Raw genomic sequence first — 144,179 nt, 5'->3', positions numbered from 1 at the left:
TTTTCAGTGACACTAAAGCTAGCCCAAGTGAAGGGCAGGTGGTTACATAAAGACACTGTGGGGACTCTTGGGAATCTCAACAGGAATTCAGGCACTGCTAGGCTCCCAGGAGCCACGGAGCTCCTTGGGAGTCACGCTGTCAAGAGGAAGCCAGCATCTCTCCTGCAGCATCTGCGCCCCTCGCTGGCCCCTCTCATCCTCTGACTATGCACTTGGCTCTTGCAGCTGCTACTGCCTCCTCCTGACTTCTGCCTGCTCACCCCTCCAAGGCTGCTCGCAATCCATGCCCCCTCAGGGGCTCCTGCCCCGCTCTCCTGCCCTGGTTCTCCATCACTCCTCCCCAGTTACAGATTCCAAAGGGGGATGGAGATATCTATCTGACTGACCCTGTCCATCCTCTTGAGTCGAGCCACTGACATCATAGGTTCTGGCTGGCTATGGTGTCCCAGGGTCCCCCTTCCATCCAGTTAGCCAAAAGTGTGGGGCCTCCTTCCCAGAGTTCAGGGTAAAAAAATGTCAGTTCTAATCCCCACCCTGTCCTGTCTGCAAAATTCCCTCCTGAGGGACTCAGGTTATGCTTGGCTATGACTGACCCTATATGGTTGGAGGGCTGGAGGCTGGCTGCTAGGGTTGGACCCTTGGCTGCCTTTTTATCAACTGGGGATTTTTTTTTTTTGAGGTGTATTTCATATATCATAAATTTGTCCTTTTAAAGAGCACAGTTCAGTAGTTTCTAGTACATGCGCAATGTTTTGCAGCTATTACCACTATCTAATTCCAGAATATTTCATCATCCCTAAAAAGAAACTCTATACCTGCCAGCAGGCACTTCCTGTTCCCCTCTCCCAGGCCTCAGCCATGGTTACGGGGACAGACGTGTCTATCCTGAACATTTTATGTCAATGAAATCATTGTGACCTTTTGTGTCTGTCTTCTTTCACTTAGTGTAATGTTTGCAAGGTTCATCCATCCATATCATAGTATGAGTCAGTCTTCATTCTTTTTTGTTGCATAATATTCCATTTTATGGATATACCACATGTTCTTTATCCTTTCATCACTGCTGGGTGTTTGTGTGGTTTCTACTTTTTGGCTCTAAGTAATGTTGCTCTGAACATTTCCAAACGCGTTTTTGATTCTCTTTCATATATACCTTGCAGTGGAATTCCTGAGTCCTAGGACAATGCTATGTTTATCTTTTTGAGGAACTGCCAGGTGGTTTTCCAAAGTGGCTGCACCATTTCACAGTCCCACCAGCTGTGTAGCAGTGTTCCATTTTTTTCACATCCTGACCAACACCATCTTTCAGGTTCTAACCATCCTAGTGAGTGCAAAGTGGTATTTCATTGTCATTTTGGTTAGAATTTCTGTAATGGCCAGCAATGTGTCCCTCTGTATGTGCTTATTGGCCATTTAATATCTTTTTTGGAGAAACATCCATTTCAATCTTTGCCCATTTGGAGAAAAGCTGAGTTGTCCTATACTGTTGCTACATTAGCAGTTTGACCTTGGAGTGGTTGCTCAGTCTCTCTGGGACTCAACTTACTCACCTTGAGATACATACCTACCTCACCAGGTGACCAGGAGGGATTGCCCAAGGTGGTACCTAACCCAGTGCCCCAATCATGCAAGAAGCCCAAATAATTTAGGATTATTGTGCCATTGTAATACTGGCCCATTTTCTTGATAGCATAATCTCGCCCCATTAAGAAACCTATATGGGCTGGATGGGGGGGGGGGGTGAATTTAAGAGTATATTGTAGGCAGCCTGGAGTGGGAGTGGAGGATAGGAAGCAAATTTCAGTTACAGTAGATGGCTGGTGCCCTTTTTGCTTAATAGAGTTTCAGGTGAAATCTAGAGAGCTGAGGACAGTAGAAGAATTTGGACATTGACAAAAGGGGACAAAATGACTAGCACCCTGGGAGGGTGTTTGCAGAGAACAGAATTTTTGAAGGTGATTTTTATGAAGCATCCCCTTGTGGTAAATCGATATAAACTGTCTTCCTGCCAAAGTGAGTGTAACCTACATCTCACTAAGCATTGTAGGGAGAGATCTTTTTTGAGCACATTCATGAAGTGCTTCTGACTCTATGGGATGGGGCGTGGGTCCCCATTACTCCGGGCATTGTGCTGTGGTCAGTGTAAGATGTGAGGCCATGAAGGGCAAGGCCAGGAGCTCTTTTCTCTGCTAACAGGGCTGTTCGATGTGGGCCAGCCTGGCCCAATCTCCTCCAGGACCCATAGGGTGTGTATTTAAGGCAGGGCCTACTGTGTCCCGTGTCTGCAGAGCTTCAGGATCTGGCCCTGACCTTGTTCTTGGGTGTGGAGACTGTGTACCTGCTGCATCCGTGCGGGAAGGTGCTGGAAACTGTGTTTGCAGGTAGTGCAGCTCATTGGCAAGTGCTTTGACGGCATCCCTGCCCTGGGGCTCCCCGTCTTACCAGGCTTCAGGAGGAAGGAGGCTCCTTTGGGCTGAGCACTGCCTACAGGACCCTTGTGGACCACCACAGATGCTCTCACCAACATGGGCTGAGGGTTTGCCGCCCCTCAGATGCATATGCTGAAATCCCAACCCCCAGGGAATGGTATTAGGAGCTGGGACCTTTGGGGAGTAATTAGGTCTTGGGCTGGGGCCCTCCTGAATGGATTAGTGCCCTTAGAAAGACCCCAGAAGGCACGCTCCCTTCCCTCCACAACGTGAGGATTCAGGGAGTCTGAGGCCTGGGAGAGGGCCCTCACCATGCTGGCACCCTGATCTGAGACCTCCAGAACCATGAGGGACACATTTCGGTCCTTTACGAGCCACCCAGATTATGGCCATTGGCTCTAGCAGCTGGATCCGGCTCAGGCAGCACCTCCAGAGCTTGAAGTTACAGCTTCCCGCCCCCGACCAGGGACCCGACCCCCGCTGGGGCCCGACCCTCTCACACCTCGACACAGGACCCCAGCTCAGCGCCAGGTTCACTCATGCTGGGCGTTGGTGGTGCTGGCAGGAGTGCAGATGGCACCTGAAGGACTGGCAGAGGACAAAGTCTCCCTTTCCAGACACCAGAGGGGGCTTGTGTAGTCAGTTGACAGATTCAGTACCCAGCATGGAATTCACACCGAACTGGGCATTTTCTGAAAGAAGTTCACCTTGTGGGAGAAACAACTAGCAAGCGACGCCGAGTTTATGACCATGAAATCGACGTCCTACTACAACTGGAAGGAAACTGCTCTGGGTGGAGAGGGCAGTGCATTTTGAGGGGGCATCAGGGGAAGTTTGAAGGGAGAGGGTGCTCCTGGCAGAGGGACTGGCAGGAGGAAAGAGCAGCAGACGACAGTGAGTGCACAGATGGCCGGCAGCAGGAGGAAGAGCTGGAGGGGCCTTCGGTGTGGGACCCGGGGTGTGGCCGTTGTTCTGGAGGTAAAGAGGAGCCCAAGGTGGGTTTTCAGCAGGGCTGCAGTGCATGTGGCCCCACCTCTTTTTAGAAAGTGCCACAGAGTAAAAGGGCTGGGAAAGAGGAGAGGCTGGGAAGAACAGAGAGATTACCAGACGGTCCTGCGGGAGACGGGCAGGCTGGGCCCGGCAGGGCTGAGCAAGGGTAGAATGGAGGGTGGGCATGGATGGGGTGTGGAGGGTGCTGGTTAGCCTGAGTCCCTGAGGGCCTCTCTCATGCTGGTGTTTCCCACATGAGCTTTGGGGCTCACAGCGGGGGCCGGCTGATCATCCCTTCGCATTCCCTAGTCAACTTTCTACCAGGAGGTCCCTCCAGCACGAGCCACAGGAAGACAGAGCAGCTGGGTGGGTTGAAGCTCTCTCAGCTGGTTAGGGCAGCAGGGAAAGCACACCTTTCACAGAAATGGCCATCAGTGGGCCTTGGCCATGAGTCCACTCTGTGAGGCTCCATCAGTTCAAAGAGCAAGCATTTGCCTTACAGGATAGGGATGTGGTGGCCTTGCGTGTTCTGAGTTGGAACCAGTGGGACGGGAAAGGAGAGAATGTGTCGATTTTTTTTTTTTTTTTTTCCTTTAGCCAGAGAACAACCCATCCTGGAGTCCTGAGGGGTTGTTAAGGGCCCTGGTTCTCCTAGGATCACCAGCGGAAGTCTGGGGTGGAGGCTGGCCCAGGACCTGTACTTTCAGCAGTGATCCTGTTGCCCTCTAAAGGTTGAGCACAACTGGTTTGGGAAATTTTTGCTCAGAAGATGAAAGGAGCTCTGTTCTGTGACCCCTGAGCTTTGCTCAGGATTAAGTAGCCAAATACACCAGGGCTTAAGTGACCTTAAACAGAAGCATCCACTGTCTCTCTTTCCACAGGGAACTGCCAAGTTGAATATCTAGGAAAAGCCCTTCCAAGTGTGAGCAAGAATTTTTCCCCTTTTTGTAAGTCATGAGCTACCTCTAGGGACCCTCACCCTACTAGTTCAGCTTCCTTAGATGTGACACGGAAGCGACCTCATGCAGTATCTGCCTTTCTGCGCCTGGCCTATGCCACTTACTTCACTCCAGGTTCATCTGTGTTTTGGAAAATGAAGCTTGTCCTCCTTTTAGGGAGTAGTCCTCCGTTCTGAGTGGTACTCCTTTGTGTACTTATATCACACTTTCTGTATCTGTTCACACATTGATGGGCACGAGGTTACTTCCATATTGAGCTATTGTGAAGGATGCTGTAAAGAACAAGGGGGCCCAGATATCTCTTCAGTGTGCCTGACTTCAGTTTCTTTAGGTATATTCCAGAAGTGGGCTTAATGGTCATCTGGCAATAGTCTTTCCAGTTTTCCGAGGAGCCTCCTTACTATCTTCCATAATGGCCCCATTAATGTGCATCCCATCAACAGTGCACGAGAGTCCCCTTTTCAGCATCCCTCCCCAACACTTGCCTTTTGTCTTTTTGGTAACAGTCTTTCCAACAGGTGCGGGTGATATTGCATTGTGGTCATAATTTGCATCTCCCCGATGATCAACGATGAGCGTATTTTTTCACACATCTGTCGGCAATTGGCGTGTCTTCTAAGAAGTGTTTAGATCCTTTCCCCATATCATTCTGATACCTAATATCCTGTTTTATTTCTAAATAGTTCAGGATACATCTGAGATAAGGTGTCAGCACATAAGGACTCTGTCACGAGCACGTCGCAACACTTGCGGCCTGTGCTGGATCAGGAACCGGGTAGGAATAAGGTAACACTCACGTAGCCGGTTGTTGGTCCTCAGATGAGGTTTTATTGATGCTCGGTTCACAGCAAACAGCAATCAGTCATCGGAGTAACAGCATGCAGCGACCAGGGGCCTCGAGCTGGGGAGCACTATCTTGTCACTTGTCAGCGGGACATAGTGACGGACTCTGTCGGTGGAGTAGTGCCCGCTCGCTCCTGATCAGTCTGCAGTTTATATAGTCACATCAAAACAAGTTCACACATTACCTCATTTGTTTTTCAAGTCCTGGATTCTGCAAATTCATCTAGTAAATATTTTTACCAGTTTTACCATTAAAACTAATGCAAATTTGGTGTAAACAAACGGCCAAATGTTTTTCTCAGTGACTGCATAGTCACTATGTGCGTCACCGCTCGTCACTTTACTTATCTTAACACTACACACACATTTTGTTTTGATCTATCACAGCAAGCAACATGTTTCTTATAAGTTTCACAAAATGGGGTCAGAAAGCAAAATGGAAGTTGTTTGGTTCACTTCAACAATGTTCCATACAGTCTCTGTAAAAGCCTGTCAATAATTGTATTATCATCCCTAAAAGTAATTAGTAATAACTTGTATCATCGGCTATGAAGTCAGTGTTCAGATTTCCAGTTGTTTCATAGATGACGCACTTTGTAACAGTTTTTAAAATTTGAATCAGGATCCACAAGAAGTTTGGACATTGTGACTGGGTGCTCTATCTCTCAGGTTTCTGTTTAGAGTTCCCCCTTTGCTGTTCAGTTGCTTGTCACATGGGGCTTTCTGAAGTACGGGCTTTGTGGTTTCACCCCTGTGTCTTTTAACGTGCTCCTTAGTCTGTTGTAGTTCCTATAAACTGGTAGTTGAATCTAGAAGCTTGACCAGATTCAGGTTCATTTTTTTTTTTTTCCTAACAAAAGAAATATCAATACTAGTTCATTCAACCACAGGAACTTCACTAGATTTCTCCTATCTTTACATATATCTCTTTTCTCCCATGCCAAGGATCTGAGATGTATAATTAGAAAGTCGGGAAACCATTCTTCTTTCTAATCTCAAGTACACATAGGTAAGTGGAGTAAAACATGCGAGGTCACGTGGGTAGCAGCAGAGCTAGACCCAGGCTGCCTGGCCTCAGAATCTGACTACTAAGGAGCAGATACACAACCACCAGCCTCTTACAGCCTCTGCTCCCTGGACAATCCTGCCAGGAATCCATAGGAGTTGGCTGGGAAACCAAGCAGTACAGACACCACTCCCAACTCTCTCCCCACAGAAGTCTGTCTCCTAGGCCAATAACTTCCTCCTAGATTCCCTCTCCCCAAGGCTTGGGTCCTCTCCAGGGGCAATGTGGCCTTCCTGCAAATGCAGGTCCAGCAGAACCACCCCTCAATTCCCAGACACAGGCCTGCTCCCACGGACCTGAGGGACTCCAGGTTACTGGCTTCCCAGTCTAGCTTTTCTCTAGTTCAAGGCCAGGGCCATCTGCTTCCTCATCCCCAGTCAGACTTGACCTCAAAGCTTGTTCTGGTCCTGATTTGAAGATGGATTGTGTGGGAGTATTTCAGGATGCTGAGGGTCTGAGCACTGTTGAAAACCAAAATGGTTCAGGATTCAGGGTTAGCCAACTTTATTTCCAGCCCAGCTCTGCCTTGGTAGCCTCGCAGGACTGGGTTTTCTCTACAGTGAAGTGGAATTCTTCTATGTAAATGGTGGGGTGATCATAACATCGCCTCAGAGGGGGATTGTGAGACACAGTGGGATCACACATAGGCAGAAGGCTGTGGCTCGAATACCTTGGCCAGACCTCTGGACCTGGAACAGAAGGGGTGGTTCTGGTTCCAGGTGCCATTTGTTGCCAGTGGCAAATCAGGACCAGAGCATCTGGCTGGCAAAGGCTGTCAGGAATTTATTTTGCCTCGGACTCCCTGGGTAACCCAGCTGCCTGCGCAGTCTCCTGAGCTGTGGGTGTGCTGAGATAATTGCTCAAGTACTTTGTTAAAAGACAGAAGCTCTCCACATTTCCATTAACCCCCTGCGTGGGGCAGCTCCAGCCCACTACTCCAGGTACCATTTACAGCTCAATTTCACAGTTGTGATGGACGGAAATACCTGCAACTGGCTTCCGCCTCTCTTCAGGAGCCACGTGCATTCACAAACAGCCAGATTCATCTCTAGTCTTACTGGTTTATCATCTTCTCCTCCTGATCTCCTCCTCCTCCTCTTCAACTAAGAGAAGGCAAGTTTGAATTTCAAATGGCCTAAGAAGTGCTTTCATCCCCAGTGGGGACTGATGAGTTAATTTCTTAGGAGATAACTGGAGCACAGAAGAGCTCTTAAAATTCCCTGCCCCCAAAGCCAACATCACAAAGAATAGCACAGTAGCACATAAATCTACTACTTGAATATGTTTACCTAATCACATTGGAATTCTCTTTGAACTTGACCTCAGGGGATAGAGATTATAGAACTGGCTGGTAGCTAAAATAATCCACTGAAAAAGAGTTCCGTGTCACGAGAACTTGGGGATAGAATGTAGAAGGGGCTGTTTGTGAAAGGCATTAAGCCAGGGTGACTTGGGAAGGTTCAACAGGCTTACCCTGGGCGAGGCATTGCCCCGCCTTAGGCTGTGGCTGCAAACTGTGAGGATAGGATTTTCCTGGAAAATAAGTACTTGCCCAGACCTCGAATTTCTGTGTGTTTTGCCAATTAGGTGTCTGATCTCTGGGAGGAGGAGCCGTCCATGAGGGCTCTGGAGTGAGGCTCATGGAGGTAGGGTGGTGGAGTGGGCAGCGCTCACTCAGTCTTCAGTTAGAAGAGTGAATGCGAATCTCAGAACGAAGGCAGGCCCAAGGACAATACAGGAGCAAGGATGGAGCGAAGCGCTGGATCTAAGATCACCACTGCCTCAGGGCCCCAGTCCCCCAGGCTCAGTGCCATGGAGAGTTACCTGCTTGATATGTGGATGGATTGGTGCCAGTACATCATGGACTGTGAGTCATATATGGCCTGATGTCTGGTTTTGTACAGCCAGTGAGCTTGGAATGATATTTTATAGTTTTAAATGACTGGGGAAAAATTTAAAAAGTTTTGCGACCTGCAAAACATAGAAACTTCAATTTTCAGTATCTATAAAGTTTTATTGGAATACAGCTGCACTCACTCATTTACATAGTGCCTAAGGTTGCTTTTGAGCAAAGGCAGAAACATTTGCTCTCTAGCTCATTACAGAAAAATTTGCCAACCTGTGAATTGGCATCGTTTAGAAGCAAGGGTGTGAGAAATTTGGGCTCTGGATGGAATTAGGATTGAGGGAAACTAGCTGTTCTCAATTTGGGTCAACCCCCTGATCTGCAAGATGAACATATTAACCACCCATCTCATACCATCGCTGCCTCTGAAGACCTCGACGATGGAGGGTTTCTGGGTATTTTATGGGAGTTGCATTTGGGAGAAGCCACCAAAATTAGCTGGAGAAGATTTTCATACCTGGGTCACTGTCACAACCACTTGCTGGGCTCTTAAAGACAGGAGCCTGGCCTGGGTTTGTAGCTCAGTGGTAGAGAGCTCACACTTGCCTAGCATGGGTGAGGCACTGGGTTTAATTCTTAGCACTGCATATAAATAAACAAATAAAATAAGGCCCATCAACAACTAAAACAACAACAATAATAGCAACAACAACAACAACCCAGGAGCCCTGGGTGAAACTGATTCTGAAGGCTGAAGGTCAGGAGTGAGGCTGTCTTGTCATTTGGCCACTCGGTGTTGCAGGCCTCTGTGTGGTGGGGAGCTGTGATCTGGCCCATACACCTCAGGGCTTCATGGGGGTGATCCTTCAGGATCTGTCTTCAGTGGTGCCTCCACCAGCACCCCATCTTTCTGAGTTCTTATGGCCCTATGTTTCTTCTTTTGTCACACCACACTGAGCTCAGTGTGACCTGTAGTGTAATGTACAAAGCTGCTCTCCCCACCCTTTCTGTTGCAGCCATTTTCCCGCCTCCCAACTACTGTCAGTCTGTGAACATCCTAGCTAGCTATTGGTTCATCAGTCAGCTTGCAAGTATCCTACTCTGTTATTGGCCCCTTGTTAGCCCAACAGGATTCTTAAAGATAGCTTCACCGCCATCTTTTCTCTTGCTTTTCTGTCCCCCTGACTTGCTTTCTCTCTCCTCCTCGCTTTTCCACTCTTTCTTGCGCGCGTCCTTTCTCTTTCCCTTTCTTTTCCTCTCATTTTCTCCCTTACCCTGCAGGGAGACACTCTGTTTGCTTAATAAACTCCCTTATGTAATTTCCCATGTCCGGCATGGTTTTCGTGGGATTCCTTACATGTAGCATTACAGTTTTGAAGACCATTCTTTGCCCCTCAAGGCTGTGAGCTTTGTAAGGCCAGGTTTGGGGGTACACTTTGGTCTCCCCACCAAAGCACTAGGCTAAGCCCAACCCTGGTTCCACACCAGCCCAGATAAGGGAGCTGTCCCCAGTGGTCAGGACAGCTGCTGGAGGCAGAGGCATGGCATTGACCTCCACATAGCTCCTCCTTAGCTGAGGACATTCAGGCAAGCCCTTTCACGGCAACTCTGTCCCCCGTCCCCTCCCTGAGACACGCCAGCCTCAATGTCCTTCTCTATAACACACAGCTCTCAATACCTGACTGGTTCTCTTCATCCCATGTGACTGTCATAGGGTCCAAAGAGACCATGATCACAGAGGACTCTGTGAGTGGGGAAGGGCATGCAGGTGGGGACAGGCTCCCCAGTGCTCAATATGTGTGTTCCTGCTAGTCTGGAGCCAGGCACGTGCCTGTACCCTATGCTCTAGACCTTTGGTCTATCTTTCCACGCTGCCTCCCAAGAATGTTGACCTCCCTCTAGATGAAGAAAATGGATAATGGGCCTCGGGCAACCCAAACTGAGTGTCCCATGTCCTAGGAAACCCCTCGCTCCTGGGTGAGCCTGGTGCTGGTCTACCCTGTTGATCCAGGAGTTTTCCATGAGGCAGGTCAGCTGACAGTGATGGGAAGGCCAGGGAGGGTGGTGAATTTGGGGAGTGGTCTTAGAGTCCTGTGAAGGTTCCTTTCTTCCTGGCCAGGACCCCCAACCTCCTCCCAGGGCCCCCTCAGTCAGCTTGGAGACTTCTTTAAGCCTGTGTTTAGAATCTGTCTACTCTTCTCCATGTCCATCTCCTCCCAAGACTACCATTGTCACTTGTCACCCATTGACAGCTTCTGAACTTGTCCACTTGTTTCCACTCTGACCCATACCAAGCCCACCCTCTATCAGTCTGTACACCAGTACTTTGCCTCAAACCCTGCTAGGGTAGAGACTCCCAGGGCCCGTTCCGGGCCTCCTCCTGCCCAGCCTCAGCTACTGCTCCTACGCCCTTGCCACTTCCTTCTTGCTTTGGGGTTGTTGTGCCTGAATGTTCGTGACCCTCCACCCCAAACTGGAATTCAATCCCCAGTGTGGTGGAGATGGGGCTAGGGGGTGGTTAGGTCCTGAGGGGAGGGTCCTCTGGAATAGGATGAGCAGTGGTTCCTTTGTAAGAAGTCCAAGGCATGAGCTCACTTTCGTCCTCAGCAGAACCCAACTGTGCCGGCACCCTGGTCTTGGATCTCCAGACATCAACTCCTGTTGTTTGTAAGCCATTCAGTCTATGGTGATTGGAAACAGCACCTGCAGAGAGGGGCTTCCCACATGCAGCTCCCTCTCACGTTTGGATGGCTCTTCCCTGCCCAGCCTGGCTGCTCTACTTCTCCATCAGGGCCCAGCTCCAACTTTGTCGTTTTTTCAAGGAAGCCTTTAGTGCTGGTTAACTTGAATTGTCAACTTGATTGGATTAAGAGATGCAGATGATTAGGAGGTTTCTGGGTGTGTCAATGAGGGCGTGTCTAGGAATGACTGGAATGTGGGATAGGAACTGAAGTGGAGCCCCTCCCTATGTGTGGGCAGCACCGCCCAACAGGATGGACTAAAAGCTGGAAGAACAAGGAAGCAGATGCAGATGCAAGTTCTGCTCTTCTTGAACGGGTTCTTGATCACTGCTTCGGTGGTCAGGATATGGGACTCTTGCTTCTTCACTCTTCCAAAGCAGACTCTGTCAGTGATTCTCCAGGTAGTTTCCAGAAGCCTTGGTCTCAGACTACGGTAGTACTGTTGATCTTTCTTGTTCTGGGGCTTCTGCATCTTATACTGTGCAGCTGCTGGTTCTTCCAGTTCTCTAGCTGCAGGTGGCCATTGTGGACTATCCAGCTTCTGGTCGTGTAAGCCAATCTAATAAATCCCCTTTTATAATCATACTTCCTGTTGATTGTGTTCCTCTAGAGAACCCTGACTAATACACCTTCCTTAGTCTTAATTGGGCCGGTTTTACCTGTATTCTTTATAGCACCAAACACAATTTCAATTCTGGTGTGTGTTCGTGCACACACATGTGTTTACTTGTCTGTCTCCCCTACAAGACGACAAACTTCATGAAGGTAGGGATTATGCTTCTCTTTTCCACAGCTGTGTTCCCAGCAACTATTACAGTGCCCAGGATAGAATAGCTGTTCAATAAGTGTTCTCTGAATGAATGGTACAATAGATGGTTAACTGGATTCCTAGATAGACACATGTTGAGGAGATGGATGGGTAAATTATGGTTGGGTGGTAGATGGAAGGATAGATGGGATGAATAGAAGAAAAACTGATTGGATGATTGCTTCCTTTTTCTCATTGTAGTCATGGTTTTCTGCTCTGAGGTGTGTTTACAATCTTTAATTGAATGTCAGTTGTTGTAAATTTTATCTTATTAGATGTTGGACATTTTTAAATTCTTGAACTCCTTTGGAGAAAGTTAAATCACCATTTGACCCTTTTGGGTCTTGCTCTAATGATGGGATAGGCAAGAAGAGTGTTGTGCTCAGTTTGGGCTTGATTATTCCCCACTGCTGAGGCAAGACCTTTCTGAATATCTAGTGCCCCAGAGTCCTGAGGCTTCCCAGTTTGGCTAGTGGGAACAGCCATTGTTCCTGACTTTCCTTCTGGGCAGTTCTTCCTCTAGCCTTGGGTTGCCTTCTCCAGGCATGTGCTGATCAGTTCTCTGCTAAATATCTGAGTCAATGCTCTGTGGGTCTCTGGACGTCTCTTTGTACAGCTTTCCCTCCAATATTCTCTCCTTTAATCTCTAGTCACCTGGGTGTCCCCCAGTGCCCAGCTCCACCTCTTCAACCCAGAGAGTCTGCTGGGCTTTTCTCAGGTGTCTCTTCTTTCCTGAATCATGTTCTCTTGGGAACTTTCCAAAGGCCATGAACCAGGACAATCGTAGGTCTTATCCTGTCTCCTGTGTCTCCAGGATCACTGTCCAACAGTACCGAAAACCATTGTTGCATGAATTTTGTTCTTTGTTTTTTGGTTGTTTCAGGTGGGAGGGTGAAATCAGCCCTGGTATCCGTATCTTGGTTGAACACACGTCTGTAGGCAAATGTTTTGCCCTTTGATATTCTGATTGGGTAAACGTAGCAACTCAGACTTTATAAGTTTTAGCATGTGTAATTCCTCCAAAACATGATAATATAGTTATTTTCATTTTACAGCTGGGAAACATAGAGCTCAGCCACGTGAGGGGGCTGATCACATGACCCAAGCTCGCATGTCTTCACCAGTCCACATGGCCCATGCATGTCTGCCAGCCCCTGGGACGTGTCCTCCTCATTCCAGAGCACACCGGAACGCTGGAGGCCAAGTCCACGGCTCCTCACCCTCAGGGTGTAGTCCTGGCCAGGCTCCACAGCACCACCAGGGGCTTGTTAGAGATGCAGAGGTTCAGCTCCTCCCAGACCTGCTGATCAGAACCTGTGGGCAGGATCCAGGTGACTTTCCCCCCGTGTGCTGGGGATGGAACCCAGGGTGCTCCACCACTGACCTAGATCCCAACCCCTCCAGGTGACTTTTTGTGAGCATTACAAGTTTGGGACACATTAAATTAGAAATGTTCCTGGGCCTTGATCTCATGAACTCAGTCCTGCAGCCGACTGGAAGCACAGAACTGAACTGAACTGAGAAAACCAAGACCCATAAGCAGGGTAACCTTGGTTCCCAAGTCTCTTCAGATGACAGTTTGTGGGCCTGGCCTTCTCCACCCTGGATGAGACTCCTGGAGATGCCAGTTGGGCCCAGCTCTGCCCTCTGGGGGTTTGTCTAGACCATGGTTTTCCAGGAACCCATGACTCACCTGGCTTCATCCACTTCCCAGGTGCTGGTCTGGCGAGAGGCCAGCAGGCAGAAGGGGCCAGGAAGTCCTCTGGGGAGGAGAAAGGAAACAAGCAACAAAGCAGGGGGGTGGGCTGGTGGCCACTGTAGCATCCACCACCCTATTCCCAGCCGTCCAGCGTGGCTACTGCCAGAGGTAGGTCACAAAAGAGCAAGACAGGTCCCTTTCACACTTGCCTTCCAAGGCCTCCTCTCTACACTGGGAGGGGACATTCCTGTAAAAACTTCTGGATTCCTCATCAGTCAGACAGGGACTTCTGGGTTATGGTCTTGCTGGACCAAAACCACATGGGAGGAGAAGGCAAGGCTGTTAAAGGGGCTGCTTGTTTCTTCATTATTTCCTGTGAGGCTCTTTCCTTGTAACCCACACAAATTGTGTCCAGGAAGAGAGTGGTACCTAATAGGGTCCAAAGAGCTGGGAGAGGCTCAGTGGGGTCCAGACCAGCATCCTATTCCCAGGCAACCATGTTCTTTCTACAAAGAAAGAACTCCAGGCACAAATGAAATTTTCTCACGAGGAGACTCCACAACTCCTGTCTAGGCACCCACCCCCAGACTCCTCTAAACAGTACCTGCTACACAGCACTGATGATATACCCTGCAGACAGGTGTCTGGTGACACGGGGCAGTGCACATGTGAAGTCAGAGAGCCCTGGCTTTGGATCTGAATGTCCTGGCATTAGCTATATGGCTTTCAGTGGGCTTAATAGCTTTGAGCCTCAAATTCTTCATCCATACAACAGGGTGATAGTAAGACCCACTCTCACTTGAAAGAGCATCAATAGAGTAAATGAATGTATGGATCAGGTATACAGAAAATGCTCAGTAAACAGCAGTGTGTATTGTCATAGGATTGTAAGGACAGACTATAAGAACGACACGTGCATCTTGCTCACTCTTTGGTCACTGTTCTCATTAGTTCAGCAGCGTTCAACGTTGTCACCTGGAGGCTTGTTAAAACACACGTTCCCAGGTCTGCCTGCAACCCAGCTTTCCGATTCCCCAGATCTGAACCAAAAGGACTGAGATTCTGCATTTACAACCAGTTCCCAGGTGAGGCTGGTACCTTTACCTTAGAAATCACTGGTTCAGTCTTTGTTTTTAGAGAACACAGTCTGGCTGCACGTGGAGTCATCTGGGGACTCCAAACTCTGTGGTTACCCAGCTTCACCCCAGGCTGTGAATTTTTGCAGGCTATGGCTCAGGTAATGTTCCAAAAAATCCCCAGGGGATCCAAAAGAGCATCTAGAACTGATTTGAATGCATGAGTTGAAATTCCAACTGGGGAGATGCATGACTCTAGTGCTGATGTTTGGAGCTGTAGCACTTCACGTCTTTAGGCGTGGCTTCCTCTGGCGTTTTCGTAACAATCAAACACCTGCAGCCAAAGGCCTAGGTCAACGCTACATCCTTCATGAGCTTAGCCACATTGCTTCCCCTCCCAGCCAAATTAATTCTTTCTCTGTGCATGTCCAGTGTTCAGTCCCTTTCTATCAACTCTTATTTTTCTTGAGAGTTACTTGTTTATATATCTGTGCCCCCCTTCCCACCAGGCTGTGAGTTCCCCAAGGGCAGGAACTGGTTTTAATTCTACTTTATGATTTCAGCTCTGTGCTGCATTCAGATTAGCCTCATTTTAGTTTCTGTTGGAAAGAAATAAGATTCAACTGTATTTGGTCCTTGCCAATCTCTGGTCATGTCATATGTTTGAATGCATCTTGACCACGATAACATGGACAACTGTGAACCAAGTGCTAACTAATCCAGGCCACAGTACCCCCTAATGGATATGTGAACACAGGTCTCATTTACCTGGAGTTTGGCTTCGAAATCTTGCTTTGGGGTTCAGTTGCACCTCACTGTTAACCAGGGACCATGAGCCCTGCATGTTATGACAATAACCAAAGCCACTCAGAAATAACTCCACTGTGATACTTAGCAAATTATTTTTAATCTGATGGATAAACTCACATTAGTGCAGCTGTTCATGTCAAAGAGAAGGGAACAGAGCGAGGGGTGTTTCGGGCGCCTGCTAGGCTTTGCTTCATGAAAGAAGGCTTGTTATCTTGCATTCTGTTTCCGGCAGTGCTATTTCTGCCGGGGTAAGCTGTCACCGACGTTCGCCTGGTGGCAATTCAGGAATATAGCTTGCAGAACAGGGAGCCGTCCCAGTGCTGTTGGAAGGCTCTGGCTACACGAGCGAAGTCGTTCCCCAGATGAAGCAGGAAACGCCTGAGCCTGCTTCCAGAGGCGCGAGCGAGGCGGGCTTCCGGCACAGCCCACCTCTTCATTGCACCCTCATTGGCCAGTTGGGTTGGGACTTCCACTTTGTAGCAGGGAGGTTGGAAGGAGGTCTTCCTGGATCAGAAACCATCGAAACGGGTCCCTCAGCTGGAAACAGGCTGCCCCAGGCACTCTGGGACCCATCTCCTCACCAACCAGACCTGAGCTCAAATGTCAACCCCTCAGAGAGAAACTTCTGGACCACCTGTCTAAAGCAGCCCCCTCCCAGCAGCCCTTTCACTGTCAGCCCACGTGAGAGAGCCATTGTGGACATCTGGCTCAGTCAAGCCTGCTGATGACTGTAGCCCAAGGGGACATCTGACTGCAAGGACACGGGCAACTCCCGGTGACACCCACCCAGCTGAGCTGGGCCAAGTCAGCCTGGAGACATGTGTTGAGAGCTGGTGTTGCAAGTCATTTTATCACACCAAGAGGAAGTCATCTCGATGTCCTTGAGAGAGGAGGTGATGTAGAAGCCGAACAGCCCCCACAATAATGCCCTGAGGTATTAACATCCCCATTCCACAGACAGCAAACTGAGGTTCAAGGGGGGAGACATCTGCCTGGGATTGGATACCCATCTGGCGGCTGTGGAGTCAGGAGGGCACTAAGCCTGAGCTTCCAACTCCACTGTCCTGTGGCTTCTGCTCCTGTGGCTCCCCCGCTGTGCTTCCTCATTTCACCCCCAAAGGGCCGTGTCTTTCCCCAGAGCTCCCCTCTCCCCAGGCAAGCACCAGGGGCTGACATTTTGTAAGTGAAGAACAGTGCTGGGCAAAGATCAATTCCAGATGGAGCAGGGAGCTCAACAAACAAGAAAACGAGAATAGAATAATATTTGCAGAAAATACAGAGAGCATTTTTGTCATTTTGGGGGAGTGCAAACCTTCTTCAGCGAGTCACAAAACCCAGATGCAATAAAGGACGAGGCTGGCATCCTGGACGGCAGAAAACCAGGAAGACCCAGACTGACAGAAAACTCCGTAAGTGGAACAGGGTATAATAACAAAGAACCAGCGTACTCAAGAGAGTCAACGAGAAAAAGTCAAAGTAGAAGCTCATTTTTAAGAGGGTGAAGGCTGTGGTTCAATCAGTAGAAGACAGGTTGTCATTGCAGGCAACCTGTAAAAGGCACTTTGCCATTTCCCTATGGTTAGGGAAAGGCCAACTAAAGCAGAGATGCTATTAGAAATTTCGACTGACAGTTTTCCAAAAACGGACATTAAATTGTGGTGAGGATGCAGGAGAAAAAGCATCCTCCGACCTGACTGGGATTTGTAAGTGGGTGTTTGTATCCCTGAAGGGCTGGGAGGTTTTAAGGAAGCGAAACTCTCCCACTGACCTCTCAGAACCTGGCCCTTCGGTGCAGTGGCCACTTGCCCCATGTGGCTGTTGGGCAATGGCCGGAGCTGAGATGTGCTGTAGTGCAAAATCCACACCTGATTGAAGAGGATGTGAGAGGCCACCCTCCTGATGTTTCATATTGATTACAGGTCGAAATGGTGATATTTTGGAGCTGAGTCAACTAAAATATTATTAAAATCAATTTCACCTGTCTTTTTGCTTGTTTTAATGGGGCTACTAGAAAATTTAGAATTGCATGTAGATTTAGTGGACAGGGACCTTCTAGAAAATGGATGAATTAACACTTTTTGTGGGCCAAGCACAGGCTCAGGCAGGGTCTGACTCTCCCCAACCCTTTATTAATGGGGACACCATGACTAAGCTTTTCCATGTTCCTATCCTGGGACAAGGGACTGGAGGACTTGAGGTTGGTTTCTGGCTGTTGAACTGGAGACTGGGCACATCCCTACCCCACCTGGTCTCATTTTTCCCCTTGTACCTGACATGGAGGTGTGTGGTCCCCTCCAAGGCCTCTGCTGCCCCAAGAGAGGCCGATGGAATGCTTTCCTCGCCCTCCATTAGCCTGGTGGATCAAGGGTGCTCCTATGGCAACCGTTCATGGCCTGACTCTCAGTGATGTAGATGGACAGACTTTCGGGACTTAAAAGGACTTGGTCTCCATGGTGGGGGCCTTCGAGGGAGAACTGCTAAGCAGAGTTAGAGGAGGAGCAGGTAGAGGAAGCCAAGATCCCTGTAGCTCAGCTCCCAGCCAAGCCGCCAAGGCCAGGTGGGTTCCATTTACCTGAGTCAGTTGGAAGAGAGAGGGTGGGGCCAGTGTGTCTGGGAGTGGTCACCAAAGCCAGAGTTTCCTCATAACTAGTTGCTTCTTCCAGTCTGGCAACCTTGCAGAGAACTGTTTTTCTGCGGGTGGTGGTGGCTACTTGCGGCTGACACTGAGATGGCCACTCCTCGTTGCCTGGCTTAGCATAGCAGTCACTGCTGAACCGACACCTCCCCCACCCTCTAATAACCACCATCGAGCACACACGGCTTTTCCTGCTGCGGTGGGATAGAAGGCAGGTAGATCGGAGAGGCAGAAGGAAGGGACATCAACAGGGAAGGGACAAGAACTGTGACTTTAGAACTCAGCAGTTGCATGCGTACCTGCTTTACTCCCAAGTCTGTTTCCCTCCAGTCCTGAGTTCCTAAAACCCTTGAAGCTCAGCATGTCCTGAGTTCAGATGCCGAATGCCTTCGTACCCTGCTAGTTTATACAGCCTATTTTTTTGAGACGAAATAAAGCAAAGGGAACATATGGTAAGAGACCCGTGCTGTGGGTATAATCTAGATGGTAGCTATTGACTGGATGATGTCAACCTAGAGACCTTGAGGGAACCAGGCCTCGGGACCCACCCTGCACCCCAAGGTTAGGAGCTGAACTCTCCAGGCGCGTGTCACCCCCACGCACTTTCCATGTTCACAACTTACAAAGACTCCTTTAAAAAGAAGAGCCCAGGACCCCACAGAGCGTCTAACTCCCGAACGCCGGCTCCTACCCTGAGTGCCTTTCCTGCTCCATTGCTGCTTTCCTGAGTAAATCTCTTCACTTAAGATAAATAAAGCTTTGCGACACCTCTGATAAGTCCCAAAATTTCTTTTTGTGACTTAAGTCAAGAACCTGCCAGGGCTGAGTCAAAGTCCCCTCCTCCCTTCTGGGGCACCTCCTTGGATGCCTCTGCAGTGACACGTCATGTAGAGGGAAGGTGTGGGCTAGTACGGAGCTCTGCAGCCCTCAGCTTCCTGCCTTTCTGCTCCGCCATCATCAGTGAAGGCTGCCTCTACTCCAAAGGACTGTTGGAGCTCCAGCCATCACGTCAGCAACCCATGCAGGGGAAAGAGGAAGAGAGAAGGAAAAAAAAAAAAAAAATCACACTGAGCAACCTCTGCTGACATGTCATTGACTGGAATTTAGTCAGAGGTGCAAAAGGGACTGGGCAGCGCTGTTTTCTAGCTGGGCGAATGAATGAGGGATTCTGTTTGTAAGGATGGGCGAACGGGTGTTGGTGGGCAAGCAGCCCTTTCTGTCCCCGTTTGCATAGAGTCAAAGCCTTGGACACTTTACTCCAGGGAACGCATTCTGTCCTTCTTCCTGCATCATGGGCCTGACTCACAAGGATGGGAGGACATGGGGAAATGGCCGGTCCTCTTCCTGGACTCGTCTGCCCTGACTTGCATGTCGGGCTCCTGACCCAGCCAGGCATCCTGCATCTGGGCTCAGCTTGCAGGCCTGATTGAAGGGCAGAGCTGCCAGGACCCGCCTCTGCGCCCCAGGTGGGCAGGCGGTTCCCATTCAGCTGGCAGATGCTGGCGCCTTAGGGCAGGGGCTGCGGCCTGCAGCAGATCTGCTCTCCCCACTCCCTAGGCTCCCCATCCGCTCTTTTCATTCTCTCTCTCTCCCTCCTTCTCTTTCTCTCCCCTCGCTCTCCCCTTCTCTCCCTCCCTCTCTCTTTCCCTCTCTCCCCCTCCCTCCCTCCCCCTCCCTCCCTCTCTTTCTCTCCCCTCCCTCCCCCCCCCCCCCTCTCTTTCATATCAACTTACACATCAAGGAAAGGACACCTAGTGTTCCTGTCTTTTAACCTGGGTCAGGTTAACAGGTAAATGTCTCCTGTGGTCCGCGGGAGTGGGGTCACAGGGCCCATGAGCTGCGGGTGGGGGTGGGGTGCAGTGCCTTTCACTCATCCTGCTGGGCAAACTCACAAATCAAATATTGGGTCTAATTTTTAAAGCCATTTTCATGACAGTGGTTTTCCAGTTAATCCCCCAGCGCTAACAATATGTGATCAGTTTCCCTGAACAAATGACCTCCTTTACCTTCATTAGCTCATAATTAATTTGCTAGCATGTAACCAAGATAATTACCACTCCTGATTAGAGACAGGCAGAGGAGGAACCTCCTTTTTCATGGTCAATACAAACATTGATTAGAATCTGAACTGTTTCCTAGTTTTCCTTACAATTTAATTCAATGGAAGTGGCGATTGGTGATTTGTGGTTCTTGTTTAAAAAATTAAATTGGAGGTGAGACAAATGAGTCTTGCCATCAAGGACTTTATTACCAATTTATGTATTGGATAATTTTGCTTCTTTTCCTCAGATACAAAGATAAGAAGCAGGAGACTCAAGCTTTCGAGGCTTTGGTTTTGTTTAATGGAGACTTGAATGGGAGGGACTTGCGGCTCCTTGGGGAAAGCCTGGGCTGGGGCGGGGAGGAGAGACTCCGTCTCAGGATCGGCGAGTAGCGCCATGTTGAGTGGCCTGGCTCACTGGAGTCTACAGAGTCCTTTGGTTCTTATCTTGTTTGGTCCACAGCTCTGTGATGGGGATGGTGCGGGGGACAGACCTCATGAGATGTTCAGATGAGAACACAGCCCCAGAGAAGCCAGAGCAGTGGAGACGGGTGTCACAGATGCCCAGATGGCGCCCCCTGCAGGCTGAGGCTGCTTCTCCCTGGTCCTCCTGGAGGCTGATGCCAATGTCTGGTGATTCAGGGCTTCTTGCCTCTCGATGTCACCTGCACACATTCTTAGAGCAGGATTGCTACTCGGTTGAGGTAAGCAAGGTGAGTAAGGCACCAAATGAAGGAAGCCCTCACTCGCATCCCTCAGAGTTTGTGCCCTGGGAAGCCTGGGGCATCACGCTGACTGACATGGGTTTTGAGCTTGTGCTAAGCACGTTGTTATATGATCTCATTTAATTCTCACCGCAGCTCTGGTGACAGTGATGGGTCTCTCCATTTTTACTGGTGAGGAAAAGGGAGCTTAGACTGGGAAGGGTCGCAGCTTGGTTGGGATGCTGGCCATCTGGCCCCAGGACCAAAGTGTTTTTGTTCTTCTGACTGACCCTCGGGTTTCCCAGGTAAAGAAATGCTTGCACCTGGATGTCATCTGCCCTCAGCTGCTTGCTCAGGCCTTTCCTGGATGGCGTTCCTCAGAGAGGGGTTGGGACGGGACAGGAAGCCCAGTGCCTCATGTGGCCTTGGGACCGTGGCTGCAGCGTGGGTGAGCGTGGAGAGCAGGGGGCACAGGAATCTCCCTCAGTCACTCCCGGCTGATGAAGGTAGAGTGTTGTGAGCGAGCTGTGTCATTAAGAGGCCAGACACAGTGTCAGAATTCATTGGGTGACAATCAATCCACCCACTTCCATCAGTGGCAGGTCACTGAATACTTGTGGGGCACCTGGTAGTTATAAACTGGGCAAACACAAGTTCTTTAATTCCGATCTTAATTTCTAATACCTGTAACACTGCAGTCACACATCACACTTCTCACAGGAGGCAGAGAGGTCACAGAGGGGTAAGAAAGGGCGAGGGCAGCCTCCGGGTCCAGGAGGCTGAGGAGGGCAAAGGCAGAGAGCAGATAGGAATGCAAAGAGTCCCTGTAGGTGGTCAGATAAGACTCGGAGTACAGGGTACAGAGCTGTCAAAGTGCAAGGCGAGGTCTCCAGGGACGGACTGTAGTCTCAGAGCGTCAACTTGGAGTGTCAGCTCGGAGGAGGTCCTGTGTGGTCCTCATGGGCAAAAGAAACTGCCCTGTGCTAAAGGCCCAGATGTGGAGGCTCATCTCTGTGGCGATTTTTCCTGGGCAAGAATCAGGACAAATGACCAGATGACAGGGTTCGGGTGCTACCTAGCCAATCAGTTTTGGGGTGCTCCTCCTTTTATGGCCGTTAAGTGAGGGGGTTGCATCATTTTGTGGTTCGTGTGTTCAATAAGCTCCAGGGTTTGGTTTTTCCTACATGAGCTTGATACACCCAAGCATCCAGGTGCTTCTGATTAATTCGGTAAGTCAACAGGTGGGCATCCTTATCAGTGTGATTAATTTATTAGAGTGTGCCTCCTGGTTGTGCCAGGCAGGTGGTGGTTGTGTACTTGTACCCACAAGGTGTACCTCAGCACTGAAACTCAAAATGGAATCACTTGTGGCAAACCCCGCTCTACGAGACGGAGTAACACAGCCGGCTCCATGCACCATGGAGCAACTGAGCAGGACACAGCCTGCTCTCCACCTGGGGCTACTTCACAGGGTCCCTTGCAGCCTCTCGACTTCAAGACGAGATTCCCTCTGGACATCCCGCCTCTCTTCCTGGGTCTTCTGAGCTTTCCCCAAGGGTAGGGGAGAAAGACCTGGGCATGCTCAGTGGGGCTCATGGCTAGCTCCAAGCCTGGGGAGCCGAAGAGAGGAGAGGATGGCTTTCTGGGAGTACTTCCAGAGCATCCCCTCAATACCAGCCCAAAGAGCATCTGCTCTTCAGGGCAAGAGGTAGGCACTGCATGGGGAACAGGGACCCCCCAGGGCCACGAGCAGCTCTGGAAGGAGCTGGCCCAGATTCCCATACGCAGGGAGGCAAGATTCAGAACAGCAGCTGACCCAGGAGCCTGTGATCTATAATTTATACCCAGCTCCTTCCAGAAAGGACTGGCGGCTGTCTGCCAGGGGATCTGTAACCGCGGGCTTCGCTTTGATGAGGCAAGGGGATTTCAGGTTGCCCCTTGGGCTCGGCGTTACTGAATTCAGACCATCTGTGAAGCAGTTTCCCACCTCGTGACTTCTTTCATCCTCGCAGCCCCGATGCAGATTCGGAATGGCTCTCTCCGTGGGACAGAGGGAGAAACTGAGGCTCAGAGAGTGACATGATTTGTCCTAGGCCCCATACCTAGGGGAAGGTGGGATTTCAATCTAGGCCTTTTTGGTTGAGGCAGCATCCAGCGCTATTCCAGGGAAGCAGATGGTGGTCATGTTGTGCATCCCTTTCCCAAGTCTCTTTGGTGCTGACCACCATTTTAGCCATGACCCAGCTCTGTGAAGTGCCCAGATAGTTCTAGCCCCCCACTGAATACTGGCCCACATTTTGCTGGAATAATTTCCATCTAAATAATTTCCATCTTGGCTACTCCTGAATGAATTGTCACTTGTTCTATTGAGGAAGGAGGCCGGCAGGTGAGATCTGACAGTCTGTAAACTTTGTTTCCTCCAATCCAGCCACACTCCAATTAAAGGGTCGGATCGCAGGTGATGAGGTCTTAGGAATGTGGCCTGGAGCCTGAATGTCTGGCTCGAACGCTGGTTCTGCGTTGGACGCTGTATTAGTCAATTTGCCACAACAAATACCACAGGCTGGGTGACTTGAACAGCAGACATTTGCTTTCTCACGGTTCTGGAGGCTGGATGTCCAAGATCAAGTATTGGCAGGATTGGTGTCTTCAGAGGCCCTCTCCTGGGCTTGTAGATGGCAGCCTTCTCCTTGGGTCCACACATGACCTTTCCTCTTTATGAGTGCACTCCTGTTTTCTCTTCCTTTTCTTATAAGAACCCCAGTTATATTGAATTGGGGTCCCACCCTTATAACCCCATTTAACCTTACTTACCTCCTAAAGGCCCCGTGTAGAATTACAGTCACATTGAGGGTTAGGGCATCAACGTGAATTTGGGATTGGGGGACAGGGGACATACAATTCAGCTCATAACAAGTGACTTCTTAGCCAAGAGCCTCTCTAAGCCTCCATTGCCTCATCTTTTACATGGGGATAATAAAAGTATGTTTTATAATTTTCAAGGGAATTAAATGAGTTAATACATGTACAGCAACACAGAGCATGTAGCAAAGCGTCAGTGTGCTGTATCACCACCATCATCTCTGTCACCAGAATGTTACTTCTATCAGTCTAAAAGGAATGACAAGGACCCAGAGGGGTGCTGGTTTCAGACCTCTGAGTTCTGCTTGTCATTTGAGAAACAAGGTTGCAGTCATAGAAAGTCAGACCTGCAAGGAACTTGACCTTGACACCCAATGCTGATTTTTACAGATGAAGAAACAGGCACATGGCTCAAATGGAATCAGAATGCTGGATTCCTTCCTGTTTCCTGGTCTGGTATCCCCGTGGCTTTTTGAACCATTCCATGATCACTAGGGGCCAGGAGAAGGCTCCCCTCCCTGGTGAGGCCACGCATGAAATATTCGGAGAATTCAAGGTTTTCCCTTAACATTTGATGGATTGTTTCTCTCGTGTCTTAGCAGAGTGCCTGTTATACAGTGAACGAATACAAGTCATCAATTACCAAGTCCCTGCGCATGGGTCCCCAGCTCAGATCCTCTCCATAAACACAGCATCCCAACTCCTGCTGTGATGACATCAAGCTCTTCCAAGGGCAGCCTCCTAGTTCCTTGCCTAATCCCATCCATGCATCTGTGTCTCCCTGGGAATTTGGACGGAAGCATTAATCCACCGGGCTTCAGTCAGAAGGACATAATGACTCACTTGTTTTGATAGTATAATATCTCTAGTTAAAAATACGCAGAAACTAAAAAGCAAGAATCCCAACAAGCCCCGGCAGCTCAGTTAGGTTCCAACCCAACATCCCACCCACCATCTTTCTTCCAAAAGAACCCACCCATGCTCAGGTATGGAACACAGTGTGCGCAGCAGGGTCTATGACCCGTTCTGGCCAATGGGACTTGGGTCCAAATGAGAACGTCCTACCCCCACTTCAGGTCTCAAGATGTGGTTTTGGGGGGAAGTGACACCTGCAGCAGCTTTCTTAGAACCAGGAAGGCAAGGCCAACACAATAGACTCTCAGAGGACATGACCTGGAGCCTGACTTTCTAGTCATGATCCAACGTCGAGCCTCCTATGTCCAGGCTTCTTGTTATGTGAGATGAAAGCCATGTGTTGTGTAAACCAGGCTTATTGGGGTGTTGCTTGCAGCCAGAACCTTCCCACCAAAGACAAGGAACAAAGAGCAAAAGTTAGGGCCCATGGTCAGAACTATGGTGGTCAAGGCCATGGACAGATGTAGAGGGGACCAGGACTGGTTGCATACTCAGTCTTCTCTGGAGACCAGCAGCATGGCAGGAATGTTCCTTGGTTATCCTGATCCAAGCTCTTTCTTCAACAAGAAGATAGACTTTTTTGGGGGAGAATGATATACTTTTAATTGAGGTTTAACTTCTGGGTGAGTGAACTTTGAGAGTGATGTGCTTAAATGCTTCTTTTAACTCTAGGCTTTTAACAGGTAACAATGGAATGAGTCAGTCCATACGACAAGATCAAATGTGTGCAGCGTAGCCTGGCACGTTGGCGCACTCCTGTAATCCAGCAACGCAGGAGGCCAAGGCAGGAGGATCATAAGTTGAGGCTAGCCTGGGCAACTTAGCAAGACCTTGTCTCAAAATAAAAAGGACCAGAGATGATGCTCAGTGAACTGAGCTTCCCTGGGTTCAATCCCCAGTACCACCCCCACAAAAGGTGTGCAGTCTAGTTTACCAAGAGTTAAATCAAGCATGCCACAGTAGCTTCAGCTAATGACAGGTCTATCTCCAGAGTAGTCTGGATTTAGTCACTGATTCCTCCTGCCAGGTTGGTGGTGTGGCCCTTGCCCAGGTGCATCTACAGGAAGGCATCTGTTCCCAGTAGGAGATGGAGGAGATTGTAAGGACACTGGGTACTGCACAGCTCTGACTTGAGGTCTTGCCTCATGACAGGTGGTCACAAGGTTCTCCTGTGCTGCCCTCCCCCACCTCCTTCAGCTCTGCCACTGACCAGTGGGCCCTGCCCTAAGGAATGAGGTGTAGCAGCTCAGCTCCCAGCCTGCCCTCGTGCTCCCTCCCGCTCTGCTCTGGTCACCGCCTCTCTCTGCCTCCCCATAGCTGTTCCCCCACCTGCATCTCCATTTCAGATGTGGATTCCATAAGTGGCCACTGAGGACTAACTTGTGCCAGGCCATAGATGTGCTCTCTTGGACACTTCATCGCCAGCGTGTGATGTAAAGCCGAGCTGGGCTTGAGGCCACCACGTTTCACAGGCAGGGAAGGCAGAGCTGAGCAAGGCAAGGGACTGGTTCCAAGGCTTCTAGCCAGGCTGCCTAGGGTCACTCAGGCCTCTTTCTGCTAGTTTCCCCCGTAAGATGGGTGTGGGGTAGATAGTGTAACGTGTCAGGCCAGGGTCAGAAGGGGGCTAAGTGGAGGCAGAGGTGGCTGGGCTTGGGCGTGGGTCCACCAGAGGGTATATATTTGATGAACTAAGGAGTCAGACTCAGGACGAGGCAGTCGAGAAGGGCAGCCAGCACTGACCAGGGCACAGGGGACAGGGCTCTGGACAACAGGAACAACTCCTGAGCACAGCTGGGAGTCTCCAGACACAGTACCCTCTGGACTGGTTTCTGCATCCTGTAGGAAGGTGTGAGTAACCACGAGATGTCAGGACCACCCTAGTGCAGCCTGGGGCCTGTGGGACCAAGTGGGATCTAGGGTCGCGGAGAGGCCTCGGCATGACACAGGGTGGCCCTGGGATTCTGGAGGAGACAGAGCCTTTCCCCGCCCCTCGTTGCAGGCCAGTGCTGGGCAGAGGCTGACATGCCAGGCAGGCCCAGTCTCCCACCTGGGGTGTCGTGTGGAGGTGAATGGACAGGGACTGTGCGAACTTAACCCAGACCCGGCACCTTCACACGGCCCACGTGTAAGGGATCTGCTTTGGAGGAGAGCTGCAGGTGGCCTCTGCTGCTGCCGTCCTCACACAGGGGATTATAGACCAGGGGTGACCAGAGATGGCCACTGCCTACTTTTGTATGGTCCATGAACTGAGAAAGGTCTTCACGTTTTTAAATGTTAAATTTTAAGTATTCGTACAAATACTTCCACGGTAGTCTCCATTTCGCCTCTTGGTCTGCAAAGCAGAAAATGATTTCTATCTGGGTATTTTCAAAGTTAGCCAGTTCTTAGTGTTGTCATTGTCAAAGTCCTGCCAGTGGAGAGACCTGGACCTGCCAGTGTCTTGGCTGCCCTCCTGACCACCTGGCCCTGGGGTGGGCAGGACGCAGGGTTCAGCACGGTGTGCCACATGCCCTCGGGCTTTCTCTGCGGTCTCCCATGCACAGAGGGGGTCTCTGAGGCCGGGGCAGGGACGCCGTCCTCCAAGAGCACACCTCCTGCTCCAGCCTCCCGCCTGCGGGTTCCCAGGGCCGCCATGGCACGTCCGTGGGTCACTCCTGCTGGGGGCAGGTGTGCTCCTGCCAACCCAGCAGCATCTTGTGGATAAAACCTAATGAGCTGCGTTTAACAACAACATGGACCTGCCGTGTGGCTCCTCCCGGCTGCCCATCTGTCGGCCCTGAGGGGCACACTCCGAGCCGCTGGAAGCCTCCCCAGCCATCAAGCCAGGAGAGGCCGAGGTCCCCGAAGCCAGGCCTCGCAGACAGGCCCCAAATCTTCACGCTCAGTCTGTGCCAGCTCCTGGCTACCCTCCAGGCTCCCAGCGACATCGCCAGATGGTGCCTAACTGAGGATGAAAACGCTCCCAGGAAGGCCTAGGCATGGAGCAGCGGGAACGGGGGTCCAGCCAAACAGAAGGCGCCCGACCCCACTGCGGGAGGGCTGCAGGTGTGCTCTGCTTGGCTTGGGTCGCTCAGTATTCTTGACTTCTTTCCAGTGCCCTTCCTTTCTATTCTTTGTCCCCGTCCCCGGGAACCTGTCAGCTGGACACTTACACAGTGCAGAGGACTAGCAAGGCAAGGCACTGTGGGTGTTCTGGCTGCTCCGAGGCCATCTTAACTCGATGTCAAAGAGAGGAGATTTAGGCTGGGTTGACCTTTAACCTTTTCCCTTTTCCTGGAGTGACGGGCATGGAGGTCACAGGTTCAGAAACTCCACAGCCCGCCCTGCACCCCTGGCCATAGGCTGAGATGTTCAGGTCAAACTGTTTGACCCCACTTTTTAGGGCTGTGACTGACATCCTCTAAGGCCCCAGTGGTTTTAAGTAGAGTGCTTGAGAGACCAGGATCACCACCAAGTTTATGCCTCCCGACTGGCCATCTTCTCCAGAGTCCCCAACGCCACTCAGCTGGAGGAACAGGGGAGTGAGACCAGAAGAGAGAGCAGGGCGGGACCAGGAGAGATCAGCTCCATGACCTGGAGAAACCATCATCGTCAAAGACCTCAGCTGACTCGAAGCTGCCTTCCTCCTAGGGAGAGGGTGGCATCTTCATACGCATTCGAGGAAGTCCTCGTGTGTCGTAAGACTGCGTGAATAGTGCCCTGTGACAAAGCATGCCATCACATCCTGCAAAGGGGCTTCCAGTGATGGTGGGAGCTGGGGAGAGTCCAGGGACTCCGCATAATTAGTGGGATGTTTTTGAACTTGCAGGGAAGACTTCCAGGAGGAGGTGGAACAACCCGGTCGGCACTGGCCCCAGGCTGTGGAAGGAATGGCTGAGCTTCTTTCCCAGAGCAGGTGTGCCCACGACTTCATTTCAGACTCGTCCTGTGGATTCTTCTGCCTGCCATGCCTCCAAGTCACCAGTGCAATTTTCTGCTCAGGTCTGGGTGGTTGTTGGGGTCTGTGCCCTCTGGCTGGGTGGGAGCCACGTGAGCACAGAGCTTCCAGAGAACATGGAACTCAGGAGAGGGGGAAGCAGAGCTGGGGACTGGGCTGGGCATGGGAGGGGCTTGAGGCAATGGTGGCTAGATCTTAAGGGGCAGGGAGACTTTGGACAAGTGACTTTGAGCATTGAGCTGATGGTGGGCAGATGAGGGTTTGCTCAGGGATGCTGACCTGTCTTCCTGGCAGGTTTCCTGCCAATTCCAGTGTCTCTACCTCACTGGCCTTTAGAGCAAAGAGTCTGCAGTCCAGATGTCTGAGGCCCAGTGTTGTCAGTGGGCATCAGGGAAGGATCTGGGGCATCCAAATGTTTCTTTCATTCTGCTGATTTTATCTCCACTGATGGGGAGTGAATGGCAGAACTTGGAAACTGGAAGAATTGCTATGGATTTGGGACAAGGGGGACATGGATCTTGGGCCAGGGACCCAGCCTAGGTGCAAATGGCTCTGGAAGCTCAGCCACCTGGCTCCTCTCAGCAGAGGATGGGGTTCAGCCTGGCAGCCAAGGGAAAGTGCTGAAACAGCGGCTCTTAGCTCCTACAGGCCACAGGGGTAAGGAAGGAGGAGCTTGAGACACAGATGTGCTCTTTCAGTTTCAGCTGCAGAGGAACAGGCCCTGCCAGGGAAACCAGGCTGCAGCAGTGTCCCTGTGGGCTTTTGGGTAGGCACGTGCTAGCACAGGACCAGGCACAGTAAGGTGTGGGGCAGATCATATTTTCCAGTATATACCACGCTTCATGCTTTTCTTACAGCCTGATATTGATGCTATTTCCCTTGAATCGGGAGAGATATTTGTAGCTGCCTGGAGCAGGTAAATACGATGAAGTGACTTCTTAGGCTAACTCATGAAAGGCAGCCAGCTTCTGCCTGCTTTTCTCCCTCTTGGGACAAGTACCTGAAGGCCCCAGCACCCAGGTAAGAGGCTCTGAAGCCAACGTGCTGGAGACACCAGATAGAGTGAGAGAAGCATGGAGCCGGAGTCCCAGTCCAGGCATCAGGTACTCGGGGAGGGAGACTTCAGGGGACTCCAGCTTGCAACATTCAAGTTGTCCCAGTTGATGTCCAATGGAACAGAGATGAGCTGCCCCTGCCAAACCTTGCAGCTCACTCATCAAAGCAAAGGCCATAGTGTCATGTGAGAAAGAAATGTGTTGCTTCTTTAAGCTGTAAAATCTGGGAGTGTTTGTTATGCAGTCTTGACTGACTAGTATAGGGGTGGCAGGAGAACATTTCCTCCTATTTTTATAGCTAGATATTTCACAGGCATGAACATGTTCATGTTCTTACAACAGAAAGGCAGGGCCCACTGCTACCCCGGTCTTGAGATGCAGACACTGGCAATCATAGGAACCAAGTCATTTGGTTGTGGACACACTGCTGCAGGTGTTAGGGTCAGGATCGAAATCCAGAGTTGACTCAGAACCTAAGCTTTTCCCCGTAGTGGCACCTCTGTGTTCCGGAATCCTTGTCCAGCTCTGTTGTAAGGTAACTGCATCCATGGATCAAGAGACCCCACCCTAGCCTGGACCTGCAGCCTTGCCCAAACTCTTTCTCTCTTCAGCCCTGTGAAGGTGGACCTTGCAAACCTGCACACTTATGTGAAGCCAGGATACACATGCATGGGTGAGGGATGTCCCCTAGGGACAGTGATAATACCCAAAAGCAAGCTCTGCTCTGGAGTACAGTTCTGAGGGGCATGGGGGAGCTAAGAAGTAATATCTTGATATTTTTGGTACTTACCACACACCAGGCACAACTCTAGGGGGTTCATAAACTTGACTTGATACTTGAATTCTTCTTCTTATCGATTAAGTGTTGACTTGATGGTCACAGCAGCCCCATGAGGTAAATACCACTATTGTCACCCCTGTCTGCTGAGAGGGAGGCTGATGAACTTGCTCAAAGTGATGTGGCCAGTGGGATTTGTCGGTGTGCCATGGAAGCTTCCCCGTGGAGGGTGTTCAGTCAGCTGTGTGCAGCTGTGCTGCTGTTGGTCTTGGAAGGCTGATCTGAGCCACCGGGGCAGGAGGCGGGAAGGCAGGCAGGCAGCAGGCCCCGGCATTGGGAGAAGTGGAGGAGGCCGCAGCCTCCCTGTGGGGAGTCCTGAGACGGGCTGGTCCTGGAGGGCTTGCCCAGGCCTGGGTGTTTATCTTGCCCTCCCTCCCTGGGTGGAAATCCTCACCCCTGAGGGGAGGCTGTCAGGATGTGGGGCACTGGGAGGTGGTTTGGTTGTAGGGGCAGAGGAGGACTGCCCTGCGAAAGGAGCTGGAGAAACCCCTCCCTCCTACTGTGCAAAGACACACAAGAAGACGCATCCGCGAATAGGAAGCTGCCCTCACAGACGCAGGGTCTACCAGTGTCTTGACCTTGGATGGTCTAGTTTTGAGAACTGTAAAGAATAAATTTCTCTTGCTCACAAGCCATTCAGTTTATGCTATAACGGCCCAAATCACTAAGATGGAGCCGTTCCAATTTGGGTTGAGAGGGTCAGCCTTGGCGCCCTGACCCGCGTCATCAGGCGAGGAGGCGTGACCTGGGGCAAGGGCATCTCCTTTAGCTGAGGCCATTCTCAGAGGGCTGGCAGTGGAGGGCCATCCTTCATCCGGAGGGGACTGTGTCTGTTATCCTGAGGGGCATCTTGGTGGCTCATCGCAGCCACAAGGTCCCTGTGACTAGAGCAAACTGGGGAGGGGACAGGGGTTGAGGAAGAAGTCTGAGGAGAGGTGGGGACAGGTCCTGCAGGGCCTTAGATGTCAGGGCAGTGGCTTGTCCTCGGAGTGAGGTGGGAAGTCACAGGCAAGGTGTGACAGGTGGTGGGAGGCAGAGGCCAGCTCAGAGGCCAAGGTGTGGGAATAGGCAGTGTGTTCCCTAGAGTTCGAAGGTAGAGTCCAGAGGGGGACTGGTGGGCTGGATGTGGGCATGAGGCCCGGGGAGGGAGGGGTCCATGGTGTGGACTCAGCAATTGTGAGGTGGGGCATCACCTCCCTGTGGACACCTGGGCTGTTCCCAGCTGAGCTCCCACAGGCAGGCTCCACTCAGGGCACAGTCTCCTCTGTAATCTCTGCAGTGACAGCTTGTGGATTGGTAGCAGGGCCGAGGAGGTGCTTGGCTGGCAAGGGGTGAGGGGACGGGCCTGGGGGCCCGGGGGCTGGCCGACTTCTGCTGGCGGGCCCGGGTGGCCTGCCCGGATCCCGTGCCGAGGGTTCCCTCCTCCACACCTGCTGTCCGTGGATCTAACGCGCTCGGAAAGTGGGGCAGGTGGACTGGCTCTAGGAAGGGAGAGGGGAGCACAGGCTGCTCTCTGGCCCGGGGAACCTCCTGGTAAGCACTTGCTCCCACAAAGCCAGGGGAAGAACTTGGAAATGTCCCTGGAGAGCAGCTTCCCATGGGAGAGCCGCAGGATCTCTGCAGCGCCTGTTGCCATGGCAAACAGCCTTTCTCGAAGAGCTAAGCAGATCATTCGAAACAGCTCCACCCCACTTATCCTGTGATGTGACCCAGCACAGTGACAAAACCAATCTGTCACCTGCATCAAGTGGAGATGCTCCCTTTGATAGGCACGTGTCCTTGCTTTCTAGCTACCTGGGGATAGCTTTGCCCTCACCCTGCTGTTCAGGAGGAACACTGTGCAAAGTTCTGATGCTGACAACCCCTCAGCCTTGGAAGAGAGGGCTTCCTCTCCATGCCAGTCCACCGAACCCTTGCCCCTAGCTGATGTTTCTTGGGCTGCAGGGTGGGTAGAATGAGGTAGTACATCAAGGGTCTACCTGGGCTTGGTCCCAGGTAGGTGCCAAATGCATGCATGATCCTGTTCCTTATCTTTATGCCCAGTACAACCTCCTCTCTCCCCACCCCCGTGCACTAGAAGTTTGAAAGAAAGCCTGGAGGGGGCTGGGGAGATAGCTCAGTTGGCAGAGTGCTTGCCTTGCAAGCACAAAGCCCTGGGTTCAATCCCCAGCAACGCAAAAAAAAAAAAAAAAAAAAAAAAAAAGAAAGTCTGGAGGGCTTCCTGGAGGTGATGTTCCTGTACCCAAAGCATGATGTCTTTAGTGTCCCATAAAACAGTGCTTATTTCTAGAGTGTTTACTGCATGCCAGGCAGTCTATATGCTGTCTTACTTAAATATTTTTATTTTTTCAATACTGGGGATCCAACCCAGGACCTCACACGTGCGAGGCAAGTGCTCTACCACTGAGCCACACCCCCAGCCCTCTTGATTCTCCTGCGACCCATCCAGGTTTCATTACCACTGCTCTTCAGATGAGGAAATTCAGATGACTTGCGGAGAAATGGAGAAATTTATCTAAGCTCATCTGGGCAGCCCGAGGCCAGAGCCTGGACATTGAGCGAAGAGGCGATGGTTTTTGGAAGATATCTGTGTTTGTATTTGTGCAGGGCCTCCTCCTGGTTCTCCGTCCTGCCCTTCTGGCTCTGCTCTGGGCCCCCTGGCAGCTGCACCTGTCTCCCTCGGGGGCACTGGGCTCTTCTAGTTTCTACCCTCAGTAAGGCAATGACCGCATTGTCTAGCCACAGAGTCACGCTGTCCAGTTCATGGAATGGATGTGGAAAGAGAAGGGAGGAGAGAGACAAGTTCAAGTGTGAGACCCACAGGGCTCATGGTGATGCCCGCTGATGGACTGGTGGGAAGAGAGAAGGGGAACAGGCAGGAGCGGTCCTGGCCGGGCCACCTGAAAGGCCCCCGCCCAGGGCCCCGCAGGAGGGGCAGGTGCGGGGAACTCTGGGAAGCAAGCTCCAGCCTCTACAAGGAGGCTGGAAAAGCTCGGGAGGCTGTTAGGCCCCAACTAAGCAGACAGGGGAGTTCAAGCTGGGCTCACTGGGGAGTGACAGGTGGCGTGCTGGGCAGGAAACTGGGGCAGGAAGCTCATTCTTCTTGCTGGTCCAACACAGGGGTCCACTTGCAGGCTCGCGACCCTCTGGGTGACCTGGCCATCTGGCCTTAGGCCCGTGGGCAGTAGGAATCATCATCACAGCCCCAGGGGCCAGCACTACCCAGGGGGTCTCACTGCCCAGGAGGATGGTCACAGGCTGGGTGGTGCTGGGACGGGAGGTGGGTGCAGGGCCTCTAGCTCGGGGAGCAGGGGAGGGAACTCAGATGAGAAGAGACCCCAGGGTCCTGGCCACGCAGAGAGCCCCCTCCAGGCCTGTCTCCAGGGGCATCTCAGGACCCATGTCCTCTAGGGCTGGGGAGGGAAGAGCCCGAGGACCTGGCTGCAGGACTTTATGCTAAAGTCTCAGTGACTGTTATCTTTAAAAGGGCCTGAGAACCTTCGGGGAGCCTCCTTGGTGTGGCGTCCTGAGCTGGAGGGTGCCCCGCACACCAGTGCCTACCTCCCGAGCGTCAGGGCTCAGGGCTTCCGTTTCTGTCTGGGAATTTTTCAACGGTGGCAATTAGCCGCCAGTCATTCCCGAGCCCCGGCTCCGTGCCGCGCTCCGGATGGAGCGTTTCGGTGTATTCCGTCAGCTGCTATAACACGTTGGGGGTTCATCTTCTATTTTTACAGGTTAAAATACCAGAGAAATGAAGTAATTTGCTCAGAGTTGCACAGCAAGTAGCAGAGGAGCCTGTCCCTAACACTGACATGCTTTCTCTGTTTGTCCCCAGGAGTGCTGGTGGTGAAAAAGTCCTGTGCCAGAGGACATCCCATTGCAAAACGACATCACAAATGACCTCAGGTCTGGCCAGTTCTGGGCGCAGAGGACCTGGCCAGCCCACACAGCCCGTGAGGAGCACGGGAGGAGCTTGCAGAGCAGCTGCGCCTGCTCTGAAGCCCCAGCCCTGGCTGACCCCTCTCTGCTCCCTCTCAGCCCCCTGGGTGCTGGCCTCTCCCCATGTCACCCCTCTTTCCCATTCTTCCCCCTCCCTCACCTGACCACAGTGAGGTCCAGTGACTGGTCACATCTTTGGTACCCTGCCCGGGATATGGCACCTGGCATTGTCCCCACCTGAAGCCATGTTGGAAGCACTGGTAAGAGAGGCCTGTCTTGGGCCCACAGTGCCACCCAGACCCCCACTGGGCCTCTGCAGGGTAGAGGGACAGAGGAGGAAGGGACAAAGCCTGTGTGACCTGTCACCACCAGGACGGCTCCCCTTCCCTGACCCTGGACCTGAGGCAGAGGTAAGGACCCACCTGGGGGTGCAGAGGGGTCACAGGGCCTGCGCCTCTGCTGTGGGGTTTGCAGCTCGGCTCGCCTCTGTGGGCACGTGGCCCGGCCACTCCTGGCCTGTTGAGAGATCGCACCTGTGACCCGTCTCTTCTGGATGGAAAGGCTGGCTGCAGGGAACGCCGTGGGGACCTGGGAGGTCCACACAGCTGTGGTCCTCACAGGGGCTCCTGTGCAGTGTCATTATTCCCAAGTCCCTGGTGCTGAGGGTCCCCTGTGCTGGCCCTGGCCTGCGGCTGTGGCCACCTGTCTTCATTCCGCCTGCTTCACTCTGCCTAATGCCCACGGCCGCCAGCGCTGAAGGATGGATGATGGCTGTCACCCAGGCAGGGGTGGGGCGCAGAGGCTCAGACTGCGGCCACAGGGGCCAATGTGGCGTTCAGCTAGGCTGAAGGCAGGTCCAGGCCCTGGGAGGACAGATGCCCTGGTCCTCCTGTGGATTCAGCTGCCACGTGGGCCTCCTCGGCTGGCACCAGCAGGACCTCCCCGCTGCCTGGGCAGGGGCGCAGGGGGCCGTCTCCTGGCTCCTCCGTTCCGTTGTTCACAGCCTCACGTGGACGCCAGTGCCCCAGAGTGCTTGCTGCCTGGCTCTGGCTTCCTGTCTTTGGCGAGTTGCGGTCATTACTCTTTCCACCCTACCTGTCACCAGCTTTGGAGAAGGACAGCGAGGAGGAGCGGGGGCTGCAGGGACCTGCGGAGGGAGAGCCCCTGCCACTGAGCTGTGGGAAGAGTGTCTGAGACCAGGGCCTCCTGGGAGTGGGCTGGTGAGACAGTGGCCCTTCTGGGAGGACAGGGCTGCTCCCCTGCTCCCTGAACCTCTCCAGGAAGGCAGCTTGGTGGGGAGCCCAGTGTGGCTCCTGGGGACAAGGTCTGTTCTTCACCCGTCCCCCTACTGGGAGCCTCTGCGGGAAGTTCATGTACTAAGAACCAGTGACTGGGCACCTTGCTGAACCCTGAGAGTGGGGTGTCCCACATCACCAGCATCGCCAGCATCACCCCACCTCCGAGTGAAGCAGGACCAGGGGGCAAGCCTCTCTGGGGAGCGGAAGGTCCAAACCTGAGAGGCATTGTCAAGTTCAAGGATGAGGGAGTGAAGGACATCAGAGAATGTGAGACAAAGTGAGAAGGTCCAGAATTGAGAAAATCCATGAACAAAGCTGGTGCAAATAAAAACCCGGGGGCCTGAGGGAAGCTCCATTCGATGGTGAGCTGCTGGGTGGGTCATGAGACAATCCTTGCTTTGTCTTTCTTCTTAAAATTCTTTTTAGATCTGCATGACCGTAGAGTGTATTTTGACATATTAAACATGCATAGAGTATGACTTATTCTAATTAAGATCCCATTCTTGTGTTTGTACATGATTTGGAGTTTCACTGGTTGTATATTCATATGTGAGCACAGGAAAGTTATGAGGGGTTCATTCTCCTGTCTTTCCCATCCTCCTCCCTTCCCTTCATTTCCCTTTGTCTAATCCAATTAACTTCTACTTCCCCTGCCTTATTGTGTGTTAGCCTCTGCATATCAAAGAGAACATTTGACTTTTGGTTTTTTGGGATTGGCTTATTTCACTTAGCTTGATAGTCTCCAGATCCATCCATGTACCAGCAAAAGTCAACTATGGTTGAGTAATATTCCACTATGTGTATATACCACATTTTCTTTATTCATTCAGCTGTCAAAGGGCATGTAGGTTGGTTCCATAGCTTAGCTATTGTGAATTGAGCTGCTATAAACATTGATGTGACTGCATCACTGTAGTATGCTGATTTTAAGTCCTTTGCATATACTGAGGAATGGGATAACTAGGTCAAATAGTTTTCTGAGGACTCTCCATACTGCTTTCCAGAGTGGTAGCACCAGTTTGCAGTCCCACCAGCAATGTATGAGTGTGCCTTTTCCCCCACTTCCTCGCCAACAATTATTGTTACTTGTATTCTTGATAATCGCCATTCTGACTGGAATAAGATGGAATTTCAGTTGTAGTTTTAATTTGCATTTCTTTAATTGCTAGAGCTGTTGAACAATTTTTAATATATTTGTTGGTCATTTGTATTTCTTTTCTGTTAAGTGCCTGTTCAGTTCAATTGCCCATTAATTGATTGGGTTATGTTTTTCTGGCATTAAGTTTTTTGAGTTCTTTATATATCCTGGAGATTAATGCTCTATCTGGGGTGCAGGTGGTAAAGATTTTCTCCATTCTTTAGGCTCTCTCTTCTTGCTCTTGATTGTTTTCTTTACTGTGAAGAATCTTTTTAGTATGATAACATTCCATTCATTGATTCTTGATTTTACTTCCTGCACTTTAGGAGTCTTGTTGAGGAATTTGGTTTGGTTCCTAAGCTGACATGATGGAGAATTGGGCTACATTGTCTTCTAGTAGGTACAGGATCTCTGGTTTAATGCCTAGGTCCTTGATCCATTTAGAATTGAGTTTTGGAAAGGTTGAAAGATAGGGGTTAAAAATCATTCTGCTACATATGGGTTTTCCATTTTCTCAGCACATTTGTTGAAGAGTCTATCTTTTCTCCATTGTATGTTTTTGGCACCTTTGTCTAGTATGAAATAACTGTACTTAAATGGGTTTGTCTCTGTGTCTTCTATTCTGTACCATTGGTCTGCCTGTCTATTTTGGTGCCAATACCGTGTCGTTTTTGTTGCTATTACTCTGTAGTATAGTTGTACCTTCTTCTTCACCCTTCCTGCTAAGGATTGCTTTGACTATTCTGGGTCTCTTATTTTTCCAAATGAATTTCATGATGGCTTTCTCTATTTCTATGAGATATGTCATTGCGATTTTAATTGGAATTGCATTGAATCTATATAGCACTTTTGGTAGTATGGCCATTTTGACAATATTAATTCTGTCTATCCAAGAACATGGGAGATCTTTCCATCTTCTAAGGTCTTCTTCAGTTTCTTTCTTCAGTGTTCTGTAGTTTTCACTGTAGAGGTTTTTCATCTCTTTTGTTAGATTGATTCACAAGTATTTTATTTTATTTTTTTAGGTTATTGTAATTGAGATAGTTTTCCTAATTTCTCTTTCAGCTGATTTATCATTGGTTATAGGAATGCAATTAATTTATAGCTGTTCATTTTATATCCTGCTACTTTGCTGAATTTGTTTATGAGTTCTAGAAGTTTTCCGGTGGAGTTTTTGGGTCTTCTAAATACAGGATCATGTCATCAACAAACAGGAATAGTTCAAGCTCTTCTTTTCCTAATTGTATCTCTTTAATTTCTTTGTTTTGCCTAATTGCTCTGGCTAGAGTTTCAAGGACTATGTTGAATAGAGGTGGTGAAAGAGGGCATCACTGTCTTGTTCCCATTTTCAGAGGGAACAGTTTTAATTTTTCTCCATTTAGAATGATGTTGACCTTGGGTTTAATGTACATAGGTTTTAAAATGTTGAGGTATGTTCCTACTAGCCCTAGTTTTTCTAGTGTTTGAACATGAATGAATGCCATGTTTTTAAAGAATGTATTTATTTTGGTTGTAGATGGACACAATACCTTTATTTTTATTTATTTATTTTTATCTGGTGCTGAGGATTGAACCCAGTGCCTCACACTCTACCACCAAACCACAACCCCAGCCCATGAATGCTATATTTTGTCAAATGCTTTTCCTGCATCTATTGAGGTAATCATGTGATTCTTATCTTTAAGTCTATTGATGTGGTGAATTACGATTATTGATTTCTATATGTTGAACCAACTTTTCATCCCTGAGATGAAACTCACTTGTTCATGATACACTATCTTTTAAATATGTTAATATGTTTTTGTATGCAATTTACAGTATTTAATTGAGAATTTTTGCATCTGTGTTCATCAGGGATATTGGTCTCAAGTTTTCTTTCCTTGATGTGTCTTCGTCTGGTTTTGGTATTGGGGTGATACTAGTTTTATAGAATGAAGGGTTCCCTCCTTCATGAAATGGAAGGGTTCCTTCCTTTTCTAGTTCATGGAATAATTTGAGGAGGATTAGCGTTAGGTCTTTGAAGGTCTGGTAGAACTTGGTTGAGAATCTGTCTGATTCTGAGCTTTTCTTTGTTGGTAGGCTTTTGATGGTGTCCTCTTATTTCCTTTTTCACTCAGAATTTAAGTAAGTTGAGGTTTTCTCTTGGTTAGCTTGGCTAAGGGCTATCAATTTTATTTATTTTTTCAAGAGTCAACTTTTTGTTTTGTTGTTCTTTTTGATTTTTTGTTGTTGTTGTTTCAATATCAAAGATTTTCCTGTCTTCTATTGCTTTTGGTATTGATTTGTACTTCTTTTTTTTTTTTTTTTTTTTAGATATAATGTTAGGAGGTTTTTTATTTGGTGACTTTCTATTCCTTCAATTTATGAGCTCAATGCAATGAACTTTCCTCTCAGAACCAACTTCATGGTGTTCCAGAGATTTGATAAGTTGTGTCACTGTATTCATGTATTTTTTAATCTCACCCCTGATTTCTTCTGCTATCCATTGTTCATTGAATAGCATATTATTTGTTTGCCAGGTGTTACAGTAGCTTCTATTTTTATTTTATCCTTGATTTCTAATTTCATTCCATTGTAATCTGATAGAATGCAAGGTATTATCTGTATTTTTTATATTTGCTAAGAGTTTCTTGTGGCCTAAGATATGGTCTATTTCAGAAAATGACCCCTATGCTGCTGAGAAGAAAGTGCATTTGGTAAGTGATGGGTGAAATGTTCTATATATGTCTGTTAAGTCTAAATTATTCATTGTATTTTTTGGTTATATAGCTTCTTTTTTTAGTCTTTGTTTGGAAGATCAATTCAATGATGAGAAAGGCATGTTAGAGTCACCCAGTGTTATTGTGTTGTGCTCTATTTGATTCTTGAAATTGAGAGAAGATTGTTTGATGTATATAGATGCTCCATTATTTGGGGCACACATATTTACAACTGTTATATCTTGTTGATGTATAATTCCCTTAAGCAGTATGAAATGACCTTCTTTGTCCCTTCTGATTAACTTTGGCTTGAAGTCCACTTTGTCTGATTTGAGGATAGAAATCTCTGCTTGTTTACAAGATTCATATGAATAATATATTTTTTCCTATCATTTTACCTTCACTCTATGGATGTCTTTGTCTATAAGGTGAGTCTCTTGAAGACAGTATATTGTTAGGTCTTGTTCTATAACCCAATCAGTCAGTTTATATGTTTTTTGATTGATGAGTTAGGCCATTTACATTCAATGTTATTATTGAGAAATGATTTTTATTCCCTGTCATTTTGATTTATTTCTGGTTTTCACTTTGAATTAGTTTCTCCTTTGCTTGGCTATTCTTCTAGTATAGTATTCCCTTTGCTGGTTTTCAATTGTATTTTTTATTTCTTCTTCTTAAAATATTTTATTGAGTATGTGTTGTAGTGTAGGCTTTCTAGTTGTGAATTCTTTTAACTTTTGTTTATCATGGAATGTTTCTATTTCATTGCCAATACTGAAGCTTAATTTTGGTGGGTATAGGACTCTTGATTGACATCCTTTTTTTTTTCTGAGCTTGGTATATATTATTCCAAGACTTCCTAGCTTTGAGAGTCTGGGTTGAGAAATCAGCTGTGAGCAATGGGTTTTCCTCTAAGGATGACGTGTCATTTTTCTCTGACAGGTTTTAAAAATTCTATCTTTCTTTTGTATGTTAGGTATTTTCATAATAATGTGCCTTGGTGTGGCACATTGTGATTTTGTATATTTGGGGTTCTGCAAGTCTCCTATATTTGATTTTCCATTTCATTCTTAAGGTTTAGGAAATTTTCTGATATTATTTCATTGAAAAGTCTGTGCATTCCTTTGGTTTGTATCTCCAAGCCTTCATCTCCCCTGATAAATCTTATGTTTGGTCTTTGTTATCCCATATTTTTTGGAAGTTCTGTTCATGGTCTCGTAACACTTTTTCTCCCTGGTCAGTTTTATTTTCAAGATTATGTTTTGTCTTCATTGCCTGAAACTCTTTCTTCCAAGTGATCTAGTCTGTTGATGTTGCTTTCCATTGAACTTTTAATCTGGTTTATTGATTCCTTCATTTTAAGGATTTTTGCTTGATTTTATTGAAGTGATCTTTCACTTCCTGTATTTCCCCTCTGATTTCACTCCTTATATTGTCCTTTACCTTGCAGATCACTTTAACTACATACATTCTAAACTCCTTCTCTGACATTTCTTCCACTGTGAGGTGGATGGATTATATTATTGAAATATTTTGGTTTGTTTGGGGTGGTTTGTTCCCTTGCTTTGTCATGTTGTTTGTGTGTCTACCCATATAACAGTATGGATCTGAGGCAGTAGAGTTTCTACACTGTGGTCTTAATGTGTCCCTGAAGGTTTCCAGTATCTCACAACTTAGGAGGAGACAAATAATAACAAAAACCAATGCAAACAGCATACAGCATTAAACCAAGTAGTTCTCTGTTATGACATTTATAATGTTAATTATCACAATAAGCAGAAATGATGTGATCAGTTATCATCTACAGTCATAACAGTAAGTTTGCAAAAGGATTTATAGTTTGAATGATTAACAGGAAGAGAACAGAAGAGTCATAGGATGTGATGATTATGAAGAAGGAGGAGAGAAAATATAAGTAAAAAATTAAAGGAAGAATGAAAGAGAGAACAGTAGAGTTTGGTTGTTAGCAGAAGAAAAGAGAGAAAGAGAATCAAGGGAAACACAAGTGAGAAAAAATATATAACATAGAAATTTAAAAAATAAAATAAATAAATATAAAAGATCACAAAACAAAACCAAAATATACTAATCCAATATCCTAGCCCTCAAAAACTGAGCCATGGAAAATAACTGCCTTCAAAAAGTGCTAGAAATGAGAAATGAGAAAAAAGAGACAAATGTGTTTATGTATAAGTGTTCATGAACCATTCAGGTCTCAAACAGAGAAAAGGAAAAAAATTTTTCTTGGTGAAAAATTAAAGAATTATTTCCATTGGAGTTCAGAAAGTTCACAGCTTCCCTTCTCAGCAGTGTTAGGTGGGGTGGGCTGGAGTGTGATGTCTTTTTCATCCTCAAGGTGGGGTCATTAGAGTGTGAATGGAGATCCCATAGGCGGAACCCCTGGAGGTGGGGTTTAGGCCTAGGAAGGCTCCAGGTTCTTCACTGAATGGCGATTGGTCTGAAGATTTTATATCAGTGCACCTCTGGGGCCTGGAAGTTGATGATCCAGGCTGGGAGACTGCACCTCAGGAATCTCCCCTGGATTCCACTTTTGCTGTGGAGGAGCCAACCTTTGACCTCTCCATCACTCACAAGTCCTGCATTTCCTGGTCTCTCAGGTTCAGTCTCCAAACTCAATCATTCCTGCCCTTGCCCTTTCAAATTCCTGGCTGGACTCCTCTCTCTCAGTCCTGCCAAGGGGGAAGGGGGAAGCCAGGTAGATTTCCACAACCCGTATTTCCCTGTGTAAAACCCTTTCCACATTTGGCTTTCTCCTGGTCCCTTAGGCACACTCTGTGTCATGCAGTGTGGGTTTGCTAGGCCTATACTTTGGGCCCAGCTTGGGTTTGTCAGGAATCAGTTCCCCCCGCTGCTAGTTCGCACAGCACAGCTGCAAAATGGCTCCTTCCTGTGTCCTCCGTGGGCAGTCAGGAGAGATGGGCTTCTTTCCTGCATGTTGTGCAGCATGCCTTTCAGATTAGTTTGTCTGTGTCTTTGATCTCTGATCTCTCCATACCCAGACACACCCAGGCCACCTAAAAATGCAAGTTCCTTTAATTTCCTTATCCCTCCACTTTGCTTGTGGGGTGGCCACTCTGGCTGGTGGTGGTGGCAGTGGAGGTGGTGCTGGGGATTTCTTCCTTATTTTATTACATCCAACCTCCCAGACCCTGATCTGCTTTGAAAGACTATTGTTAATTTCCAGTAAAGTCCCCGCCCCCTTTTTTTACCCACCTAGTTGAGAAGCTGCCTATCTTCTTTCTTGGTTTAATGCCACAGAGCAGCCAGGAAAGTGACCTCCTCAGTTCTGCCATCTTGAAACCTATCTGGATGATCCTTGTTGAGAGACGAGAAGAGCCAGGCAGACAGCCTTAGCCAGTGGTGACCAGTCACCTCTCCACATAGGATGCCCTGGACTGGGTAGAACACACGGAGTTCAGTGGACAGTGGCACTGGGGGGGCGGGGGGATCCCAGGAGCCCAGGTGGTGCCAGGCAGGCCTCTGCTCTCACAGTGTGTTCAGGCTGCTACAAGGAAGTCCATAAACCGGGAGCCTTATAAACAATGGGACTTACCTCTCACAAACTGGGAAGTCTAAGATCAAGGTGCTGGCAGATCTTTTCTGGAGAGGGTCACTTCTGGGTTCGTGGATGGCTGTCTTTTTGCTGTGTCCTCACACAGTGGCAGGGGCAAGGGGTTTCTCATCCTACCTGTGAGAGCTCTGCCCCCAGGCCTTGCCCCTCAAAGCCATCACCTTGAGGGTTAGATTTCAACATATAAATGGGGGGGGGTATTAGGCACACAGACATGCAGACCCGAGCAGCTGTCCATCTTTTCCACTTCTGTTTCCCTAGCACCAAATAGAAGTAGCCAACTCTTATTTAGTGCTTAATGAGTACCAGGCCTTGTTGTAGAAATTTTAAAAACAGTTTTATTGAGATATAATTCACATACCATCCACTTCATCAATTTTAAGTGTGTGATTCAATAGTTTTTAGTATATTTACAAAGTTGTGCTACCATCACAATAAATTTTACAACATTCTCACTGCCAGAACAGGAGATGCTGTATCCATTTGCAGTCCCCATCCTCCCCCCTTTCCAGCCCCATCTGTCAGCGGTCTACTTTCTGTCTCCAGATTTCTCTGTTCTTAGACGTTTTCTATAAGTGGAATCATGCACTAGAAAGGAGGTCCTTTGTGATTGACTTCTTTCGCTTAATATAATGTTTTCAAGGTTCATTCTCAACATATATCATTACTTCATTCCCTTTTCATTGCCAAATAATATTCTTTTGTATGGATGTATCACATTTTATTTATGCATTCATCAGTTGTTGGGTATTTCAGTTATTTCTACTTTCTGGCTATTGTGAACATTTATCAACAAGTTTTAGAAATTTATCTAATGAACTCATTTAGTTCTCAGACACCTTGTGAAGTAGGTAATAGTATATTCCTAAGGCTCAGAGAGGTTCATTAATTTGCCCAAGGGCGCACAACCTGTAAATAGTGGAACTGAAAGAGGGACCTAGCAGTCTCTCTGGCCTCTCCCCCTGCAGGGGGCTACCTGGAACAAGAAGCTAGGTTAGAGGACACTGCTCTTGAGAGACTCAGAATGTGGTGACCTTCTGGAAAATGGCACCTTCTAATTAGCCTCTATAGTCCTGTGCTCTCGGGGCTGGAAACGGCTCTTTCAAAAGTTGGACTTGGGTGTTTCCAACTGCAGAAAGGGAAACGTTCAGCTATGGATGAGGCTGTGGGTTCCTGAGCAGAAGAAGAGCCAGTGCTGCTGTCCAGAGATTGGAGAAGTTACAGAAAAGTTCCTCTTCAGAGAAGCAAACAGGAAACCTATTTCCTTAAAAGTCGATTTTTATTTTTTAAAGTGAGTGACATTGGAGCTCGTTTGTGTGCCTGCTGTCCTCTCTGCCCGAGGTCATGGACTGCCTTTTCCAGGACAATGACAGGGATGGCTGATTGGGACTGGGGGCAGCTGCGTCTTCTAGAACTGTACCGAGGGAGGTGGGAGCCCAGTCCTTGTTGAGCATTAGCTGAGGCCTGGGACGGAGCCGGGCCAGCCCACAGAGGGTCCCAGCCCAGGGCGCTGCCTGGCTGGTCTGCAAGACAGGGCAAGGGGTGCTGTGCACAGTGCTCCTGTCTGTCCTGCATGCCAGCACGGGCTGCAGTGGCACCTCCATGTTTTGTGTCACTGACTTTCACAAACCAGTCATAACAATCAGCTGCACACTCACTCTGACCCTGGAGCCGGCTTGGAAGCACTCGGTGTTCAGGACTCAGGTGCCTGGAGCTGGAACCCGCAGGCCTTGCTCTCCTGCCTTCCCCTCCCCGACGGGCCTCTGTGTTCCCGTTTCTCCTCCTCCTCCCCTGACCTTCGTTCAAGCTGTTCCAGCCTGGGGCTGTCCCCAGCCTGCCTCCAGGAAGCCTTCCTTGTCCCTCTGGCCCCAGGGAAGCTCTCTTCCTCCTGAGTCACTTCACCCTGCTTGCGGCTGGCACCTCCCCCTCACCTGCAGTTGAAAGGTCCTGTTGGCCTTGGGTGGGGACTAAGCTGCCTCTGTGTCTATTCTGTCCCTTGCCCTGGCACGGTAGGGGCACATAGTAGGTCCTCAGGAGATGGACTGCTGGATGGAGCTGAGTTTCTAGTGAAGCGTATGCTTCATGAGGTCTGGTCCCCAAGCAGCCAGTGTCCTAATGTCCTCCTGGTCAAATTCTGGCCAAAGACCTGCTGCCCCTTGTAGAAAGTTCCACTTCCCCAGCAGTGAGCTGTCAGCAGGGAGGCCTCCCAGGACACACTGTGTCCCTCCTTCCCTCCTCTTCCTTCTGTCCTTCCTTCCTTCCTTTTTCCCACTCTTTAAAAGTAATACCTGCACTGAATTTTAAAAATCAGAACAATAGAGAAATGTCTAGGAGAAAGAATAAAAAAGACTAGAAGCCTCCCTCCCCTTCCCTGATTCCTAATCAGTCTCTCCCAATTTTCCCGTGCAGCGCACCAGCAAAAAAATACAGTGCGCATCTATCTGCACCGGAACCAGGGGCCCGTGGGAGGGGAAGGCAGCGCGCATCGATCTGCACATAAGTAATCACACGCGATTTTGAAGGAGGAGTACCGGGGAGCAGGGCGCACCCCCTGTGCTGTCTCGGGCTTTTCCGTTCCATACTATGCCTGCAGGCCCTCTGCTCTCAGGCCCCTGGGTCCTGACGCCATGCAGAGTCGTCTAGTGCACGGAGGGACCAACATCTGCGTGGCCAGTGGGGAGCCATCTGGGTTGCTGTAGCATCTTGGGTTAGACACTCGTGCATCTTGATGCTCCTTGTGAGCGAGTCCAGAAGGGCCGGCTAGCAGGGTGAGCGCAGAGTCAAAGGTCACCTGCGCGAGAAACGTCCTCAACACGCTGGGCCCTCGTCCTGGGCTGCTGGGAGCCTTTCTCCAGGCCGCCCTCTGCCTCTGCCTGTCCTGCCTCCGTTCCACCTCTGGTCAGACCTTAGGGCTGCCCAGCTACCAGGTGACAGGTGGCGTCTGGCACCCAGGGCGCTCAGAAGTTGCCTGACCTCGGGAGCTCCTTCTGAGGGGACCCGGTGGGCCGGCTAGGTCGCCATACCTCACGGCACCTGAGCAGGAGACAGGAGAGGTCTTCATCAGGAGCAGTTTGTACCGGCGGGGTGAATGGGCTGCATGTACCAGAGCACCAAAGGGGCAGGCCAGGATCCAGGCTGGGTGAGAACGGAATTCCCTGTGAGCCCAGGGGATGAAGGACCCCGTGGGACAGGCTGTGGCCTCTCCAGCACCAGCCCACAGCCACGCATGTCCAGACTCAGTGGTTCTTCCAGGTGGGTGGTTAGGCCTGTGGCCTTCCCGGTGCCCTGCCTCTCCCAGCCCCGTCCCTCATCCTGCCCAGCACAGGCCCTCTGCCCGTGCTTCTGAGGACATTGTCAGGTCGCTTCACAGCACCTGTTAACCACATGCGTTTGCAGGTTTTGCCCATTGTCTGCCTTTCCCAGGACTGAGGCGATGGCCCTGCGCTGTGCCCATTGGTGTCCTGCAGGCGCCCAGCACAGAGCACAGAGCAAGGAGTCCCGCGCCCACATTTGTGGAACCTGCGAGTGAAGCACTGAATTAGGAGGTGAGGGGAAGGAGAGGTTAGCGGGGGCCTGGAGTGACAGTAAGTGCGTCTCTGTACCAGGTTGCACCTGCAAGCAGCGCTGGCCTCTGGGGGAGAATGGGCAACCCCAGTGGCTGCCACCATGTGACTCCGGCATCCCTAGTCCTTGCGGGTGGAGCCAGTAGGAGGAGGGCGGGTCTGCAGAGTTGGAGCTGAGAGCTGGGTCCTGGCTGCTCCCAGCAAGGCCAAAGAGACCAAGAGAGTCATGGGCAGCCAGGGAGGAAGACACAGGAGGGCACGGGAGCCCAGGCCTCTGACCAGCGGGAAGGGAAGGAGCATTAGTGGTTGAATCCAGGGAGGTACAAGGAATCCCAGCCCCCAGCAGAAATCCACCCACTTGTGTGACCCTGCTTTCCGTCACTGTAGCCAGTACCTGAGATACTCCGCTGATAAGAAGAAAGGTCTGTTTGGGCACAGGGTTTCGGAGGGTGCCGTCCAAGGTTGATAGGTCCTTTGCTTTTGGGCCTGTGCCAAGGCCGCACACCATGGTGAGGAGCACATGCTGGGGCACAGCCACATGCCTGGTGGCCAGGAGGTGAAAGGAAGAGAGGGGCAGGGGCTGGGATCCCACCATCCTCTGAGCTGTGTCCCTAAAGCTGCCCCCAGCCCACCTCCACAGGCTCCAGCACCTTCCCACAGTGCCCCAGGCTGGGAGCGACCTTTAACTCCCCGGCTTGTGGCAGGGGACATTCACCCAGACCACAACACCACGAAACGTTGGTGCCAGTGCAGCACTGTCCTCAGCTGGAGGCCACATAAACAGTTTGCGCACCGACACCCCTGTAACAAGCTGGCTCTGTAACACACTGGCCGCTGGAAAAGAGAATCGCCCCAAAGGATGCCGCCCGCAGCCCAGGCTGGCTGCTGTCACCGCTCTCTCTGCTAAACACCACATGCATGCGCCACCGTTGGGAAATCCTATTGCATCTTGCCCAAGTTGCTTTAAAAAATCTGGTGGAAAGTAGAAAAAAAAAAAAAAAAGAAAGTGCCAGTGTTAGAGATAAGTGGCTTAGTTTTTCTATGCCTAACACCCTTGTTTCTGAGCTGGAGCTCAGCTGCAGATCTTCGGCCTCAGTTGGATGCTCCTTGGCCTCTGTGGGTCTGCCGTGGACTTGGTGGTAAAGGGAAAGGACAACAGGAGAGAAAAAGCTATACTGTAAATACTTGATTGGAATGTAAGAATGTTTTTGACCTCTCAGATTCGGGACCACTAACAACTAGCTGAATGGTGTCTTATACAAATTGGGAAAAGGGACTCCTTTTTTTCTGGATAAAGACAATCCTGCACCAACCTACACAGCTGAATTCCAGGCCCCACGTAATCCTTGGCCAGATGCCCTTGTATAGTGCAAAACCTGCCCGATAGTACAGCGCTCCCCGGGATAGAGTAAGCACTTACCATGTGTAAGTTGTTTGCTCTACTTCTATACAGTTGATATGATACACATTTTCATATTTATAAAAGCAGAGGACTACCTACATATAATCCAGTATTTCCTGTTCAAATTCGAAGACTTGTCCTGTGTTTGATACACCCCCAGGGAACTGGAGAATGGAGGACCATGAAGTTAACTATGAACCATGGCCTGCAGGCGAGTCCAGGGCTCCATTCCCTCCTCCTAAAGTCCTCCTGCCTTTGTTCCCTGGCCATCTGTGCTGCTTCCTCTTCCTTCTACTAGATCGTGTTTGCCGAGGACGAGAGCCACTGTCTCATTTGTCTCTACCTCTGTCTTCACTTGTCTGTGCTGGTTCTGCTTTGATAGAAAATGACGAGAGTTGCTGGAATCATCGTTGTAACAGAGACGGATTGATGGAGCCACACCTCCTGGCCCCTGCGGCCCTCTGCGTGTCAGTGACACCTGGTAGATCATCTTGATCCCACTTCCCAAACTTGACGAGAAAAGTTGTTCTGACCTCCATGGAGCTGGTTACCCAGTAGCCTTAGGGCCCAGCCGAGCCTCCTCCATACAAGGGCGTCATGGGGCAGTGGATTCTAGCCCTTTCCGTGGACAGTGCATTTCTGTAGTTGGTCCCTTTCTCACCGTGCCTAGGAGCAGGAGCTGAGCTCTGGCATGAGCTGGGTGGGAGGAAGGTCGGTGTGGGGAACGGGCAGCAGAGCCTGCGATGCTGAGCTGTGGGACGGGTGGGGGGACAGCGCCACAGGTGGTGCCACAGAATGGACTGTCCTCTTAACTAAGGGATGACTCAGGGTAGGCTAGGGGACCTGCAGGACCATCTCTGTGTGGCCCACGCGGAGCTGCAGCAGCCGGTGCCTCGCCAGAGAGGGATGACTGTGTGCTTCCCTCATGTGGGAAATCTGATTACATCTCCTGTTGGAAAAGGAGTGACAGTCCCCAGACCCTCCCCAGCCTCCTGAAGATCTTGTTTTTTTTAAGAATATTCTGAGAGGACTAAAGTCTATGGCTGTGCCTTCTCAGCTACGCTTTGCATCCCAACCCTGAGGCCAAGTGCTTCTGCTCTTCCTCAGTGACACCCCACTCCCTTGAGCCGGATGCTTTTGTTCTGAAAATTGTCCAGTTCACCCCCTTTTCTTCCCATCACAGAGTCTGGACACAGCTTCCCTTGTTCAGCAACTGGAGCGTTGGCCTTTCGGGTGGAGGAAATGTTTTCACGATTTACAGATCAACCTCCCTTGGTTGTTTGGGGTCGGCAGTGGCTCTGACTCATTCAGCTCTGCCGGGCAGACTGTTCTGGGTTGCTTTTCTCAGCAGCTTTCTGGATCTCCTTGAGTCTTCCTCCGGTTCCATCAAACAGTTAGGAAGTCAGTGTCTCCTAAAATCTGTTCTTCCAAGTGTGGTCATGGGACCATCAGCATCTGCACACCCTGGAACTTGTAAGAAATGCAAAATAATAATAATAATAATAATAATAATAATAAAACCTTCAACAACAACAAAAACCAAACTGAGCTGTACCCCAGAACTTCTGATTCAGAACCCGCATTCTGACAGTATCCCCCGGTGGCTCACTGGCACATGGCAGAGGAGCTGCCCTGCCGTCCCTCTGGCTATAAAGCTTTATGATTCTGTGGTGAGCTATTCCGGAACAGCAGCCAACATAGATCAAGGCCTTCGATCTGTGCCAGGGCCTCTTGTGTTACCACATTTTATCCTCAGCTCAGGCCTGAGGTGGGGCAATCATGATTCATATTTTGGATTCATATTTTACAGGTGAGAAAACTGAGACTTGGCTCAGAAAACCTGAGCTCCTTGCCGAGGTCACCCCCCTAACTGGGAACAGAGCAGATGCACAATCAGGTTGACCTGACTTCAGGCACCCCCCCTCTTCAGCATATGAACTTTGCATTGCTGGACGATAAGGGGTTTGCCAGGCAACCACTGGGAGAGAGATGTCCCAGGGGCAAAAGGACCCCGGTGGGAGAAAGTTGGTGAGTCAAGAGAGTAGCCGGAGGTTCAGTGGATTAAACACTCTCGGATCTCATTCACTGTGTGGTGGAAGGCACTCCCTAGCAAAGCCAGTGCTAACCTGGCCTGAGCTCGCCCTACTCAGCCCAGGATGCGGGCGGATATCTAAGTGGTCAGCGGGTTTAGGTGGAATCTAATGACATTTGAATGTGTGTCCTGGAAGTGCCATCTGCGGACGTGCAATGCGTCATACGGGGGAGTTTGCTCCCCGTCCAGGAGACAGGTCCCTCTTGTGGACTCACTGCTTTTCTTACTTCAGCTGCCACCTTATCAGAAGGCTGCACTTCCCCTCGGCCAAAGAAGGCACCTCCACAGTGACAGATTCTGGGAGTCTTTCTTCAGAAGGATGGATATTTACGAAGGGACCTTATGGTTGTTGAAATTCTTCCTGCATTTGTGGGTCAGTTCAGGGTTCTGAGGTTGTCCTTGGGGGCTCCCATATCCCTGGACAAGTCATCCAGAGCCTCGTGCAGATGCCAGAGGCCGGTTTACTTTAAAGCCACGGGAGATCTGCAAGTCAAATCTCAATCATCCCCTGGGTTTTACATTCATCTTTAAAACTTCTGTTAGCGTTTCTGTCCCCTTGATGAGTCACTTGGATGAAAACATGAGAAAGGAAACCCATACACCCCCCCCCCAACTCGGGTTCTCCTCTTCTGAGGAGCTATTAGAATTGGCTGAGGAGAACTGAACTGTAAGGCACAGAGCAAGGAGGGCATGTACCAAGTGGTCCTGAGCTGGGGCAACTCTGAGGTTTGTGGTTCTGTGGTTCCAAGACAATTCCAAAAGTCAACTGCCTCACGGGCGGTTTTAAAGAGGAAGGGAACTTCCCAGAAAGCCCTCAGCAGACTGCTCACATCTTGATTGGCTATAGCTGTTATAGGCTCTGTCTTCAACCAATTGCCAGAAAACTAAATGGGTTTGCATTCATTAAGATTTGTCCCCTGGGACTGAAGAGAGCATTTGTCCACACTGGGCAGAGGGTGAAAAAGAGTTAAAGTTCTACCAGCAGGAAAGACTGGATTTGGGTAGGCAACCAATAAGATCTATTATTACTAATCACAGATGATAATGAAATATTTCTTGAAATTCTGAAATCAGGGGGTGTAATAGTTAGTTATGGGGACAGGAGTGCTGCATAACAAACAGCCCCAAAGATTTCAAAAGTACAGACTAATAACCAATGACCAGTCTTGGGTCAACTGGTCACTGCCTAATGGAAAAAAAGCTCAGCTTCACCTGACTCTTGTCCTTCTCCTGTGACAAGCAAGACCACCTTGGGCATATTCTTCTCATGGTGAAAGGAGAGGAATAACAGCCCATGCCTGGTGTGTAAGCTTGTTTCAAGCCTCTGCTTACAGCATGTCTGCCAACAGCCCATCGTCCAAACAGGTCTCCTGGGGACCTCAGCATCCAGGGGCAGGAAACCACGTAGTGGGACGCACTGCAGAGTTGAATGGCTGAGGGCATGGGTGAACTGCAAGGTGAGGATTTGGGGTCAATGACACAATTTACCTTAAGAGCAAACAAACTATTGAATCCAAAAGAAAAGGGTAACTTTAATGATACTTAAAAACACACACACACAGTACTTTAAATGGCCAAAACCTTTCTCTAGTATCTAAAGGAATTTGGGTATATTCAGGTGCACATGTCTGTGTAGATTGCAGAGGGTCTCAAAAGCAGATTTTTCTAGCTCCAAATGCTGTCACTGCCTGTGGTTATGAGGTGCTACAGAAGGGCTAACTACTCCCATCTGCCCCCCTCCCCTTCTTAAAAAGCAAAGTGTCCAGTCCATATTGAGAGAATAAATGGAAACCACTCATGTGAGAACATGCAAACTATTTATTTAGAGCAGAAACGCAAAAGCAGGCCTGTGGGTGGGGTGCTTTGTGGTGAGGAGACAGGAAGCTTTAGATGTGCTCTGGCTGGAGGGGGCGCCTGAAGAAGCTGGAGGTGAGCGAACTAGAAATGGGGCGTTTTATGTGATGGATGCTGAGTTGGAAGTGGGAGCAAAAAATCAATGGTTGGCAAGGCCCATCTCTCTGGCCACTTAATTGCCGCCAAGGCCGTGGTGTGGCTTTGGGCAGACTGCAGCAGAGGTGGTGGGTCAGAGATCTACTGTCACCTCGGGTCCGACCATCGTCTGTTTTTAAATCCACTCTCTCAAAACCCATCTCTGGCTCCTCAGCAGGGTGTAAAACTTCTGACCCCACCTCCTGATATCTGCACCACCACCGTCCAGACAGCCCACTCTGCCTGGCCAACCAGTCACAACAGACCTTCAGGCTCCAGAGCAGAGCGCGTCTTCCTCCACCTGAGCCCACATTGGCCTGAGCAGCTTCCTGTTCTTTACACCTGGCCCTCGAGGATGGCTCAAGCCTCTCTCCCCAGCACCTCTTCCCGAGCTCTTTTCCTCCACCGCATCCTTTTCTGCTCCGAATCATTCATTTGTCCTTTTCCCGTGAGCCTGGAACTCTGTGGTGGGCAGTCCCTTTGTGTGGAAGGCATTGGGCCCCTGCTTTCCCAGACTCTGAATTCCTGGAAGGAAAATGTGTCCTTTACCTGTGCAGATCGCAGTCTTGTAAACAAAGAATTTTTGAAGGGAGGGGAAGGAAGTGAGGGAGAGAGGGACGGGGGAGGAAGGAAAAAAGGAAAAGAGGGTGCAGAGGACAGAGTCTTGGGTAGAGCTGACAGATAAACGCAGGACACTTGGTTAAATTTGAATTCCTGAGGAACAGCACATGATTTTTTGGAAGACTGTTCTGAATACTACATCACAGGTTTTTAAATATTCAATAGGACATACTTAAATACAAAAGCACCACAGACAAACTCAACAGGACCCCTGCACCCTTACTTGCTAGCTCAGCAACTCTAATCATGGACAAACCCCTTGCTAAACGTGGAAGTGGTCAGACTCTGAAGCCAGGAGGCCATCTCCCCAGCCAGCTCCGCCGCTGGGCAGCCAGGCTTTGCTTCCCGTATGCTGACATGACAAGATCCCAAACAGCTGCCCCCTTCCCTGCCACAGAAACCAGGCTGGTCCCAGCCTAGAGGACGCCTTGAAGAAGCCCTTGAGGAGAGAGGTGTGTGGACACGGTGGTTAGGGGACAGGGAGAAGGAGCTATAACGGCTCTTGGGGTGCCTTTCCCACGTCACAAGCATCTGGAGCCGCGGCTACTGAGAGACGCAGGGAGAGAGCATTTCCCTGCAGCCGGGAAGCCTCCTGGAAGAAGACGGGTGTGCAGAGAAGCCGCGGGAGGAGAGAGCAGCTGGCCGCGTTGTGCTCCGACTCTCCTGGGTCCCGCTCCCTGCGTGAAAGTCACTGAAGGACGTGGGCAGTGGTTGAGAGATGACCTTACATGGAAACGGGACCTTCATAGATGTGATTGGGGACTTCGAGGTGAGATCATCCTGGATCATCTGGGTGGACCTGAAGTCCAACGACACCTGGACAGGCAGCGGAGGTGACAGACACACGAGGAGAAGACTACATGAAGACGCAGCGGAGGGTCCAAGCCGAGGAACACTGACAGCACTGGAGGCTGGAGGAGCAAGGAAGGGACCCCCTGGGGAGTGCAGAGCTGGCCACCCCTCAGGGTAGACGTCAACCCTGAGAACCGTGAGAGAACAGAGTTCCGGATTTCAGGCGACCCAGTTTGTGGTCATTTATGACAGCTGTAGGAATCTGATAGGACATAGGACCAGAGTCCTAAAGTCCAGTGCAGGTGTGGGGGCTGGGGATGGAGAAGATGCCGAGAAAGTTCTCCAGAAGGGTCACACACTGGTGCAAATGTGAAGCCTCTTTTGGTTTCTTATGAGAAAATAACCCACAATCCCCTAGACCTTCAATTTTATGTTGGGAGCAAGCCCTTTTCAGGCACACCTGTAATCCCAGTCACTCGGGAGGCTGAGGCAGGAGGATGGCAAGTTCAAGGCCAGCCTCAGCAACTTAGTGAGGCCTTAAGCAACTTAGCGAGAACTTAAGTAAAATAAAAAGTAAAAAGAGCTGGGGATGTGGCTCAGTGGTTAGGTGTCCCTTGGTTTAATCCCTGGTACCAAAAAACAAAAACCCCCAAACACAAACAAACAAAACAAAAATACAAGCTCTACATACCGGACAGTTTTACACGAATTATTCAGTTATTACTAATGTTGGGCATAAGAGATTGTTTTACATTTTAATAGGTGCAAATCTGCAACTGCATATTTTTCTTTGACAAAGCAAATCAGGGATCTCTAAATGGGGTGCTCAACAGAATTCACTGCATTATAGGGACAATATCACTGTTTGGGAGCTAAAAAAACAAGAGAGCACTTGTCCTTTCCCAATCCACGAAGGCTCAGATGGACACTGGTGGCCCCCTTGAGTGCATAGGTGAGAGTGTCCTCCATCACCATGGCCCCTGTGTCCCCCAAAGCCCTACAATGTGGGGCAACCCCCCACCCCAGTGCTCAGGGGATTTGGTCACTGAGGTCTACGTGCCCTTGGGCAAGTGGGTTTACTAGTAGATTACGACTAGTAATGTAGTTACATTACTAATCTAGTCATCTACATCACTAGACTTCTCCTTATGAAATAGAAAAACAGTTTTAACAGATAATTGTAGGCAAGCTGAAGACTAAAGAGAAGACTAACTGGACTAATTTTCAGAAAATAAGAATTTAGCGGAGCAGATGTGTTCAGAATGAGCTCTGTGTCTGTATGTCATGGGCTAAAAATGATATCCAACAAGAAGACAACTCCCCTGCCCCTCCAAAGTCAAACGACCCAGACAGGAACTTGAAAGATGGACTTCCATCCGTGGGGGAGCTCACCCTTAATGTTTATTATGCCTTAGAATATTGGTTATTAATAGTAAAAATATCAATTAATACTTGAAATATTACTTCTAATCTTTAACTCTGTCTACTTAAACATTTTAATAGACTGAAGTAGATAATTCATAAGTATGTATATATTGAAGATGTAGAATTTTAAGAATTAGGGATTGCTCTGGACTGAATTGCGATACCCCCACATTAATCCCTAATGTGGCTCTATGTGGAGATAGGGCTTTTAGGACATAATGAAAGTTAAATAGGGTCATAAAGGTTGGGTCCTAATATGATTGGCTTGATGGGCTTATAAAGAGAGGAAGGGGGACCCTCTCCATGTACGTGTGGGAAGGAAAGGCTGTGTGAGGACACAGGAAATGGCCATTTGCAAGCCAGGAAGAGAGCCCTCACCAGCCCCCAACTGTGCTGTGCTGGTGAGCTTGGACTTCCAGGCTCCGGGCTGTGATCTGTGTTGTTGGAGCCACTTGGTCTGTTATCTTGCCATGGCAGCCCAGCTCCCTAGTCCAGGGCGGTGTGACCCAGGACATTGAGGAATGGTACAGTGTGGGTGACTGGCAGCCAAGACCCTGTTTGTTCTCGCTTCCCAGGTCCCATGCCCTTGAGGGCTGCCCCCCAGAGAACTCTGGCCTTGGCCCATGGAGGCAGGCAGAGGCTTGGAAGGCGCTTGTGAGTTGGAGTTTGCCTCCTTACCGTGGGGCCTTCTAGTCTCTGCTCAAGGAACTTACCACAGCCTCTTGGGGGTGGAGAGACCAAGGCAAGAATGGCTGCACACATCCCCGCTGAGGCTCAGGATGGTGCACAGGCCACCCTTAGACCATCCCCCAGCACTGGCCAGTCTGACTCAGGTCACAAGAACTACTCAGGTCACTTGCAGAGTTATGAGTTACTGCTTGAAGTCACTACGTTTGGGTGGGTTGTTACACAGCAAAAGTTAAGCAATATGTGGGGTAGATACAGCATAAGGCCTTCTATTCATGTTAAAAATACTGCATCCTAAACAACAGACAGTCATCAGATGAGCCTGCACAGATTCGTTATCTGTATGTACATGGATCATTCTCCTTAATTATTTGCTCCAAATATCAGGTAAGTACTATGATTATACTACCCACGTTAAGATGGACAACCAGGGCATAGGGAAGCTCAGGCACTTGCCCAAGATCAGCCCACTGGAGACACAGAGCAGGGACGGTCCTCCTCCGCCACCTGCCTTCACAGCAGCTGCCCACCGTTCCACACGGAAGGAGATTCTAGCATGGGAAGCAGAGAGACTGTGCGTCTCTGTTGCTAAGTTGTCCTCAGTCACCAGCCCCTCTACGCATACAGTGGCGGTTGGGTCCGATGACTTAGCCCTGGGAACCAGGTTTCTCACCATGGTGGCAGCTGTGGGCCTAGTGGCCCTGACTGGCTGAGAGGAGGTCACCAACGGAGGGCGTCAGGAGTAAAAGACGCAGAGCCAGGAGCTGGCTGCTTCCAATAACAGCCCCTGGGAGGGGAGCCAGGGTACCGCTCCAGTTTGGGCTTGATGAGAACTGATTGATTCCAGTTGCATTCCCTGGGACCCAGGTGGTGCCCATTATGGGCAGGAACAAAGCCAGCTCAGTGGAGGGTCTGTGCCAGGCAGGGCTCTGCGGCCAATCGCTTTTCTGGTAGCAGCGCGTGAGGCCTTCTGTCTGTCCAGCCTGGCCTCCGCCCGTGCTCAGATGGACCGAAGCAGCACAGATTGCATTAGCCTGGTCGGGTCTGGGCTTTGTTAAGGGTGGGCTAAGGGGCGCGGGCTGGCGCCCGGAGCATCTGTACAGGAGCTCACCCTCTCAGGCCGTGGGGAGGATGGCGTCCCGGTCCCAGCGGGCCCTCCCCATTCTCTGTTTCAGTGAGCTGTTCACTGCGATCGTTCTGTTCGCTTCTTCATTTGCGTTTTCACCATCTCTGCCCCAGGCTCCGTGAAGGTTGGAGTCTTGCCTGTCTTTTTCTCTCTGGTGTCTTCAGCACAATGTCGCGCAGACAGTAGCCACACGATGAAAATGTGTACGGTGGCTGGGTGTGGTGGTGCGTGCTTGTGGTCCAGCTCTTTTGAAGGCTGAGGCTGGAAGATTGTGAGTTTGAGGTCAGCCTGGGAAACTTGGTGAATCCCTACACACACACACACACACACACACATATGTATATATATTAATATACATACTTATATGTGTACATGCATATATAAATATACATATATTTACACACACATACATACAAGTGTGTATACATATGTATCATGACTTCTTGAAAACAGACATCATCATTCTGTATTAAAATAGGAAACTAAAGTTCAGAAACGTTGGGTAACTTGCCAAAGGTTGCACAGCTAATAAATCTTAGAAACAAAATTCTAACTGGGGTCTGACTGGCCACCACCCACCATAAGAGTGAGAATGTAAGTCATGCTCATGTGTGTTTAGAGAATATTGAATTACAGTGCAAACATTTCCTTTCTACGTAGCTTTCAGTCCTGATTATCTTAAGGAAATACTTTTTCCAAGAAAAAAAGAGGCTTCAGGCACAGAGGCAGATTATCAGCATGAGGGTTGGTTGGAAGAGGCAGAAAGCTGGAAAAGAGTGGTGTAACAAGACAAGTCATGTTCCTCTCCGGTAAATGAACTGAGGTGGGAGGCCCAGGGTTGCACGATTGCCAGGAACCTAGGAGTCCTGTGCTGCTCTGGCACCCTTATCTACAGAGGCTACATTATAGCCCAAGATAGCTGCTGCAGCGCCAGTCATCATGCTTAACTTCTTGTCATCAGGAAGAAGGAAGTTCCCACCTCTGAATTTAAGGACCACTTCCTGGAAGTCACGATGCGATAATTCACTTCATATTCTTTCAGCTGCTGGAGAACTTGAAGAAGGAAGGAAAGAAGGGTGCAATAATCCGTCCCTGTCATTGAGCTAGGACGCTGGCTGTCACAAAGTCTGTGGGCTCACTGCACGTAGCAGAGCCTCTAGGCTGGTAGCTTTGATCAGAACAGCAAGAGGTGCTTTGTTGTTGAACAGGCTGTAAAGTGGGACTTGCCCCTTGACTTAGGACAGTGACAGGGAGTCACTCTGCCCTGGGCCTTGTGTGGGAGAGACGATCTTTCTCTCCCCGAGGTGCATATGTGGGAGGGGCTGCCCCCCTCGTTGTGCCACCAAAACCAAGGAAGGGGAGAGGTTGCCCAAGAATCCCTCAAAAACGTCCTGGTTGCCCGCAGGAAGGAGTGGTGACCCGCCGTTCCAGTCAGAGGAGCCCAGGCCCTTCGTGAGCTCACCTCGGGACAGGCCCCCCTGCACGTGAGAGAGGACGGCCTGGGGCAGGCTGCTGTCCTCCCTCGCCAGGTCTCCTAGGCATCCAGGGTGCACGATGGGGGCTGGCTGCCTCTGGGTGGAAGGACCCCAGCACCGGGCGGCGGTGGGTACAGCCACGAGCGTGGGCAGCTCAGGCAGGTGGAGGAGCGGAACCTGATAGCCCACATCAGGGAACAGGGCCAGGGAGGCCCGAGTCCAAGCAGACCGTGCGTGGGCCTGCCAGAGAGGACCGTCATGTGACAGCCACACCAGGGGACCTCTGACCTTTCCCAGCCCTACCCCAGAAGCTGGAGGAGGGCAGGATCAGCCCAGAGGCAGACTAAGCTCCCTCTACTTCCACCTCAGAAAGCAAGAAGGTAAGGGTGAGAGCAGACCGCGGATTCCATGCCAGTCCCGGAGCCCCAGGCCCCTGTGCGGTCGCCTCGGACCAGATGGAGATTGGGGCTCGGACGGTTTGAGTGAGGAGGGAGCTGGCAGCTCGGGCCTGCCCGAGGTCTTGGTCAACGACGGGGAAGGGAGGAGGAGGCCGGGTCAGTCGGTCACCACATGCGGGGCACCGGCAGGTGCAAGGCACAGAGCAAGAGGGGCTGATGATGTGAGAGGAACACACTCGGGTGGGGAGCGGATAGTTGAGGAGACCACCCCCGCTGGAGGAGGGCCCACCAAACCAGGCCTGCGCGCTGGGAAGGAATCCCCGTGCCCGCTTGGGAAAGGCTGCCAGGACGTTGGCGACTCCTCCCGACTTTCCACTGGAGGTGGGCTGGCCGGCCTGGTGGGGTGTCCCTGAGGGTGTCCAGACCTGCTGATCATTAGAATCTCAGACTCACAAACCCAACCCTGGATGCTCATCTGGTGGCATGGGGCTTGGGACCAGGAACCTTCCTAAAATACCTTATCCGACTCTGATCTCTGAAGGTCTGAGGACCACTGACGGGCTCAATGACCCAAACTGCTACTCACCTGGCAGCCGTGTGCTATGAGGAGGAGGGGGTCGGAACCACAGGTCTCAGGGGCCGAGTCTCCATTCCCTGCTGAGCACTTCACCTGTATTATCTTTTTAAATATATAATCCTCGCAAGGACACCAAGGCGGGTATTATCCATCTACCCGTTTACAGATGAGGAAATCGAGGGCCAGAGAGATTACAGCATTGTTTGAGATCACAAGGTGCCACAGGGTGCAGCCAGCTGAAACTGCGGTCCCTCCCTCTGTCCCAAAATGAGAAAGACGTGCACTAGAAAGCGAGCTGGCCACAGAGGACAGGAAATTCCAGGTGACGAGTGGGAGTGGACCATGCCCAACTTCAGATTTCAGAGGAGAGCTGGGTGAGTGAGGCCTGCAGCAGGGAGGCTCACCCCGGGTCAGTCCAGAGACCAGAGAAGCAGAGACCAGAGACTGTGCCGCCTGGATGCGGGAGACAGCACTTGCTTTTGCATATGGTGGCAGGACATCAGGAGACTCGTCCCAGGGCAGAGAAAGGGAAATGGAGCCTGGGGACCAGAATTTTTCTGGAAATGAATACCAAACACATGGCAAGTAGAGGTTTCAAGTGCAGCACATCTAAACTTAGCAACTCAGTGCAAAACCAAAATAGTAGAAATCCTCTGCCTCTATTTTTGTGGTGCCCCTTTGACTGGCAGGGACATGTCTCCTCTGACCTCCCCTTCCTATGCCTCTGAGTTTGCAGAAGGTTTAGATGCACTTTGTTTTCTGTCTCCAAAATTCAAGAGCTCTTGATCGTTTTATGTGACTTCAGTTTCTTGTGCTTCAGTTCAGTTGTGTGTTTCTGGTCTCCGAAACCATCAAATCCCTATCCAGAGCAGAATGATGAGTATGGTTTCAGGCACAGGCAAGTTGAGATGAGCAAGCGGACCCTACATGCTGAACTCTACTACAAAACTCAGAATGAAGCGAGGGCAATGTATTAGTTAACGCCAGATGCTGTGACAGATACAACCTCAGGGCCTTAACATAATATGTATAAGTTTATTTCTTGTTTACACCATGGTGTGTAGCTGTTCCTGGCCAGGCAGCCTTCATCCAGACCTGAATTCCTCCATCTTGTGACCTCTCCCTCCTGTGCTTCTGTGGTGTCCTCAGCATTAGACCAAGAATAGGTTCCACCTGTGGAGAAGCACACATGCCCAAATGTCAGAGATCCCTGACACTCATTTCCATTGGTAAGAATGAGTCACACAATCTCACCAAAATACAAGGGGCCAATGCTGTGGGAAACAGTATGACTGTTCCTTAAACAGAGTTACCATCTGACCCAGCAGTTCTACTCCTGAATACACACAATAAAGAATTGAAAACAGGTATTCAAACAAATACTTGGACACAAATGTTTGTAGCCACCATTATCCCTAGTAGTCCCAAAGTGGAAACAGACCAAATGTCCATCAATGGATGAATGAATAAACAAATTGCAGTATATCCACCCAATGGAATATTACACAGCCATAAACAGGAAAGAAATACTGCTTCATGCTACAACATAGATGAACCTGGAAGACATTAGGCTAAGTGAAAAAAATCCAGACACAAAAGGCCACACGTTGAATGATTTCTTCTCTAAGAAATGTCCAAAATAAGTAAATCCATAGACACAGAAAGCAGATTGGTGGTTGCCAGGGGCTGAGGGGAGGGAGGAATTGGGAGCAACTGCTTAATAGGTCCAGTGTTTTCCCTTAGTGGGATGGAAGAGTTTTGGAACTTGCTATAAGGGGTGGCTGCTTAACACCGGAAATGTACCAGATACCACCCAATGGTACATTTTAAAATGGTTCCTTTTGTGTTATGTTTCACCTCCATTTTTAAAAAACCACAAGCGGGAATGGGAAGTGTGGTTCCTGACTAGACAGCTGCTACTTTCTTCCTAGTGACAACCCCACACTTTAGGAGGGAGATGTACCTTTGGTGACCGATTCAGTATCTATGAGCACATTTCTAGCCCCCCAGGACACCCATTCACCTCTCAGGTCAGCATGTCCAGCCAAAGGACATTCCCAGTGCCCAGGCGGCGAGCTTGGGCCACTACAATCATGGATCAGCTGGGCAGGCAGGGAGCAGTGTGCCCACGGAGGGCATCCCTCCATTAGACCCACACCAACTTCTGGGAGGAGCCTCTGGCTCCACTGGGCTTTCTGGCCCTGACACCATAAAGGGAGCTTCCCTTTGGACGAGGATCTCCTGGGCCAGAACTAAGGGGAGCAGTGGGGAGTCCGCCCCACTCGGAGGGTACATGGCTTGCAGGGGTGACCTCCTGCCTGTGTAAAGTTGGGGGTCCAAGGGTTGTTTAATGCTTGAATAGTCAAAATGATTCCCGCTTTGGGCTCATCAGTTCTTTGGCAACAAACGTCCTTGAAAGTTCAGTGGGCTTCTTCCTGGACACAGAAAGTACGCACTGTATGATTTGTCATATGATGTTCAGGAACAGGCAGAACGAGAACAATCGATGCGGACACTTGGTATAATGCCAAGTACTTTCCCCAGAAGAGTTCCTCTGATTGAAATGTGACAGGCTCAGAGGGAGTAAGTGACTCACCTTAGGTCATGCAGCCGGGGCAAGCAGAGGTGGGACTGGAACCTGGGTCTTCCGATTTGCAGATGTGCAGCCCGGGGAGCTCTGAGCTCTTCCACACCTGGCTTCAGTAGGGAGCCAACAGATCGGCAGTTACCAAACGCAGCTTTTCCTTTTGGTGCTTTTAATTAGCATATATGAAATACACTGCCAATCTAATTTAATTATAATTAGGTAACCAGAAGGCTGATTATGTTGTAAATTTAGATTAAAGAGCTGTTGTTTTCAATTAGGCTTGATTGTAAAGTGCTTTGACACTTTTTCACCGGCCTCCAGGAAAGTTCCTTGTAACTTCCCACTTACTCCCTTTCATTTTGCCTACAGGTTGGGGGTGGTAGGAAGTGACCAAAGTTCCCAGGGCACACTCGGTCTGGGGCAGATTTGTACCTGGTACTTATCCTGTTGGGGGCAAAGACCACCAGATGCTGCTGGGTTGTTGTATTGGGCCTTTGGCTGTATATAATGGAGGATTCAACTGAAAAGTGGCTCCAACCCCAAGGGGGTTTGAAATCTCATGATAAGAACAATGGAGGTAAGACAGGTCCGGAGTTTGCTCTCAACACATCCTTAAGGACCCAGGCTCCTTCCATAGCCCTGCTCTGCCAACTTAGCTTGTTGGTGTCTCTGCTCAGGCCAGTCCCTGGCTGGCTGTGTGATGGTTGCTGCAGCCCCCGCCTTCCCGTCCCCCCAGGAGAGAACATTGCTTCCTCACATCCCTCTACCTCCAGCAGAACCCTCATTACTCTTTGGCCAGGTCTGCAGTTCAGACTTGTTTCAAGTCAATTGCTATTCCCAAGGAATCGCCATGATTAGCTTGGGCAATCTAAGATTCAAGAAGGGTCCTTTTTGGAGACCATGGTTTCCTGCCAGCAAATGAATAGAGGCTGTAGGGAGTGTTTGTTGGCTTGGCTATCAGCAGTCCCCACCTGGAACCAATGTGACCACAGCCAAAGCAAGTCTGTCTGATCCAGCCCCAGCCTGCAAATGAATCCAGCTGCAAATGTTTGCTTTCTGACTCTCCATTAGATATCTGCCATCTCAGTGTTGGCATGAAGGTGCTGTTGGCAGTACACTTAGATGGAAAAGGATGGAAAAGAGAGGGGAAAGAGAACCTTCTAGAAGGCAATGAAAGAGGCAAGCGACTGGAAGAAGAGTGTATAGGCTGTGGGAACGACCAAGCTACCTCAATGTCTCTGGAGACTATTGTGATCTGCCGCTTGGAAAGAGGGTGTCTGAAAGAGGGAGACTGGCCCCCAGCACCTCAGGTAGCCCTCCTAGCTAGCCATCCTGGAGGTAAGGAGCGTCTGTCTGACCCAGACGCTATTATTCTACTGCTCGAGGCTGCCTCCAGTAGCAACCATCTTCTTGCTGGTTAGCCACCCACGGCTTCTCCAGGGCCAGTGCTTCCCTCTGTGGCCCTGTGTGGCCCACTTCTGGAATGGATGTGGTGAGCAAGTGGGTGGGCCTGGGGCCAGGCTTCCTTTGCTTGCCATTGATCTTGGGAATTTCCTTACACTCTCTTACCCTCGGCTTCCTTAACTGTAAAAGCTCTACCCCAGGGTTCTTGCGGGGGTTAAATAGAATCATCCATAGAACCTGATTAGCACAGTGTCTGGCATGGAGTTAGCGTACAGTGGGTGTTTGCTATTATTATTATTATTTCTGTTTTACCTCAGTATTGCTAATATGATAATCCATCTTATTCTGGGCACTTGGAGAAGCTGGCAAATGCTCTGGGTACCCTGACCCTCAGATGCCCTCTTGACGTTGATTTAAACCCTGGTATGTGCCTGGCACACAGTAGGCACACAGTCGCCTTTTCTGTCTTAGAACCATGTCGATGACCTCCCCATTTTCTTTCCTGTAGAACGTCAAGGATGATGCTTAAGCTGGAGACATGGTGCTCCAGGAAAGAGGCTCTGAGGCTCCGGGGACGGCACAGCAGGTGGACCTCCGCATGTCTGCACACGTGGATGCGTGGAAGCTGAATCACGGCTCCGCGTGGTTGTGAGAGGCTGGAGTTCTCAGAAAGTTAAAGCCATTATATGATCCTCAATTTCACTAGTCCTTTTAGACAGTCGTTGGCAGTAATTTGTTGTCTTCGACCCCAATTTTGTTCTGTACAGTTGAAGACATGAGTGACCACTGAGTGACAGATGGAGGTTATAATCCTGCTTGCCTCACTCCTAACGGTTTATGCTTGTGTCTACGCTGGATTACCTTTGTAGTTTTTAAAAAAATCATCGGGATTGGCTCATCCAGTCTTCCATTTTCTACTCATTTTGATAAAACAATGGGGTAAAAACATGCAATTTTCATAAACATATACTAATGACCAGGTAACAGTATGTAACAGGGATGCTGCCAAAACTGACCTGTGGGCTGGCGGGCGGCAGCACTGGGCCAGAGAATGGGAGGCAGTTGGAGGTCTGAGGTGTGAAAGGGCTGACTGTGTGTGAAACAAACGCGAGTTGAGAATCATTTGTATCTGCCTCTTTTTAAACGTGATGAGATATAAACCAACTCCTCCTGGATAATCAACATGGCCTTCAAAGGTGCCCTGGACTCTACCCAGGGTTGATCCACGGAGAGGTTGTCGGTGCCAAGCTCATGAAGCGTCTTGGTCCAGGCACCTGGAATGCCAATGAGAATTGCTCAGATTGACTGGCCATGAAAAACCAGGTGTCTTGTGCTCACTGCTGCCAACCCTAGATATGCCCTGGCCCCTGCCAGGGCTGGGTGGTGGCAGAGGGCCAGTCCTGCATTTGACTCCAGGCAGGGTGTCCCTTTCAGGCCACAGCTGAACTGCATGGGGCCTAGGTTCCCTCTTTCTTGAAGACTCCACTGGATTCTGAATTCTTGTCTCTGAACATCTCTGGGACCCTCGGACACCATCCCACGGCTTTTCTCCTGCAGGATCCCCCCTCCCTGTGCCTTCTCCAACGCCTGCTCCATGATCAGCATGTTCTTTTACGTATATTTTCTTCACATACTCCTTCCAGGTCACTGCCTTAACCTGGATTCAGCCATCCTCTGAACACTGCATCCTGTGTCCTCTGCGGGGCGCGCTTAGCCCTCGCGCTCGGTATTCCTCCAACAGGCAAGGGGGATGGTTTTTCCCAAAACTGCTTCCATTCCATTCCTTCCCTTGCTCCCTTGAGCCCCACGGAGGCTCTCACGACTGGGGTTACTTACCTCCACTCCTCAGAGTGCCTATCTTCTGGTCTCCTGGTCATTGTTACCCCTTCACCTTCATTTCTGGAATACCTTTCTCTCCACTCCAATCCTGCCACATTCTCCAGAGGGAAACTTCAACATCCACGTGAATGGCCCTTCCAGGCCTCCTGCCTCCTCTGCAGGCCCGTTCTAATGACTGCAGCAAGAATCCCAGTGGAGGCTCATCTGTGTGTCCAAATATTCAAATTTTACAGATCCAGTTAATAAATGGTTGAACATGTGTTCTGTTCTTTGTTAGAATACTTTTAAATTGTGACAAAATAAAAAAATACGTAAAAATATTCATGGTCCAATATTGAAGATAACTGGCTATAACTATTATGATGTTTGCTCTTTTGATCAGTTGGATAAGTCATAAAGTCATACATAATTCATAAATTATATTTATTTCATGAAAGTTAATTTTCTTGCTTTCTCCTAAGTAAATTGCTAATTATGTTGTTATAATCAAGACTTTCACATAATTTGTGTTCTATTGAGAGTAATGACAGATTGGACAACCTTTCTGGGGACATTGTGGTTCTTAGGGTGTTTATCATTAATTTTGAAATGGAGGAACTATATGTTGCTGAGAGGGGGTAAATGGAATTGTCGATTATGACAGCAATACTTAGGTCAGAAATGAACCATGGATTTAGTGTATCCTGCTTATATTAGTCCATTTTCTGTTGCTATAATAAAATATCTGAGACTGAGTACTTTGTTAAAGAAAAGAGGTTTATTTAACTCATAGTTTTTGGAGCTCCAAGGGTCTGGCTCCGACTTCTGCTCAGCTCATTGAGGATACCCCAGATTACATCACATGATGGATGGCATCACGGCGGGAGGTGTGCAAGAGAGCGACTACAATGGTGAGTCAGGAAGCCCAAGACCAGGGAGGGGCCAATGGTCCTTTTCTATAACAACTTTTGAGAGAACTAAGTGGGGTCTTGTAGAACTACATTAATCCCTTCTGTATGCTGTGCCACCAATACCCTTAATCACCTTCAACTAATGGCCCAACTTTTAAAGATTCCTCTTACAAACTCACACTGGCGATCAAGTTTCCGGCACAGGAACCCTTGGGGGACACACTGAAATTGTGTTCAAACCATAGCAATGCAAAGACATTTTAATAGGGTGACATTGTATGTGATCAGTTATTGTCACAGATATAGCACAAAATATTTTAATGTCATTATATAAGTTGATGTCACTAATATCATGAATTTCACTGCCTCTTAAAGCAGCATCAAGATCCATACAGTATTTTTAAGTATTTTCCTTTCAAATCTCCAGTGCTAGAATCTAAAAAGAAAATCAACAATAGCTGGGCATGGTGGTAGGCTCCAGAGGCTGAGGCAAGAAAATCGCAAGTTCGAAGTCAGCTTAGGCAACTTAACGGGGCCCTAAGCAACTTAGGGGGACCCTGTCTCAATATAAAATATAGAAAGAGCTGGGGCATGGCTCTGTGGCTAAGTGCCCCTGGGCTCAATCCCCGTACCAATAAGTAAATAAATAAATAAGAAAGAAAAAAGAAAATCAACATCAGAAGCATGTTATTCAATTTGTTAAAATCTTTCTCCTCCAAAATACCTCTTAATGTTAATGGCCAAAAAATAGTCTCTATAGAAATTCAAGACAATTTTGGGAAGATTATACACAAATCTTCTTTACAGTCATGCAAATGTGCTTGTTTCCTTTGAATTTTTCTTTAATGGTTAAAAAATAATCCTTTAAAAGGTGAAAAAACTTAAAACTGGTTTTCTTTCATAACAGTTCACTCCTTATAATTGTGGATGGTACAAATACTAAAGTAATTTCATTTTCTACTAAGGACCACGATTCACTCACATTTGAGACTCTTCTATTGTTTTCACTTAACTCTTCCAAGGCATCTCATCTATCTTGTCTAAATTAAATCAAATTGCTTTAACACAGTGAGTAGCTCCAGGACCATGAATTAGAACACAAAATTGGACACTTGGCACAACTGGGAAATGATATTTTGTTATGCAAGAATCTACCACATTAATGCCAAGTGGAAAGGATTTGAGAAGTTAATTAATTTGTTATCTCTCTCAGTTAAGTGCTTGTGCTGCTCAGCTCCTTCCCGCACTTGGAAGCAGTCTTTGTGTGTCTGTGGTGGACACAACCCAGAAACCTTCATGGCAGCCAGATGTGCTTGCTTTTTGTTCTGAGGACACAGAGCCTAGGGAAGCACTTGCGGGGAGCTGAGAGGAGCTGGTTCTGAGTGTTAATGTTTCAGTCATGGTCATGTCATACCCGCTGAGCATGAAACCCAAGTGGCAGAGGGGCCCACAAGGCCTTTGATAAACTTGATGTGTGTCATGTGTTATACAGAGCCCGTTGGAACTGTGGGACCCAGAGCAGTAGCTTCTTTTGAGGTGAGGTCTCACTACAGGGACTTTTGCTTCCTTTCCATGTTGGTCAACCCCTCCCACAGTCCCGCTATATCTCTCCGTATTTTTGGTTAAACAGAAAATAACTCTCAAGTAAAAGAGGAATTTATTGGAAGAATGCTGAGCAGCTTATGGAATCAACAAGAAGGTTGGGGAACCTGGCCTGGAACACAGGCAGAAGCCAGGTGTAGCTGGGCCTCTGAGTCCAGGCTGAGGTCATGCCTGAGGGGCTGGTGCTTAACATTGCCTCCAGTGCTGCCCTTGCTGTGAGCTCAGGCTCTGCAGATGTCATGCATCATTCCCAGTGATTCCTCTGGCTTCAAGTCCTTGTCTTCACACTCTGAGTCCCTTGGCAAGAAGGTTGGCTGAGCATAGGTTGTGCGACCTTGCTGGGGATGATAGCGTGTGGGGAAAGAGAATGGCTGGTGCCCTTAGGCTTCCTGCACAGTGGTAGGTGGGGCCTTGCCCCTCATTGCAGGATGCAAAATGTGAATGTCCAAACAAAAAGGAAATCGGGTGCTTGGAAGCAAAACAAAGACCAAAACAAATCTCTAATATATCCACTGTAGGTTGACACTGGCAAAATTTCTTTCCTCATCCTTAACATTGATTCAATATCAAGTCCCCTTGATCCTAAAGTCAAAACAAATCTGCAGTCTACACTTCTTCCTGTGTCCATAGCCATCTCCCTAGTCCAGGCTACCATTGTCTGTTGCCTGCAGTGTTGTCATAGCTCCCTGCCTGGGCTCTGTCTTCACTCTTTCTTCTCCTATATGCCACTTGCTGCAGGACAGTTATAAAATGCCCTTATAAAATTTTAGGTCACATCATGTGACACTTCCCTATCTCTTCAGCATTTAAACGGAAACACAGGCTCCTCAACAGGACTTAAAAGGACATACATAACCCAGCCATAGCCCACTTATCCACCAGGAGCCGAGCCCCTTGCTCTCCCCTTCTTTCCACGTGGTTCTCATTTCTTTCTTCAGTTCCTGGACAGAACCAAATGCCTTCTGTCATGTTTCTATTGCCTGGAGTGTTCTCTGCCTAACTTGTTGTCTTATTAACTCCTAGCCATCTTTTCATCTTAGCAGAAATATTTTCAGAAAGGTTCTCCCTGATCCCCTAAAGTAAAACATTTTCTCTATGATGTCTTCTAGTACTGTTCTGTGATGCACCTAGTATTTTCCTTTAAGGTGCCTGTCATGCTGTGGTTAGCTGCTTGATGCCTGACATCTCAATGGAACCCCATGAAGGGCAGATGCATACGATTGCAGCCATCGTACAACAAAATATTTGTGAATGACTGAGTGAAAGGGTCAGGCCTACAGCAGAGCCCTGGTGGGAAAGCCCTACCCCTCATCCTCTACTAGCTTAAGTCATTTCTTTCAGCTCTGAAACTCACCAAGTTTACCATAGAATGTGCATCATTATCTCAGTTTCCCTGCCAGGATGGACTTTCAGATTCAGATGCTAAGATTTCTATAAATGAAATGAAACAAAATCCAATATGGAAAGAAATTAGAGAATACTCCCCCGAGTGGCTACACATCTTCATTGTAAGTAATAATCTCAGTGTGCAAGTATTGAGACTTGAATTATTTACATGTCTCTAATCCTCTTACCTTCTAATCAAGAACATTCCAGTAGCTTTGCACTTAGATTTCCAACTGCATCATACATTCAGAAATCATTTGTCAGTGCTGTATTGGCACAATTATAATCGCTTAGGTTTTAAAGACGTATTCATTTTTCTTAATCCTAATATAGTTTATCTTTACCAAAGTTGCATTTTTCAAGTTTTCCATGCTAATTCCTTCATGTAATTAATTGCAATTTAAAGTGAAATGGTAATTAAAAGAAATCATTTATGTCTGCATGTGGCCTACTGCTCTTCTCTGACCTAATTATTTCTTACTTCCCTACTCAAAAAGAGGCAAGTATGGATTGCAGATTTTTTCATATATGTTTTTCTGCTTTTCTTGCATATCTCTGGGCAATTTCATCCTTTATTAACAGTGCAAGAACTAGTTGGATAGGATAGATCAAAAGATGTAAAAATTGCAATAATAAAACTGGTTTTTCTTAGGAAAAAATGTATCTCAGTAAAGGCTACGTTTTAAGAGTTGGCGACAGAAAAAGACTTGATATGAAATGAGATTACAAGTAGATTTAAGCTAATCATGTATTTATTCATTGAGAAATACTGAATAATTGCAATGAAATACTCTGTGGAAAAGTGACATTAAGGTATTTAAAGTAATACAAAGACTAATTCTTAGTGATAAAGTCTCCACCCCCCCCAGTCTTAACTATTTTAGAGAACTTATCACATATGCATTTTGTAACTAAATAAGCATCTCTTTCTTGATTCTAATCAGTACATGCACAATTTTGTACAACTCTATTGATTAAGGGGCATTAAGGGGAAGTAAGTGAAAAGGTTGGGACGAGTTTAGATAAGAATGGTTCCAGGGGATTAGGGACTTGAGTCTGTAATAGGTATTGTTGGCTGCCTGGCACCCACTGAAGTCTCCAAAGTTAACTCCAATATTTGTTCTTATTATCTATCCCTTCCCTCTCTGCCAATGTACTAAAGGAGAAACTGATCCTTATTTTCCACATGTAAATCCATGCCTTTTCTAGTAAAATGTTCTGGAATCCAGGCCCAAGTGTCAGGGATAAGATAATGAGATACTGAGAGGAAGTTTGCTGAGGGCTTCTGGGGAAAAAATTTGAAAAGAGAGCAACTAGAATTCATGGGCGTTCTTCATCTTGACGTTGTTGTCCACATATATGAGGCCTGGGTTGAGGTTGACGTAGTTCTGACACTGAGGATGAAGCCTGAGAAGGGGGATGAAAAACATGGAGAAGGCAGAACTGGAGGCTTGGCCGACCTGTGCCTCGGAGCCTCTTTCCTAGACTTCATCGGTCTGCTAACCAATGAATATTTTGAGTTTTGAGCAATTTTGACTTGGGAGTTCTGTTTCTGAAAGACAAAACATTTTAACCTATGATATCCCAATTTATGTTTCCACAACATTATTTTTATTTTTAAACTATAAGGTTGGGATATTTGATATTAAAATGATCAAGTTCATTGTAGAGAACAAAAAAAAAACATTGAAAGATACAAATAAGATTAAAACCATCCAAATTCTATCATCACTGATAACAATTTCTAATGTTTTGAACTAGTCTTCTTTTTGTATACAAACTTACAAATATACTTTACATGTAGATTTATCCTGTTTCAATGAAACTCATAACCTAGTAGGAAAAAGAAACAAAAAAATCAAACAAATAGATGAATATCTGGGAATGTGGAAGGTAGTCATTTTAACTGTGTCCACTGTCAGTGTTGCTAATAATGATATAACCTATCTCCACAAAAAAGAACAAATCAGTCAAAAAGTATTAAAGTATAATACACTTTAAAATAGATGTCTTATGTTGATCATCTTGACAGTGAGCACATAAGGAGTTCAGTATTCACGTGTCCATGAGAATTCCTGAAACAGGGTTTTTTAACTTTTTTTTTTTAATTTAAATTTTTAAAAATTGTTTACAGACTACATTTTGATTCATTGTACACAAATGGGGCACATCATTTCATTTCTGTGGTTGTGCACGATGTAGATTCATACCATTCATGGAACAGGGCTTTATTAGGATGAAGTCACATTATTCTGTTAGTCCCTTCAGTTTTCAAATTTTCATTATGGTTTTCTGACCCATGAGTTCACTGGAAGAACAGAAATGTGGGGACTTACTTGTCATCTTTTGGTTCCTGGTGTCTAACTTAACTGCACAGGTGTCAGAGACTGCGGTTGCTATACCAATCCTTAGGTGGAGACTTGCTTTAGGTCCCAGTATGTTTGATTTTTTAAATGTTTCACATAACATTTAAAGAAATGTGAAAGAAATGTGTATTCTATAGTTTTTAGACAACATTCTATACATAACTGCTACATGAAGCTTGGTAATTCATGTTATTGATTCTAGTTTAAAAAATTTTTTTGGTCCTTTTGACCTATGTAATAGTTTCCTGTGACTTTGTAACAAATCACTACAAACAGAGGGCTTAAAACAGAGGAAATGTATTCTCTTATAGCTCTAGAAGCTAGAAGTTTGAAATTAAGGTGCTGGCAGGTTTGCACAACCTCAGGAGGGTCTAGAGAATCCATTCTTTGCCTCTTTCAGCTTTGGGTGGCTGCTAACATTCCTTGACTTGTGGCCATGTTACCCCAGTCCCTGCTTTTGTGGTCACAGGCTGCCTCCTCTTCCCCGTGTCTTGTAACCCTAAAAAAACTCCCTCTGCCTTTTTCTTTTAAGGACTTCTCTCATTGCTTTTACGGCCCACTTGGATAATGCAGGCTCCATGTGCCAAGGACTTGAGTTAATTACATCTGCAAAAACTCTTTTCCCCAATATGCTTACATTCACAGGTTCCAGGGATTAGGGATTGGAACCATCTTTTGTGGGGCTGCATTCAACCTGCTGCAATCTATTAGATATATGTATAAAATACACTATACACCTACTCTGGCAGGTTTTTCTTTTTCTTATCCTGTCAAGTTTTTGTTTTGTGTATTTTGTTGCTGTGGTATGAGAGAAACATTTATAATGTTCATATCTTACCTGCATATTGGATCTTTTATATCTTCTCTGTGTATTGGACCTCTGTCTCTGGACGCTCCACCTGTCATCTATCCAGAGAGTTTACTGATGACAAAACTATCAATTGTTTATCTTAAAAAGGCATGATTGGGCTTCCTTTTTCTATTTAAAAAAATTATGCCTGTGATTCTAAGTTTATATGTTTTCGTTCAGTTCTACTTAAAAAATTAAAACAAACAAACAAACAAACAAAAAACCCTCCCAAATGATCCAGGGTCATAGACTAAAACGTATGCTGCTTAAAAAAAAAAAAAAAGAAAAAAAAGGTCATTGTCTGAGAGTAAATCATACCAAAGTGATTGTCAAAAACGTTCAATTAAATATAGTTCAGAACCAAGTGGGAAAATAAAGATAGGGAAGCTGAAACAAAAGTGGATACTTAAGTATTTCATAAGTAACAATTTGCTGAAGCAGTTCTTTCCTTGACACTAATAACTTATCTTGTGGAAATAAAGATTCATTATCTACTAATTGAGGGTTTTCCTAGACAACGTTCTTATCATCAGTAGCTAGACTAAGCTCCACAAGAAAAAAAATATAAAATATATTCTCATGTACTACCACTATTGCTATAATTTCAAAATGCAAATTAACTGATGAATGAAAGAAATTAGAATCACGTCATTTTCGTCCTTGGGCCTCAAGACACACACCTCCAACTGGTAGTCAGATTTGCGGAACTGTGCAGGAAGCGTGGCGTTAAAAGAATTTAAAAAAAAAAAAAAAAAAAAAAAAAAAGACTTCCGTCCGCAGCGTGCAGAAGAGCTAAAGAACTCGGACAACACGCCCGCGGGGCGAGGGAGCAGCTCAGCCGAGCTCAATCCCCAACAGCAACAACAACAAAAAAAATCAATATTTCGAACGCATTAATGTTTTTCGCCACTCTGCCGCTTTTGGGTCACCAGGGCTGAGGAATGGTCGGTGAACAGTCCGCCCAAGGCGGTTGGGCACGTTTATAACCTGCACCCCGAGGCGTCTCCTGGCCTCACACCGCTGTCCCCACGCTAAGGCCGGGGCTCCGAGGCGCTCCGCGGTACGAAGGTCCGGGAGACCCAGCGAGCGTGGGAAAAAAGCACCACCGAGCGGTGGCCAGCGCCCCGGCTTCAGCCGACTCAGACTTGGAAGTAGTCCTCAGGTGCCGTCCGGCTCCTGGTCGTCCTGGTAACCAGACTGCGAACGCGCGTGCGCGGGTCAAACTCCCTTATCACGTGAGGCCGGCTCGGGGGCGGGGCCGGCGAAGCTCGTCGGCACCCGTCGCCCAACCCTTTTCAGAGCCCGGCCAGCCGTGGAGGGGCAAACCTCTACCTATTGCGTGGGGGTGACTAACAGCTCCCGCCCCTTTTCGCTCTGCTTTCTCCAGGCTCTTCACTCGCACCACGTGCCCTTTTGGCCGCTCCCCCGGCGCCCTTTCCAACCGCCTGTTGGAAGCTGCCGTAAAATGGCGTGAGGGGCGCCGCTGCTTTACGGCTGCCTCTCCCTGAAGTAGAGCCCCGGAGCGCCCACCGCCGTCAGCTGTGTCTCCAGGAGCGTCGGCCCGGTGCAGAGCGAGAGATCCGGTGCGCCACTGCCCTTCTCGCCGTGGTGCCCGTCTCGGCCCCCGGCGATGTGAGCTCGAGGAGGCTGCGGTGCCCCCTGGCCCGGGGGTTGAGACGGGCGGCAGGTGCCTGTGAGGCGGGCGGGTGCCGGGGGCCAGCAGGATGGAGGAAAGCATGGAGGAGGAGGAGGTACTCATCTACGAAACGATGATGGACGACCAGAACCACAACAACTGGGAGGCCGCCGTGGACGGCTTCCGGCAGCCCCCGCCGCCCCCCTCGTCGATGCCAGTCCCTGCTCGAGAGCCTCCGGGGGGACAGCTGCTGGCCGTGCCCGCCGTCTCCGTGGACAGGAAAGGCCCCAAGGAGGGGCTCCCGCTGGGGCCGGAGGCCAATGGGGTGATCATGATGCTGAAAAGCTGCGACGCGGCCGCCGTGGCCAAGGCGGCCCCCGCCCCCACGCCCGGCTCCACTATCAACATCAACACCTCCACCTCCAAGTTCTGTGAGTCCAGCCTTTCCCCGGCAGCCTCGGCCTCTCCTCCCCGCCCGGACGCCGCATCCACCCCTCCTGGAGCAGCCCCGCGTCCTTTGTTTCAGGCCTGGGTCTCCTCTGCTCCCCTCCCGCCCCTCCCCCGCGCCGGGTGCCCGCGCGGGCCTGGCTGCTTGTGTTACCTGGCCTAGGGAAGCAGCCTGGTACGTCCGCCACCCCGAGTTCTGCCACGAGCGCGATCCTTATCGCCACTGGCCGTCTCGCAGCAGTAGGCAGCTCCTTTCTCCTCCGTCCCCTCTTAAAGTTTCGGCCTCAGAGGGGAGGGGAAAATAAGCCCGCCCGCCCGCCCGAGTTTCGTTAGGAGAGGCTTTCCGTCCTTTTTGCAGCCAGAAAGAGAAAAGAAATCTGGCAACTCGTGTGTTCGTGTGCTTGTAGCTGTGCTCGTAGTCTGCGTACGTTAAACAAGTCAGAAATCGAAAGCTGACCCATATCTACACCGTATTCTTCGCGTCTCGGCACACTTTGCATCCTAAGGCAGTGGGGAGCCGCGACATCCGTTTTGAAGCTAGTGTATAAAATCACTTTCCAGAGCCAGTGCTCATAAAAATAAGCAATTCAGCATGTGTCCAAACACAAAAGTCTGTTGCAGGTTGAACTTTGTTATGTTAGCGATCTGCCTTAACCCTCAGCTGCAGGCAGAAAGATTTAAGACCAAAGTCTGTTTTGTAACCCAAAACTGACCCCAACCAGAATGTGTGCTTTCATAGCTAGGGAAAGAAAGTGCTTTTGCTTTGACTGTTTTTCCCCCCTCGGTGGTGGTGCTTGTGCTGGTGGTGATGGAAATGAATTTGAGCATCACAGCCAAGGTTTTTCTCTCCTGTTAATGACTGCAAGTTTTAAATGACATCTGGTAAAGCAGGAGATTTCATTTCTAGTTACTAATCTTATCAAGCACTGCAATTATTGTCCACTTAGCTGTGCAGAGAAAATATTTGCTTTGATGCCGATAGGAAGTCACAACCTTAAACAAAAGAAATTTTATGAGAATAGCAAAAAACCTTATTTGTCTTCAAGGCACTGCTTTAGTGAAAGATTAACATCTATAACGCTTGTCTATTAATGTAGTTTATCTCATTAAGAGACAAAAGAAGAAAAACCATGACTTTTCTCAATTGATGCCATAAAACCATTTGATAAAATCAGCACCTATTTATGATAAAGTCTTAGAAAGCTGAGAGTACAAGGTAACTAGATAAAAGTCATTACCAAAAACATAGAGTGCATATAATAGTTAATGGAAAAAAGTTAGCTATATTCACTTTAAGATACAATGAGATAAGGATGTCCCCTGTCATCATTACTTTTAACATGGTAGGAAAGGTCCTGGCTACTACAGTAAGAGAAAAGTAAGGTATAAAGACTGGAAGGGAAATGATAAAACTAATAACTTACAGATAATTTAATCACTTACCAAGAAGAATCATTAGAGAAACAGAATTAGTAGGAGTTTAAAAGGATTGTTGGATTTTACCATCAACCTACAGAAATTAATATTTACACAAATTAGTAGTCAAAAGTAGATATCATATACAAGAGTAGCGACAAAACTATAAAGTCTCTAGGAAGGAACTCAAGAATACATGAGATCCAAGAAAAACTTTAGGAACTAGAAGAGGATCTAAATTGTATAAGTTCCCATGTTCTTGGACCAAATTAGTTATTAGAAGAATGTCAGTTCTCTCCAGTTTAATCTAGAAATTTAGTTTAAATGCTTTCAAAATGACATTTGGTTTGTTTGACAGACTCGGTAATCTAAATCTCAGATTTACATGGTGAATGGAATAAAGATTGTGAATAACTAAATCAATCTTCAAGATTTGTTGGGTGGCTTGCATTATCAAAAGTTAACATAATATTTCAAGGCTGTAGTAATAACAACTGGTGTAAGTGCAAGAACAGAAAAATAGATCCAGGGAACAAATTAGAGGTCAGTGAATTACCTATGTATATTTGAGAACTTAAGGTGACATTATAAATCACTAGATAAAGGAGCCATAGGTTGTTTGGTTCAGTATATGGAAAACAAATCACAGCATAAATAGAATGGACTGGGAATTAAAGACCTAAATGTGGAAAGAACTATAAAGTTAATAGGAAATGTTGGGACAGGAAAGGATCTTTAGAGGTTCAAAAACTTATAAAGGTGAAAAATTAGTGTCTTTGATTGTATAAAAGTTAAGAATTTTCATTTATGAAAAGACAGGTGAAAGAATGATAGAAAATATTTAAAGAGCCTAAATGTGATGAAGGATTTGAGTAGACAAGAGAATTGTGGATAATAATAAGAGGGCAGCCACCTCTTTAGAAAAGTATGCAAAGGATATCAATAAGGAGTTTACAAAGTAGGAAATCTTAAGTATAAGAAAGGATGAAAGTATTACTATCTGAGATATGCAGATTTAAACAGTAGTGGAATGACTTTTTTCACCTATTAGGTTGACAAAAATTAAAAAGCTGGATAGTGTTAGTGTAGATGGGGATATAGGAAAACTCACATTTGTCGGTAGACTGACAGTTTCGGTGGACTTGTGTGTTGTTGAGATGCTCAAAGGCTGTGGACCAGATAATGAAAGATAGCCCAAGTGTTGATGTGACCCTGAACCAAGACGGTGATGGAGAAAACAACTGCTGGTGTTTTTTGAAATGGGAAACTTGAATATATACTATGTGCTTGGGATGGTTGGTTTGTCCTAATGATCAGGCCATGTCTGGAAGAGCAATTGCTATTGAGGTCTCTACTAGGTGTGATTTACCACAATCTGCTCTGGCCAGGGAGACTGGTGAAATTCGAATGTCATAACAATCAACCATCAAGTCTTTGAAGTTGGTATTCTCTGTTGTTCCCACAGGGATGTACTATTTGTTGTTGTGGGATTTGTTAGTTGACCCTTCCTACACTGTAACCCTAACTGCAGGGAGCTGTTACCTGTGTGTTCAGGAACTGGGGAAATTACAGGGTGGGACAATGGATCCATTGGGCCCCTTGTGAGCTGGATTGAGGCCAAAATGCCATTTATCTTGTGATATCCTTAAGTCCCTGATCTGACTGGTGACATGCTGGTCCCTGAGGTTAGTATGGGCTCAGAGCCAACGTTCAATAATCCTTGAAAAATCTGAGTGATTTCCATTTCCCAATGCTTTGTCTCTAACAGATAGCCACATGTTTTACTGAAACAGGCTAGAAGGAAGACTTAGGTATGTTCTTGAAGCAGTTTTGGAATCCATCCTGTCCTTTGTTCCAGGGGTTCTGTGTCTGAACAGGTTCAATCTGGGTATTAGGTGAGGTTTTATGGCTCTTCGTTGTGTTCACTCAAGTGAGATCTTTGGTATACTTACGAGTCCTCCACTCCCATTATACAGATCAAGGAACATCTTAGTATACTGCCTGTTTTGTTTTTCTTATGACACCATTATTAGCTACCACCAGAGATCCAAGCCATTCTGATAACCACTCTGACCCTGCTGCTCATTAAAATAACCATGCTCACTTTATATCTGGGACCTTTTTCTACTTATCCTTTGTCACTATTGGAATTGAACTAGCCCATTGATACCAGAGAGTGTCTTTAATGGCATTTTTGTTCATCTTTACCCAGAACTATAAAGGACAACTACCTTGCCCCCCCCCCCCCCCCCCCCCCCCCCCCCCGCAATTAGTGCCTCCCTCACTAATATACTTCTCAGTTCCTTGGTGAAGACCTTCTCAGAACACAGTGTGTGTGTGTGTGTGTGTGTATAGGAGGGGCAAAATTAGGAGGGTCAGATAGAGTAAATCCACTCTAAGTCTTCATAAGTCTGGATTCATTCCTCCACATGCTAAGGAATTTCTGGTGTCCTAACCTCCTCTTGCCTACCTCTCTTTTATTCTAGCTCCTCCTCATTTTTCCTCCCTTCACCTTTTCCTCCTTGTCCATTTCCTTTCTTCTCCACATCTCCCTTCTGCTCTGTAAAGTGTACCCGTTTTAGGTATACAGTTTGATGAATTTTGACCCATGTTATTTGTCAGAGATTTGATTTTATCCTACTTGCAAGTTAAAAGCTGGCCTGTTACTGTTACTAGATGCTGACAGAAGTGGGAGACTCCTGGGTCAGAGACAAGGAATGTATCACAGCACAACAAACAGCATAAGAATCACCATATTTGCCTAAGTTCCCCTTCCTTCCAAATTCCACAAGGATGACACACTAGTACAATGGATGCTTCTTTATTGTGTTTGTTTTGCAATTGAAGACCACCGAATTTGGGGGGAATCCACTGCTTTTATAGAAAGCAGTAAGCAAACCTGCTGCTTGTTTAGGGGGGAGACTCCCTTATCTTTCAAGTGTACCAGATGCAGAATAGCAAAGGTTTAGGAGAAGGGTTGCTCAGGGCCTTGCACTTAGCCCTGCAGGAGTACATGAAACCCAAGGAGAACTCTTCCAATAGTAACTACCGCATTAATCAAGAGCTGAACTATTTCACCACTCTAAGATATGCCTATTCCTCTTTGCAGTCAGTAACCCTGCCTTCACCCCAGCTACCTACTGATCTGCTTTCTGTAAGGAGAGGCTTTTGTAAGTGGAATCATACAATTTGTATTATTTTGTGCTTGTTTTCTTTCCCTTATCCTGTTTTTGAGTTATTCCATGTTCTTGCATGTATCAGTTACTTATTCCCTTTTATGGCTATGTAGGGTTTTTTTATTTATTTTTTTTTGGATTTATCATACGTCATCTATTTATTTGAGTTGTCTTCAGTTTTGGCTGCTATGAACAACCAGTTTCATTTGGACATAAATTGTCATATAAGAACCTACAAGTGGAATTCTTTGTTTATATGTTAGTTATACGTTTGGCTTTGTGAGAAACTGCCAAATCATTTTTCAAAGTGTACTCACTATTGTGCATTCCCACCAACAATATATGACAGTGCCAATTGTTCCAAATACTTTTTGATATGTGTACAGGCCAGGCTTCTTTTTCTTGATATTGTCAGTCTTTTAAGTTTTAGATTTTCTAGTGGGTGAGTAGTAGTATTTCATTGTGGTTTTATTTTGCATTTCTCTTGTACATTTCCCTTTGGCTTTTTTCATGTGATTTCTGGCCTGTCTCACAATTTTGTGAGTCTGTTTAGAGCTTTTGCTCATTTTTGTGGTTGTCTTACTGTGTGTAAATAATTCGCTGCAAATTTTAGTTTCATGTTTTGTGAGATAATACATATTATGAGTATTTTCATTCTGTGACTTGTCTTTTTTTTCTTAACAGTGATTTTAACCAATTTATCGATTCCCCCCCCCATGGCTTGTGTTTTTTATATCCTAAGAAGTATTTGCATACCCCAAAGTCCAGAAATTTTTTTTTGCATTTTCTTCTAGAAATTATATGGTTTTAGCTTTTATATTTAGTTCTGTGATCTGAATTATGACTTGATGTGTGCGTGTAGCATGAGATAAAGGTGGAACTTCCTTTCTTTCATATGGATGTCTACTTATGTCAGCACTATTTGTTGAAAAGCCTATTTTTTCCATACTGACTTTGGCAACTTTGTTAAAAAACAAAACAGTACAAAAACAAAAAAAAAAAAACTGACCATGTATGTATGCCCATTAGTCATTTATTTGGTGTATCGTTTAGGATTCTTAGTCTTCTTGGTTTTTTATCATTATATAATGTCTGTCTTTATTGCTGTCTGTCTTACCCTGAAAAGCACTTTTTCTGATAGACGTTCTAGGTTTATCAGGATTATTTTTTATGTGATACAGCTTTTCCAGTTATTTTATTTTTAACTTCTCTGTGTAAGGTACATTTCTTGTAGACAACATATGATTGGATCTTGCTTTTTAAAAAAATCTCTGCCTTCTGATGGCCTTGTTTAGACTCTTCACCCTTAATGTAATTACCAGTATAGTAAGGTTTGAATCTATTATTTTGCTATTTGTTTTCACTTAGTTCATATATTATTCTTTTTTTTTTTTTTAATTCCCTCTTTTCTTGTCTTTTTATAATTTAGTTTTGTCTCCAGTTTTGCCTATTAGCATACTCTTTTGCCCTTAGGAATTACAACATGAAAATTTAACTTGTAACAGTTAACTTACGAATAATTTGGACTACTTTATATATAATATAAAAACTTAATATCAGAATGCTTCCATTTCTCCCATATTGTACTTTATGATAGTTATTATATATAGCTTTACCTCTATATATGTCATAACTCCTCAAATACACTGTTACTCATTTTGTTTTAAAAAGTTATTTATCTTTATTAAAAACTGAAATGAAATTCACAACATAAAGTTAGCTGTTTCATTTTTTATGCAGTCCTGGAGATTAAACCCAGAGGTGCTGTACCCCAAGCTACAACTCCAGCACTTTTTATTTATTTTCTAAAATTTTGAGACAAGGTCTCGCTTATGAGAGGTTGACCTGGAACCTGGGATCTCCTGCCTCAGCCTTGCAAGTCTCTGGGATTACAGACGTATACCACCACACTCGGCAAAATTAACCATTTTAGGTGAACAATTCAGTGGCATTTAGTACATTCACAGGCTTGTGTAACTATTCCTGTATCTAGTTTAATATTTTTGTTAAACATTTTTGTCACCTTGTGGTAACACTTTATGCCTGTTGAGCAGTTGGTCTGTGATTTTCTCTTCCCCCAGCTCGTGGCATCCCCCAATCTGCTTACCTTCTCTGTGGGTTTACCTGTTCTGGATTTTTCATATGAATAGAATCATAAGATGTGACTTTAATTTTTTAAATAATCAGAAGCTGGAAAAGAATTTTATATTTACCTAAATAGTGTTTTTATCACTGTTTTTTCCTTTGGTCCAAGTTTCCTTATCTGTTTTTCTTTTTCTTGTCCTTTAATATTTGTTATAGTGTAGTTCTGTTGACCTTGAATTTATTCAGCTTTTGTCTGTTTTTACTTTCATTTTCTAGGGCTATTTTTGCTGGATATAATCTTCTACGTACTCAGCCTTTTTTGTTTTGCTTTGTGTTGTTTTTCCTGTCAGTACTTTTTAGATGTCTTTCCATCTTTTGAACTGCATTATTTCTTATAATAAAGGTTGGAATAGTCTTATCTTTGTTCCTATCTGTGTAAAGTGTCTTTTTGTTTGTTTTCTTTTAAGACATGTGTATTCCTGGGTGTAGTGGTGCTTGCCTATAATCCCAGTGGTTTGGGAAGCTGAGGCAGGCGGATTGCAAGTTCAAGGCCAGCTTCAGCAATTTAGTGAGGTGCTAAGCAACTCAGTGAGACACCTGTCTCTAAATAAAGTACAAAACAGGGCTGGGGATGTGGCTCAGTGGTTAAGTGCCCCTGAGTTCAATCCCCGGTATCAACACCCCCCCCCCAAAAAAAAAACCAAACCAAAACAAAACAAAACAACCATGTGTGTATCATATGCATCTGTGTGGATGGCAGCCATGGATGCTTACTCTTTGGTCCTCTCTTTATTGACTTAATCATTTAGTGCAAAGCTTAAAGAAGTGCATCAGGTCAGATAACCCACTCCATAGTCTTTGCATTTCTTATTTCCATCATAATTATCACAGCAATCTGCCAAATTGTTTTCTTCAAGAACTTTATTCCAGTTGTTTGCAGTGATGGTTAAGTAACACTTGGCTGCTACAGCAGTGCCAGGCACTACTGGAACTGTGTCATCACTGCCTTTAAATCCATCGAGATCAGAAAATTGACTTTCTAGCCTTTGAGAGTCTGTTTCCTATAACTATTTTAATAGCAAATACTCTTATCAGTCACAGTTCACTGCAAGAAACTACTCTAGGTATCCAAAGCAAGAAGCCACTGAGATTTGGAATTTGAATGCTACAAACTCTCATGTCTCTACTTTGCCAGAACATCAGCAACAATAATAATGTTCTTTGTTTTGATTTGGTCTTCCAAATATCACTTAAATGTGTTCTCTTGGTGGAACCTAATTATTTTTTTGTGGGGAGGAGGTCCTGGAGATTGAAGCCACGGGTGCTTTACCACTGAGCTACATCCTCAGCCCTTTTTAGTTCTTATTTGGAGACAGGGTCTTGCTAAGTTGCTGAGACTGGCCTCAAATTTGCAGTCCTCCTGCTTCAGCTTTCCAAGTCACTTGGATTACAGGTGTGCACCACCATGCCCGACCGGAAAGTGTAATTTTTAGTGTAACTTTCCATTCAACATTAGTCAGCATACTATGAAAATAACCACCAAATCTCAGGAACTTATATAACAAAGGTTTATTTCTTGCTCATGTTACATTAGTGGCTGAGAATTGCCTGCTGCTCTCCATATGCCATCTTCATTGTAAAGAGCAGGCAACTCTTTTCTGAACCTTGCCTTTCTTGGAAGAGGCAAAGAGAAGAAATAGAAACATATATGGTTTTTAAAGCTTCTAAACTCAGATTAGCACATCTGATTTATCACATCAGAATGCCACATGTCTTGTGTTCCAAATGTATTCAACAGAATAGAATGGCTTTCTGTATGTGTGGGCAAGGAGGGCAGGCAGGGCTGAGGCTACACGACTAAACAAACACCAAATGAAGGGATCTCGCACTGACTGATGATGATGTTCCAGGATCAGAGGACATTTACTAACCTGGTCACTAATGGTTCTTTTCCAGATGTACAGAAACTTCATAGAATTTTAAGTCAAATTGAGTGAAATTACTGTTTTTTAAAAATTAACTTGACTCAAAAGTGTGACTTATGAACTGAATGAAAGTGTTAACTGATTTTATTAAATCTTAAAGTCATCCTGTAATTGATCAGGACCTATTTGCTGGTTTGCAGATGAGTTGATTCTTTTTCAATTAGATCAGTAAGTGCATTCAGATCTTAAGGTGTGCACTGTTCACAACATCTCTGGTGACAGTCTGGCATTTTCTTACCTTGCAGTGAAGTGGGGGTGTAGTGCAGCAAGCTCGCTGTGACACTGAGCCATAGACCCAGTATCAGGATCTTTCCTGGGGTTTGGTCTTATCATTTTTTTTTTTTTAAAAACACTTATTACATAAAATGTCATTGATGAAACTGTAAGAGAAAGCCATTTTAATGTTTATGTAAGCCCAGGTCATATCCCTAAAGAAAATCAATGCTGTTTACTTTCTCTATAAACTATACACCATATGTAACCACATTGTAAACTGTTACGTGCTGTGTAAAAATTCACTGTAGCTATCTCTTTGTAGTGTGTCTTGGCAGGGCAGACTGGCTTTTACTTTCTACTTTTGTGGACATTTGGCTGTTAACCTCTGTAGATCTGAATATGTAGTTGTAGGTGTGCTGATTAGACATCTGCTCGTCATTTTTTTAATTCAACAAGTATTTATTTATTGTATGCCAGGTTGATATTTTTAACATGTGAGGTGATGGAGAGACAAAGATTTATGGTACATTATGATTAAATGCTGTAGTAAAGTTGTGACCTTCTTGGTAGCCTAGAAGAAAGAGGGATTCTCCTATGAAAATGGAGAGACACTTTGGGGTTGTGGGAGAGGCGGAACTGAACTCAGAGACTTCCTTGCTGAGGAGGCAGGCTGCACCAGAGGCCGGGAGTTAAAATGACTTCTGGGACACAGGGTGTGGGAAATGGAGTGGCACAAATCAAACCTGGGTGGATAGAAAGGGCAGGATTGTGAAGGACTTGCCATGTTAGGAGGAGAATTTTCTTCTGTAGGCATTGGAGCCCTGAAGGATGTTAAGGGAGAAAACTTCTGTGTCTTGGTGTGAGAGTGGAGAGAATGGAGCCTGGAGACTAGTGGGCGGGTTATAATTAAGTCTACACAAGAGGTGGACACCTGAACAAATAAAACTTTGGAGGCAAGGAGGTTTCAGATTTTAGAGATGTTTAGGGACTAGAGTCTACAAAAATGTGCCAGAGAGAGAGGATAAAGACTCAGGATTGATGGTTTGGATGACTGTGCAGCTGGCCCTGAATTTGACCCACAGATGAAAGGAATAAAGGTGTGAGTGTGGATGTCTCTTAAGAACATTTCAGGTAGAGAGGTCTAGGGCAGTTGGTAAATCCTGGGCTTTTTTTTTTTTTTTTTCCCACACCTAAGAATATTGGAAACCCTGAAATAAGTCTTTAATCATGATAGATTTCTTTTTCCATTTTTAAGAATTTGAGATTCACCAAACTCTTCGGTTTTAAAAAAGAACAAAATTTTGTGCTTATTAAAATAGTGCAGACTTATAATTTAAAAGTTCAAATTGTGGGAAAAAACATACAGTAAAAATCTGTGGTTCCCTCCTCTATCCCTTCTTATTCCGAAAACTGTTACCCAAAGCCAGCCATTTGACTATGATTGATTTATATGTTTCTTCTGGCATTTATCCACATATTTCATTGTGTTAATATTGTTACTGCTTAATTTATCATGCTTATATGTTATTGACTTGCTGTTATTAGGATGAGAATTTAGTTCTTTCATATTTCTACATACCTCATCTCTCCAATTCTTTTAATACCACAATTTTTGGTTTAATAAAAAACACATTTACATTATAGCTACATAAATGCTCTCTGAAGGGCCAAAAGTATACTCAGATTACATTTTCTTTCACCTAGAATTTTGCTATTAGTTGCCCTATTTGTGTTTGCATACTTTTTATTGGACATAGTCTTAAACTTTTTAGCAGCTTCATTGGATTGACCATCTAATGACTGGTGTTTTTGAAATGCTCAAACAAATCAGTTTGTTTTTCTGTCTGCCTGGGAAGCTGTCCTCTTTTTTCCCCTTTTCCTGTTTATTGCTTAGGGCCAATGCATAGGTACCAGGGATTGAACCCTGGGCGCTTAACTACTTAGCCACACTCCCAGCCTTTTCTGTTTTGAGACAGGATCTCACTGAGTTGCATAGGGCCTTGCTAAGTTGCTGAGGCTGGCTTGCAATCCTCCTGACTTGCAATCCTCCTGCCTCAGCCTCCTGAGCCCACCATGCCCAGCTATATAGGAAGAACATGTCTTAATAGTGCTTTTATACTTCATTGACAATTCAGGTATAGGATTCTTAAATGAAATTTGCCTTAGAATTTTTTAAGTGTTGCTTCATCAATTGTAAACTTGCATGGTACAATGAATTGGAGGATCAGGTGGAATATTAATTCTTGTTCTTCTGTATGTGACATTTTTCCCTTTGAGAAAATTTGTGGGGTATTTTCTTATAGTAGCATGTCAGTATTCTCTGTACTACTATTATCCCCTTTCTCTCAAATTGTTGGTATTGAACATGGTAGTTGGTAGTGAAACGTTGAATTTCCTGTTTTGATCTTTTAAGTCTTTTAACTTTTATTATATTCTGTTACCCTTAATGCTCTGAGAGAGTTCCTGGATGTTTTCTTTTTCTTCATCCTTCTGCTGGATTTTATACATGGGCAGATGACTTCTTTTTCATTCTAGTAATTTTAAAATTTTTATCTTTTTGAGTGTACGAGTTTTTGTTTTTTAAAGTTTATTCTACTTAAATTATCTTTGTTTAAAAACAAAGCTAAAGCTTGTCAGTTTTTGTTTTGAGCTTCCATCTCTGAGACTTAGTGCAAATCTTTGGAAATCCTTAGCCATCTATTCATATTTAAAACTGAAAAAGTTTAATAGGTAGTTCTGTGTGTATAGGGACCTTGTCAAGCGTGTTGGTCTTAAACCTTTGGCTGATTAAATGCAGAGCTGCTGTTTTGTTGAGGAACTTCTAAATATTCATATGTGAATGTCTTTTCTCTGAACTCTTGAGTTTTGTAGAGGATCTTCTGAGAAGAGATAGGGTTGGAGGTGGGGCAGGAAGCAAAGGAGCAAGGTAGATGCGGGAGTGGTTCTTGTGCTGACTTCTGACTTGGTTTACTCCACTGGCCCTGTGCTTCACACCTCCCACCCCTGCCTCACGTGTATCTATGTCTCCAAGTTCTAATACTTTGTCTTCCAGTTTTGTCATGGAAGAATACTTTTCTAGCTTCTTTTTACTTTTTAGCCTATAGACTTTTGCTGTCAATCTCCATTCCATCTCCCACCCCTTTCCATCTCTTCCTCATTGTATCCTGTCCTCAAGTCCTGAACCTCTCAGGTCTGGCAGAGCAAGAGTGGCTCCCTTACTGTTGGGATTCACATCAGCACCTGCCTTTTTTGACTTCTTCAAAGTTCATAAGTTTTTTTTGGGGGGGCTGGGGGGCGGTTACTGGGGATTGAACTCAGGGACACTCAACCACTGAGCCACATCCCTAGCCCTATTTTGAATTTTATTTAGAAACAGGGTCTCACTGAGTTGCTTAGCACCTTGCTTTTGCTGAGGCTGGCTTTGAACTTTCGATCTTCTTGCCTCAACTTTCCAAGTTGCTAGAATTATAGGCATGTGCCATTGTACCCAGCAGTTCATATGTTCTTGGTCTTCAGACCAAGGAGAGTTGACCAGTTTAAATCTTGGAAGACACCAGAGAATTTTAAAATCATGGAAGACCTGGAACCAGCAGTTTATACCTATATAATCCCAGTTGATAATACTTTATACTTTGAAGTTTGAATAACTTTGAGTTTTTTGAAATTTTGGATTAGGTGAAGTTGGCACCATAATAGATGGCCTGGAGTCCTTGACCATTTCATATGTGTATTGTCATAACCTGTTCATATTAGGAACTATGTCACAGGCTCAAGGTGATGTAATTGTGAAACAGTGTTGTGTGATCATTGTTCTAAAGGAACAAAGATCTTAGTCTTTCTGGTAGCCACGATAACTAGGTAGTGTTTTTGTTTTTGTTTGGAAATAGTAGTAATGAAGGAAGTTTTTGCTATTCCTACTACATTTCCTCATGTTGGAAAATGTGTGAATTCCTAAGCAGTAAAACAGTATCATTGTATTTCTCATACAAGTTTTACAGTGTTTTGGGGGAAGAGGTAGTTCATTTTATAGAAAGCCAGACAGTTTAGATGGTGTCAGATGTTGATACAGTTATAACTTTACCTGGATCAAAATGGTTTTTGTTTGTTTTTTATGTTTTTGTTTTTGTTTTTATATGGGGGTGAGAGATTAGGTAGCACAGAACCCTTAAAGAATGTGTTAATGAGGACTTACATAAAATAACACATTAGTTTTATCTGATTATGTATGTAATGAATGTAATTTCATGTTGATATTGGTATACTGTTATTAGGAAGAGAATGATCACAGATATTTGAAATTGTCCATAGTGTTTCAATTGAATTACGCAGACCACAAACCCTATCACTTAGAAACTCTTCAAACACCTAAAGCTCACAGGTTTTAAAAGTATTTACCCCACTTAAAAATAAGTGTTTTACTAGGACTTAACAAATTAGCTACTCTGTTCTATTCGCAAATCAAAGTATACCTGTGTAGGTAGTGCAGGTTTTGCTTTTTTCTCTTAATAAGGAAAAGGATATTTAAAGATTTTACTAACTCCTTTTACTATTTTTTTTTTAAAACTGGTCAGTTTCTCTGAGGATCAACTAAATATCACTGTTTGCTTTGTATCAAAGTTACTTTCCTTTTGAGTAAATACTAGCTAGGATTTTTCTGTCTTAAATAAAGCTTATCTCCCCCCATTTATTTATTAGAATATACTGCCTGGTTCAGCTTCTGATTCTTCTCTTCCACTCTGATTATGCCCTTTCTTGATTGCCAGGGGCTTCTCTCGTGCTGAAAGTTTTGTTCTTGACCTTTAGCTTTACTCTCTTATACTTGAAAGAGTTCAGTCATCCCTGTGAGCTTCAGGGAGCAGAACATTCTGCCCAGCCGTAATGTTTTGGACAACAGAGATTTACTAGGTGGTTATTGATAGATGAGTACACATGATCACAAGAAGTTGTAAGTTTTCTTTTAGAAAGCAGATACTGGCTAGAGTTAGATAATCCAGAGTTCTTTTTTCCTACTCCATTCTGATTACCAAATTTGTAATTAATTTTAGTTCATCTAAAAAGTTTATTTCAGATGTGATTTAGCTTATTAAATTTGGCTTAAGTCTTTTAGAATTGCCATTACTATAGTCTTATCAATTCTAACTGAAAGTAACTTTTTTTTGATGTGGGTAGGGATATAGAGTAGAATTTGAGTGAGTCTTTGATATGAAACAGTTTATGGCTACTCTTTTAACATTTTCTTTGATTATATTGTTATTTGACTCTAACTCAAATTGTTGCCAACTGACAAACCACTTATCAAGCCACAGAAGAGAAACTCTGAGGTGATCCCCTGACTGTCCTAAGTACTGATGCAGTGGCATTAGTTACAGGTTCTCAAGCTTGAGCAACCTTGACAGTTACCTGGAGTAGGCTGTTAGATAGATACAGAGTCCCACCTAGCATCTGACCTGGCAGTTTGCCTTTGCTGATGCTGCTCTGGAGGTCAGACTTTTGAGAACCACTGAAAGCAGGTAATGATCAGCCTTCACAGTAAACCAAGTGTGAAAGAGTAATGCTGATTGTAATTTCTGAATTTATTCCCCTCTTGAATAAATTCAAAGAAATAACACCAAAAATCACCCAAAGGATCATTTAAGAGGGTTAACCTGATGTACTTTAGCCTGTGTGAAATGAAATATGAATTAAGCCTTAATTCCAAAACAACTACTAAGTAGTATGCCTTGGATTTTTTCTAGTAACCATTCATTTTGACACTGAATTAGTCCACTTCAAGCATTATTGAATACCTATGGTACTCTATGAATTTCTTCTCCATGGGGCTTAAGTCTAGTTTGAAATGGATCGACAGTAAATAAATAAATAAATAAAGTCAAGTTTTAGTAAGTTATTTGGTAAGGAAAAAAAAAAAAAGGATGAGTGTTTATTCCTGGTATGAATTATACATCTGTAGTAGTTTCCTATTAGCAACCTAGTATTTCTTAAACCTTTGATTCTAACTGTTCCATGTATTTTAGACTTTATTTCATTTTACTGTAGTAAAGTTTGGTTAAACTGCCTTCTCAGTGGGATTTAGGCCTTATGAACTTGTTATCTGTTTCTAGGTTTAAGCCTTGTGTAACATGATGCTTTGAGGCTTACACCAAGGATCTTTAATATTTTTTAACTTAAATGTCTCTAGAGGGTACATGCAGTTCACTCTTTTTAAAAATTTTTGTACCAGACTTGATTTATTAACTTATGTTTACTGGCCTAGCTTTGTAGGCATCTGAGTTTGTAGAACAACCACGTGCCCCCCCCCCCTTTTTTTTCCTTTCTTTTTTTTTAAGATTTGGGACCCTGCCAGGTTGCCCAGCCTGTTCTGGGATTCCTAGGCTCAAGTGGTTCTCCTGCCTCAGCTTCCCAAGTAATTGGGACTGCAGGTGTGCAGCACCATGCAGTCTTTATAGTGCTTTAAAAAATGGCTTAAAAAGTAATCCACTATTTTGAAGTGGAAAATCTTAGATAAAATTTAGTAATTTAATGGTGATTTAATTTTTATCTAGGTTCTGTGTTTTAATTTGGATTCACATTTGCTGATGTTGCACATTATATCCAGAAAGGGAATTTAAAAGGTAGAATTCAAGAATTCCTTAGTTCGCTGGGAATCTTATTTACTCTTTAACCACAGAAGATATATGTTAAAAAAAGACTGGTGTACTCATAATTCCTGGTGGGGAATTATGAGTGATTTTTCTTTTTTGCTTATGTTTTCTAATATATACTTAATGCTGCACTACTGAAATCAAGACATAAGTTTGAAAGATATTGTCTAAATTATATGACTTTCTCAGTCTCCTAAGATCTCATGTTATCTGCGTTCTGCCCTGGAGCACTGCATGTTGCCTTTTTAAGATAGTAAACTAGTTATTTTATTGCATGAATTTTGTCTGTGGTTTCTTTTGGTTAGTCCACATTTTTCAGTGGTGAAAGTTGAAAGGGATTTCATTTCTCTAATCGCATATCTGATTTTTAAAGTTCATGGCTACACACCTACACACCTGAGGCTCTGGGTTAAAACTGCTGGTAAATGGAACAAACTGCTAATGGTTTTTGTTTTTTTGATCGGGGATTGGGTTGCTGATAGCAAGGAAATAATCAATATCTTAATGTTCCCTGCATTGTCATCGTGAGTGTGGACCGTGGGGGGCCTTCCTCAGAGTGCTTTAATAGAGCACTAGTGCCCTGTGAGTGGTGGAGCATTAGCCATACCCCCCAGCGGTTTTCAACCAATGACTAATGAGGATTCAGCATAATTTCCTCAGTAGCTCTCTTGTGCTGTCAAGTGAGACAACGGAGACACATGTGCTACACTGACACGCAGAGATCAGCTCTGCCCACTCTTCAGGCCATGTCTGGCTCTGCCCCTGCTCACCCACCCAAGTTCTGCTTCTCTTGCCACTGGTGAGGACTGGCTGGCCTGAGAAAAAGGGTACATTAGTTAGCATGTGAGGTCAGCTGAACTGACTTCTTCATCTGATTTTCAAATAAAATGTATTGAAAATAGAGGCATATTATGTATGTTTTGAAATAGATGTAACTTTTCTGTATGTGGAAAGAGGCTTTAAGATTCTTTACTGTTCCTCGGGTTGTTGTCAGTTTTGAAAAATGTCACTTTTCAAAGATCTTTAAAAGCAAAGCATTTAAAAAAAAATGAGAAAGATACCTGAGTGGCATCAGTAAGTCACTGCTTCCAGAGCGGGTCTCCGTCCTGTCCTTAGAGCTGGAGGACTTTATTTTCTTTTTTTAAAAATTATTAATATATATTTTTTTAACAGCTAGAGGACTTTATATTTTAGTTTCTTCCTCCTTCATGTCTCTGACTTAGTAGCTTGCTGAGGTGGGAAGTAGGAGTGCTCAGCTGCGGCTGACCCTGTGGTGTGGTGTGCTGAGCTCAGCAGCCAGAAGCCCAGGGACTGGTGTGTGGGGTCTTGGCTTTGTGTTTCTCACAGCTTCTCTGTGAGCACTCTACTCCTCTTCTTCAGGTCTCAGCTTCTGGTGTAGAGCGTGCTTTGGGGGTATACTGATAAGGGATTCACTAACAGTATCACATAGAGTATAAATTTCCTTTTCAGTTTTCTTTGAATTCTTTAGATTACATAAGCAGAAAGGTAGTATTTTGGAGCTAGTGTATAATATCTTTTAACATCTGCCAATCTCCTATGTAACAGGGAAAGCAAACTTCAGGTTCAGAACATTTGGCAGGAAGCAGGATCTTGCTAGAATTTAACATTGTATTTATTTCTATATTGCCATCAGTTTAATGGCAAGTGATGTGGCTTTTATGTTTTTAAGAAACCCTCCCCACCTTTTTTTTTTTTTTTTTTTTAAAGTACAAATAGTTTTAAGTACAGGGTAGTGAGACAAGGAAGCACTTGTAAGGAAGTTGAGGAAGTGAGACTGGGAACGTAAGGAAGCTGGCAGAATCAGTCTCACCACTGTGAGCTTAATCCTTGTGGGGAACTCTGCGTGTCAGTGTGTCTCCGTTGTCTCACTTGACAGCACAGGGGAGCTCCTGAGGAAATGATGCTGAATCCTCATTAGCCATTGGTTGAAAACTGCTGGGGGGTATGGCTAATTCTCCACCACTCACAGCCTGCCTCTCCCCTCTCTAGAGCAAGTTCTGGCAGCTAGACAGAACACTGAGGCAAGCAGTTGTAGATATTGAAAGTTGACCTTTGTGGACAAGGGTGTGTTAGTCAGTTTTCCATTGCTGTGACAAAATATCAGAGCACAACTTAAAAGGGAGAAAGGTTTATTTTGGCTTATGGGTTCAGAGTTTATGTGGTCCCATTGCTTTGGATCTCTGGCAAGGCAGAATAGCATGGCAAGGAGCTTGTGGTGGAACAAAGCTGCTCATCTCATGGCAGCTGGGAAGCAGAGAGCTGGCTTTTATCACAAAGCACCACCATCAAAACCCGTTATGTTATGAATCTGTAAATGCATTCCTGAGGTTGGAGCCCTCATGATCCAGTCATCTCCAAAGAACTCTGAACAGTCCGTGTTTGGGATCAAGTCTTCAACACATGAGCTTTGGGAGAACATTTAAGATCAAACCAGCAGTATCTGCTATACCCCCAGAGAAACCTAAGCTTTTTCTGTTCCTCGTCTTAGTAAACAGCAACCCTGTCTTTTGATGCTCAGGCCAAAAACTTTGGAGTTATCCTCGAATGTTCTTTTAGATCTCTCTTCCAATCCATCAGCAAATCTTACTGGTTTTACCTTTAAAATATATTCAGAGTCTGACCTCTTCTTATCATCTTCAAGGCCACCACTTGGCCCCACCCCTACCCTGTCCTCGAAATCATAGCCTACTAAATTGGTTTACTCTCAGCACAGCAACTGGAATGGGTCCATCCAAAACCTGGCACTCCTGCTCAAAACCTTCTAGAGGCTCCCATCTTAGAGCAGAGTTCAGTCTACAGTGGTCCAGAGCCCTATGTGGTCTGGCGACCTTTTCGGGGTGTGTGCGTGTGCGTGCATGCGTGTGTGTGTATGTGTGTGTGTGTGTACATGCATGCAGTTTTTTTTGTCTTTAGTTTTACATTTAATCCAAATACTCTTTTCCTTTCCATTCTCTTCATTGTGAGTTCTGATTCATTTGTAAATTAGATACATTTGTCACAGTTTGCATTTCACCTTTACTAGTTTATTAGCCTTGTTGATTTCTTCTTCTTTTTTGACAGCCAGAAAATTCACTTTGTGGCATACAGTTCTGTTGGTTTTGACAAATGCATGGATGTGGTATCTAATACCATAGTTCATACAATACAATTTATTACCCTAAAAATTGCCCCATGATAATTTTTATAGATAATCCTTTTACCTAAAACCCGGCCCTTGGGAATCAGGATATGTTTTTCTCCCTATAGTTTTGCCTTTATTAGTGTCATATAAGTAGAGCTCAAGGTATGGAGGCTTTTGGGTCTGGCTTCTTTAACTCAGGAAAATTTTGGTTTTTTTTTCCTTCCATGTTAGGGAATAAACCCAGGGCCTCACATATGCTAAGCAGGTGCTCTACCACTGAGCAACATCCCCAGCCCCAGCAAAATAATTTTAAGGTTATACTATTTTGTTCTGTGATTCAGTAGATCATTCCTCAAGTGTCCTTTAAGATAAGCTTAAGCAAAACTGAATTGGTTTAAAGAAAATATTAAATAAAGATGATAAATTTAAAAAAACCTTGAAGGCTGGGGAGATAGCTCAGTTGGTTGAGTGCTCGCCTAGCAAGCACAAGGCCCTGGGTTCAATCACCAGCACCGCAAAAAAAAAAAAAAAAAAAAAAAAAAAAACCTTGAAACTGAATGACCACAGTTGGAAGTCAATATGATACAAAGACTTTCCTTTACCTGGTACTTCTGCCAGTACTTAGGCATGTGTTCTTAGGGGAAGCCGCCACTTAACTTTTCTGCACCCCAGTTTCTGGTGAATAAACAGCAAAATACCTGATTCAGTGTTTGTTAGCTCCTATCTCTCAGGGTATCATATATTCTTTGGGTATCTCTTTTTTAACATTAGCATTCCATTGTTGTGAAGCAGCTGTCACCCCAGGATCTCAAAATTGTTAAGACCAGCTGTTACAAATGCTTTATAAGACCTATAGTGAAAGAATGAGTCTGCCCATAGGAATAAGGTAAGCCTTTGATGTCAGGCTCCAGAACATGAGCAGGTTTTTGGTTGGGCTTGTCAAGTTGCACATAGTTAAGAGCCCAGGTTAGAGCTCTGGTGAGTTACTTGCAGCACTATAAAGCTCAGTACATTTTCTGGCAGCCTCTTCTATGACTTAGATTTAGATCTTAATACCTATAGTCCTATCATTAGGTAGATTTTCCCAGGAACATCTGTAAATATCACTGGTGTTTGTTGTTTCCTAGTAGAACCTTCTGTGGTTCACTGATAGGTCACTTTGTTGTAAAATTGACAGTGTCTTTTGAGGGTCAGCATGTTTGAAAATGCTTCATTGATGACAGAAACTTACAGAAAACTGGGAAGGAAGCAAATAATATTTATGTTACTTTTAAAGATGGACAGATTCATAACTACTTAACTTCCCTGACCAGATATTTTCCCTTTTAATTGAAATATGATGGGTAGGTAATAGAAGAAGGAATTTGAGAGTGTAAAATGCTATGATTTGTGTTCACTTTACGTGGCACATAGTAATACTTATTTTACTTTTTACTTGTAGTAATGAATGTTATAACTATTGAAGATTATAAGAGCACATACTGGCCAAAATTGGATGGTGCCATAGATCAACTTTTAACCCAGAGTCCTGGTGACTATATCCCCATATCCTATGAACAGATATACAGGTAAGTCAAGATTTAATTTATCTGGGTTTGAAAGGGTATATTGAGGTTCAGGGCAACTTGAGTTATGACAGCATGCATGCATGTGATATATAAAATACACAGGGTGAGACTTGAAGTATTTATGTACTCTGCACTTGTGGATTGGAGCAAGTTTGATATATGCTTTTTGATTCAAAATGGTTTTCAAATTAAGACTTCTTGCTGCCTCAGCCTGCCACCTTTACCATTTGCAGTGCAGAAATTGGAGATCATCAAGGAAACAAGAGTGACTGAAGTGTCTAGTGTAGAGATACATACTTTTTAGTGTCACAGAGAGACTCTACTTGAACCCATTGATGTTTATTGACACACAGTTCTAACTCCCTTTGATTAGTTTATTTTTCAGCTCCTGGTAAATGAAAGCAATAGATTAGGAACTGGGGTGGGATATGAGATCAGCACAGTGACACGAAGAAAAAATGACAACTATGTTGTTCCACACAACTCATGTACAAAGAGATTGTACTGCAAACATTTTTGTGAGTTAGAAACTTTCTCTCTACTGATTATTGCTCTCTTCTTTATTTTGACATTGATTTATTAAAAAAAAAATAGCAAGAGAGAACCTGACTTTTAAGAAGTTATCATTTCAGACCCTAGATTATCAGCAGTATTAGAATAGCGAGTGCTGGAACGCTTCAGATTATTTGCAGTTAGTGGTGATATCTTTTCCATCCAGACATTGATTGGGGAGGGCAAATTTTTATTAAAAGTTGTGGTCAGTCACTGGTTTTAAGTTTGAATTATTTGATCAGTGGCAGTATATTTAGAGTGTGTGTTCACCTTAGATTGAGTTAAGTGCATCTTCATTAACTTGGTTTTTGTTTGTTTTTACAGTTGTGTGTATAAGTGTGTATGCCAGCAACACTCGGAACAGATGTATAGTGATCTGATTAAAAAGATAACTAACCACTTAGAGAGAGTTTCAAAGGAGCTGCAGGTAAAGAACTGATGGTGTTGATTTTTGTTTCTTTGGATATTTCTGGCTGGATGAAACTAGACTGTTCAATATATATATATATATGACATAAATTATAGAAATTTTTAGATGGAATATATTTAAGACCTTGACTGGTTCTAGGTCTTAAATTACTATGTAAACTTTTTTTTTAACTTGAAACCTTATTTTTCTTTTCACTTTAATATTTGGTGACTTTCATAGCATAAATATATACATATACAACACATTATTAATTTTTTTCTGGAACTCATATTATTTGATGAGTAGTTTGCCTATTTATTTCTCTTACTTGCCATGATGAACACTGAGGTCAACTATTGATAAACTCCCTATAGCGGATGAGTACCATGCTGGCTCTTACATTCTGTGGTGAGAGGACTGACTGTAGGAAATGCTCAGTTTAAGAGGGCACTTGGCCTCCTGCTCCCCACCTTTCCTCTGTACTGACAAGCTTCAGTATAGCTTCCAGTGCTTAAAGGTCAGCCAGGGTCAGATCTCACTTTAGTTCTGGAATAGAAATAACATGATACCTAGAAAGTCCTTTAGCAGGAATTGCTACACAATTAGGAACTGCTCCAACAGTTCTGAAATAAAGCACATTTTCTGGTAAGTGCTGGGATGGACTCTCTTGGATAATGTTCCTCACTTACCTTGTGGTCTGAAGTCTCTTGTTTACTCCAAACAGTTTTGTTGCATTGAGTAGCTTTTTAAAAATTATCATCAGAGCTAAATTTTATTATAGTCAAATATGTACTTTTCTTATTGCTAGTGAATATCTAGTTGCTTTACTACTAACAGTGCTGCAGTGAATTATTAGTCTCATAAGTAACATCATTTACCAAGTCCATCTTGAGGTTCACAAAAGTTTTACTAAGTTACACTCCAGTCATCTGTGTATCAGAGTGTGTTTTCCTTCACACTGCTAATATAGCATATTATGAAACTAAATCATTTTTAATTTTATATTAACAGAGGAATGATTCTTCCTAAAGATTAAAACTACATAAGGGTTATATCTCTTAATGTTAGTATTTAAAAACAAGTGTATTAATAAATGTAAAGTTAACATGATATGGGGAGTTTAAGTATTTTTAAAGTCAATATATGTCCCACCTTGAGTTCAACAGTTGGTCCTTTAAAAAAAAAAAAAAAAAAAAAAAAACTAGCTTCAAAATGATCTCTTTTTGTAAGATTATGAAGCCTGTGATCATTATTAAACAGCAAGAAGGAGTGGTTCAAAACATGGGGACCCAGAGCTGTGGTCTCAGCTCTGCCACTTAGCACTTGTGTATCTCTTGGTTAAACATACTAACATTTTCTTGTAAATTTTCTCAACCTTAAAATCAAATAGCTCTACTAAAATATGTGGTCCTTTTATACTAAGTTGTAAGACATTTTTTTTCTTCTGCTTCCTGCATGGCAAAATCTTTTCCTTTTTTTCTCAATATTCAACTCATTTCTGTCCACCTGTGTGAAGCCTTCCTGGAACTCTTGCACTCCCTTCAGAACAGAACAGAACAGAACAGAACAGAACAGAATGAACAGTTGGTGCTTCTTGCTTTATGGGCCCCTAACATCTTGGCAATAACAATTCTATTAGGGCATTGATTGTGTTGTGTTATCATTTTTACTTTACACTATCTCACAGGCCCCCCTAGAGGGTGGGGAATCCATCTCATTTGTCTTTTTATCCTTAGTGTCTGGCACAACTAAAAGTCAGTAAATGTTTATGCTCGGCAGTTAAGTCTGACCTGCACCAGTGGAAAGATAGCATAATTAGTGTCCTGTGATTGCTAATGTTTATGTTCTTCAAATTCCTGGACATTTTATGACTCTGTGTAATGTCTGTTTTATAGAGAGCTGTAGGTCGTTTTCATGGCGGTACCACACAGGAATACTTGCCAGGTCTCATGAGTCAGAAATGAAATGTTATATTTGGATAGAATCATTTTGTTTGCAGCTCTGATTTTTTAATGAATTTTTAGAGTCAAAACATAAGCGTGGGATGGAGTTGGATTTGGCAGGTAATCAGAGCTGTAGTGTTGAGTTGATAAATCAATGAGTTGGACCTTAAAATAGCTGCTGGATTGTGTAGTTTGGCAGGTGACTTATTTATCATATCTAAAGATATATCCTGTTGGGGATACTGAAGAGATTATATGAAATAATGTTCCATATTCCCCAGTTATTTTTGGTGCTGACCTAAAAACTAGATACTATGGTTGCAGAGATTTTAATAGTTTTTTTAATTTATTAACCAAAATATTTTTACATGACAGTATAATCTAACCTGTGCCTCTTTTTTAAAAAATACATTTCTTTCATCTTGGTAACAGTGGCTTTTCCACCACCTCAGTAGCTTTAAAAAGTGTTTTTGTTATTGTCGTAGAATTAATAAAACCATTTGGCAAATAACTAAGCCTACAGTTAGTATTCTCCTTAACTGTTGTATTTCACTGAATGTATATCTGTACTTTTTTTACTTACTGCTGGATTTCTTGAACTGTGAGAGTGTATTTTGGTGTGTGTGTGTGTGCGCATGTGTGCGCATGTGGTGCCCCAGGGGTCAAACCCAGGGTCTTGTGCATGCTGGGTAAGCACTGAGCTGTACCTTCAGCCCAGCCTTCTTTTTAAACATTCTCCTTTCCCTTAACCTTAATGAAACTCTGTCATTATGATAATGAAATTCTATATTTATTTTTTTCTTTCCAAAGCCTCTGGATTTCCAATTCTGATTTTTCAATATACAAGGTAATTGTAGAGAGAAAATCATTTTAGCAATTTAGTAAATAATATTCTGATTAGTTAGAAAGTTCTGTTGGAAGCTTAGAAATCACCAGACTGTTGGTGAGGACTCGGGTCAGGACCTCCAGTTGCCTGTTAAACTTGAATTATTACTAGTAGATATTTAGACGGAGTCAAAATTACTCTTCATCGGAATCAGTTTTTCTTTTCAGGTGTGAGATTTCATATCCAGCTCTCACTGTTCTTTCCAGGTGGTAGTCAGAGTTGGTGTAATATTTTGTTTCTTACCTCTTGCATTCCCATTTCTGTCATTCTTTTTGTGTCATTATGGAGTCATACTTCTATTCTCTTGACTTGCCTCTTCTTTTGACTGAAATAATCCTCCAAAAATCCTAATTTTTTTGGCATACTTTCTTGTTTCTTAAAGACTCCCAGTTGCCTTTCTCAGTTAATAGCAATTGAGTTCTTGCTCTTAAAAAACAAAACAACAGCAACAAAAACTTGTTGATGGGTCACCAGGATTCCTGGTGGGAAGCCTGCGGCAGCTAGCACTTTTCTATCCAAATAGGCAAGGTTCTTAGGTAGGGCAGTGGGTGTATATTGGATAAGACTTGATAATTTGAATCATTCCTCCTGCTAATTTAAAAAAACTAGAAATAACAAGGAAATTATAACAAAATTACAGAGCCAAGATCTGGTAGAAGGAAATTCAAGTGGAGAGTCTAATATTTGGACCATTTCTCTATAGGGTCACCTCTTTATTCTGGAAGAGGTGTGTAACAGGCTGTAAGCTTTCAGTAGAACTTTGGTATGTATGTCAAGTGTGGAGAGAAAATTGGAAATTAAGGCCCATCAACCCAGAAGATCCTATCCCAGCAGCATATACTATCCTTCTTGGTAACTGAAACCTCATTCCTGATGAGATTAGTATGGTTTGAATTCACTGGTACCTCTATCACTTACCAGAAGAAAAAGTGAATTCTCTCTGGAGAAAGATAACATTATCCTAGGCCTGTAGTTGTTCAGTAGTTTTTCATAAACAGTGTCAGCCACAAATAACTAGCCAAGGTAGGGGATTTAGGGAATTATAAAAAGCCAGGAGACATGCTGAAATACACTTTTAGACAAGAATAGAGAGAATTCATCACCAATAGTCTCCTCACTTGAAAGAAAATGAAGACGGTGTTCTTCAGATAGAAAATGTTCCTAGATGAAAACTTGGAAATTCAGGTAGGAATGATGAACAACAGAAAAGGTAAATATGTGAATGTAGATCAATAGTGTTAATTTCTTGTAGGGTATAATCAGAACTCATTGCAGTATTGTGTAGGTGGGAGAAAATTGATTTAAAATGTTCTAAGGCCCTTGGTTTAGTCAGAAAGTAGCAAAGTCCTGCTTTATTTTAGTCTGATAAGACAAGAATGTAGTCTGTAGTCTTAGCACAACCTCTAAAGGAACAGTACAAGGAAATGTAACAAATAAGATAATAGAAGATGAAAATCAGATCGTTTAAAAATAACAAAGTCAAGAAAGGATAGAAAAAGGTAGAACAGATGGGACAAGTAGAAAACAAATAGGATAATAAATTTCAACTTCAGCATATCACATTATATGAAATGTTAAAAACTAAATGCTGCGTCATTCTAAATGGAGAAAAATTGAAAGCATTCCCTCTAAAAACTGGAACAAGACAGGGATGCCCTCTTTACCACTTCTATTCACTGTAGTTCTTGAAACTACTAGAGCAGTTTGAAGAAAGAAAGGGAGACGAGTAGGGAAAGAAGAACTTGAAACTATCACTGTTTGTGGACAACATGATTCTATATTTAGAAGATCTAAAAAATTCTACCAGAAAACTTCTAGAACTCATAAATGAATTCAACAAAGTAGCAGGATATAAAATCAATACCCATAAATCCTATGCATTTCTATACATCAGTGGTGAATCTACTGCAAGAGAAATTAGGAAAACTACCCTATTCATAATAGCCTCAAAACAGAACAAAACAAAAACAAAAACCTTGGGAATTAATCTAACAAAAGATGTGAAAGATCTCTACAATGACAACTACAGAGCACCAAAGAGAGAAATTGAAGACGGCCTTAGAAGATGGAAAGACTCTCATGCTCTTGGACAGGCAGAATTAATAATGTCAAAATGGCCATACTACCAAAAGTGTTATGCAGACTTAATGCAATTCCTATTAAAATCCCAATGACATTCTTCAAAGAACTAGAAAAAGCAATCATGAAATTCATTTGGAAAAATAAGAGGCCCAGAACAGCCAAAGTAATCCTTAGCAAGCAGAGTGAAGCAGGAGGCTTCACAATACCAGACCTTTATACTACAGAGCAATAGTAACAAAAATGGCATGATATTGGCACCAAAATAGACATGTAGACCAGTGGTACAGAATAGAAGACACAGACAAATCCACATAAATAAGAGTTATCTCATACTAGACAAAGGTGCCAAAAACATACATTGAAGAAAAGATAGCCTATTCAACAAATGGTGCTGGGAAAACTGGAAATCCATATGCAACAAAATGAAATTAAACCTCTATCTCTTACCCTGCACAAAAATCAACTCAAAGTGGACCAAAAACTTAGGCACTAGAATAGAGACCCTGTGTCTAATAGAAAGAAAAAATAGACCCAAATCATCATGTCGGTTTAGGACCTGACTTCCTTAACAAGACTCCTAAAGCACAAGAAGTAAAATCAAGAATCAGTAAATGAGATGGATTCAAACAAAAAAGCTTCTTCTCAGCAAAGGAAAAGTAACATGAAGAGAGAGCCTACAGAATGGGAGAAAATCTTTATTACATGCACATCAGAGCCCTAATCTCCAGGATATATAAAGAACTCAAAAAACTTAATACCAAAAAAACCCCAAATAACCCAATCAATAAATGGGCTAAGGAACTGAAGGAACCTCTTTACAGAAGAAGAAATAGTCAATCAACAAACATATGAAAAAATGTTCATCATCTCTATCAGAGAAATGCAAATCAAAACTACTCTTAAGATGTCATCTCACTCATGTCCGAATGGCAGTTATCAAGAATACAAGCAATAATAAGTGTTGGTGAGGATGTGGGGAAAAAGGTACACTTGTACATTGCTGGTAGGATTGTAAATGGGTGCAACCCCTCTGGAAAGTAGTATGGAGATTTCTCAGAAAACTTGGGATGGAACCACCATTTGACCCAACTATCCAACTTCTCAGTTTATACTTGAAGGACGTAAAATCAGCGTACTACAGTGATGCAACCACCTCAGTGTTTATAGCAGCTCAATTCACAACAGCCAAATTATGGAACCAACCTAGATAAATGGATAAAGAAAATGTGGTATTGTATTCATAATGGAATATTACTCAGCCTTAAAGAAGAATGAATTTATGACATTTGCTGGTAAATGGATGGAATTGGAGAATATCATGCTAAGTGAAATGAAATAATCCAAACCCAAAAAATCAAAGGCCGAATATTTTTGCTGATAAGTGGATGCTGATCCATATTGGGGGTGGTTAGGGGAAAATGAAGGAACTTTGGATGGGCAGAGAAGAATGTGGGGGAGGGGTGTGGGGGTAGGAAGAATGGTGGAATGGGACAGATATTATTACCCAGTGTACATGTATGACTACAGTACTGGTGTGACTGCACCATGTACAGTCAGAGGAATGAGAAGTTGTGCTCCATTTGTGTACAATGTGTCAAAATGGCGTTCTACTGTTATGTCTCTTTAGAACAAATTTAAAAAGAAAAACCTAAATGTTGCATTAAAAAAGTAAATCAGTAATCAGACTAGATGATCCTGCAACCTCCTGAAGGTTGCTAGCCTGTCTGTAAAAATACAGAAACATTCAAAGTGCAAGTTGCAGAAACATTAGCTGAAAGGAAGATGTGGTAGCTATCCTGATATCAGCAAAAGTAGATTTAGAACAGGAAGTATTATTGGCTATAAAGAAAACTTTCTTTGTGACAGAAAGTTTAGTAACTAGAAAGATAACAACTCTACATTTGTATGCACAAAGTAACATACCTACAAAAATTAATAGACCCAAAAGGGAAAAGTGTAACATTGTGAGAAATTAATCTCTCTCTCTCAGTAAGCAGACAAAATAAACAAAAATCAGTAGGAATATAGGAGATTGTAGAGTACACTTTCTGTTCAAGTAAACCTATGTCACTTATAAAGATGATGATACATGCTTGATGTAAGTCCTCACACATTTCAAAGAATTTAAATCATGCAGAGCATGTTTTCTGGCTTAACACCAGAATTCAGTTAGAAACGAATAGTGAAAACTCGAATAAAAAAAAAAAAAAAAAAAGCTCTGTGATTGAACATGTAAAACTATACTTCCAAAAACCTATGTGCGATAGAGGAAATTGAGTGTCAGTCAGCACCTGCATCTGAATGGTAGTGTTTGTGCCACCGGTCACGCCTTGTGGGGTTAAGCCAGTCTTAGAAAATGTCGAAGTCTAAAATTCGTGTTAGAAAGTAAGATCAGAAAATCAATGACTCTAGCATTTATCTCAGGAAATCAGAAAAAGAATAACAGTTGAAATTCAAAGAGGGAATTAAATCACAATCTCTGCTAGCAGACCATGAAGAGGATGAGAACTTTTCAGGGAAACGTGGCACAGAGAAGAGTGAGGAAGGCGCTTTGTTATGCAAAGGTGGTTGAGCCCAGCCAGGTTAGGGTTGAGGGGACGGCAGCATCAGGTAACGTGGTGCACAGAGGCTGTCCTGTGGAGAAACCCAGCAGACTGATAATGAGGAGTGGTCCTGCGCAGTTGGAGTGAAGGGTATTTCAGGGAGACTGGAAGGAGAAAAGACTCAAAAAGGCAGATTGGAGCCAACTGGTAAAATCCCTTAAATGTCAGGAATTGCATCTTAGAAGATCAGTGTGACAAAAGAATATAAGGTGCATTAGAGTAGAAGAGGAGGAGATGTAGGGAGGTGGTGATTGTGGTAGACAAGGTGAGTTACAGCAGCTACCCAGTCCCTTATCTGCAATTACAAAAAGAGGAAAAATCTGAAAAAGGAATGTTTTTTAAAAAACTGGCTCCCAAACTGATGTGGTAGTAAAACTTTAACCAAACTCATGAGGAACTTAATGGGAACATTCCTATACTTTATCCCAGAAGTATCAGTGTGCTGTTCCTATGCCTATGGGATTAGAGTGTATTGTAGGGCATATATATCACGATACCTTCTATGTGTAAGAAGTTCTGATTGCAGGGTCTCATGTGACTCAGGAATCTTGGATCAGAAACTGTGGACCTGACAGTAACAAACGGGGAAAAGGGTCAGTCTGGGGATGCATTGTAGAGGTCAAGGAGACAGTGTAAGACAGTAACTTCATGGTTAGAAGAGAGGTAGCGTTACAGGATACAAAGATCATTTTGGTTTTCTTAGAAACGTTAGGAGTTGAGGGGACTTGAGCAGGGAAAGGGTAAGGATGGTGGTTTGAGGACGTATAGTTTAACAAGCAGTGTCCCTGTGCTGGCAGGATGCTAGATGCTAAGGGCACAGAAAAACTAGCATACAAGTTTATTTTTTTTTTTAGCATCTTTTAGGGGAAAGGTGTAACGGTAGTTCTAATAGATTGGATAGGAATATGAAATGAGTTAAAAGTCTTGCTAATTTTTCCTCTTGTGGAATGTCTCAATTCTATCTCTACCGCCTCCCTAATTTAAGTCCTCATGGGTGCTTGTCTGGACAAGAGGAAAAGGTTGCTACCTTGTCTCTGGGCCCTGCACCTTCCCCAAGTCCATTTTCTGAACCTTTTGACTCTCCACTTACCTACAGAACAAACACTCTGCTCCTTAATAAACTTAGATGGCTCTTCACACTCTACTCAGCAAGATAATGCAGTGACAGTATTTAGTCTTTTTAATTTGAAGCGGACTGTCTTTCCATCGTGTCTTCTCTCAGTTTCTTTGGCCACTACTTATTTCCTCCCCTCCCTCTGGGAGAGGGGCATTCTGTTTGTTAGAGTTCGCCCAGCTTTTCATTTCCCTATCCAGGCAGGCTTAATTAATCATGTTTTCTTCTTTGCTTCTGCAGCACTTTCTGTTGTTTACTGTAGTGCTTAGTATAACACCTTGGTGTACATTTAATTACCAGACAGGAGGTCATCTTTGCAGTGCTGTGAGCTCCTTGCAGGCAAGGATGCTGACTTCTAATGTTGGCTTTTTTTGGCCTGTCGTAGGCTTGAATTAATGTTAAGTACTTGTTAAATAAATGTGCTGGTCATAGAGCTGTTGACAGATGTGTCCAGTCCCCTTCTGGTATGTGGTGGGATTGAAGTTAGACTTGGCCAAGTGACTTGCTTTGACACATAAATTGTGAGTGAAAGTAGAGTGTGTACCCAGAGAGCCTTTAGGATCAGCTCTGCCACAGTGCTGCAGATGGCAGAGGCTCACTTCCTGCCTAAGGGTAACATGGAGCAGACCCTCAAGAGAGGAATATGACATGAGTGAGAAAGAACCTCTGCTATATTTTTATTAATCTATTTTCGAAATGCATTTTTCATTGAGGTAAAACGCACACCCTAAGACCTTTTGATATGTATGACTCGGTGGTTTTTTAGTAGTCACAAAGTTGTACAGCAATTACCACTAATTTCAGAACATCTTAGTCACCTAAAAAGAAACCTAGTACCCATTAACAGTCACTCCCTATTCTTTATGCTCCTCAGACCTTATCAACCACTAATCTGCTTTCTGTCTTTGCAGATTTGCCTATGCTGGACATTTCATACAAGTGAAATCATATGAGAATGTGACCTTTTGTGTCTGACAGCAAAATTTTACAAGATCCAGTCATACTGTAGTATGATTAGCACTTCATTTCTTTTTTATGGCTATATAATACTCCATTTTGTGGATGTATCACACTTTTCTAAGCTACATTTTAAGTCACTGAGAGTTTGATGTGGTTTCTTTTTTTGAGTGATATAATAAGTATTTTAAATGACAACATTTAGAATATACTTTTTTGCCCCACTGCAATGTGGTAATTGAATTTAATGGATGAAAAATTTTTTACTCTTAAAACTGTCTTAATGACATTCCCACTTGTTGACTTTTTTTAAAAATGTGTATGTCTGAATTGAGAATCCACTGAAACAATTATGAGTCATCCCCCTCAAGTAACATAAGTAAATTTATTGTACATCTTAATTTATTTTGTGAGTATATTTTCATTTTCACCAAATATTTTCCTTTTGATGATAGTTTTATAGTTAATATCCATTAATAGGTGTTTTTTTTTAGTGTTTTGAAACTTAACACTTCATCACCCCCAGTAAACAGTGTTTAAACAGAGACTTGGTTCTCAGGCCAAGGTAACAAAGTGGGAGGAATAGCACTGATAATACCTGGGTCAGTGTATTTCGATGCAGAGAGACCACAAAAACAGAGGAGGCTTCGGAGGAATATTCTGGAGGTTTTTAATTTCAAATATGGATGAATTTACAATAACTTTGTTTGTCAGCTGTTTTAAAGGAAGTTAGCTAATTAAATTTAAACCCTTTTAATAAAATTAGAGTAATTTGATGTCTTTTATGCAGAATGTATCTTGGTTTCAAGTTAAATATATGATTTGGTTCTCAAACCAATTAGTAATGGAAGCTAATAGAAGCTAAACCAGAATTAGTCAATATTTTATATATGATTCAGCCTTTATAGAAAGCGGATTGCATATAAAAACTCTGCCAAACTGCTGGTAAACTCAATGTCCTGGTATTTAAAATTAGGACAAGTATTACTTTGATGTTTATTTTCTGTCCAGTGGGTGGCAGCATAACTCAACCTAGTTGTCTTGTTTCATGGTCTTTGAAATTTTGTGTATGTGTTTTTAAGCCTTTAATTTTTATTTTATATCTGTTGAACTACAAAGTATTTTTAAAAAGGGGGGGAAAAACCCTTTCTTCCCTCAAATATGCTATTTACTGTTTACTCCTGAATAGAGTGAGGAATATTTTAAGTAATAAGAGAGTTGCCTGGTACCTTTCTTCATAGATTGCAAGTAAAACAAATATCATTACCAGATGGTGAGGAAGTCTTCACTTGTGTATTTTACTGAGTTTTTCTGGAGAATGTGTTTGGAGATCTATTTTTAAATCCAAACTAGAACTTCAGCTGTTGTTACTGTTGTACTTATCTCAGAGAATTTGCTAGTGAGTGATACCCTGACACACAGTCATTCCATAGGATCTCATTTAGGCCACAGTTTTAATAAGTTTTACTGTCAACTTTGAAGATAGGGACTGTGTTGTCTTTCACATATGGCTTCATAGGGTTTAACAAAGACCAGCTCCCAAGTAGAGATTCAGTAAATAACTTACTGTAAGTCTGTAGAAAGTCTGTTACTTTACAGTTGAGGTTGCTTAGAGGCATCTCCTTATTCCAGTTGAAACTGTATCCTGAACTTGAAAATGGAATTTGTTATAAGCAAGAGAGTAAAATCACTTAAATAATGAGTGGTTATTTGCATTAGTCATCAGAGTATACAGAGTAGAATCATGAATTGCATTTTTATGAATATTTGTTTTGAGACAGTGCTGTATACTTAAATTTCAAAAGATAAGGAAGAATATTTTCTTTAAAAAACAAGCATATAAGCATAAAGTAGCAAGCTCACAAGTGTTATCAGCTCACTTTATAGAAAAGTGACACATCTGTTAGTCTTTCTGGCTTCTGTCTTTTCTGGCTTTTGGATATTTACTCCATTAACTAACCTTAAATCTTTGTAACTGTCCCATTATCACCCAGCCAGCTTAGAAGCTAGAATTAGGACCCACATTACTTCATACTTATGTGGATAATTTACAAAAATCTAGGATCACAGAAGCCAGGCTTCAACTCATTTTATTATTCAAGCCCAAACAGTATTTGGAAATGAGTACAGTATTATTTTAGAAATCTGAGCAGCTTTCCAAACGGTGGTAGTAACAACAATGGCACTTGGTTGAGACTAAGTGAAAATAGCAGTGTCTGCTGTCTTCTGCTAGGCACACTTGGCTTCCTCTGCGTAGCTGTTATTGAAACCATTATTAAACCTTCTCTTAGGAGTACATAATGTTATAAGCATTTAATAGTCCTAAGGTTCATTTACCTTCTGTATAACTTACTATTTTGGGGGACATTGTTATATAGAAATAATACCTGTCCAGTAAGAATGGGAATGCAATGAAAATGTAATGTCAGGGGTATTTGTCTATTTCGGAAGAAATTCTGTTTTTATGTAGCATATCTGTCAGCTTCGTTTACACTGGGTTACTTCCAGGGCCCTGACAGATCTTTTGTGGCATGGTCTTATTCTCGAGAGTAACGGGATAAGCTAGTTAGACTCAAACCACATTATACCCGAGTTGTTTTTGCCAAAATTAATCATGTAGGGGCAGATTTTTTTTTTTTTTTTTTTTTGAAAAAGGAATTCCTAGCTCAGTTCAGAAAATATGAAGATCATGTGAGATGGCATCCGGGTCTATTTGTATAGCATACAAAATGCCGGAGTCGTAGATGGTAATATAGCTGTCAGTGTTAAAAGATCACAAAGAAATTATTTGAGAATGTTTAGCATTTCCATTTCAGTATTTTTTTTCCAAAACAGTTTCAATTTCTTTGCTGAAAACTCTCATCTTTTTGTGAATGTTGTTTATTAGGTGTGTTAGCTTTCTGTCATAGTGACAAAATACCTGAGAATATCAACCTAGAGGAGGAAAGATTTATTTTGGCTTATGGTTTCAAAGGTTCCAGTTCTTAGTTGCTTGGCTCTGTTAAGTCTGGGCCTGTTGTGAGGTAGGGAGCCCATGGCAGAGCAGTGTGTCATGGTGGCCAGAAAGCAAAAAGAGAGAAAAGGTGAAGAGGCAGAGGAAGAGACCAGGGTCCTGATGGTACCCTTCAAAGATGCACCTCTACTGACTGCTTCCTCCAGCTAGGCCCTACCCCCTAAAGATTCCTCCATTTCCCAAGAGCTCCACCAGCCTAGGACCAAGACTTTTTTATACGTGAGACTTTGGGGGACAGTCCAGATCCAAACTATAACACTGGGTCACTATGTATGTCATAGTTATTTTAAAGGCTCTGTTGGATAATGTCATGTGGGCCATCTTTGCTTCTGGACTTATTGAATGTTTAATTCTTGACAACAGATTGTAGTTTTTGTTTTTGTTTTTTGGTGTCTCTTAGGATTTGATTGAATGTTGGATATTGTGTTTGAAAAACCAGTGGAGACTGACATGCATGATACTTAGGCCTAGAAATAGATGTGCCTATCCTCTGTCAAGCTGTTGAATCCATGTGTCAGTAGTTGAGTTGGGTCCTAGTTCAGTTGTTCTCAGCCTCTGATTCCTCAGTGGTAGGCTGTGACTGGCTTGTTCTTAAGTGATCCAGAAGGATTCTTTTCAGTGCTTTGCTCTTCCCTCAAGTCTTAACAGGCCCTGTCTCACTGGGGCTGGGGTGTCTCTCTTTGCATTACTGTCCCTCCCTTTGCATGGGTAGTTGTTATTGTTTGGTCCAAGGCCTGGGCTGGCAGTGCAAGTTCTATGTGTGGATTTTGTTGTTGTTGTTGTTGTTCTCTTGCTCTCCTGCCTCAGTCATAGGTATTCCTATGTCCCTGAGCCTGGCTGGAGTGGGGTGCTCTGTAAGCGCCCCACCTCCCTTCTCCCCATCCCTGTTGCAGATGACTTTTCATCCTCAGTTGGGAGTCCTGAACAGGGTTGGTAGACTTTTTCTGTTAAGGAACAGACAGTAAATAAATATCTTCATAGACCTTATGGTCTCTCCCAACTATTCAGCTCTTCTGTGGCAGTGTGAAGGTGGCCAGAGACCTTACACAAATAAATGGGCAATGCTGTGTTCCAGTAAAAACTTTAATTTATTAAGTGAGTAAACCAGATTTGACCTGCAGGCTCTGCTCTCATGGGTGGTCTAGAGTGCAGGTGGGTCTTCCCTCCACTCTAATCTCTGAATCCTTTCATGACCAAAGTTTACTTGAATCTGAGGGATCTTGGGAGTGAGGTTGTTTCCTGCCTCCCTTAGCAGCAGTGTATTTTTTGCTTTGTAGTAGTGCAGAGATCTGCAGGCTGAAAATGGTGATTGACCTTTGCCTGTCACAGAAGGGAGCTACAGTTTTTGCCTCAGGTCAAATAAAGGTAACAAGGGTTCAGGTGGGTTCCTTACTCTTTGCTGTGGCAAATGGCTTTTGCTCTGAAGCTGAGTGGGTTCCTGGGGTGTATTTTTTCATATTTTCTACTGCCTGCTAATCACCAACATTTTGCTCAGGGGGGACCCAAATGAAGCATGCCTGGGTTTCTTCACTTACTGCTTTCCATCCCCAAACCACAACAGGCAGACCAACTTCTTGATTGCTTACCTGCTTTTATGACTAATTACCAGAGGAGAAGCAGTTCATGTGTCCTTTCCTTCCTTCCTGAAGTGTGTCACTCTTTGGAATTCATTTCACTTGGTTGGATGTTGCAAATGTAAGATAAACCTAAGGTGTCCGATAAGCTGAAAAAAATCGATTATCAAGATGAATCAGTTTTTTTCTCAAAAAAAAAAAAAATGGTGAGAATGATGTAGAATGAGGTAGAACTTCACAGTATATTTTACTCACTTTATAATCCCTGAGTTTGATACTGGTCAAGAAGCTGTTAAATATAAAAGAAAATTCACCTGTAGTCTAATGCCGAGAGTTAGGATGTTATTGGACCCTGTCTTCCTAGTCGTGGTGTGGTCTGCGTCTGCACAGCCTCTTGGTGTGCAGTGGGTGCCTCGTGCTGCATGGTTGAGGCCTGCCCACCCGCCTGGATCTCCAGCTTTCCTTCCCACAGGGCTTAAGAGGCCTGAGGTAGAGATTTCTACCAATTTGGCCAGCTGTTTACAGAATCCCTGATGCCCTCATTAAAAATAGGAACCTCAAAAAAAAAAAAAAAAAAAAAAAAAAAGGAACCTCTGGAAAGTTTCAAAGTCAGGACTTTAGAGTGTGGCCGAGAATCTTCATCATTCACACACCCTTCCAGTGATTTGCAGAGTGACAGTCTTTGAGGTCCACTTTCCTGTTGTAATGTACCCTTGTTCTTGAACCCCATCTCTTTCTTCTGAGACAGGGACTGCACAATATCTTATGTTTAGGTATAAGGTGGTGTTGCTGAAGCCACTCAACACCTTTGCACTCCTGGAGTGTTGGTCTGAGTTTGGGAGAATCCACATAAACCTGGATAACATAAACAGCAAGGAGCAGCCTTAGCAGACATTGGGTGCAGGGGCGGGGACTGAAGAAGATGATGATGTGTCCAGAGAGTTGGTAAAATTTTGTTGCAGAAAAGAACTTGGACCTGGGAGAGATGTTGATGAGACTTAGCTAAGCAATTAAAGCAGGCAGCAGAATAATTCATATTTGTTTAAAAATAGATACACAACAAAACAGAAGAAAAGAAACATGAATGTTAATGGTAGTTATCGCCAGTGTTGGTAGTGATTATTTTTCTATAGTTTTTTAATTTTTTAAAATTTTAGTGAACCTATGTTACTTCTTCAAAGGTTTGTGTTAGTTGCCTTGTCATGTTTATTAGGTCCTCTTTACCTCCTACTTCGTTTGAACATACAAATATCTTTTTATTTGCTTGAAGCTAACCACAATGCTTTTGTGAAGATTAGAAAATATATTTAAAACTTTTTTTTAAGCTTCATTTTGGTGGGATAGGAGGATAATGGGGGGATATGCATAGGAGAAGGATATAAATATGAAATTGTAGAATCTATTTATATTTTATATCTATAGTATCCAAGTAACCACTATTAAAAGTTAAAATTTATTAAAATGAAGTAAAAATTTGGTTCCTTGGTTTTTTTTTTTTTTTTTTTTTTTTTTTTTTTTGCAGTACTGGGGATCGAACTCAGGGCCTTAAGCTTGCAAGGCAAGCACTCTACCAGCTGAGCTATCTCCCCAGCCCGGTTCCTTGGTTTTATTAAGCATATTTTAAGTGCTTAATAGGCACAAATGATAAGTGGTTATCATATTGAACAGTGGAGATAGTTTCATTGGACAGTACTGACCTAGATCATAGTGTATTTAAGGCTTATGGCTGGTAATATTACTTAAATAAGTTATCCTCTTCTAAAATTAATATACAACTAATGAGACAGACTTGTCACCCAAACTTCCTTATTTAGCTTTAGATATTAAAGGTGACAAGCTTTCTTTTCCCTTTCTTCTTTGAGAGTATGGTATGTGTATCAGATCAGACCTTTTCTTTCTTGCTTTAAAGCATTTCTCATGCTTTACTGATACACTGTTAAAGTATACATTTTTAGTTGTATTTAATAGATTGGCTTACTTAAAACTAAACACTAAAATTATCTTTTAATATAAGGATGCATATGATTAGATGATAAATGTCCCCCAAGGACCTCTGAGAGTAACTGAAACCCTTTTGGAGGGTCAGAAAAATCAACTCTTTTTCTACTTTTATTTGGATATTATTTGTGCTTTCCATTATGTTGACATTTAAACTGATGGTGCAGAAGTAGTGTGAATAAAATCGTGGGATCTTAACAAAAATCTTTACTTTCATATGGTGGTATTAGCCAGAAAGTGTGTGTGTGTGTGTGTGTGTGTAAAAGCCAGTTTCACTTATGAATGCCTAGATGAAGCAGTGAAAATTATGACTTTGATATACTTTAAAAAATACTCTGTGTGAAGAAATGGAAAACCATCAATGTCTAGAGGTGATTTTGAAAAGAAGCCCTAGTATGGTTACATGAGTTTTGAGTAAACCAGCACCCCTCCCCCTCTGCCCCATGAAATGCCATTTTCACTTGAATGATTGACAAACTGTGGTTATTTAGACTTAGGTATTTGACCAACAATTTCTCAAAAATAAATAAAACAATTCTGTTCAGGGAGAATAATGGACAATATTTGTGGCCAGTATTAGAATTTTAGAAAAATTTTATCTACCACTGTGACCTTGATAACTTCCCAGTACTTAAAAAGACTTAACTGATGAGATGGGCAGTAATACTAAAAATATGTCTTTTTGATATTATATAATGAAATGTGCCAGCAGCTAGATTTGTATCTCAGTCGTCTTTCCCAAATGACCATTGCATGATGGTAGAAAATAGGTATGTTAAAAATCTGTTTAAAGTAGAAAATAAAGCAGAGTTTTAATGTAATAAAGTACAGTACTAATAATCTGTTGAGAAAAATCAGGAAAACCATCCCATTCATGATAATAAAACAACTAAGAATAAATTACCAAGGAGGTGAAAGGCTTCTACAGTGAAAACTATAGAACATTGAAGAAAGAAATTGAAGAATACACACTATGGAAAGTCCTCCCATGCTCATAGATAAGCAGAATTAATATTGTTAAAATGGCCATTCTGCCAAAAGCAGTATATAGATGCAGTGCGATCCCTATCCAAATATCAGTGACGTTCTTCACAGAACTGGTGGTTGCAGGGGGCCGGGGGGGTTGTCCTAAAATTCATTTGGAAGGATAAAAGAACCAGAATAGCCAAAGCAATTCTAAGCCAAAAACAACAACAACAATGCTGGAAGCATCACAATGTATGAATTCAGATTATACTACAGAGCTGTAGTAACAAAAACTGCATGATACTAGTATAAAAGCAGAGTCATAGACCAGTGATCCAGAATAGAAGAGACAGAGACAAACCCACACAGACACAGTCATCTCATTCTTTGACAAAGGTGACAGAAACATACATTAGAGAAAAGGTAACCTTTTTAACAAAGTGCTGGGAAAGCTGGCTAACCATATGTAGAAGAATGAAATTAGACCCTTGTCTCTCATCCTGCACAAAAGTCAACTCAAAATGGATCAGAGACCTAGGAATTAGATCAGAAACTATGCAACTCCTTGTAGAAAACAATCCGACACATAGGCACACACAATGATTTTCTTTCTCAGTAGGACCCCCGGAGCCCAGGAAATAATACCAAGAGTTGATAAATGGGATGGCATCAAGTTTTAAAGCTTCCACATATCAAAGGAAACAAGAAAGTGAAGAGAGAACCTGCAGAATGGGAGAAAATATTTGTCAGCTGTTCTTCTGACAGAAGATTAACATCTAGAACATATAAAGAACTCAAAAAAAAAAAAAAAAAACCCACACATAACCCAGTTAATAAGTGGGCAAATGATGAATTAAAACAGATAATTCAAAAGAAGAAATACAAATGGCCAACAATACATGAAAAAATGTTTCAGCATTTTAGCAATTAGGGAAATGCCAATCAAAGCTACACTGAAATTTCATTTCTCTCGTCAGAATGGCAACCATCAAGAATATGAACAATAATAAATATTGGGGAGGATGTGGAGAAAAAGGAGTACTTTTACATTGTTGGGGTGTAAATTAGTACAACCACCATGAAAATCAACATGGAGGTTCCTCAAAAGACTAGGGTTGGAACCGTCATATGACCCAGGTATACCACTTCTCTGTATTTATCCTGAAGAATTAAAATCATCATGATTCTTGCATACCTGTGATACAAGCATACCCATGTTTATAGCAGCACAATTCATAATAGACAAACTGCGGAACCAGCTTAGGTGTCCATCAGTGGATGAAGGGATAAAGGAAATGTATATATACACAGTGAAGTATTACTCAGGTATAAAGAATAATGAAATTAATGTCATTTTCAGGAAAATGGATGGAACTTGAGAACATTTTATTGAGTAAAATAAACCAAACTCAGAAAGTCAAGGGTCGTATGTTTTCTCTCTTGTGGAAGCAAGAAAGTTAAAAGGAAAAGAAAGGTTGGGTTGGGGAAGGATCTCAGGAAATTTGAAGGAGGATCAGTAGAGTAGAGGAAAGGAACCAAGGAGAGGGAAAGGTCCCATTATCATACTAGGGTATGATAATGCCAAATTATATTGTTACATTGTATGCATGTATGATTATATAATGAATTCTATTTTATGCTGCTAATAAAAAATGGGAAATTTAAAAGTATATATATATGTGTGTGTGTGTGTAAAAATTGCTGACAGTTTTAGATTTCATGGCAACTAACCTTTAAGAAACTACCACTTGCCAACTTCCAGAGAAAAATATCTACAATTACCTGGAAAGACTGTTTATTAAAATAAGTCTTCTCTTTCCATCTACCTAGCTGTGTGAGACTAAAGTTTCTTAATTTACTTTCTAAATAATACATGAAGTTGGTTTAATACTGAAGCAGATACGAGAATCCAGGTATCTTCTTAAACCAGATTCTAAAGAGACTCGCAGAAATGCTGGAGTAATGACATTTTACCTGAATTTCCTTTTTGTTTTGTGTAATTTTTTCATAAAAATGTTAAGATGTGATGTAACACATTAAGATGTAATAATAATCTCGTTGACAAGTTAGAAAGAATTAATACATATTTTTAAGGCCTTATTTAATTTTGAGATGGGATCTCACACTGCTGGGTTCAAGTGATTCCTCCTCCTCAGTATCCCCAGTACCTTGGACTACAGGTGCATGCTACCGTGCCTGGCTTAATTTCTTATAGTCATCAGTATAACTCACATGTCAACAAAAACTTTTTGGAATCTTCTGTTATTTTTAAGAGTGCAAAGGATTCCAGAGAATAAAATATCTGAGAATCACTAGAATAACCTTGATTTCAAGATACATTGTTAGGAAAAATGCAGATCAGTGCGGTTACACATTTGCATTTGTGCCTCAAGAGCTATAAATGAAGCAGTGCTTTTATTATATGGCATAAAATTCTCCTGGAAGGATATGAAAGAATTTAAGTGATAGTTGCTTCAAGGAGAAAGGAGTTAATAATGGGATCCTAATTAGAACAAGTTATACTTATTCTATATCTGTATAATATTTCAAAATATATTCCATCATGTAAAAAATTATGAATGTAAAAAAAGAAACTCTAAATGCATTTGAACTAACTTTAATTTTAAACCAAATGAATGCATATCCATCCCCCCACACTCCCCTGGTCAGGCATGCACACCCAGGAAAGAGAAAACATTCCCACTTAGCTCTATTACAAATTTCAGAGAGTATAGGCACATTATGAAAAGTTGGAGCAACTCTGGAGTAATGATTATTAGTTTTTTTGGCAGTTTGCTTTTTCTTGTTTTATTTGAGAAAATAATTTAATGTCCAAGCCAAATACTGTTACATTGAAATAATGTAAATCAACTAGGTAGCAGTTAATGGGGCCTAAGGTATGCTAAACTTAAGTTTTAAGGAAATACAATTTGATTAGAATTTTTAAAATGGCACTTATTTATAGGTTTCTAGAAGAGATTGGGTTTATCTTAGAAGACTTAAAATTTCTAGTCTTGTCATTTAAAAGGTTTCGAATAAGTGTTGCATGAAATGTGGAAATAAAAAAAGTAAGCTAACATTTGATTCAGTACAAAAAGTACTTTTTAATACTCATAACCTTTGAGGCTTTGGGAATTCTTGTAAAGAATAACTAAGGAATTCAATTTTATTTGTGCTGCCTGCTGTTAAATGTGCCTTTTGATCAGTGTTCTTATTTTTAACTTTTGGATAAAATGTCCTTTTATGAAAAGGGAATATTATTTTAATGTAATAGCTTTTAAGATTTTCTTTTCTCACATAATACTTGTAAATTTTATTTCTTTAAATTCTAAAATATCACTTCGAGAGTCCTTTGAGGTGATTTAAAAGAAGATACTGTGATTCTTTTTATTAATGATAGTTTCAAGTTTGCCTATAATATATAACCATTTTAATGCTTTTAAAAAGGTTAATGGGTTTTTCCTAAAGAATTGGGCATGTGTGAAGCTAATTTGGAAAGGAGTTTTATTCTTCCTAGTTGTATATTTTTCAAAGCACTTCCACGTTATTTTCTTTGATTCTCAGCACATCTTGGAAGTAGCACAGTTGGTGTTTTTCCTATTTAAAATGAAAATTGAAGTTCAGAAAGCTAAATGATTTGCCCAATGCCACATAGTCTTGTTAAATAGTGAAATAGAAATTTAGATTTAAATGAAATGCCAAAGATGGATTATTTAACCAAGTCCAAGTTTGTTTGTTTTTTATACTGGGAATTGAACACCAGGGGTGCTTAACCACTGAACCACCAGCTCTTTTTACATTTTATTTAGACACAAGGTCTCACTGAGTTGCTGAGGCTGGCTTTGAACTCATTATCCTCCTGCCTCAGCCTTCTGAGCTGCTGGGATTACAGGCATGTGCCACCATGCCCAGCTCCAGGTTTCTTTCCTATTGTTCTGGAGGCTGGGAAGTCCACCATAAAGTGCTAGTTGACTCAGTGCCTTGTGAGGGCTCCCCTCCTGGCTGAGAGATGTCTGTCCCCTCACTGAAGCCCTCATGTAGCCTGTCCTCTAAGCCATGTTGGGGGGACAGAGGGGTAGGACATAGTGAACTCTTTAGTGTCTTTTCTTATAAGAACACTAATTCTATAGGATCGGGACCCTACCTAACGACCTCATGTAATATTAATTATATCCTTATTTCAAATACAGCTGCACTGGGGGACTAGGACTTCAACATGCTACATATTTAGTGTCGAACGCAATAAAGTTGGAAGTGCTCTCTTTATGGCTTTGTGACTTGATATTTTGTAACAGTGAGTTAAATAAGGAGACATGCATTATAATTTTACTATTCTCTAGAGCTGCAGATACACATGGAATATTTCGTTTCTGCTCTAACAATGTTTATAACTGGTTAGCTACAGAAGCTGTTTACAGCACACCTGGCATAGATCTCAATGTTACTGTGCCTATTCATTCACCATTCTAATAACATTGAGCCTGTGTTACTTCCTTGAGTCTCATCCACCCATCAGGTGCCTCAATATAGTGTGGTTTGTATAGAAAATGTCTAAATTCAGTGTTAATTTTTTAAATCATACTTAATTTGGAATGCACCATTTTATAACTTTTAATGAGTGTGTTGAGGTTATATAATTTTTAAAGATAGCTAAGCCAAAGCTCAATTTTACATAACAGACTTTGGAACAAAGTCTTAACCAAATTTCAGAGTGTAAAGGAAGTGTCTCTCCTTTTCTTTTGTGAATCTCAGTATGAATTTTGGATTCCTTCGAAGCCTATTTGCATTTCCAATTGTGGTGGAAGGAGTTTTTTCTGGTTTGCTAGAGTGATCATGTTTACATTCTTTCTTACAGGCCAGCCCTCCAGATCTCTATATTGAAAGATTTAATATAGCTCTTGGACAATATATGGGAGCATTGCAGAGTATTGTGCCTCTTTTCATATATATGGTAAGTTAGAGCTGTTTTCTCCTTTCCAAAAGAAGCAGAGTTAAACATTCTAGTTATTTTTTTTTTACTAGTATTTTGTGGAATTTCCATATTGTGAAATGAAAAATTCATTCACTAATGTTTAATAGTCATTGACATGGAAGAATTATTTATTTTTCCCTTTGTCTGTTTTGAAATTCCCTAATTCCCGCTTGAATAATCCAGGAGGCATTAGTAATTAGCAAACACCCAATGAGTGTTTATTGTATCTATGGTTATGTGGAACAGACTGTGCTTGGTCTTGGGAAAATAAAAGATACATAAGATTTCTTGTCCTTAGAATGCAGTTAAGGCTTGTATCTAAAAATATGATGTATGCAAAATGCCAAGTAAGTCATTGCATAAGAAGTGGGAAATAAAATGCTTCCATTCTGATGATCTTGTTTACTTGGAGAGTTATGCTAGAAGTATAATTTGTAGACTGTAACTTATTGATTAACTACTTCTTCCTTTTAATTATAGAATCATGGGATCTTAATGTTAGCGTTCCTAATGGAAAGAGCTGTAGAAACCATTATTCCAACTCTTCTTTGTTAGATTAGGAAATGGGGTATTTGGTTGTTTTCTGCATTCTGTAGCATATACGTTGCTATGTGTGGACTATCAATCTTAAAAATGACTTAGTCTTTGTAAAATGTACTTTATTTAAAACAAAAACAAAGCTACCTCCAGTTATTTCTGACTTAGAAGGTACTTTCCAAAAGATCTTGTAGTGCAGGATTTTCATTTAAACTTAATTATTCTTTGGGTACTGATAAGAGTTGTAAAAATTAATAAGGGTTTATAGTTAATGCAGAAGAAGCTTGTATTTACCTATTGTTTTACCAAGACCTTACCTTAGAAGAAATTGATAAAAGAGACTTTGCTTTTGGTTTAAGTGCCTGAACCTCTTTATGAATCATACTAGTCAAACATATTAACTGGGTGAAGTGTTACATATCTATAATTCCAGCTATTCAAAGAGCTAAGACCAGAAGACCACAAGTTTGAGGCCAGCTTGGCAACTTAGTTGAGACCCTGTCTCAAAATAAGACTTAAGAAAAGAACTGGTGATGTAGCTCAGTGGGGGGTACTTGATTAGCATGCACTATACCCTACGTTCAATCCCCAGTACCACCAAAAATCGTCATCATCATCATCGTCATCGTCGTCATCATCATCATCATCATAGTATTAGTGTACCTGGGTGGGCTGGGTTAGTTCTTGGAAAGGGTCAGGAAGCCTGGGAGATGGCCACATTGTAGCAATTTGGTGCAATCCTCTAGGGTTATCAGGAGTATTTATTAGATAAATATCTTATGCTGATGGAGCAGATATTTCATTCTCATTCTAGTAAATTCCTTATTCTTGCTGTTCTAAAATTTTCAGTAGAGATGATGAGTGATAGCAGAGCTTGAAGGATAGGGTCTCGGGTGTAGTTGTGGAAAAGGGGAATTAAAGGTAGATGAGTAGGTTTATTTACCTCCATGTCTGCCATTTAAATGGCATTTATCTATAAGCATGTTGGCTAGGTGAGTTAGAAATAAAAATACAGTTAAATGAGCATAACTTGGATTTTGATCAAAACTAATAGCTAATTTGTAAAAATAAAATAAAATTAAATTAAATTAAAATTAAAAAAGAAAGAAAAGGCAAGAAAGTGACTTATACTTGTCTGTGCTGCCATTATTGCTTTCTTAAACTTTATGGTGGGATCCTGGGGTTTAAGAAGTTTGTATCAAGTAAGAATAAATGAACCTCACACTTAACTCTTCTACCTAGCAAAATTCAAATAAAGGATATTAGGTTGTAAAATTAAAAAGCTTAAGTATACCTTTTCACATAGCTTAAGAATTTGAATTTGCTTTCTAGTTACTCATGAAAGTTTGTTAAATTTATTTTTTAAAATTTTAACCTTTGGTATTCTTATGGTGGAAAAGTACATTATTTAAATAATAGTTTGAAATGTTAATAACCTGTTAGGAACATATTCATGTTCCTTATAATCACAGAACAGAAGTCAAATTTTTGTGTTACTTGTCAAAATTATTCTCTTAGAATTCTATATTACTATTTTAAGAAATAAAGTCGTTAGAAAATAGATTGTGTCCAAGCCACTGAATTATCAGAAAAGAGTCTCATTGAAAGACATAGAGATCAAATAAAGACATCATGTGTTTTGTGTTTTGTTTAGGATATTGAAACTTAACATGATTATACCTAAAAAAAAAAAAAAAAAAAAAAAAAAAAAAAGTTGGATATCTGTTATTTAAAGAGGTAAAATAACTTAAAGAGTTTCTAAGTGCTTCTGAAGTTTTCATACTATTTCTGTTGAATGAGTCTGGTTACTAAAGAGTAGGAAGAGAACATACATTAAGATACTATGCCATAAGGTCTTAAATATTGGAAGACTCAGGAATTGTATCTCTAGGAATTTATCTTATAAATAAACTCATAAATATATGCAAATACTGTATATATGTAAGAATTGTGCAGTATTGTTTTTAATAACAGAAAATTGGGGAAAAAACCTATTTAATAAGACAATAGGAAATATGTAAAAATAATGATGTCTAAGTTCTTATAGGGAAAAATTTTGCCATACACAACATTGGTGTGAAAAAGCAAGGTACAAAGCAGTGTGTAATGGTTCCTCATCAGCAGGTGTTTTCTTTTTAAGTGAAAAAGAGTACATATCTACTTATGTGAGGAACATTTTAGAAAGAATAGACAGTAATTTCCCCAATACAGAGTGGGACCTTTGGGAATAGGACAGAAGGTCTTCTATAGGAGACTTATTTTTATTGCATACCTTTTTGCATGCTTTTATTTTTTTAACCATATGCATCTTGTTATGATTTTTTTAAAAGAGAGAAATCATTATGAATTTAGAACCAGTGAGCAACTTGTTAACTTTGTGTTTTCTACTCTTAGGCCTTGACATTTAAGCATGAACAAATTTGATCTTTTTTTGACTTGCCAGTCACTGTAGTCATTCAGCTGCAAGAAACAGAAAACTTGATTAAACCTCTGTCTGTGAATTAAGTACATAAGGAGAAGCATTGTGTCCTGTCTTAGAACTGTAGAAGGAGGCAGTCTCCAGGTGTTTTGAATCCATGGTTCTTTTTTTGTCTCTTTGCTGTCCACCACATCTGTTTCATCTTGTTCTCCTTGTGGTCCTAAGAATCTTGCCCTCAAGCCTGCCTTTTCATAGTCTGATTATGCTACCCTGAGTGTGTCTACCTCTTAAGCAAAGATGGACTCTGTGGAATGCCAGAAGCTGACTGGCTAGTCATGGAAGTGGAATATGTGCAGGAGTCACCACTGCCTGCTTTTAGCCTATCTTGTTAGTAAATGGGGTGCCTTTAATGAGTGTTTGCTAGTGTTTCTTTAGGTGATGGTGGAGGATTTTAAAGGGGATGTCACACAGTGTGATTCCATAAAGTCTACATTCCTGTTGAGTTAATATTTGAGATCTTCCAGTGCTCTTTGGAGATGTATGGTTCATAGTTATTTATCGTCTTACTTTGTCAACCTCATTCCAGAAAGACTTGTAACTCATAGTGGTGGGCTCTTGTTTGATGGTTTTTTTAAATTGATGACTTTATGCATGTCTCCTAAAATAATATTTAGTGCTTCAGTTCACAAGACTACTCGTATCCCCCAGTTGATACATGAAAAATAATTTCCTTTTCAGAATAAGTTTTACATCGAAACCAAGCTTAATAGAGACTTAAAAGATGACCTTATAAAGCTGTTTACGGAACATGTTGCAGAAAAGCACATTTACAGCCTGATGCGTAAGTAATTAAATTTGTTATGAGGGTGAGAGACTACTAACAATGTTGTTTTCTTTCCCTCCCTCCCTTCCAATAAAAAACCCAATATTGACATCTCTGAACCAGATAGCAGGAGGCATTGAAGCCTGCCCTAGTCTATAGGGAGAGACACTGACCTCAGGGTGGGCCAGTGAACTGGGAATAGCTTAGCCAGGTTATTGGACATGTCTTATGTCTCACCTGATACTTGGTGCCTTTTTCAGTTCTCTCCTGGCCAGGGAGAAATATTAGGAGTTTCATTCCTTACTTTACTAAGGAGGAGTACTGTGCTGTATCTTTGAGATTGGAGTGCAGAATCCTTTCTAGTTTTTACTCTTTGGTGCAGAAACCCTTCTTTAGTCTGGCTGTCACTTTGATAGGCAAGCTTCTTAGCCTTTTGTGGTCTACATTTTCTCTGTGAATTAGGATTTGGAAAATTTTTAACATGGCTGTGCAGATGATTAAGTAAATGAGTTTTGCCTCTTTCCCATTTCCAGGTGGCCTGCCCCCTCGCAGTAGGTGACATCTCATTCTGCCTTCCCTAAAAGAGTTATCCCTCTCCAAGTGAGTTAGGAAACCCCATCACTTCATGTCCCAGCATCCTCTAAAAGCTCCTGTTTTATGTTCTTAAAGGCATTTTTTAAGAATTTGACACATATTGGGATTTGCAGTATTTTTTGCCTTCCTATTAGTCATAATTACTTGCTACAATATACTTTTACCAGAATTATTCTAAACTTGACCACAAACTTCTTTTTTCATTTTTGTTTTAAATTAAGAAATTGCTGAACTTTGAGCCAGTTTATTTTAGAGACAGGGTTTTCAAATAATAGTGTAGATGATGATAAGACATGTTTTATTATTATGTTCCCAAGAGATTCTAGAATGGAGGCCCAGAATCTTGGGCATATAACTTGCTATAAAAAAGAAAAAAAAAGACTGGATAGATGTTTACAGACATCTTTGAATATTACCTAATGAGATAATTTCAGCTATTAATTATAGCCATGTACATATTTTCAGTTGATCTTGACATTTTCTTTTTTTTGCTTTTGTTTCAAAATATAACACAATGTTTTTCTTCTGTTAAAATTCTATAGAGAAATGCTACTATCTGGTAGAAAATCCTATTTCCTGTATAAATGTTTCTTGTGCTTATTAGCACTTTAGAAATCAGTTTTCTTGAGCATATAGGAAAAGGATAATCAAAAGAAATTATAATATCCCAGATTTGGTGAGAGAGAAAACAAATAGATTCCTTCTTTTGTTTCTTGTATATTCTGGTTTTCAATAAAAATCAACTTAAAGGTAGATATACCTTTTCTTTTCAGAGTAAACTGATAAAGGTCCTTAAGCCTTCATAAATTGAATAAAATAGAATTTATCATATTTATTGAGCAATTACTTGGCATTATACTTAATGAGATATATAAAACAAGTGAACATTAGTCACATTGGTTTGGGCTCCAGAACTTGGGACTCTGTAAATGTTTAACAGTGTTTTGTGGGTGATCACCAAAAAGATTTTTAAACATACTGCTTATTTTCGATAAGACCTATTCCACATACTTTACAGATGTTGATTTATTTAGTTCTCATTTTAGCCAAATAAGATGTTGTTTCCACTTTTAGAAGGGCATAGAGGGAAAATAGTTCATTATAAACCTGACTTAGAATAAAATATGCCAGGTTTTAATATAATTATTTGTTAGTAAATTGCAGGTGCTTGAGTTCTATCCACTAAATAATGGAATTTGTTCGAATCTGTTAGTGATGTTATTTAGAGGAATTATTCCTCCTTACTTAAAAAATGTTTTTAATAAACTGTTGTAGAACAGTGTAAATAACCTCAGAAAAACTGACTCTATTATGATGTTCAGAGTCAGGGTTATTTTGTTACCAAAGTCTTAAACATGAGAAAGATGAATGAATCATCATCATCATCATCATCATCATCTCTTGACCTTAGCTTTTCTAAGAAGAAAGTAGATAGAGCTAGGCATTGGGAAAGCAGGTTTCTGTCTGTAATCAAGTTACTAAAATTACTATATGGTGAGCATCCTCAATTGGAAAATCTAAAATGCTCTGATATCTGAAACTTTTTGAGCATGACAAGTTTTAGAGCATTTCAGATTTTTGCATTAGGGATGCTTAACCAATAAATATTCTCAAATCCAAAAAACCTCTGAAACATGAATCACTCTGATACCTAAGTATTTTTGTTAAGGGGTACTTAACCTGTAAATGTAAAGAGCTTTAAATATGGTGTTTTGAGGGAAGAAGAAATGATTGAGGAAGTCTGTCACATGGTATTTTATTCCCCAGGTGTAATGAGAGCACTTTCAGCTCACTTCCAAAGGCCGTGATGCTGTTGCTTTTAGAAAGCTTACCTCTTTTCGCAATCTGCCTGGGTTGGTTCATTTTCCTTGGTGGCTCTAGCAGACCTTCATGTATTACCTGTGCAATTGAACTACTACAGGGATATATATATATATTTTTAAATCTTAGTATATAAACTCTTGATTTTGTTCTCTTGTGCTGTTCTTTTCTTGCACTTGTTTACTCTTCAGCTTTTGAGAGAAATAATAAAAATAAAACCTTGAGAATCAGCATGGTGTGCTTTTTTTAACCTGGTCTCTTATTTCAGCTTTACTTTTAGAAGCCCAGTCAACACCATTTCAGGTCACACCTTCAACTATGGCAAATATTGTGAAAGGCCTGTATACGCTCAGACCAGGTAAACATCTGTCTTTTTCATTGGGATTGTACCTGTTTGTTTTATTACAGCCTTACCCAAGAGGGCAATAGTTCTTTATGTACTTTGTGAGACCCAGTGGTATTTGATATCCTATAGCAAAAAAAAATTGAGTAGTTATTCATCAATGTGCAGCGGAAACTCAGAGCTCACTTAGGACTCTCTATTGGTGAGAACCAATTAGTTTGGTTTTGGTAATATCTGTAAGGGGGAAAAACAAGAAATAATTTGTGGGATATGCTTTGGATAAAATTGAATCTCATGTTTGGCCTTAATTTTAGAGAGTTCCTCCTTTACTTCCCACTCTAGGTTGCACACACATTCACAGCTCAACTTCTTAGGCCTGATGTCTAACTAGCAAGGAATCTTGAGTTGGTGAAGTTTCAGTCATATCATGAGGACATTTTGAGAAGATACATAATCAAAGAACTAGGCATTCAGAGGCTTGGTTTGCACATTATCCTAATGTATCTTAGAAGAAAGATTTAAAGAAATCCCAAGGTGCCTTCTTTGTAAGCATCTTCCCGTTTGTTAATCAGAATGTCAAACGTCATAAAGTTGTCTAGCCAATTTTAAAATGTTGATGGGAGAGAGATTGCAGTTCTCAGGGTAGAATATTGTCCCCTAATTTGTAAACACAAAGGGTGCCTTTTTGATGGTAATTACCTTTTTGTGAAATTATTTTGTTTTAGGATTAAATAAAATAAAGCATAATAAAGAACTTGACACAGTACATGATAATATAATAGGTGTTTGCTACTATTCATTTGAGCTTAATTGTCATTTTATTTTAGTTAATTGATGGCTTGATTTGTTATTTAATTTTAAGAACATGTCAGAATTTAACTTGCTGAAATGGAAACCAGGTGAATATTGTGGAATTACAGAAATAGACTGATTTCAAAATGCCTTCTTTCTCAGGCTACTTTAAACCATTAGTGATGTCTGGAATATTCAAATTTATCATGACTTAAATTTGGGTCAGGTCTTGAGCTCTATTTATAACTTCTAACAGGAATTACTTGTATAAAATGATTGCCTGTATAAAGCTGCAGAAAGATTCCATTGCATGTATCCAGTAAACTGATATTTTTCATTTTCTAGTTTTTCAGACATTTGAATTTCATTTTACCACAGTGTGGTGAAAATGGCTCATGAAATGTTTTTGTGTGCTAGTTTATGAATAAATTTTTTCTTCTTTTATATCTGGAAGGCTTCCAAGTACAGTATGACAAATTCTGCCTCCCAAGTAGGCAGTATTATCAGTTCTGACTTTTGTCATAAGTAACAAAATTGCAGAATAAAGCTAATCACTATGGGTAGAAAATATTGTAGATACATGTTTATCTAAATGCTATTTTATCCAGGCTTGAGCTGTTGTAATAGGATTTATACTACTTGTGAGGAAGATTCTGCATTTGAGAATTGTCCTTTTCAAAAGGCGAATTTTATCACAGACCAACCTTTTGCTGCCCTAGGCATTTTCAGAGATCCTTTTAAACATATTTTGGCATTTACATGTCTTGGTTCCTGGTTATGTTCCTAGTTTATTAAAGGAATTTCATTCAACTGACAGATGAAAATTAGAATATTTCAAAAGTTGAATTTTAAATGTAAAAGTTTCTTCGGTTGTAAGGTTTCTCAGGTGCTGGTCTTTTACAATGCTGCATCTGAATCACCTCTGAAGGTTTCTAACTAGATCCACAGGCCTTATTGTAGAAGGTTATGAGGACTCAACCATTGTTGCTGTGTTTCCCTTGGTCTGCAGAGGCTTAGTCTGGAAATAGTTGGGGCAGTCTTACCCTGCCTTTTTCCATCTAATACGTAGCCTTTGTTTCTTCATCTTTATTTTAAATCACTACCTGAAGTTCCATAAAGTGGCAGAAAGATTTGACTTCCATCTTCTCTGTTTAGTTGTTTCCTTGGAGCATGACAGTGATGCTCTTTCTAAAGCCAGATTTGAGCTGGGCTGGCAGTAGGAACACTATCAAGAACATTTTGCCATGAGTTTGTACAAAGGCTGAGTGGATCAGCCTTTGTATTATTTCCAATGCTTTCTTAGTTCCCATCTTTATCTTAGCTATTCTTGGGTGGATGTTGTTTACTTCCACTGTTTTACTTACCATTGATCAAGCATCATTTAACATCAGATGTACCTTTTTCAGATTTAGAGTTATTTACTCAGATTGCACTTTTTAAAGTGGGCTTGCTGGAGTAATGAACATTGACATTTTTATGGTTTTTGATGCAAACAGCCAAAATGCTTTACAAAGGAGAAATTTTGAAAGGGCTAGATTAAAACAGTTGGAAAGGGCTAATAGAGTTGTCACTGAAGACTACCACCAAGGAAGGGAGTAGTGGTTCATGGTGCCCTGGGACAGGTGGGCATTATTTGTATTTAATGTTCACTGAGCAGGGGGAACAAAGTGGTTTTTTTAAACTTGAATTTTTCTGAATGTTAACAAGACTACCTAATTCTGTTCTCCCTACCCCCACCTCTGGGAATTACCATTCCTATCTTTCATTCCTTTATCTGGTCTTACTGATTTGTACAAATAATTTATAATAAAGATACCAAAGTCATTTTTGTTAATGTCCAGTGCAAATATTTTCCTGTGGCTTCTATTTGCCTTTTCATTTTCTATAGATTATTCTCATGATCTTAATAATTTGAACAAAGAAGTGGTTCTTTTGTTTATATTTCCATACATATACAATAATTATTTGTAAATTTGTTCACAATTTAATGTGGGCCAAAATGAGTTTTTTCCAAAGTACTGACCATTTATCTCTAGCCCACTAATCAAATTTTCAGTCTCCCCACCCCTTTTTTGTTTTGACTTCCTTTTTATGTCTATTTTTATCTCTGTAGTGTTGTATTCTCCAGCCAGTGTATTGTTTTAATACTAGCTATTTGGCTAATACGGCTGGTATATCCTTCCAGTCCCCTCAGTACAAGTCCCTTCCTAGTCAGAAATCTTTGGAATTCTCATTCATGTTTTTCTTTGTATTTAGAATTTTTGACAAGATCCATTTAAAAAAACTTCCTAGAGATTTTCATTAAATTCTGATAAATCAGTAAAATGTAAAAATGCCTGCTTTCTTCATCCTGTAAATTCTTTTTAGAGAGAAAATTTAACCACTGAGTAGTGTTCTTTTACCAGAACAGGGTTGCCTTGAGTTTTTACCCAACCACCATGTTTCATATTTGTTTAAATATATATTTTGTTCTTTAAATGAAAATCAACTTTCCCTTTTTCATTTATCTATGTGATTTCCTTAATGAATCTTTTCCTTCCCTCACAGAGTGGGTTCAGATGGCTCCAACTCTATTTTCTAAATTTATTCCAAACATTCTCCCTCCGGCAGTGGAATCCGAACTTTCTGAATATGCTGCTCAAGATCAGAAACTTCAAAGAGAGCTTATACAGAATGGTTTCACAAGGCAAGTTTTTTTCTCCCCCCTTTGGTGACAGAATACGTCCATTTCCTTAGTCTGCTCCGGCATGGTGGGGAAGGGATGCCAAGGGCTCAGAACGCAGAGTTACTGTCCAGGAGCCAAAGTGCTGCTGCCTGGGGAAATAGTTAGCTCCTTGTTGGCACAGTTGTTGAAGCTGGGTTTTGAGCTCGTGGAAGCTACTCTTCACTTCATGCATTTGGAAGAAGGGATTTCTCACTGGGTAGCCAATTAGGATGGACAACTTCCAAGCGCTCTTCTAACTTATTAACTTTCAACATGTGGAAAGACACTGTAGAAAATTTATGATCGGTTATAATATACATTTATGACTACCAAAGAAGCTTTAAATCCTACAATTCAGATTTTTGTTTTCTCTAAATTCCAGTTGTTTATTCTTAAAAAATATAGTATCTCCTTAAATGTATCCAGAAAAGTTACCTCTCTTGATTTTGGTGTTTACATTTTGCTTGTTTTTCTTCCATTTTTGTAAGTCTTTATAATGGCCATACCCCAGAAAATCTTGCAAAGTACCTGTTTTCAATGAAAATAAATTAACGTAAAATTTTTGTGATTTCCTTGTGGGAAAACACTGAGTTAGATTGCCACATCATTTAAGGGCATAGTAATATCTTGTATTTTCATAATCCTTACTCTTAGTACTTTTATGTGTCATCTTGTATTTGAATTCCTGGCATTAAAGAAGAAACTTGTGGTAAAAACGCATGTCTTTTTCATAGTTGTGTCCACAGATATTAGGTTGAGTGTTGATAGTCATTTATCTCTCTAGGGGATGGACATTTCTCTTTCATAAGTTCTAAGGTCAAACTAAATTTAAGAGAAACTAGCCTTGACCAGGATCACTGTTATTAAAGTTTCTGTTTCAACCCAGGTTAGGAAAGAAAGCAGGTAATTTTTTTGTTGTTGCTGTTCTTTGTTAGTTCATGGATTGACTTTTATTCTCCTTTTTTTGTCCTGATGGCATCTGTATTCATGTGGTAATGGGGGCACTGAGTAACCCACTGGTCATTTACAGTCTTCCCTGGTACTTGCACTGTAGAGGCTCAGAGGAGCTGTGTGACTTGGCCAGGTAGACCTGACTTTCTTGTAGCTAGGAGAAGGAAGGGCCAGAGAGAAATGCTGGAATGTTTCTCTTTGATGTTGAGGGATGTGGTATTATTTCACATTAATTGTGTTTCTGGCAGAAATAGGGGTATTGTTTTTGTACACAGCATGACTGTTGAAGGCCATATTAATTTTACTCATGATTTAAAAATAAAAATGATACAAAAAATATACAATGAGAAATTTGTCTACCCTCACCTGGTTTAGTAACTGTAACTATGTGGTTTCTTATAATTCCTTCCAGTGTTTTTCATATACAGATATAAGAAAACATAAAATATGTCCATATTTTTATTAGTTTCTTTGTACATTTCATTGTGTGGGTGTATTAAATAGACTATCGCTTATGTAACCAGTCCCCAGGAGTTGACCTCTGAATTATTTCTAGTCTTTTGAAGTTTTGGACAGTGCTGCAATGAAGAACCTAGTACATGTATAGTTTTGTGCCTGTTACATATATACCAAGAAGGGTAAATTCTTGCAAGTGGCACAGCTGGGTCAAGGGTAAATGCAATTGTAAATTTGGTTAGTATTGCCAGTTGCCCTTCATAAGGGCTGTATCCTTATGAATATCTATGTATATAGATATACCATAAGGGTTGTATCCTTGAATATCCTTATGTATATCTAATAGCAAAGTTTGAAAGTGCTTGTTTTTCATGGCCTTGCTTGTATAGTATGTTGTTAGACTTTTGAATTTTTGCCAGTCTAACAGGTGAAAAAAAAGACTTAGAATTGGTTTAGTTTTTCTCTCATAAGTAAAGCTGAGCATATTTTGTTTGCATTTTTCAGTTATGTCCGTAGCTTATTAAGTCATGCAGAAATGTTTTTATTTTTCTGTGACTATACCAGATTTACAGCTTTTTTTGATTTAAGTACATAGTTTGAATTATAGTTAATAGTTTTTACTCAAATATTTTCAAATAAGTAGAAAATAATCAGTATAACTTGTTTTTTTCCCCTACGCTCACAGTAATTTTGAAGTTTTTAAAAATATTTTTAATTCATATTTTGAGTATTTTTAGATTTAGAGATGAGTTTCTTAATATCTTCTTAAAGATCAGTCTCCTGAAAACTGGTATTTATGAAGCAGTAAGGGAATATAGTTGTTTTGGACTTATCTGAGCACCCTGAGTTCACCTCCCAGAACAGGATGTTGAACTGTTTAAACACATCCAGAGACATTTCCCAAGTTTGAATCTGGAACAAGAGAAAAGGGTGTAGGAATGCTTCTGTGTAGTAGCTCTTGCATCACATTTGCTTGGGATAGATGGGTAACTAACTCTTTAGTATTAGAAGGATGAACTTGACACCATTTAGCCAAGGTCAGTGGGTCATGCTTAAGATTTTGGTGTTAAATTGGAATTTTTATTATTCTTAGTAGAATTCTTTGGTACATTCTGGTTGAAATTTAAACATTAAGCAATATTCCAAAAGGTAGTGAAATTAAAATGTTTTATTTTACAAACTTAATTGGACCATTTTATAATTATTAACACTTTATAGACTGGGTGTGGTGGCTCTGATGCCAGCCACTCGGGAGACTGAGGCAGGAGAATCACAAATTCAAGGCTAGCCTCAGCAAATTAGTGAAACCCTGAACAACTTAGCGAGATCCTGTCTCAAAATAATAAAAAGGGCTGGGGACTTGGCTCACTGGTAAAGCACCCCTGGAATCAGTCCCTGGTACCAAAAAATAAATTAATATTTTATTATACCTTTACTATAAGGGTTAAACTCTGGTTCATAAATTCCGATAGGTTCTTAGTACAGAGTACAAAACTGACATTTTGCACCCACTCTTGAGCTCACTGCAAGTCGCTGCTGCTGCTGAAAAGTCTGCTTCTGTTCTTATACATGCACCTTCCACAGTCTGTCCTGTCAAACTTAATGCTTTCTGTAATCGTTATTTGGCTACGGTTGTTTTGGAAGAAATGGTGTCCACTGATAGAAAAACATATTTAAAGAACACACTATCAATAAGAATTCTGTTACTGGTTATTCTGCCATATGCAATCATTTTGCGGTTCCAATGTTACAAACTGCTTTTTCATTTAAGATGATGTTCCACTTAAGTGATTAGGGTTCCTGAATAAGCAGCCCGCAGCTTTAATGTGACCATTGCAGAGGAAGTATTTGAAATGTCATGAATATTATGTGAATGTTATCAAATATATCCTCCTCTGCAGTTAGTGGACAGATGCTCATTTGAGTGGGAGTTTTTGTGGAAATATAGGGTATACTTATTTCATAGCTAGAACTAACATAAGCTCAAAGCATCAATTTTCTCTTTCTCTTCCCTGAATAATTGAATTGATTGGGGAGAAGCAGCAATTTGGTTTCTCTTATCAAAAAGATCCCATGAAGATAAGCTTATTTGGGAACCTATTTAAAAATGCAGACCCCAGCAGGAGCATCCTCATTCAGACCAACCTGTGGTCTCCTACAGAGAGTGTTCCAAAGAACTTGTAAAGGCAGACACGATGTTCTTTCTAAGACATGGTTACCCAGATTTCTGGAACAAAATAGAACCTTGTGAAGTTATTGCTGGTCTTTTAGCTGAGAGGGTCACCCCCAAATTTTGGCTTTTTGTTTATTAGCAGGTTTCTTGTTTTGAGGGCATCTTATAGTTATGAAGACTCATGGACATAGACAACATCTTTGGCATACATCACATTCAGATTCTTCCCACCTGCTGCTGTTTTCACATCTGCATTTTTCTCCTGTTATTTGTGCATGTTTGGTTTTTATTTATTGAGAGGTGATAATAAAAGTTGTATGCAGAAGTTAAGGTTCCATATATAAAATCATGCATCTTCTTTTTTAGTTAGCATTAACTTATTTATTTTTTTAAATATTTATTGAACGGTACTCTGATACCAATGTAAATAACATTGTAAGTCACTGGACTGGCTTTGGCAAGGCGTTTAGGTTAGCAACACAAGGATTTAGAAAGGGGTGTGAGGGCAGACAGCTCAGAGATCTGCTGAAGGCTGGTTCATGCTAGCTGGATGTGCTAACAATTTTCCTTGAATTCTCTCTGGGGGTCAGGTGGTGTGGTCTCTGCCAGCCATGAAGGCTCCTCATCCACCCCAGCAAGAGGTATCTGCTCTGACCTGAAACATAATCAGAGAAAGGAGGAGACTTTGAATATTTTTAAGATTCTTTGAAATCTTCTATTACTGTGACCTTTCAGAGTAAGCGGTGGCTGTGGCTTAGTGGTAGGAATATTTAGGCTTCATTGTTTGGGTAATTGAAGTGATGATGTAGACCATGCTCAAGCTAGCATTTAATAGGCCATCTGTGAGATTATGAATTATTCACCAATTTGTTAGTTCAACAAATATTAAGTGTCTCTGTGTGCTATAACTTTTCTAGATACTGGGATGTACAAGACAGGCAAAGTACCAACTTTTATGGAACTTTTGCTCTAATGTTGAAGACAAATAAGAAACATAAAAATACAAGTGACTTCAAGTACTAATAAGTGCTATGGAGAAAATTAAACAGAGAATGAGATGGTGTGAGGGGCTGTTCCAGATGACCTAATGGGAATGTCCTCTGAATGTTGGAGCTAGGCAGAGATGAGACAGCGTGTGACTGCGTGAGGCGGGAGTTGCAGACAGAGAAACTCCTAAATACAAAAGTGTTGACGTGTCCAAAGGAACAGAGAGGGAGCCAGGGTGGCTGTAAACAGGTGGAAAGTGGTGGAAAATGAGGTTGGAGAGATAGGCAGGAGCCATGTCACCAGGCTGGGAAAAAGAATTGGAATTGATTTTTTAACAGTAATGGGAAGCCATAAAGGGCTTTAATTAAAGGTGTGAACTAATCTGCTTTTACATAAGATCAGTGTGGCTTTTGTCTAGACTTCAGGCTCTTGCAAAAGCATAGGAGAGAGATGATAGTGGCTTGGACTGAGGCTGTAGCGGTGGACTTGGTGAGCAGAACTGGACTCAGGATTGTGTTTGGAGCAGAATTCCCCAGAGTGAAGGGAAGAGATAATCAGGGATGACCTAGAATGTTGGCCTGAGTAATTGGGATTGCTGGTGGTGTCACTGAGTTGGAAGACTGAGGAAGGTGTGGGGATGGAGTGCAGTCAGCACTGTTTTCTGGCCATAATAAACTTAGATTGCATAGATAAGGTGATGAGGCAGTTGGGCTTACAAACGCAAAGCATATAGAGGGAAATTGTTTTAGTCAGCTTTTTCACTGCTGTGACTAAAAGACCTGACCAGAACAATTGTAGAGAAGTAAGAGTGTATTCAGGAGCTCACAGTTTCAGAGGTCCCAGTCTGTAGACAGCCAGTTCTAATCCTTGGGGCTTAAGGTGAGGCAGGACATCATGGCAGAAGAGTGTGGCAGAGGGAAGCAACTCACATGATGCTAGAAGTAGAGAGGGAGACTCCACTCTCCAGATACAAAATATATATCCCAAAGGCACACCCCCAGTTACCCACCTCCTCCAGCCACGCCCTGCCCACCTTCAGTTACCACTCAGTTAATCCCATCAGGGGGATTAATTCACCCACCCATTGGTCATTTCTCCTCTAAATGTTCTCCAATTGTCTCTCACATGAGCTTTTGAGAGATACCTCACATCCAAACAATAACATAGATCAGTGCTTTATATTAAATCTGGAAGCCATTGGCTTGTGGAAATTTAAAGTCACGGGGTTCTGAGAGTTTTCAAAGGCTTTAGGAGTATTTGGTTTTTATTTTATATTTGAATTTTTTTTTTATTTCATATTTGAAATTTGCCTTAGTAAATGCAGGTCGCTTGGGAGGTTGATAGCAGAACCCAAATTTGCCTTCAAAGACATATTTTAATCTAAACCTATTTCTAGAACTCGGTGTAAACCATGCTTTTAGATAATTCTTCATTTAATAACTTTCTGTATTTAAAAGACTGCACCCATTAGCTAAGAATATTCAGGTTATAATTCAGCTTATGTTTAATGTCTTTAACAGGTGGTCTATAACAGGATTAGAATTGAAATGTTTGCTGTACTTAAACTAAAAATTGTGCTGACTCATTTCTTCTGTCGGGATGTGTAAAGAAATCGGTCAGGTCTGCTGATTGCCTTCTCTTTCCTTTCTCCAGAGGTGACCAGTCCCGGAAGAGAGCTGGGGATGAGTTGGCTTACAGTAAGTTCCTTCCCTTTTTGGGTGGTCTTATGCTAGGACAGCCAGTGGGGTACCGACACAGTGGGTGTGTCCTGTCCCTGGTGTTGCTCACTAAGGTGTCATGTGTGACCAGGGTCAGGCTGTTGAGGCAGCTTCCAGGAGGCCACTGGATTCCTTAGTGTCTGCACGGATGGGGCAACGACCCAGAGTCAGTTTCTGATGCTCTTGGCCCCTTTTGACTTCACTCAGAACCCCTGATTTTATGGGGCTCTTTTTATAAGTCTTCTTGTGGGAGAGGAGTAAGACATAAGACATGTACGTTGAAAATCAGACTCCTGCCATCCTGGGACCATGTCTGCTCTTCATGCCTTTTCCTGTTCTGACCTTTTTTCAGACAGCTCATCTGCATGTGCAAGTTCCAGGGGGTACAGATAGTGAATGTGTTGAATGTACTTTCCTCCCGAGGAGAGAACACACTGGAGCTGCAGAGACTGTGTTCTGAGCACAGCGGGGCCTGCGACACTCAGGAGCTCTGTCACAAGGCTGTTCTTGGGAGAGAATGCCGGACTTCTTACTTTGGTTTGTAATTTAAAAAAAAAAAAACAAAAACTAACAAGAAACAAAAACATGAAAACAGTTGCTGCTAGACTTGGGGGGTGATTTTGAAACGGGACAATCTTTTAGTGAGTTTATCTACAGATTCTATGAGGAACAAGCTTCTGGGAAATTGACCATTGCTGAGTGAAATCTGACAGCCAAAATCAGCAGCTTCCTCCAAAAATATAAGGGCAGAAGAACCTTTTTTTTTTTTTTTTTTTTTTTTTTTTTAAAGCACTTGTTTTGTTCCTTTGTGGACTTTGGACCTAACAGCATATTGGTTTTACATGTCAAGATATCTTTTGCTTTACACCCAAGCAGATGGTTACAATACAGTATTTTTCACCCCTAATTCAAATAGCCCCTTTAAAAATAAGAGTCAGTCTTTGTTTAGTATTAGGAAGTCTTGTTCAAGGAGAATGCTAATAACTACTTTCATTAGAATCTTTCCTTCATCAGTTCACAACTTTTTTCTACTCTGTGCCTTGAGCTTTGTGCACTTTGCAACTGTGTGACAGTGTTGTCAAACTCACAGATACTTCCTGGAGAAGGTGATGGTATTCCAAACCAACCCGCTGAGATGGGGGGTGACTTACAGCAGGATGCTGATTGCGTGGGAGAGTGGAAGCGTGTTGCACATTGGTCAGATGGCCCCTGCTGCACCAGGCGAGTTCATGTTCTTGTGGGGACCAACTCTTGTAGAGCCTTTCCATTCCTGCTATCACCTCACCTGATTCACCAGCCGTTCTAGTGTGGGCAGAGCCCTAGTTCAGGGGTGGGCAGCCCTGTAGCACTGATGCCCTGCCCCCTTTTAATACTGTGGAGAATGTCCAACAGCAAAAAATGCTTCCTGCGACCTTCTGGGAAGTGATACAGTTATTAAAACCAAATATAATCCATGGTGTGGGGTTCCTGATCCATTTCATTTTAATGGGTGATAAGTACTTAAAAATGGTAGAGTTTGTGCTCTGCATCCTTTAAATATTATATTTGACATTTGAGCACAGTAGGGAAGAAATTCTGCTCTTTCAAGGTTCCCTTCCAGCTGTAGCAAAGCCATATCTTCTGTTTCACCATACCTACAGTGCCGATTAGTTCTGCATAAAAGTCTCTGAAGCTAATTCTGGTTGGTTTTGAAAGTCAAAGAAAAATAGTGTGGCAAGGGGAGAATATTTTTCCATTCTTTTTTTTTTTCTTAAATGTTGATTGAACATATACTTCCCTTTCTTGGGCCTTGTCAGACTAGTAATACTGATGCTGATCTCTTCAGAGAACTTGGCAAGGAAAGAAGACACACCTGATCTGCAAGTTTTCAGTAGAGCTGCCTCTGCCAGTTCAGTGTGTCTTTTTTTGGGAGTGTGATGGGTGGAAAAGCTAGAAGGTGGGATATTGGGAGCAAGTTACGTCTTCTGACAGAAGTCCTTGATTTGTAAAATTATTCTGCAGAGGAGTAAAATTAAGTGAAGTTTTTCAGATATATTTTTAAGTACTTATCATCCAGAATTGGTGGATTTTGTGGAGTGCTTTAACTGGATTCATTTCACTCTGAGCATCTTGGATTGTATTGATGAATACTGAATTACTGTAAGAACATATACAGGCTCTCACCACGACCTGTATAGCTTGATTTGCTACACCAGTAATATTCTAGTGTCAAGGAAGAATTCCATTTTATCATGAAGCCCAAATTTTACTTTTCTCATTGGAGTGCTTTCTGTAGGCTTATAAAATACACCTGAAATTGAAGTCTCTCCTGAGTGGCTTTAATGATACTTCTGAAAGGAATAAAATTGGAGCATTTCTTTAAACATGGGTGAATTCTTCAGTATCCTGATAATATTAATCAAGTGCTTTTTTTCTGAGAGAGAGCATTCATTTTTGGCCAAGAACAGAACTTTCCCTTTGAAAGCACTGTATTATGATGTGAATTGGCATTAAAATCTTTGGATGTTTTGCATTATAAGTTAATGGAGAAATACTTTCTTTTTATTGTTGTGTATTTGTTAAAAAGTAGGTGAAAGAAAGTCTGCAGAATTTAGTTTTTCTAAATTTTGCACAATGACTCTAGCCAGCTGTGGGTTAAGGTTTGGTACCACAAAGCCATTATTAAAAGGCATACAGAAAGGGTGTGCACATTTTCCCAGGCATGTGTCCTGGTGGTGAATGCATCTTAGCCCCTTGAAGTATGTTGCAGCATGAAAATCCATTTTTTAATTTTAAGTTGAAAGTGACCTTGCTTATTAATTGAAATTCTTGACAGGTTTTTTAGTTTGCAACATGAGAGGAAAAACTTGTCCCCCTACCATTTTGTATTGAGAGTATGGTTTGCCAGGAAGTATTGTCCTCTCATGTATTCTTGTATTCTTCTTGTTAGCAATAGTATAGTTTTTCCACCCCAGCTAAATACTGGCTTTTTGTAGCAAATCATTGAAAACCCAAATCATTGAAGATAGAATATTGTATAAACTGGTTGATTGTCTGGGTTAGACAACACATACAGTTGATTTGGCTAAACTGACTAGTATGTATGTGCAGCCTAAAACTAGATCCTTAACACGAAAGCTGGGTCAGTCATATTGAATTAATGACATGTAAAAGTAAGTGAATGATAATTGTTTGGAGAGATGGTACATATTTTAAAGGTTAGCCTTAAGCCTCAGTAACAGTGTCCTATCTCTTGACTTCTGTTGTCACTGCTGCACCATAACCCGGCAGGAATTACTGCTTCGTTTTCTTTGGGATAGAAAGCAAAACCTGGTGTCGTGACTCTTATCCCAATAGTTCCTAGGAAGAATCAGTGAAAAGAAGCACCAGCCTGTTGTATGACTGCTGCTTTATAACTTTCATGACAAAGTCACATTTTTTTCCTGTCCTTGTTACAAAATTGTAGCAGTTTCCCTTCCTTTAGTGAGGATGGAAGCTAATTTGTGGGTGGGTGGGATTGCAAAGGGATGAATGCCCACGGCCAGGAATGCTGCACACGTCTCCAGTGCTCAGACCTGTCAAGCAGCCACTCCCCTGCTGCATGCCACGCATCTGTCAGGTTGCAAATTTGCACACATAAATAATTCCTCAGGAAGAGTTTGCATGTGTATCACCTTGCAATATTCTGTACTGACCAAACAAGGAATTTGAAGGTTTTCAGCACAAAAGGGTAACTTCAGCATGGTCTGTACACCTACTGGCAAAGGTAATGGTGATCTGGCAAACCCAATTGGTTTCTGCAGTTATAAAGTGAGCAGGAGCTTTTGTACCATAGTATTTAAATATTCCTCTCGAATCTCCCTGTATACAGTAAATAACCCTTCCAAATTTTGTCTTCTTATTGAGGCAGCCTGTGTTTTTTTCTTTTTCCCCCCTTTCTTATAGCAGTTAATTATTTCTGTGATTATTAAGTAAGAGGCATTGCCCTTGAGTTAAAATTCACTTGTTTAATAAGCAGCTATTATTAAACTAACTGAGCGTTGTTTTATGGATATACACTAATCTGAGATACTGAAAAATTTACAATTAAAAAGAAAAAGAAAAAAGCCTGCATTAGCTATCCAGCCATTGTTTGGATGTTTTGAGTTGATTTTTTTTGTGTGTCATTGAACTTTTAGCTTGGGATATTATGTTTACTTTAATCCAAGTCTAGACCTCTTAAGGGAACTTTGAAATTCAAAGTCAGAAAGAATCCTTTGACACCTGTAAGAGGTTTAGAAGACCTTTTTGGGTGTGGTTACTGTTTTCAATAAGTTTGTGTGAGATGAAGTTCATTTTTTTCAGAAGTTAGAATGATGGAGGTCATAGGAGTTGGTGGAGAAATACTTTCCCAATACTTTTCATTACCCTGTTGAAATTTGCCTGAGCTTCTGGCAACCAGAATATATGAAAGGAGCTCCATTCTTCCCAAGGGAAATGATTCCTCTTCTGTCCCCAGTATTGAGTAACTAGTCCCTGGCACCTCCACTCTCCAAAACCCTAGTTTGAACCTCTCTCCAGAGCAGAGTGGCACAGTGCAGGTGCTGCTTCTGCTTACGCTGGTGGGACGGCTGGGGGAGAATTCAAGAAAATGCTAATCATAGATCCATTCTTACAGGACCCCGGTATATATTGCACCTCTGCTAGTTGGAAATTGTCTTCCTTTCAGGTTGGACTACATTGTTTAGAAAAATGTTAATGGATTACAAATTTGGAAAATTTATAGGATGACCCTGGGGCTGAGAATTCTGTGGTTTGGAAAAAATAAATATTTTGTATTGATTCTCACATGTCATTTCAGTGTTGTGACTATGTACTAATGCAATAAGTCTGTGGATGTTCTCTTAGAAGAGGGTAGTTTACTCACCCTCATAAACCCTATTTGTTGATATTACAACCATGCAATTCAGGTGAAGTTATTCAGATTTGAAGTTGGGGGGAGCTGTGACCAGAATCAGGAATGCTTCTGTGTAATTTGGGGATGAAATGCAGGCAAAAGATTTTGCCACCTGCCCAGCAGCCAGGGCAAGGTTGTGGCAGTGAAGTCTCATCCTTGGCAGTACTGTCAGAAGGCATGACCAGGCAAGAGCAGGTGCTGTGCACATGAACTCATTCATTAGTCCAAGAAAAAACAAAATGGTGGATGGAATACTTAACTGACCTGGGATACAAAGTCATTGACTTTGGCTTCGAGTTTTAACCCTGGTTGGATTTTGAGTCACTCCTTCTGTATTAGGGTATATACTATCACTCTAAAACATTGTGGTTAATGAAATAAATCTTGTACAGATATCCTTGGCCTTGTTATGTTATGTTATAAATCTTGTACAGGGCAGATGTCCCTGGCCTTGATACCTGGTTCACTTGAACTTTGTTATAATACAGACATTTGGTCTTTGCTTACAAAACAAAAACAGTCTGGTGCAGAGGTCAGGACTGACACTCACCCTGCACATGTTGTTGCCACAGTTACTCAGCCTGCAGAGTGAGTCTCAATCCTGACTCCTTCTGAACCAGTGATAGAAATTCTGTGTGAGTGTGTGTGTGTGGGGGGGAGATTCTGTAGACATATAGAACACATGTAGAGGTATATGTATAATATGTCTTTTTTCAAACACTTTCTTTTGTAGACCTTGATTCAGAGCTCTCTGGCTTGGGAATTTTTGTGTGGATTGTACCATGCTTCTGTGTGATGCTTTCTGTTTTCCTGCTGTGAAATTAGTAGTAATCCCTAGTAGTAGTTTTTTTAGCCTGACTTCACAGTTGTAGTTTTTCTTGCTGTCTCTTTAGAAGTGTCCTTTCCTGCAGTGTTATAAGAACGCCAATTCTCACCACCACCAACTCCCCCCAGCTTTTCATATAAGCCCTGTTGTGATAGTATCTTATGTTTTGGTTACCAGATACAGCAGGTTTCAGTGACTTTTTCTTTCTTTGCATTGGAATTGCCTGACAGCTACCTTTGATTTCCTTTCAGCCAATAGGGTGCTATTAAACACTCACTTTTTTTTAGCAGATTCTTTTTTTTTTTTCTTTTTGTTACTGAGTATAAATCTTTTCTGCTAGAATCATGCTAGAATCCGCTCTGTATTTGTTTATTTCTTCTATTAGCCTTTTTTTCTCAGTAATCCAAAATTCTAAAATCATGAGTTTTAAAAAGCATGATAATAGAAAATCACGCAGAATCTGAGAGCAGACATTTGTCCCAGCTTAACTAGCTTTGTATTCTTGGGTAGGTTATTTTGAATCTTCATTTCCCTATATTAATGTTAAGTCCTCACCTCCCCAAATTGCTAGTGATAGCCTGAAGAGTATAGCAATTTAAAACTTCCTACTAACTGAAGTGTTTAATAAAATACCTCAAAATGGATGCAACTACAAGAAGTGGCTGAAGCTTCCAACACAGTGGGGGTCAGCACATTGCCCTCAGCAACTAACAGATGGTGCAGAAGACCCAGTGAGTAAGATCATGGAAGGAAACAGAAGACCAAATAGCACAGCTAATAAACTTGAACAGTTGGGGTGTGTGTGGGTGTGTGGGTGAATGTGTGTATGTAAAAAAATTGTACCTTCAATAGGAAGCCTGTTTATGAACCCAAGTCTGATAGTGTACAGCAATGTATAACAATTGGTGACCAAATTGGATTTATCTCAGGAATGCAAGATTTTTTAATATTAGAAAATCAATGTGGCTGTTAATTTAATAGATTAGAGTTGTATGATCAAACCAGGCATGAGTGACACATGCCTCTAACCCTAGCGACTCAGGAGGCTGAGACAGAAGGATCCCAAGTTCAAGACCAACCTCAGCAATTTAGTAAGGCCCTTAGCAACTTAGCCAGACCCTATCTCAAAAATGTTGGGGGTGTAGCTTAATGGTAAAACACCCCTGAGTTTTGTCTCCAGTGACACCACCAAAAAAAAAAAAAAAAAAAAAAAAAAAAAAAAAAAAAAAATTGTGAGATCAGATTATTTATGAAAATCTAAAGAATATACAGGCAACCAAGCATGATATTGCATACTAGAATTCCCAGTGTCTCAGGGATTGTGATTCAAGGGTAGCCTCAGCAGTTTAGCAAGACCCGGTTTCAAAATTAGAGAGAAAAAGGACTGGGGATATAACTAAATGGTAAAGTGCTCCTGGGTTCTTGTCCAGTAACCAAAGAAAACCAAAAAAAAAAAAAACAATTCTACAAGGCAAATAGAAGAGTTAAGGGTTTATCAGGATTATAGTTATTTTTAATTTAAAAAATACTGAATGCTGCTAAGTAGATAAATTTTTTTTGTTAAAAATGCAGTCTGCTTCTAAGTAAATAACAAAGTTTCTTATTAAAAACATTGCTTATGAATGCTTCTAAGCAAGTGGAATTTTGTTTTACCTTGAAAAAGCTTATCAGGGTTTCTGGGACAAAATCAATATGCAAATGTCAATTTCATTTTCAGGTACCAGGTACAAATGTGATGGTTTTAAAAATTTTAAGACATAAGTACAACTCATAGGAGGAACAAAAAAATATAAAGTACCTAAGCATATATCTTAAGTATCTTGTGTTTAATGAGGGGACAATTTAAGTAAGGATGAGAAGACTTGATTTTACCAAGATCCCTATCTTTCTCTAAATGGACTAATAGATTCAGTGTAGTTCAATAAAACCCCCCATGATCTTCATTGTGAAACTTGACAAAGTCAATTTTAAATTTTAATGAAAGAACAGAGGGCCAACGATACTCAAGATGTTCCTAAGAAAGAATGAAGTGTAAGGGAAATTAGCACTATAGGAATATAAAACAGTATAAAATGCAGTGATTGAAAGAAACAGTGACTTAGGGGTAGGGAAGGATTTCTACACAAGATGGTATGAGTCTCAGTGAGTAGAAAGAATTTGGCTACATTGATGTGAATAGTCTTGTTTACCAGACAGGCCAGAGTAAAAAACTGTATATACAACCCTGTTAAAGAGCACCTGGATGCACATCCATATTGAGAACACCCAGGAGAAATGGTACTAAGCAGGCAGGAATTTCAAGGAAGATGCAGAAGTGGCTTATAAACATGAAAAGATGTTCAGCCTTATTTAATCTTCAGGAAACAAAACCATAATATCATTTTCTAGCTATCCAATTGGCAGAAATTATAAAACGTCAGAAAATACCAACATTTGGAGAGATTTTGGCAACAGTGACCACCTTCTGCTACTGATGGCATGGAAGTTGGGAAATTGTCCCCTTAGGAACAGTGCAGCCTGGTGAAGTTGCAGGGCGCATCTGATAGCCCGCTCAACGTTTCAGAACCCGTGCACGTGTGTGTTGGAGATGTGCAGGAGTGCCCACAGGAGCAACTGTCAGTGTTCACCGAGCTCTGCTGGGGGCATAGGTCAGGGTAAAGCGCTTGCCGGGCATGCGCAGGGCCCTGCGTTCCTCCCCAGCACCACAAAAGAAGGAAGGAAAGGAAAAAGCCAGTGTGCTCCTGCAGTACAGTGGGTGAAATGGTCTCTGTGCAGTGCAGTTCTGTGGAGCAGGGAGGGCGTCAGACGGCTGTGAGGGAAGCAAATTCGAGGAGAGCCAGCACGGCCATTAACATTGTTCAAAATCAGAAAACAGTGTCACTCATACACACTTAGTAAAACCACCAGGGAAACGGTAACATTCAGAGTCATGATCTCAGTGGAGGGGCAGCAGAGGGAATGAATGCAAAGAGCCCAGATGCTTATAAGCATTTGATAATATTTGACCCTTGTAAGCATGTCAGTTCCCTTTGAGTTACTGTGCAAATTCAGTACGAAGCCAACCCAGATTAAAAGACTATTTTTTAGTGTAATTTAAAAACTTACATAGAAGTATAAACATGAAAATAGGAAGCTCTTCCTTGAAAGATGAAAAAATAGAAGGAACTTGCTGTACCAAACATCCCATTTTTTAAAAGCACAATTAAAATGGTTACACTGGTGTAAACACAGCAAGTTAATGGAAAAATTTTAAAAATAGAAACAAACTCAATCTGAAGAATTTAGAGTACATTAAAGATAGCTTTTAAAAATTCTGGCCATAATGGATTATTCCGTGAAAGGTGCTGGTATTGCTGTAGAAATTTAAAGGATTATAAAAAAAATGGAAAACCGTATAGTTCTTTGTCAGGTTAGAGAAGTTCGTTCTGAGAACTCCAGCATGGTGTAAGACACGACCCTGTGCAGTCACCTGCCTTTGAGCTCCGGGGAGCACTTGTCCCAGCGGGATTGTGTGTGTGTGTAGGCATGTGTGTTTAAAATGTTTTAATTTTAATATATGCTCTTACACTAATTCACAGAAGAAATAGAGCGTTTCAAAAATGAAGTAAAGGCGTTTTAGAATATTAGTATTTTTGTTTTTAAACCTGCTTTTTCTTTTAAGTTTTTTCTTTTGTTGAGAGCCACCTGATTATAAAATATGCTCTGTTTTTGAAACTCCCTAGTTTTAACACTATGAAAGCACCTCGAGTTCTGATTGGTCCTACGGTGGCAATTGCAACTGAAAAGGCCACCTTCATTGATTTTTGGATTTCTAGATGACTGTGCTTACTACAAGACTTTTTCTATTCCATCTGTCAGTTTTACAAAGATGTAGAAATCTTTACGATTTCCATCTTACCCGGTGTCAGTAACTGTTCTTGGTGAATAATTAGCAGAGTTGCATTTTTACTCTTGGTAATCACTGGGTTGAAAACCTATTGAAACATTTATCTGGATTTCATTTTCTAGGTTAGTTCTCTTTTTTATGGGGGACAGTTTTGGGCAGGATATTTTTATTAAGCTGAATACACGTGTAACCAACACTTCACAGTGCTCCTAACATTTGTTTTGGAAAAGAGATTCTTTTTCTTATTAATAGTTGTTTTCTTTATCTCGAAGGGTCAGATAAAACCTGTTGATTTTTTTAAAATACTTCCTGGGCTGTATATTACACACTTGTCATCACCAGAAAACTTGGCAAAATGTAGCTTTTTGATTTTTTTTTTTTTAATCTGTAAAAACCTGGATAGAACATCTTTAGGTTGACAGTATTTTTGAGAACGTTGCTGTGAGATAGCAGCGTATCTCTTAGAGGGTTACGTTTCCTTGTCTCATGAACTGCCAACGTGCTCTTAGGTAAGATGGTGAAGTCTTGCAAGTCCAGGACACAGGGACTACAGCATTCTGGAGGGGAACTGTGCCCATCAGTCCCTCTCTGCTGGAGCTCTTCCAGTCCTGTGAGGATCCCTCACCTGCCTGGGTCCCCTGGCTGCTCGGCACGGGATCTGAGAGTGTATTCTGTGTTGGTAAAGCTGCTTTACTCCTAAAAATGTGTAGCTCCTCGTTTCTTCCTCCGGCTCAGTGGGTCATCTTGTTCACTGCAGAGACCATTGACTTAAACAGTGTGGGAGATTGATCACCTTGGAAGTCTCAAGATTGGGCGGCTCCAGGGTTGACAGCAGCCATGGCATCATTGAAAACATGTTTCT

The 144,179-nt window shown here is 43.2% G+C and overlaps 1 protein-coding gene and 1 long non-coding RNA gene across 3 annotated transcripts; one reads left to right on the top strand and one right to left on the bottom strand.

Annotated features, from left to right (window-relative positions):
• Positions 1-60,107: 60,107 nt before the first annotated feature.
• On the bottom strand, positions 60,108-74,543 carry LOC124984649 (uncharacterized). The gene is made up of 3 exons (XR_007108731.1): positions 74,229-74,543; positions 61,664-61,764; positions 60,108-60,240 (listed from the first exon to the last, which is right to left on the bottom strand). It is a non-coding gene; the product is annotated as an uncharacterized LOC124984649 (long non-coding RNA).
• Positions 73,051-138,496, top strand: Cacul1 (CDK2 associated cullin domain 1). 2 transcript variants are annotated; one of them, XM_047552521.1, is made up of 10 exons: positions 73,051-73,179; positions 73,379-74,058; positions 94,177-94,303; positions 95,180-95,282; positions 117,256-117,351; positions 121,067-121,169; positions 123,835-123,924; positions 127,312-127,387; positions 133,626-133,669; positions 134,043-138,496. In XM_047552521.1, exons 2-10 carry the CDS (start codon positions 73,716-73,718, stop codon positions 134,081-134,083), a joined length of 1,023 nt encoding a protein of 340 aa, XP_047408477.1. In that variant the 5' UTR covers positions 73,051-73,179; positions 73,379-73,715; the 3' UTR covers positions 134,084-138,496. The 2 variants fall into 2 exon arrangements, with proteins under 2 accessions (XP_047408477.1, XP_047408476.1); XM_047552520.1 differs by having other exon boundaries at positions 73,060-73,179; positions 127,249-127,387.
• The last annotated feature ends 5,683 nt before the right edge of the window (positions 138,497-144,179 follow it).

This window comes from Sciurus carolinensis, chromosome 5, assembly GCF_902686445.1.
Source record: "Sciurus carolinensis chromosome 5, mSciCar1.2, whole genome shotgun sequence".
In the NCBI taxonomy this organism is placed as follows: domain Eukaryota; kingdom Metazoa; phylum Chordata; class Mammalia; order Rodentia; family Sciuridae; genus Sciurus; species Sciurus carolinensis.
This window is presented reverse-complemented; position numbering and strand designations above follow the sequence as displayed.

What these genes read in the sequence shown, in the direction of transcription:
- Cacul1 (XM_047552520.1), top strand. Translation starts at nt 73,716, where the DNA reads ATGGAGGAAAGCATGGAGGAGGAGGAGGTACTCATCTACGAAACGATG. An exon ending in TCCTATGAACAGATATACAG is followed by an intron (nt 94,304 to 95,179) that starts GTAAGTCAAGAT and finishes TTGTTTTTACAG; the next exon opens with TTGTGTGTATAAGTGTGTAT. An exon ending in TGGGGATGAGTTGGCTTACA is followed by an intron (nt 133,670 to 134,042) that starts GTAAGTTCCTTC and finishes ACCTTTTTTCAG; the next exon opens with ACAGCTCATCTGCATGTGCA.